A 122,030-nucleotide genomic window follows, 5' to 3' on the forward strand; every position below is an offset into this window, starting at 1 on the left:
TAAGCTTTTGCAGTCTGTTAACTTCTGTGCTTCCAAAAAGTCCTGCAGAGAGAACAAAGGAAATTCAAGGCTACTTAGAAAGAAATGCAACCATCCAAGCTGAAGAGAGATAAAGAGAGGGACCCCCCACCAACCCTGGGGCTGAAGCAGATGGAAAAAAAGGGTGTGGGTTACAAACATGTCACTAAAGAACTGCAAAAGCTCAAAAACTTTGATAAGACCGTCTAATGAATGTGCGTATGTCTTCTATGAATATGCAATGGGTTAGTTGACGAAATAGACTTGGTCTTTCCCAGGGAAATAAAACTCACCAGCCCAGGTTCCTGATGTTAATTTGAAGGAGGCACTAGGCACTGTCAAAGAAGCCCAAATTGGCAGTGGTGGCAGCTTGAGTCTGGGAGGCATCCAGAACCGTGCAGAATTTCAGGAGGCGGCCGCCCACTTACGTCCACAGGCCCCTGAACACAAAGGCTGGCCCTTTTCCCTGGGAAACAAAACTCAGCGGCGCAGGTACGTGAAGTCAGTTTCCAGGAGATGCTTGGGACTGTCAAAGAAGCCAGAGCTCCCAATGGTGCCAGGCTGGGTCTGGGAGGCATCCTGTGCCATTTGGAATTCCAGGAGGCGGCTGCCCAGGGCCACAAACCCCTGAACACCAAGGCCAGTCCTTTTACCTGTGAAAGAGAACTCATCAGGCCAGGTTCCTGATAGAAGTTTGCAGGAGGTGCACGGGACAGTCAAGGCAGCCTGCGTAGGAGGTGGTTGGTAGTGGGAGACATACGGTGCAGTTCAAAATTTCAGGAGGCAGCCACCACTGAGGGGTAAGAATCCTACACCTATCTTGGCACTTGTACAAGTCCTAATCGGCTATAATAGATTGTTGTGGTGCACAGCTGTTGAGAACAGCTCAGAACAAGACCTTAAAAGACATCTGACTGGATACTTCTAAAGAGAGATGCTGCACCATGCCTGCCCAGGCTCCTGAGTCAAGGATTCGAAGGAATCAGCACTGAGCCCAGAAACACAGAGATCGGAGTTGCAAAGACACCTGGGTTGCTGATGAGCCCCTCAAAGGACTAAGGCAAAAGACATGTGACACAAGACACAGAAGGCAGGATGGACAGGTAACACGTTGTGCACTGGAACTGCTCTGCCCCTGAGCACCTCAGCACTGCGAGACTTTTGCTTTATGTAGCCTAAGGGGCCACCTCTTGCACATCACCCCCCTCCAAGGTTGCTGCTCTAGAAGCCCCCCCCCGCCCAGCACCTCGCTTTCATCCCCTCTGGGTGTCATAGCCCACGACTTATCTCTCGGACGTCCGGGAAGGAGAATCTGCATCTGGTGAGAAGGAAGGCTGCCTCTCCTGCTGGGAATTTCCCGCAGTCCCTTGGCTGTGGGAACAAGTCTGCTACTCACCATTCTCCTCAGAATGCCCGGCTCGGAGGCCTGCGCCGTCATCGCAGGGTCTGCCTGGGTTAAGAGGAGACGAGGTGATTTGGCACTGCTGAAACTTGAGGGGACTCTGGCTCCTCCTCGCTAGTTCCCCAACTTACAGCAACTCCTGGGCTGTTCCTGAAGGCTCCCCAGGTGACACCTTCGAATGGAAAAGGTCAAGGCTTCATCAATGAGCCCTGTACTCCTTCCCGAGTTCCCGTGAGAGCGACGAACAAGGTATGTTGGCCCATTTTTTATTCTCGGCAAAACATGCGTGGACCATCTAAAACACGCAAACGATAATGGATGCTTAGAGTTGCATCAGAAACACAGGTAGACAAATACGTAAGTTTTAAACAACAAAACTCCAAAAAAACTCCACCAGAAAACCCAGCTCCAATTACCTATAACCACCTACCTAATATAAAAACAAAGACCCCATGTCCAATCCCCCTAATAAAACCTGTAAAATCTTTACCAAAAAATCCCTAAAACTAAAAAAACCCTTCCTGTTACCAAATAAAAGAAACATGTCTTTTGATCTATACAAAATCATTAACCTAACACATAAAAACCACAAAAATATAAAACCTTACTGAACAGCATTACATGCTAATTTCATTACAACATATAAAATTCCACCTATTTTTAACATAACAAAATCTAACTGCAATAAAACCTTAAAAACCTCACTAAAAATAAAATTTGAAAATTCCATTATAACCTGAAAACTCATACATTACTCATATATACTAAACATGGATTTTCTCCAAAAAAAATATTCCTAAAACCCAAATATCTCAAATAAACATTTAAAATAGCTACTAGTACATAAAACAATTAAAAACCTGGCCTCAACTATCTAAAACCATGTATAATAACTCTTCTTAAAAAACACCCCAACAAATACCAATTACCACCTCAACAATACACCATCAGCAACACCCAACAACTCAAAATACTGTCATTTCTGTCCAAAAAATAAACTAAAGCACCAAAAACAAAAACAAAAAAAACCCCACAAACCAGCAAAGCCCACTCACCCCTTAACAACCCCATTTAACCTACACACATAACCAAAACAAATAAAAATTAACTATAAAGTATCATACCTTATTTAACTCCACCATTAAACACTGCTATACCAAGCTTAATTTTAAAAAAATCACAAAAACCAAATTACAAGTAGTAAATAACACCAAAAAATAAACCGACGCACTATATACCACCAAAAAAATGCATAAAAGTCACATATAAATGCCCCTATTTATTAAACAGCACTGCCATTAAATATACTTACCTGTATGTATACATAAATGTATACATACAATTAAAATAGATTAATATGAGCATTAAACTGACACTATAATAAAATAAGACATCCTAAAGTGATCATATAATAGGATATCCGCTATCATCCTCATCCAAATCCTCTCTAAACTATATTGCCAAACACAAGCAACAGAAAAAAAATCCATTTTTAACTTTTTTTACCTAACGTCTCATGTATTAGCCAAAATGAAAGATTTGGTCAAAACTGTAATTTCTTCTTCTAAAGCTATTCAACTTTCTTCTAAAACTCTTAACCACTCCGATACAAAAAACCAAACCACCAAAACCCTCAAGACAAAAAGATGCTCGTCACACTCCCTCTGCAATTCCTTCTGCCCCTGCCGCTGGATGGACGCAGCAATGAAAAAACGCACACCCGGAGGTCTTACACAGTGCGAAAAGCATGGAACGCCGTTTCCAGAAGACGCCCGTAGTATTACTTAAAGCTGTGGCTCGCTTACAGAGCAACAGCACAAATCCAACAGACAAAAAGCCTGCGTGGTCAGGGCTGGGTTTTTTTTTTCCCCTTTTCTCCTTTCATTTACTTTGGCGAGAACGGTCCGAAGATGACAAGCGACAAGTGTCCCCCCAGCGCCCCTTGCCGGGACTCGCTCCCGGCTGGCGCCGCTCCGGGGGCGGGAGGCGCCGGGAAGACCACGCGAGCCAGGGGAACGGCGGCACTCGGCGCCCCGGGGTGGCCCGGCGATCCCGGCACCGGATGGAGCGCGGCTCCCGGCAAGAAAGCGGCTCCGCCGGCACGCGGGGGCAGCGCCGCGCCGGGAGACTTCCACTCGCCTCCACCTGCCCGGCGGGGCTGGCACCGAGCCCGAGGGCCCCGGCGGCGCCTGGGCCCCGCGCCCGGAGTGGACAGAGCGGAACCGGCCGGAGCAGCGCGGCGCCCGTGCCGCCCCTCCCGCCCGCCGGCCCGGCAAAGCTCCCCTCGCCTCCGCACGGCTCCCACCGGCGCGTCCCGCCCGTGCGCCACCCCGGAGCCGCCCCGGCGGGACTTTCCGGCACGAGGTCGCTTCCGCCGCCTGGACAGGGGCGCGCGCGGGGGTCGGGGGGGTGCAGCCCTGTTCCGACGCTGCTCGCCCACCCCCGCCCGCTGCTCCCGGCCCGCGGAGCGCTGCGACCGCGCCCCTGCCGCCCGCCGAAACCAGCCCGCCGGGCCACCCTCGCCCCTGCCATCCACTTCAGTCATCGTGTCCTTTTGCGCTCCTGAATCTCCTTCACCCCTCCCTTCTATCTACAGACACCGCCCCGCTCGCCGCTCGCTCCCCCCTCTCGCCTTCCCTCGCTCGGCAGCTGCTCTTCGCCCGCGCCCCTTGCATCCAGCGGCGAGGGACAGGGCGGTGGCTCGGGGGGTCTGCAGTACCGCTCTCTGTCCACAAGGTGGCAGACAGACCGTGGTCCTCGATTTTCCCCACCTTTTCCCGCGCCATCTTGAGAAGGTCAAGCTACTCCGCGACATCGGCGACACGCCACTCCAAATATGGCGGGAGCCATGACAGGACCCGGGCAGAGAGAGGCGTTTCGTCGATGCCTGTCAGCAACCCGCCGCAATAAGCCCGCTCGTGGCGCCGCTGACCACACAGCCCGTGTTCGCGGCACTTGAAATGCCACACAAAATCCCTCCAGGGCCGCGTCGGAGTCGGGGTGTCGTGCAGGCAGCCCGTTTAGACAGACCGCGGTCCTCGATTATCCCGCCCTTTTTGCCGCCACCTTGAGAAGGTCAAGAGAGTCCGAGACACCTGTGGCATGCCACTCCCAACATGGCGGCCGCGCGGCTGCCTGCCGCTGCAGGGCTGCAGTACCGCACTCTCCCACAGTGCGGCAGCACTGCCGCGTACCCCAGCCGGGGGCTGCCGCGCGCGTTGGGGCTGCGGGCAGGGAAGGCGGAAAAAGGAACAGGGGCGATCCCCGCCAAAAACTCCTCTAAAATAAGTGCCCTAAAACAACCAGGAAAAAAACTCCCTGCCTCTAACCCAATAAGAACCAGAACTCCCCCCCCCAACCATTTCTTTTAAACAATATTGAAATATATTTTATTTTTACATTTTTCATATTTATATTCACATTTATATTTATAATGTCTATTTATGTATAATGTTTATTTATACATTTATATTTATAGTTTTCTATTCATATATAAATTTATATTCTATAGTACTTCTATTTCTATTACTTCTATTTATTTATATATTTTTATACATATTTTATATGTTGATTATGTATTTCTGTGTTCAGATTTTTACTTCTATAACACTAATATTATTAAAAAAAAAACCCTGCCTCTACCCAAATAAAAGCCATGAAGAAGCCCTTTTTTTTTAACTGTATTTAAATTTTTTTAAATTATATTTTTCATATTTATATTCACATTTACATTTAAAATGTATATTAATGTATAGTGTTATTTGTATTCTATATTACATATCTTATTATTATTTATATTTATTTATATTTTATATATATATTTATATCTTGATTAACAAGATATATTGAATAACAATATATATTGAATAACAATAATATATATTCATATTATTCTAAATAAAAACCCTGTCTCTAACCAAATAAAAACTAAAAAAAACCTTTCTTTTAAACTATATTTACATATTTTTATATGTATATTTTTCATATTTTTATTCACATTTATATTTATAATTTATATTGCCATATAATGTTATTTATATTCTATATTACATATCTTCATATTACTTGTAAATTATATTTATAGTTATAGTTATAGTTTAATTTTTGTTATGTATCTTCATATATTTATTGCATATTTCTATATTTAGATTTACATTTCTACAATACTTATATTATTTAAAATAAAACCCCTGCCTCTAACCAAATAAAAGCCAAAGACACCCCTTTATTTAAACCATATTTAAACTTTTAAAAATAATTTTATTTTTCATAATTATATTGACATGTACATTTATAATTTTTATTTATTAAATCTAGATATATATATCTAGGTATATCTAGATATATAATTTATATACGTTATAGAGAATACCTTTTAATATAGGAATAGGTATATTATTTTTATATTATATATTTCAATTACTTTATTTATATTAAATATTTCTAGGTATTGGTATATATATTATATATTTGTATGGTTGGATTTAAAGTTTTATATTATTTATATTTATATTATATATAAAAAACCTAAGAACCTAATAAAAACAAAAAATCCCCAATTTTATTTTAAACTATATCTAAATATTTTTATATGTACAATCTCTATTTATATATCTTTGTATACGTAATAGACTATCATTTATATATATGTTACAATAATATACAATATATTATAGTTTTACCTATTTATCTATTTGCTTTCTATATTTATGTTTAGATTATAATTTATGTTTAGATTATAATATATAAGCCCTAAAATATCCTTTTAAAGCAATGAGAAAAGCCCTTAAAAAATCCCGAAAAACCTGCTCAGCCCCCAACTCCTGTCATTCTCTAGACCACAAATATCATTGCTACCTTTTTATTAGGGTGGCTGCGTGCAGCTGCTGAGAGGGTTCTGGGGCTGTCCCACCATTAGGGTCGCTGCCTTGTGCTGCTGTTGGGGAAAACTGGTGACCTAGGAGTGCTGTTTATGGTGACCTTAGGTTTGGGGTGAGGGCTGCTGCACCTGTACCCTAACCCTACCTGGTATTCTGTGTCCTTTGCACCCCAAACCCTCAGTGTGAACTCTCCACCTGTCAAGCCTTCCCCTCTTTGCCCCTCAGCCCTCAATGTCTGTGTGTCACCCCCAGCCCCCCAACATTGTGCCTTGGCCCCCTGACCTCCACCGTGCACTCTCCACCTGGTTAGGGGTGGATTTTAGGGTGAGGTTAGGGGTGGTGTGAGTGCTGGCTCACCTGTCCCCCTCAAGCAGCCCCCACTTTTCCCCTCAAGGTGTCTGCTCTCCCTCAGCCTCTCCTTGTCACCCTCAAGTTCCCCACTGCAGCCTCTCAGCATCTCTGCGCCTGGAGCCATCCAGTTGCTCTTAAAGCCCCCTTCTGCCTCTCAGCTGCCCCCATCCTCTGTGTCACCCTCCAGCCCACCCCCCTGCAGCCCACAGCCCTTTGTGACACCCTGCAGCCCACAGACGTTGTCCCTGCCTGTCTTATTTAGATGTTGTCCTGCTGCGAGAGCTGCACTGTCCTCCAAGGGTTCAGGCTCCCACGGGACTCACAGGTGGGCGGTGAGTGAAATAATGGATGGAGCAGGGAGCGTGGTGGGGAGAGGTGAAAGGCAGAGTGAAGGATGGAGCAAGAGAGGGCTGGAAAACAGAGTAGGTGTTAGGGGTGGAGAAGAGGATGCAGCAGTAGGGGGCTGAGATGAGGAGATAAGGGATAGGAGGAAGCACCCCATAACTCCAAGACCAAACTTGCAGCCAACGAGAACTCTGAGTGACCTGGGAGTGCCAGACGCCTTCGGCAAACCGATGTAAGGAAACTGGGGTGGTGAGTTTTGTTTCCCATGGAAAAGGGACAGCATTCGTGTCCATGGGCCTGCACCCTGCCCAGGACCTTTGGTCTTGAGTGGGCTGCCACCTCCTAAAATTCCAAACATTGCAGGTAAGACAGGGGCTTGAAACTTGGGGTAGAAACCAATTTTGGATTTAGCTGGTGAAGTCTGCTGGTGAAACTTGTGTAGTCTGTTAATTGGTGTACTGCAAAAAGGCCTGCAGAGAGAACAAAGGAAGTTCAAGGCTACTTAGAAAGGAATGCAGGCATCCAAGCTGAAGAGAGATAAGGAGAGGGGCCCCCACCATCTGAAAAAGTGAATCTGGATTACAACTGAGTGGACGGCCTTGTCCCTGTGTGAGTAAAAGTTTGAGGTTTTGCCGGCAGCCATCGCCGAGTGCTGAGGGGCCCCCTGGTCGATAGGGCAACTACGGATGGGTATAATTTTAACTCAAGTCTCGGGACAGAGCTGATGGCTCCTTTAGGACAACAATATTTACATGTAGAAGCAATTCCCTCACTTTCATCTCATTTTTATTTAATCCCCAATAATTCGATACATATCACAAGCAATGTGCAGTTCTGGATTTTCCCTGTACGCTATTTGTACAAAGGACTTGAACACAGAACGCAGTCATGATTCAATTGAATAAATCCTGGTTTACATTTCAAAGGGTCGCGCTGTGAAAAACATGTTCACTCTGCTGTGAAGATTTAAAAAGTTTATTAAAGGACAATAGGAGACAAGAACCATAAAGCAAAGGTTATTAAACTATTTTACATTTTCCAGGAACTATTTTACGTGGCTCCTCCTCGGGTCCGCCTTTTAGAGCATGCATGTTTCTTGGCTGTGGTTTTGGCTCCTCTTCATCACTTCCAGTTTGGTCCTTGGTCCATATTTTATTCAGATGGAGAGTGCTGATAGTTGGCATATCTGTAGCACGTGTCCTCATCCTGTGTTCATTGGATGTTATCTCATCCAAGCAGGCATTTAAACACAAGCACAGCTATTTCACTGCTATGTCTAAGCTTAATTAACAGTAGAAATAGAAGCTATATTTTTACAACAAAGTTACCTTAACATCGCACATATAGAATCCATTTTAATATATGTGAAAAGCCAATATGATAGTATGTATCTAAAACATGGCACTAGCACTGCATATTTCCAGATCTGGACTGCTCAGCTACCCTTGTGGCCACATTCAAGTATGTGTGCAGCCCCAATCACAGCCCTGCAGTGCTTACAGCTCCGGCCCTACAAGTCCTCTTTCTGAACATGGGTGCTTTTGGCCCACAACCCACAAACTTTATTTCACTACCAGCTATGTTTTTCCAGCTCCAGTTGAAGATTTCTCCAGCTCTGCTTCAGGGCAGGTTCTGCTGCCCTTCAAAGGGAAGCATATTCATCTTGGCTCCAGCTCTGCAACAATTCAGCTCCGCCCTGAGGGTTGCTAAGCCCACCCCAACATCAATATCCCAGCCCCACCATGACTGCCAATCCTGCTCTACAATCCCCTTTAACTGTGACAGCTCCTGCATGAGTTCACCTTGATGCCCAAAAGCCCATTCTCAGGTCTAGATTCTTTTCCATTTTCATTCAAAGTCCCAGCGCCGCAGACCACTTCCCACCCACAGTGATTTCACCTCCAGCCCTACATTGGAAATCACAGACCTAGGTAAAATCCTGGCATCATTGGGATTTTGAGGCACAATGTTGCAGCTCCCATTTCAGATCCACGTGTCTATTTTCAGTCACAATACGAAGAACCAGCATCGAAGTCCAGGGCCTACAATTATACTGGTGCAAGAACACTGGATAATTGTACAAACACGACAGTTCCTATGCCGTGTTCAGCCCTGATGCCAGCCCTGCAGTGATGAAAGCACTGGCCCTAAAGACACCTTCACACACAAAGCAATTTCAGCTCTTGACCCACAAGCTTTATTTCACTGCCAGCTCTCTTATTCCAGCTCCAGCTCTGTGTTTCTCCAGCTTCAAAGGGCAGCATCTCGGCCTTGGCTCCAGCACTGCAGCATTGCAGCTCCCACCCGAGAGTCTCTAAGCCCACCCCACCATCAAGATCACAGCCGCACCATGATTTCAGGTCCCGCCCAACAATCCCCAGGCACTGTGACATGGCCAGCATAAGTTCACCTCAGTGCGAACAGCCTCATTCACAGATCCAGTATCTTTTCCATTTTCATTCCAAGCCCCAGACATGCAGTCCACTTCCAGCCCCACAGCATGTTTGGCTCTATCCCTAGAGGTGCCGTCACATACCTAGGCAGTATCCTGCCATCGCCGGGGTGTGCAGGCGCAAGTTTGCAGGGCCCTTTTCCACCCCACACAACCTATTCTCCTTTCAGTCACAATATCCAGCCCCTGGATGCTTGCCTAGGGCCTACAGTGGTTTCGGCGCAAGAGCAGTAACAGTCTTTGTGGCAGCCCTGTGCTTCCTATGCCATATTAGGCCCCGATCCCAGAGAGGCAATGATGACAGCTGGAGGCATAGTGACTTCAGCCCTTTCAGCTCTTGACCCACAAGCTTTATTGCACTGCCAGCTCTCTTCTTCCAGCTCCAGCTCTGTCTTTCTGCAGCTTCAAAGGGCTGCATCTTGGTCTTGGCTCCAGCTCCGCAACAACTCAGCTCCCACCCGAGAGTCTCTAAGGCCACACCGCCATCAAGATCACAGCCGCACCGTGATTTCAGGTCCCGCCCAACAATCCCCAGGCACTGTGACATGGCCATCATAAGTTCACCTCAATGCCCACAGCCCCATTCACAGTATCTTTTCCATTTTCATTCCAAATCCCAGTCACGCAGTCCAGTTCCCAGCCCCACAGCGATTTCGCCTCTATCCCTAGAGGTGCCATCACATACCTAGGCAGTATCCTTCCATCTATGGGTTATTCAGGCGCAAGGTTGCAGGGCCCTTTCCCACTCCACACAACATATTCTCCTTTCAGTCACAATACCCAGCCCCTGGATGCATGTCACAGGCCTACAGTGGTTTCGGCGCAAGAACAGTAACTGTCTCTGTTGCAGCCCTGTGCTTCCTATGCGGTGTCTGGCCCCGATGTAATAGACACCATGATTTTAGCTGCCGCCCAACAGTCCCCAGTCACTGTGGAAGCCTGTGTATCATTTTTCCTTAATTGAAACAGCCTAATTCTCACCATACAATTTCTCATCCATTTTTAACCACAACTCCAGCTCCAGAGTGATTTCTCAATTTCCTAGAGGTTCCATCACACACCGAGGCAGTATGCCACCATCGACAGGGTTTTTAAGTGCATGGTTGCAGGGCCCTTTTCCACCCCACACAACCTATTCTACTTTTAGTCACAATAGCGAGCCCCTGGATCCATGTCACAAGCTGTAGTGGTTTCGGCGCAAGAACAGTAAGTCCCTGTTGCAGCCATGAGGTTCCTAAGCCTTGTCCAGCATCGATCCCAGATATGCCATGGTTTCAGGTCCCTCCTGACAGTCCCTAGTCACTCTCACGGCCGCTGCATAAGTTCACCTCCATGCCCACAACCCAATTCACAGATCTAGTATCTTTTCCATTTTCATTCCAAGTCCCAGCGATGCAGTACAGTTCCCAGCCCCACAGCGATTTTGGCTCTATCCCTAGAGGTGCCATCACATACCTAGGCAGTATCCTGCCATCCACGGCATTTTCAGGCGCAAGTTTGCAGCCCTCTTTTCCACTCCACATAATCTATTCTCCTTTCAGTCACAATACCCAGCCCCTGGATGCATGTCACAGGCCTACAGTGGTTTCAGCGCAAGAAAACTACAGTCCCTGTGCCAGCCCTGGGGTTCCTATGCCGTGTTCAGCCCCGATCCCAGAGACGCAATGATGACACCAGCAGGCCCAGTGATTTCAGTCCTTTCAGCTCTTGACCCACAAGCTTTATTTCACTGTCAGCTCTCTTCTTCCAGCTCCAGCTCTGTGTTTCTCCAGCTTCAAAGGGCAGCACCGTGGTCTTGGCTCCAGCTCTGCAATACTGCAACTCCCACCCGAGAGTCTCTAAGCCCACCCCACCTTTAATATACACACCCCACCGTGATTTCAGGTCCCACCCAACAATCCCCAGGCACTGTGAGCAGGCCAGCAGAGGATCACCTCAATGCCCACAGCCCCATGCACAGGTCTAGTACCTTTTGGATTTTAATTCAAACTTTCAAACCCGCAGTCCAATTCCCAGCCCCATAGTGATTTGTGCTCAATCCCCAGAAGTGCCATCACACACCGTGGCAGTATCCTGCCATCGACGGGGTTTTCAGGCACAAAGTTGCAGCCCTCCTTTCCACTCCACACAACCTGTTCTACTTTTAGTCACAATGCCCAGCCCCTGCATCCATGTCACAGGCCTACAGTGCTTTCGGCGCATAACCAGTACAGTCTCTGTGGCAGCCCTGTGGTTCCTATGCCGTGTTCAGCCCCGATCCCAGAGACGCAATGATGACACCAGCAGGCCCAGTGATTTCAGCTCTTTCAGCTCTTGACCCACAAGCTTTATTCCACTGCCAGCTCTCTTCTTCCAGCTCCAGCTCTGTGTTTCTCCAGCTTCAAAGGGCAGCACCCAGGCATGTCCTACAGGCCCCACACTGCAGCTCCATGCCCTTCTCCCATGGCATTTATCTAGCCCGAGCATTTCCACCGCTCCACATTGTTTTGGGCCCGACTCACGCCTATGTCCTTGTTCTACACCCTGGGACTTTATGTCCTCACTGATCTCATAACTGGTGTATCAGCCCCAGACCCACAACCCTTACAAAATTACCATCAGTTACCTAATAAAGAAAACAAATTAAGCCAAAAAAGTGTAATAAAACAAGCAAAATAATAAAATAACACAATAAGAAATCATCATTATTACAAATAAGCACAAAATAAAGTAATAAAAATGCAAAAAGCCAACTTTATTCCCAGTATTCAGAAAATTACTTTAAATCCAAGTATCGCAAAATGTCTACTTCCCGGCCCCCAGTAAGAGCAGCTAGTCCCCCCTACGCCACTCCAGGCCCCGCACCCGCCGCCGGCTACCCGAGCCGCACAGGGCGTGGCGGTAAGAACTGGACAGCACCAGGCCCGAGATGCTGCCGCAGGCGTCGCGTCCGTGCTCACCGGCGCTCCCCCGATCAGCTGCCGCGGCGGTCCCGTCCTGGCGCAGCGCCGCTCCTCATATCGCGTACCGACGCGTCCCGCCTCTTCCAGCTCCGCCGCCGAACTGACGCCTCCGCCGCCCAAACGCACGCTATTTATCCCTCAGGGCCGGGCCAGCTAGCCAATCACAACCCGAGGCGGCGCCGGCCTCACCAATCGCAGCCCACCCATTCCCGCCGCTCTCGGCTGCGTGATCCCCCGCGGTCCCCTCACGTACTGCTCCCGCCGCCGCCGCTGCAGGGGCCGCGTCCGCCTGCTCCCCGCCGTCTGCCCGTTTCCCTGGGAGAAATCCCGGCCGGGACCTGAACTGGAAGTTCCCGCCCACCCTTCCCGGCCCCAACAGCGCCTGCCGAGGCTGCGGCAGCGGGGACATGGCTCCGCCGGCTCCCAAAGCGGCGGTGAGGGGAGCGGGGCCAGGCTGAGGGGCCGGATCGCGACTGAGCGGGCTGAGATTGGCGGGACCGCGCCCGGACTGAAAGGGCGGCTGTGATTGGACAGGGCGGAGAAAGGCGGGCCGTGATTGGCAGGCTTGGGAGCCGTGAGGTTGCGGCCGGTGGGAGCGTGGGGCGGAGCCCGGGCGGCTCGGAGGGCCCGCGGGTGCCGGGGGTCCCATTCGCGAGACCCCCTCCCCCGTCCCCTTCTCCGGCCCTCTCTCGTGCCCAGGTCCCGGCGAAAAGACCCCGCAGAGCCCCTACCGGAGCGCCCCATCGGCACTCGGGGCAGGGGGCAGGGAGGGGCGCAGCCCGGGAGTGGTTCCGGGCCGCAAAGGCGGACACCCCGACAGCAGGGCGGACCAGGGAGCGGCGGCGGCATGGTGAGGAGGGGGCTCCGCAGCGGGGAGTTGGGAGGGCATGCAGAGCCCGCTGCGGGCTCTGGGCGCCTCTTCTCCCGCAGTGCTTCCGCTTCTGGGGGGACTTTGCCTGCTCCGACTGGCCGAGATCAGCACCATGTCCAAAGTTGAGTGCCCGCGTCCCCCTGCCCGCCCTCCGCCTGCTGAGGGCCTGCTCCTCACCCTCCTTCTTCCCCACAGTTGTCGGATGTTACAGATGATAAAATAATATTGGCTTTCGCATTTATAGATTAGCTTTTTGCATCACAAGTATTTTGATATGGTACAACTTTTAACTCTTTTGTATAGTATAATATGCCAGTTTATGTATGCACTGTGTATTTCATATGAATAGTAGTGTGATAAATATATCATAGGCTTTAACAAAAAGTCAAAATAGAAACTAAAATACTCCTATGTAACTAACTCAGCGAATGGTGTAAAGCAATTATTCTGTTTCTTGTGTCTGTGGACTGGCCCTACCAAGTGATAAGATAACAGTGACAAAAACAAAGCATAAGCATCCAGGAAGGATTTACCAACTCTATCAGCGCTATCAGGGAGTGTGAAGCAACAGGATAAAACTACAGGAAGAAATAAAATATGTAGACCTAATTTACAGAATGTTCTGCAGGCAAGTCAGAGGTTAAAGCCAAACAAGAGAGTTCCTGGAACACCAAAAACTCAAAGGAATGTTTGAATAACGTAGAAGCTAATTAATATGCATGTAACCCCAGGAATGTAACTGTACGTAGTGAACGTGATCTTAAGCTACCTCTGAGCTCTTTGGCCGTGCGCTGAAAGCATCCCAGTGCCGGATTATTTTGTCCTTTTATCCTTTAATAAACTTTAAAAAATTTTAAAGAGTGAATTCTGTTTATCACATCAGTGAAGCTTAAGCTAATCTGCACCCAGGTGCTTCAGGACCTGCTGGGGGAGACCATTGAGGTAACTGTGGGGATACCACAGTGGAGGCCAAGTATTTCAACAACACAATAGCATAATCAGCAACATTAATTAATTTTGTGTTCTTCAAGGAAGCCTCAGCATTAAGAATGATACCGGCCTCTACTAGCATTAACAATATGCATAGTGAGTGTTATTAGTATTAATATTTAGTGTTAACACAGTGAGTGTTATTAGTATTAATATTTAGTGTTAACACTGGTAGTGAGTGTGCTAGCTGGTGTTTACTGAGACACTCTGCTCTCCCACAGTATGACAAGATCCTGAAGCTGACCTCAGGTGCACTGAGGTGAGCACTGCTGTCCTTACAATGATGCCTCGATGGAGCCACGCTCCAGAGACAGGCAGCAGTGAGTCTGCGGATGCCTTCCCAAGGTGACAGAGCTCGCCCTCCCTCCCGTCTGCAGTCAGGGGATGTGAAGGCACCCATTGCTGTCCTCGGCTTCATCCTCTCCAGTGCAGCCAAGCACAGTATAGACAGTGAGTCTCTGTCAAGTGAGCTGCAGCAGCTGGGACTGCCCAAAGGCAGGGGGAACCCTCAGGGTGAGCCAGACCTGGTGGGATGTTGCTGACAGTTCCCAGCCCTGCCTTCTTCACACCCGGATGGAGGACAGGCTAAAGTTACCTGCCTCCAAGTTGCAACAATTTCTCACTGGGCATGAGCTCTATACATTTAACTGTATCTTTGAAAGTGAAGTAAGAGGATTTTACACCAATCAGTAGCAAATACATACATGAGTAGAGTCACTCAAGCTTCACCTAAATATAAAGAAATACTATAAAAGTAAGCCAAGAATGGAGAAAAGTTAGTGAAGACTCCATCATAACTGTTGGGATCAGTCAATGGGCTGGACCTGTCTTCTCCCCCATAGAACGCCTGTGGGGTAAGAAATGCACTCTGCCTGCTGAATATTTTTATTAGGGACTACAGTTTGTCTGTATATTGCTTTGAGTAAGTTTTTGCAGTTAAATACTATCACTGACAGATACCATCACCAACAATGCCTGAGCCTTAACCTGTCACAATTTTATATTTATAAAGAGTATAGTTCCATAAACTGTTCCATAAAATTCCAAAGTGTGACTCCTTCATAGATGCTAGCAGTTGCCAGCAGCAGCTAACATTCAAATAGGAAGTCCTACTGAGGGGTCATAAAGTGGGAAGACCTGCTGAGGGGTCTCCCTTATGCTCTTGGCCTGTTTCCCTGAATGTCAGTCAAACTTCCCTCCAATCCAGCAGGACTGCTAAACAAAGGGTCCCTGTAACAGGACGCTGACAGACTGGTCAGGCACAAGGGTCTCAGCTTTCCTGGGGCACTGACAGACAAATTAAGTACTAAGGGTCAAGGAAATCTTCCCTTTTCACGTGACAGTTCTCCAACCACGAGGTTGCGATTCCTTGCAGAAGCTCTAAGACTGCAGACATGCACATGCCACTAGGGCCTGGAGCATGAGCCTGCCTAGAAAACTTGGTAGCTACTCTAAACGTGATCACTCACTCTTTCACACTCCAATGACAATATTTACTAAATGTCCCTTACTAAGTCTTCCCTTCAGTGAAAGCCCAGACACTTTTTTAGAGTACTACTGTGGTGGGTGGACTCTGGCTGGTTGGCAGGTGCCCCCCAGAGCCTCTCTATCAATCACTTCCCTCCTCAGCTGGATAAAATATAAAAAAGCTCATGAGGTGAGATAAGGACAGGGAGACATCAGAGGGAAAAAATAATTGAATTTATTACCAATAAGAATCAGAGTTGGGCAATGAGAAGTAAAACAAGTCTTTAAACACCTTTCCCCCATCCCTTTCTCCTTCCCAGGATTAATTTTATTCCCCATTCTCTCCCTCCTCCCCACCAGTAGTGCAAGAAGATGAGACCAGAAGTTACAGTCAGTTCATGCCACTGCTTCCCTCTCAGGGAGTCCTTGTGCTGCTGCAGCATGAGATCCCTCCTGCAGGAGGCATTTCTCCATTAATGTCTCCAATATGGGTCCTTCTCATGGACTGTGGTTCTTCATGAGCTGCTCCTGTGTGAGGTACCTTCCCTGGGGTCAGTCCTTCAGGAACTGCTTTAGAGTCCCCTGTGAGGTCACAAGCCCTTCCAAGAAACCTGCTCTTCTCTCCACAGGCCCACAGGTCCTTTCCAGGACCTGGTCCAACACGGGGCTCGTCCACAGGCTGCAGGTAGATTTGTGCTTCCCTCCTGCAGACCTCCATGAGCTCCAGGAGGACAATCTGCTTCACTATGCCCTGCATCATGGGCTGCAGGAAAATCTCAGCTCCGGTACCTGGAACACCTCCTCCCTCTACTTCTTAGCTGACTTTGGTGTCTGCAGAGCTGTTTCTCTCACATATTCTCAGTCCTCACTTCTCTGGCTGCAATTGCTTCTGCCCAATAACTTTTCCTTCATAAATATGTTATCCCAGACATGTTACTACCATGGCTGAAGGTCTCAGGCTTGGCCAGTGGCATCCTGGAGCCAGCTGGCATTGTCTTTGCCAGACATGGGGGAAGCTTCCATCAGCTTCTGAAAGAAGAAGCCATTCCTGTAGCCCCCCTGCTACCAAGACCTTGCCGTGCAAACCAATACACATATGAACATCACAGAAGCCTAAATATAAGCAAGAATAAGTCTCATCTAAAGTTTTGTTACAGGTCTGCACATTCTTCCTCCTGCACAGGAAAAACATGCCAACTGTGGCGTAGGCACTCCGTTGAACATTTCCCGCATTCTTCTTTCCCTCTGGTTCTCTTCCCAGATTCAAAGGAGCTTCTGATCATGAACTTATCTAATGAACAACAGTTTGCTGAACTTCTATCCACGTTGCATCATTCTTCCCATCATGTATAAAATCAGAGTCATTTATGGCAGCACTGACCTAGAGTATCAGCTTCACTCCAGCCTTCACATTAACAGCACAATTCACAAGTCACCTTGGTGAGTTGTTTATTTCAATTAGATTGTCTCCTCAAGAACAAGAAGAAAGACCAATAAAGGATGTGTGAGGCAATAATATTAGGATCATCTTCAAATATTTCATTTACAGAGTCACAGAATGATTTGGGTAGGAAGGGACTTCAAAATCATCTTGCTTCAGCCCCATGCCATGGGGCTAGATCAGATTACTCTGAGCCTTGTTCAGTGTGGCCTTGAACATTCCCAGCGACGCAGTTGTACGAGAGGAGAATAAGTAGGACCATGAGTATATAAAAGATTTGATCTCTCAAGTAATTCTTCTACTTTGGGAAACTGAGGAGCATATTTTCTCTGGTTAACAGAAGCTGCTCCAAACTGTTGACTTGTCTGCTAGAGTTCTTTGATCACAGAAAGCTCAAACAGCTGCAGCTGAGGACAGATTTGTCACTGCCAGATTGGCTTTTCTTTTAGTTCTTGTGGTCTTATGACTAAAGCTGCTTCTGTAGAGACTACCAAATCCAAGCACATGTGATATGGACCATGCTGGCAAACCATGCTGGTGTTTATGAACCAATACCATGACAAGAACAGTGCAAGTTACATTATTTTGTTCATTCCGTACACTAATAACAGCTTGAAATTCTTATTTTGTATATAAGACTATGTCCTCCACACTCCACCACCCAATTCTGCTAGTGCTCTTCACAAACTTGCTGTTACTTTTAGTCCATTTCAAACTGATAATCTGGGACACAGAATAAAAAGGAAATTTGTGTCCTGAAATTTGGCCTTTAAACTTTAGAAAGACAAGTCAAATACTGCCACCCAGATTCAGTTTTTCTGAACCTGCCTTGCATTTATGTGGCTAAGCTTCAGTATTTGTAGAGGAACATGCACTCAGATACACAAATATAGCAGTGTCTTTCTGTTCCTACTTCCATATTCATGTTTATGGAAATTTTGTTTTGAAAAATGCTGTCTCTCCATCCTTGTGACCTCATCTGTCTATTGGCACAGCATTTTCTCCCAGCTTGATTTATACACTATGCCGACGGTTGTTTATCATGGCCACAATGTGTGACAGGTCCAAACTTTTCATCATAACCTCCATGAACTCTTCATCTTTCCTTGCTCCCTCCACAAATTCATCCAGAGAAAGTTCACCTGTGTCAGACACAAATAAAGGGCATCAGAATCCACATCTGGCAGGAAAAGGAGTACAGTAATCTAACTTAAGAGACCACTTACTATATAGGCACTGTTCTAAAGACCTCAGAGAGTCTTCTTAAGCTTTTATGAAACATCCCCAGTGTCCAGACAACACCTGGTTCCTTTTTTTTCTCCATACAAGGGAAGAGGTACATAAGAAAGAACAATAGAAGTGGGTAGCTAAGGAGTGGGATCACAGAATTCTTTTTGGCTCAACCTGTCGTAATACTAACCTGCCCTATACTTGCTGGTTTTCAAGGATAAAGGAAATGACAGAAGGAGGCTGTGACAGACAGAAACAAATTTTTATGTCCTAGGCCAAAAAGCCCTTGTACAGGGAATCAGCTCAGCAGAGTTATTCTGGAATAATAAAAGAGCCTGTCAGGAAGTAATGAGCACCTGCAGTAGCAAGGAAAGAGATACCTCTCGGGGACATACAGGGACCACAGTGACACTTGACCAACCTTTGACTGAGCACTTCATGTTCTTGCCACACTGCCTGCAGCAGACCCAGTGAAGAAACTCTGAACTTCAATAATAAATTGCAGTTCTTCCTTTCCATACTGAAGTACTTAGGAGCAGCTGGGGCCATTTGATACTTCCTACTTCTAACTGGCATGAGCTACACAGCAACATACAAAAAGGAAAACAAAATACCACTCCCAAACCCCACTATGAAACTCATGTGGACAGAACAAAGCTGAGACCAGTACAGGGAACAAATCCTGTCACACAGTTTATGTATAATGCCAGGAGAAAAATCAGCATTATGGGCTGAGAATGCAAATAGAAATAAAATATGAAGTGAAGAGGCCTAAAGTTCAACCAAGAAAGGAAAAATTGGAAGTTACTCTGCAGAAAAGACTGTCTGAGCTGAACGACAAAGGCAGGAACCTTACCGTCGCCATTCACATCAATCCTGTCGAAGACTCGGTTGGTGAACTCTTCTGCGCTAGTTTCATGGTCACCACCATTAATAGCTCGAATAGCCTAAAATAAAAGAGCAAGAGTAAGCAGCTGCCTGACGACTCCCAGACTGATTCCACATGTCAGCAGTGATTCAAAACAAGGCAGTCCTGCCTGGTACCTTCCCCATAAAAATGAACCAGTACCACAGGAAAACAAAGCACAAATCATCAGGCCATATGGATGGCACTGAAGGGTGCTAAGGGAACGTGGCTCTGGAGCACAGAATGAGCAGCAAAACCCAGAGGATTGACCGAATTCGGGCTTAGGTACAGTTTAGGAGATGCAGAAATGGCAGAATCAGAATCCACCTAATTGATCCATTTTGTCCTACTTTGTGACCCCGTGGTACACCAAGCCTCAGAAACACTGTCAAACACCTTCCACAATTAAAATTATGAAATTCCTTTGTTATATGCTGTGGTAATTTATTTCTATTCTTACTTTCACAATTTCCATTTATATACTTCTTCCTGTGTGTCTGGCTTCTCCCTAAAGCTCACTGGAAATTTACATTCATATTGAGAAACTGTAAGCCTTATCCACTTGTGTTTGCTACAATTCTTCTTATTCTACATAGTGCAGGGTTCTCTCTTCTTTCAATGTTAATTATTTCCTTTGTTTAAGGATGTCTATGAAATATGTGATTTCGGAGCCCTTATACTGATTCTAAGACTATTCATTTTCTAGTTTTCACCCTTTGATATTTCGTCATTTTATTCACTCTTTTTCACATGCTATTTTACTGAAACTTATATTATCTCAGCAATTTCCTAAGGTTACAAAAAAAGACACTGAACTACACCCAAAAAAGATAAAGGACAATAAATTTCTTGCCACCAGTTGTTGCCCACAGGATTTGTTTCTCAAGAGCTCTGTGTTAACTATTGCTATCTGTTGCTTCACTGTAATGTCTGAGTATTTCTATTTAAAGATACTAGTATGAGGCTGTATATTACTACAGGTATTGGTCAGGTCTCTTTGATATCCAGTTCTAAAATTCTTATACAGATGAAAATGCATTATTAACATCTTATTAGTGCTTTATCAAATCAATTTTATGACATTTCATATTCAGAAATTATATTTATTGAAGGTCATTGAATCTTTCCTGCAATTACTTTGGTAATTTCCCATTATCTGCAAAATAATCTGAATTTGCAGCACAATTGATTCTGAGATATATATAGTGATCTTTATGCCCGTAACCCCAACCCCATCCACAATAGCTATTTGCATACAATCCTTTGAACTCTCAGTCCTTTTTCTTCAGGCTATTCCCCAGAGTCATAAATGTTTTATTATGTTGATACTTAGGAGATGATACTAAAAAGCAAACTGGGAGTAGCTCTCCAGCTTCTCATGGGGAAAAGGACATATGAAAGACACATTGCAGAGATGGCAACTGACAGTCACAGGGTCTGAAACCTTGGAAAGTGCAATTTAGGTCACAGGCTGCTAAAACAATTTTATGGTTAGCTATATTGTAGCGTAAGCTGTGCTGATAAAGAGTCTAAATCTGCTTATTGCATTATACAGTGATGGGGAATTCTGCTTAGAGAAGGAATGCTTTTAAAGGTCTCATCCATGATCATCCATATGGGAAACAGCAAAGGTCTTACTTGTGTGATTTGTCTTTAAGGAAAGAGGCAAGATCACAGACGCCTGGAGACTCACCTTGATGATGTTGAGCAGTTCATGTCGATCAATGCAGCCATTGCCATCTACATCGTAGAGCTTGAAATACCACCGCAATTTCTGCTCCATCTTCCCTCGGAGAACGAGGCTGAGGGCAGCCACGTATTCCATGAAATCAATATATCCATCCTGTCAGAAAAAAAAAAAACCAAATTGTGACAGGAGTTAACAGAGGGAGTTAATGCACTGGACTTGTTTCCGTTTATTGCTCTTTAGATTCACAGCTGAAAGAGAAAGGCCAACAAGTGGCACAGAGACTTTGACTTAGGAAAAATCTTTAGTGCACAGACACATGTTATTTCTCTAGCCACTAAATACCTGGGTTCTTAAAGTTATGATCTAGTACATAGAGACTCCCTTCTGCTCACCACCTGCAGTGAAGGAACCTGATTATCAGCATGAACAAAGCCCCCCCTCTGTACACCAAAGCTGACTGCCTTTGGCCTGCTGGGAGAGGACATTGAGCCCAGCACATGGGCTGCAGGTTTTCTGTACTAGTCTATTCTGCCTTTGTGGGAAACTGTCCTATTCCACTAAGCCATAGATCTCTTCTCCATTCTGTGGAAAATAATGTGACCGGGAATATTTTCTAAAATACATACAGCATGATTTGATCACTGAAAAAAATGTTCAGTATTTAGGTTTTTAATATTTCATTTCTTGACTCTACAAAGAAAGTCAAAAAGTTCTGGCTTCTTCTGCAAGAAAAATGCCAGTTAGTAAAGGTTCATTGGCCCTAGATTTAAAGCTGACTAAAATGTGAAGCTGTTATAAACAAACTACAAATAAAACACATATCTAGGTCAAAGATTCCGAATAACAATAATTCTTCAAGGAATAGCAGAGCAAAAAGATGAAACTTTCAATCATCACGTTATGCAATCAAAGCCAGATGCCTTTCTGAAATGGATGCAAAGAAAGATACGTAAAAGGTGAATGTAGGCAAACTAGCAGAGCACTGCTGTTTTACAGTAAGGATCACCACATTTAAAATATTCATTCGGGGTGGAAAGAAGGGTTGACAGGCTGAGAGAGTTATGGGTGGTCAGGCTGGAGAACAGAAGGTTCTAGGGAGACTTTGGTGCCTCCTCCAGTACTTAAAAGGGGCTTAGAAAAAGGCTGGAAGGGTATTTTGGACAAGAGCATGTGGTGATAGGACACAAGAAAAATGGCCTTAAGCTGAAGGTGGGCAGATTTAGATTAGGTGTTAGGAGGGAATTTCTGACTGTGAGTGCGGGCAGGCCCTGGCACAGAGCAGCTGTGGCTGCCCCTGGATCCCTGGCAGTGCCCAAGGCCAGGCTGGACAGGCCTTGGAGAACCCTGGAATAGTGGAAGGTGTCCCTGCCTGTGGCAGGGGTGTCACTGGCTGGTCATTAAAGTCCATTCCACCCAGACCATTCCATGTCTCTATGACTCTGCGCTGCCCCTCCCTGCCGTGCCCAGCACTCAGAACCAGCCCCTCTGTGACAGTGGCCCTGGCCGGGGCACTGTGAGCACCACGAAGGCTGTGGGTCCTGTGGCAGTGGCCGCACTGGAGGTGACACCTCTGTTCTGGCTCTGCCACCTGCGCTGGCACCGATGGCTCTTCTGTGGCTGCTCATCCTGCTGGCCCTGGCCGGGCCCGTGTGGGGCACCTGGGACTCCTGCAGGTCAGTGGTTCCAGGCTCTGGGAGGGAGCTGGAGGAACACTTGGGGACTTCCCTGGCAGAACTGTGATGAAAGATGCCCCTCGGGGTTGTCTGGCCCTGCTGCCGCTCAGCACCAGGTGGGACTTTCAGCCTGAGCAGCAGCAGAGCAGCAGCAGCCACCGAGCAGGGCAGTGATGGCTTTGTGCTTCCAGAGGGACCTGCGGGCTCCGGCCCATGGCCTCTGACCACAGCTCTGCTGCTCTCGACTACAACTCTGTGGTTTCTGCTGCTGGCACGTCCCATGCGGGTGGCACCAGTGTCCAGCCAGGAGCCTGGCCCGGCATCGTCAGCATCCAGGCCACCTGGGAGAACGGCACGTGGCACATGTGCGCGGGCGTCCTCCTCAGCTCCCAGTGGGTGCTCACGGTCGCACACTGCTTCGCCAGGGCCGGGTAAGAGGCAGCAGGGACAGAGACGTCCCCAGAGCATGGGCAGGCGCCCAGCTCACAGCACCACCACCCACTGTCCACCTGGAGAAGCAGAAGGCCGGGAAATGCTGGGCTGCTGCAGCCCGTGGCTCTGCTCCCTGTCACCCCTCTGTCCATCTGCTCCCCAGGGGCATCTCCATGTGGGACGTGGTGATAGGGGCTACAGATCTGAGGCAGCCGGGCTCTGAGGCTGTGGTGAGACGCATCCAGAGGCTCCTGGTGCACCAGCGTTACGTGGCTGCCACGGCCAGGAACGACATCGCCCTGGTGGAGCTGGACCAGCCCGTGGAGTGCAGCAACCACATCCAGCTGGGTTGTGTGCCCGACGGCTCGCTCAGGGTCTCGGAGCTGAAATCCTGCTACATCACCGGCTGGAACTTTGCCAGAGGTGAGTTCCCCAACAGGATGTGTGCTCCCAGGGCGAGCTGGGCACCCCGGGGACAAGGGCCGGGCACCCCGGGGACACGGGCTGGGCACCCGGGGACAAGGGCTGGGCGCCCGGGGACAAGGGCTGGGCACTCTGGGGACACGGGCTGGGCGCCCCGGAGACGCAGACTGGGCACCCCGAAGACACGAGCTGGCCACCCCGGGGACACAGACTGGGCACCCGGGGACACGGGCTGGGCTCCCCAGGGACACGGGCATGGCACCTTGGGGACACGGGCTGGGCACCCCGGGGACACGGGCTGGGCTCCCCAGGGACACAGGCCGGGCACCCCGGGGACACGGGCTGATCACCCCGGGGACACGGGCTGATCATCCCAGGGACACGGGCCGGACACAGACAGTCCAGCCGCAGGACGCCAGTGGGGCCGGGCTCGGAGCAGCCCGGGCTGGGGGGAGCAGTCCCCGCCAAGACGGGGCGTGGAACGGGATGAGCTGTAATCCCTGCTCACCCAAACAATTCCTGCTGGCCCTGTGAATCTCGGGGGAGGTGGGTCTGGCCCCTTCCCCAGGGAACAGCAGGGACAGAGCTGGACAACATCACTCCGTGGGGAAGGGGCAGGGATGGGTACCGAGCTGCTGGGGCTCATTCCCCTCTGTGCCCACAGCTGAGGGAACAGGCATGGTGCTGCAGGAGTCCAAGGTCCACCTCATGGACACAGAGCTCTGCAACAGCAGCCGGTGGTACGCGGGGGCCATCCATCCCCGCAACCTGTGTGCTGGGTACCCGCAGGGCGGTATTGATACTTGCCAGGTAGGAGTGTATGATGAATCCCTCAGCCCCCGGCAGCGCAGGGACCCCCCTCATCCCCCACACACAGCCAAGCCTGTCCCGTGTCCACCTCTCCCCTCCCCACTCGCGGGTCCCTATCCTATATCCCCTTGTCCCCAAGGCCTGTTCCTGCCCACAAAGCCCATCCAGTGGCCCCAGCAGACCCAAAGTGTGGATGTGACCCTGGAACATCTGTCCTCTGCACATCTGGGACCCATGTGCAGAGATGGGAGAGCCCCCAACCTGTGCTGGGAATGTGCTGGGAATGTGCTGGGAATGCGGACCTGGCAGGGACTGGGAGAAAGGAGCCAGCCCTAGGATTGGGGGAGAGGAGCCAGCCCCAGGACTTGGGGAGAGGAGCCAGCCCCGGGATTGGGGGAGAGGAGCCAGTACCGGGATTGGGGGAGAGGAGCCAGTACTGGGATTGGGGGAGAGGAGCCAGCACCAGGATTGAGGGAGAGGAGCCAGCACCGGGATTGGGGGAGAGGAGCCAGCACCGGGATTGGGGGAGAGGAGCCAGCCCCAGGACTGGGGGAGAGGAGCCAGCACCGGGATTGGGGGAGAGGAGCCAGCACCGGGACTGGGGGAGAGGAGCCAGCCCCAGGACTGGGGGAGAGGAGCCAGCACCGGGACAGGGGGAGAGGAGCCAGCACCGGGATTGGGGGAGAGGAGCCAGCCCCGGGATTGGGGGAGAGGAGCCAGCCCCGGGATTGGGGGAGAGGAGCCAGCCCCGGGATTGGGGGAGAGGAGCCAGCCCCGGGACTGGGGGAGAGGAGCCAGCACCGGGACTGCGGGAGAGGAGCCAGCCCTGGGATTGAGGGAGAGGAGCCAGCCCCAGGGCTGGCAGCAGCCCCCCACTGTTGCTGAACTATCTCCCCTGGCACAGGGGGACAGCGGGGGTCCCCTCATCTGCAAGGACAACGAAGCAGACTACTACTGGCTGGTGGGATTGAACAGCTGGGGAAGAGGCTGTGACAGAGCCAGGCACCCCGGGATCTACACCTCCACTCAGCACTTCTACAACTGGATCCTGCTCCAGACGGGCCTGAGCCCAGCAGAAAGAGCTGGTCCAGCACCGGAGCCAGTTGTCACCTCAGCCCCTGAGCATCCTCTGAAACCAGAAGAACCAGAGGAACCAGAGGAACACATCAACTTGACCCCTGAGTACAGCCGGAAACCAGCAGTGACATCCTCGGGCACGTCACTGCCCATGGCATTCCCACACCAGATCCTGGTGCAATTCTGGAATCTGGTGCAGGAGTTCCTGCAGTTTCGGAAAGACAAAAAAGCCTCAGCAGCAGCAGGATGAGCAGGATCCAGGGCTACAGTGGATCACAGCAGCTCCTGCTGGGCCAAAGGTAGCCTTGGGGCCAGAGGCTTCTCTGTCCTGCCTGTGCTGCTGCGCTGCAGCCACAGCCATGCTGACGTGACTGAGGTGTTAAAGTAAAGTTTCTGTGTTCACCATTACCCGTGTTTTCAGCCCTGCTCAGTGCACTCGCAGGCTCGCCGAGTCCCTGCTCTGTCTGTCCATCTGCTGTGCTGTTCACATTCATTCTTCAGCCTGGAGAGGGCTCCAGGGAAACCTCAGTGCCTGAAGCAGGTTATAATAGTGGGGGAGAGCGGCTTTTTGCATGGGCAGGCCATGAGAGGAAAAGGAGGAATGGATTAAATCTAGAGGAGGGGAGATTGGGATGAGGTGCTGGGAAGGAGTTTTCACTCAGGTGATAAGGCCCTGGCCCATGAAGTGTCCAAGGCCACGCTGGACAGGGCTTGGAGCAACCTGGGATAATGTCAGGTGTCCCTGCCCATGGGAGGTGGTAGAATGAGATGACCCTTAAAGTCCCTTCCAACACAAAATAATGCTACAATTGCAATTTATAAAAGAAGAATATTGAAAATTTTCGTCTTTGTCATCATCAAAGTTTTCAAAATCTGAAGGTCCAGAGGGGAGACAATTCTATCCATCATGTCTGTATGACGACAGGGTGGATTTTCCTCTGCGTGCTCTTGTTCCTTGCCCTTGTGCATAAAAGGATCTTGGATTAAGTGACTAACTGTTAACAGACTAAGATTAACTGATGTAGGTCCATTGCCACTAGTTGCCACACTTTTACTTCATTCCTCCTGAGATCACTATCACTTTATTTAGATTATAGCTTTTCGGACCAAATTTGAATTTGAGAACCTTCTTATAACATTGTTTACTGCATAACACAGGGCTCACAGGAGAACTCTGGAATGCACATCATCATTGAATAAATTTTAAATTCGTTTAACATCCCAAGAAGGGAGAGAGGTGAAGTGAAAGAAAGACTTGAGCAAAAGCTGTAAAGGTTTTGCTTTACCTTATGAAACTGCTTCTCATCACTATTATCATCCTGGGCACAGAGGACTTTGGGATGAGAAAAGATATTCTTTGAGGTCTACAGTTATTTACAGTCATTACATCCACCACAGGACCTCAGCTACCCTAATGGAGCCTGTCTGCTGTTCTCCTTAAGAATTTTATAATATTCCTAAGCATTACTTAATTCCTTATGCTGTCTCACATGTCCAAAATAACACTCTTTGTTGGTCCCTAAGCTTTCCTTCTTCAAGACTGACTCTGTGATTTCCCACCTGGTTGTCATGCTTCTGTGACTGGATTCTCCTTGACTCCATTTCAGAGCCTTGGAGCAGAGAGTAAACCTGAATTTTCCCAGGATGCTATAAATCCAGATTTCTTTGTCATTAAGAATATAGGCCTGCAAGCATAGGCTGAAATACATATGGATAAAAAGCAGGCAAAAGTGAGGGCCATTCCATGCTTAAAGGAATTATGGGGGCTACTGTTTTCTACCAGCAGTTACCCATCACAGTGAGGAACACTGGCCACCCCCTCACTCCAGTTCCATGCTGCACCTACCAGCACCAAGGAGAGCCACAGACATTGTCTGCCCATGCAGTGTTAATTTCAGCTGCCAAATACAAGGAAATTACTCCTTTGAGAATGCTATAATGATTTCTATTGTGTCTGATTCCTGTGGTCTCCACAATCTCATACAGCTTTATTTTTGAATAATAAGAACACGTAAGAAGAATAATGAAATTAGCATTTTGCTAGTTAAACAAGGCCAAGTCAAATAATTGGCAGTAAGGAATTTACAAAATTCAAATATGAACTTGCACAAGGTAGTTAGATAATCAGGTGTACTTATGTTTATGTCATCTATGTTATTACCTGTACACATTCATTTGTTCCTTACATAAGCATCCCTTTCCCCACCAGTGCTTGCAAGAGAAAACGTTTGCAAGAGAATATTTGCGTTCTTATGTTTGCAAGAGAAAAAAAAAGACTGAAATTGCAGGAGTCGGATCACTTCTAAGCAGCAGGAGACAGTTAATTTCTTGCCAGAGAACTCACCTTGTTCATATCAAAGGTGCGGAACATCTGCTCAATGTACTTATTGGCCTCTGGATCCAGCCCTCGAAGCCCAAAGAACTGCTTAAATTCATGCTCCGTCAGCTGTCCAGAAGGACACTCCGTCATGAATTTCTTGTACCAGTGGTGGATCTCGACAGCTTGTAGATCATCCACGGTGGAGCTGCTGTTGTTTCCCATATGTATCTGTGATCAGAAGGATGATGCTACAGGAATGATCCTCTTCCTCCTGCGGCTCTCACAGCACTGCCCGTTTGCTCCTGTCCATGCTCAACAGAAATGTCAGTTACGTGAGGGATCTAACCTTCCACAAGCCAATTATAAATGTTAATCTTCTTAGAGGCTGATCCACAAACCAGAAAGTTTCAATGATACAAACAGTCTTCTTAGAAAGGAAAGGAGATGCAAGATAATCTAGCAAATCGCTGCTATTTTAGGAGCTAAGGCAGAAAGGGTGAGAAGGTTAATCAGACACTGGCATTGGGAGCTATATTGGTTTGGTAGACTACCCTATTTTTAACCTTGATATAATCATACGTGAAGATAAGAGGAAATGCCCACAAGATGTGGGCTGCGAGGTTAAGTAAAGATCTGCTCCTCTAAGTGGATCTGAGAGTCTGTTTTCTCAAATAGACGTGTTGAATAACGGAGTGTGTTGGACCAGAAATTGTTACAGAAGTGGCCCAGTACAAGAGTTGAGGTTATGTGGGAAAAAGCTCACCTCTATGCACACAGAGGAGCACAGAGGAACAATGCAGGGGGACACAAATAATCCCCTGGTTTGGCAAATCCAAGAACCATCACGGAAGTGCAATCAACCCATAAAAGGCTCAGCTGCACAAAAGGGAAGGAGTAGAGAGACAACCACAGGCTGGGGAACACAAGTTACCCAGGGGAGCCACCAGTGCCATGGGCCTAGAGGTGGCACCCATCATGATGAGTCAGTAGAAGAGGTTGCAGAGGACTCTACAAACTGCGTACTCCCTAGAGACATGGAAAACACTGTGTGGTCCAGGGCATTTGGGGACAAGACTCACAACAGGATGTTCAGGAGGGCAAAAGAAGATGGGAATGGGATGAGTCTAGGTGGTATGGGAATGAACAAGCATGAGAAAATGAAGGCAAGGGGAACGGAAGGGTCTGGTTGCACGTAATCACTATGAATGTGTATCCATGCCTTGGGCTGGTCAGCACAGACTTTTTTGTCTTCTAACACTTCTAACTCTTTTTTTTTCCCCTTTGGCTGCACAGCTCTGTGCTCTGGGCATATGTATGCATGGGGATTTAAGTGCCCACAACTGGATTGAGTGAGATCATGTCAGTCTATGATCACTAGTAAATATCAAGCCAGACTAGCCAGCAAATAGGCCAAATAGTTCATGAAACAGGCATATGTGTCTCTGTTAGTGAGACCACTGGAGTAGTTGACTATTAGACTGAGGGTATAGGGTTGAGGGTGACCCACCTGTCTGCGTTTCTCTGCATCCTGAGCACCCCATCACATGTACTCGAGGGGCACCCAGTGTACGTGTCTGTCTGCAGGTTGTTGTGCAATGGAGTCCGTTCTGGTGGCTGTGGCAGGGTTGTGCACCTCGCAGGGCCCAGCAAGTCCAGGCACCAGCAGCTGGAGAGACCAGGCATCGAGAGGCAGCTGCTGGGTCGGCCGGCTGTCTCAGCCCACACACTCTCTGTGCTGTCCACTGATGGACCTTCACAGAATCACAGAATAGTTTTGGTTGAAGACTCCTTAAAAATCATCTAATTACAACCCTCACCTTCCCCTAAAGCAGGTAACTGGAGGCCAGGCTCCCTTGCTGCCTGTGCTACTTTTGATGGAGCTCAGGCTGCAATTGGCTGGGAGTGCACATTGCTGGACCATATCCAGGTTTTCATTCCCCAAGACCCCCAAGTCATCCTCCACAGGACTGCTCCCAATTCACTCATCATTCAGCCCGTACCCATGTTGGGGATTGCACCTGACCTTGTCAAACTTCATGAGGTTGGCATGGGCGCGTCTCTCTAGCCTGTCCAGATCCTTCTGGATGCCCTAACCCATTCCCTATAGAGTATCAGTCACACCACTTAACATACACATTTAAAGCCAAAACTTATTTTTAGTATAATAGAAATTTTAACATTCTGATTTGGGCGTCATAATAAATCTACATCTAATTACAGAAAAGCAAAGAAAAATAATGAAGGTCAAATACTTATATACAAGAAAAAAGCTGCACTAGTAGCAATAATCCAATTAAAATTGCAACACATGCACTTTTTTTCTGTGCTTTCTCCAATGTTACGCTGACCTGCCTGCTGCTCCTCTGGATATTAAGATCTGTGGTTCACTTGGATGTTTGTAGAGGAGGGGAGAGTCATGGGAAGTTGTTAGCATCTGGGTCCTCCATCTGGGAGAAATGTGATGTTCTGGTGAATGGTTTCCTCATCCTCTCTTCTTTTTTCCTTTTTTTCCGCTCTCCTCTTTCCTTCCACTTAGGCTTACAAAGGTACATGTTAGAGTTGCAAATATCTCATTCTACCTAGAATAACTGCTTGCTATTACTTCCAATATAAGCCCATGGCTGAACCGCACAAAGATAGATAAGTAAAATAAATTAGCTATAGATACCTGGAGAAATTGCTCTCACAGCTAAAGTGAACAAAGTGAAGTGAACAAAATGAACAAAAGTGCAGGCAGGGCATGAAAAATTCAGAGCACACCTGGCAAGCTTTGGTCCTGGGGCCTTGTGAAGTAGGGACAGAGCCCATGGCCATACCAGGTTATTGGCACACTACTAGTGCCATCAGAAATAGGAATACAGTGCAGGTGAATGCACAGTAAGGGTGGCCAGGAGGCAAGGACACTGCGCTGCTCAGGCCCCCTGAAATCTTGCCCTACACCTGGCTGGAGCAACCTCTGGTACCAGTACAGACCAGGAAGAGAATGGATCGAGGGCTCTGAGAAGGAAAACAAGACTGGACAGGGGCTGGCAGTGCGCACAACCCCAACAGCACGGGCAGCAGGTGAGGGGGAGAATTCTGTCCCTCTGCCCCACTCAGGTGAGACCCCACTTGCAGAGCTCGCTCCTGTCCTGGAACACTCAGAACAAGACACATTTGGAGATGCCAAAGCAGGTGCAGAGGAGGCCACGGAGTTGCTCCAAGGGCTGGAGCCCCGCTGCTCTGGAGACGGGCTGGGAGAGCTGGGGAGTTCAGCCTGGAGAACAGAAGGCTCCGGAGAGACCTTACTGCAGCCTATCAGCATGTAAAAATATTTTTATGTCCAGAGCAAGGGACAACAGCGCCCATTTGCACGAGCGCAGCATTGGATCACACACCTCCGGAAGCTCTGAGGGCCGGGTTGAAGGGGGCTTGGAGCAACCCGGCCTGGCGGGAGGTGCCTATGCCAGGGGGGTGGGACTGCATCCTCCGTAAAGGAACGTTCCGACCAAATAACCGGACACCGCCTCCGGCGCGGCCCGCCGCGAACGAGCAGCAGCGCCAACCCCCGCGGCCCCGCCTCCCCGCGGCCCCGCCTCCCCGCGGCCCCGCCTCCCCGCGGCCCCGCCTCCCCGCGGCCCCGCCTCCCCGCGGCCCCGCCTCCCCGCGGCCCCGCCTCCCCGCGGCCCCGCCTCCCCGCGGCCATCGCCCACCGGCCAGGGCGAGCCTCCGTCTCACCAACACCGTCTGTCCGGCCCGAAACGCCGCAACTGATTGGTCGCTGCCTTGTTATTGGGCGGGAACCCACAGCGTCCTCGGGATTGGTCACTTTGTGCCATGTTGCAGGACAACCATGGCGCCGAGGCAGCTGCTCCGTCGCGATTGCCTGGCCGTCACGTCTATCTCTCAACCGCGGCAGCTGATTGGTTGATCTGCCCCGGGGGCGGGGCCCCGCCGAAGGCGGAAGTGGCGGCGGCGCGTTCCGGTGCTGAGGTGGCGCGGTAGAGCGGTTCGGCGGCAGCGGGGTTGGCGGGAGTTCCTTGGTGCGTTAGAGCCGCCCCTCGGTGTTGGCCCTCCTGCCGTGTTGCAGGTCAGTGCCTCCTCCCGCCCTGGGTGCTCTCCGCCTGCCCTGTGCGGACCGCGGACTCTGCCGTCCAGCTCTCGGCGGCAGTCGCCGGTCGGGCTCCTTTCGTAGCCGTGCGGGGCCGTAACGGGTTCGCAGCTCCCCGGGGCGCGAGCCGTAAGGGGCGGTGGGCCGTGGCGAGCCTCTCCTCTCGCACTGGGCTTTTCGTCCCGGCCCCGTCTCCCCACGCCGGTGGGACGCTGGCGGCGGTGCCCCCAGGTACCGGGAGCGCAGCCCGACCGGGAGAGGTTCGCATTCCGCGGGGCCCGCCGTACGGTTCGGTAAATCTGCGGGGCTGGTGGGGCCCGTGGCGCTGCCCGCCATCCCCGTGGCGGCAGGAGCCGCCGCTCCCGGAGCCAGCGCGGCGCTCCGGTGCTTCCCGTCCCTCCTGGCTTTTCTTGGAACCCCTCCGCACCGCGTGAGAAGTTTAGCCCAGGGCTTGTGTACAGCAGCAGTGCTTTTAATGCGTGTTTGATTTTAAACGAAGGGAAGTGCAAGGAATTAACTTCATTTATGTATAATAAACTTATAGTATAATAAATTAGGGAAGAACATTGTAAAGTCTTTCTTTGCTGGGGCTGATACCTAGGGATAGAAATGTGTTGCTTAATGCAGGCTGTGCAGACTAGCAGGGCTTCGGCTGTTTGGGTCAGTGATGTGTATTTGAGGGAAAAGGAGCCTCCTCCAGATCACTGCTGATCTGTAGTTCCAGTGTTCAAAGTGAAGTTTCCCCAGCAAAAGTTCATTAGTCACAGGAATGCTGAGCAAAGGTAGAGCATGTAAAGGATCCTGGCTCACATCCTGAGAGTCCTTGTGTTCCGCTGTTCATTACAGAGGTGGGAATGCATATGCCGGTGTGAGCCTGGGATAGCAGCAGTCTTGTCTCTGACAGCACTGTTTGCTTTACTGGGGTGAGGCAGTGGAACACGGAATAACCTCTGTCCTTTCATGTTTGGCATTGTATAACACCAGGATATTCTTGTCACAAGTCCTTGAGGCTAATGCACAGGCCAGCCACCGCCTTCCGTGCAGGCTGTTGGCTTCGGGACAATGTAAAGCCATGCTATGCCTGTTCCTGATTTTGTTCTCAGGGAGGGCTCAGAGAAGGCAGAGCCAGGCTCTTTACAGTGGCATCCGGTGAAAGGATGAGAGGTTGTAAGCATGAACTGAGACACAGGTGATTACTTTGATCATCAGAAAATACTTCTTCACTCTGTGGCTTACTGAGCACTGGCACAGACTGTCCAGGGAAGTTGCGAAGCCTCTATCCTTGGAGATATTCAGAAGCTGCTTGCACAGCTTCTGTTAGAGCAGGGAGCTTAGACCAGATGACCTCCTAACTTCAGCCAATCTGTGGTTCTTTGATAAGATTCTCCTTGAGCCTTTTATTTATTCATTTATGTTGTCCTCAACTGAATTTTCTCTAACAAGTTCCCACCTCTTGTTCTGGAGTGCCCAGAACAGGACACATTACTCCAGACATGGCCTCACCAGTGCCTGGTAGAGAGGACAGATTACCTTCCTCCTGCTGCAGCCCAGGGTGCTGCTGCTGACCTCTGTCACGAGGGTGCATTGATGGCCTAGGTCAGTTGTCCACCGCAATCCCAGCCTCTCTCTACAGTGCTGCTTTCAGAGATGTGATCCAAGGGATGCTCTCTAGAGCAGTGGCCCACCTAGGCCCATGTTTTCCCTGTTTCCTCTACACAGACAGTAAAGCTGTTGCTGTTTGCAGAATTGTAGAATCACTGTTTGTTTCCCATTCACATCCCTTGCCATATTTAGCTGACCTGAGAATGTAAATTAAAAATTAATTCAAAAGATGTGAATCTCTAAGACTGGAGTTCAGGTTGTTAATGCCCACATCCATGCAAAAAGGTGCAGCTGGTTCCTCTTTGCATTTTTAAGGCGCTCAACTGTGAGCCAAACCCAGCAAGGCTTCCTAGCTTGAGGGCGGTGTCAGGTTAATGTGGCCAAACTGGATAAATGCCAAGAAATATTTTCTCAATCCAGGTATGTATGCCTGAAATTGTAGTGCCTGTAGCAAGCAGATATGTGCTGAGGCCCATGCAGATGCCTAGATTCTGCTTCTTTTTCGTATTTCTAATACCACTTCTAATAATTCATCTATCGGTTCTCTTGGTCCCAGCCACATATTTTGCATTTCTGACTTTAAGAGGCTGTGGCCTAATACTCAGTTGGAAGATCAGACCCATCCTCTTTTAGTGCTGGAGACAGTTAGAAAGAGGCGTTCTTGCATTTGGATAGCTCTTTTCTAAAATGCACGATTGCCAAGACAGCAGGTTCAGTTCCTCACTGGGGCATCATGGGAGTGATGGCTTACAAAACTATAAATACTTCATTATTCTTACGATGGATTCCAGACATTCCAGGTCTCCACATGAGTATCTCATTGCTGCATCAGTGAGCAGTTGATCTTGTCAGAAGAAATCTCCCTAGCAGGAACTGTAAAGCTGTACTGTTCTGGAATTCCATACCTCATGTCTTGCCTGGAGCCAGCTGAGAAGTGAGCAAAGCACCAGGACTTGTTTCAGTGACTGCTGTGTTGTTGCGGAACATGAGCAATCCTGGCATTTTGACTGTGGTTCTGGAGTAGTTGCATCCCCTTGAGCTCTTTGCTGCATGTCTTTTTGCTACACTAACTGCTGCTGGAGTGTTTTATTCTCCGGGTTGAAGAGACTAAGCTCATGCTATGTATGCAGTGTGATAAACCAGGGCATGTCTACAAATCCATGTTCCCAGACAGAGTAGACTTGTCACTTTTCATGTGTATTGCAAGTGACTAACAGTCCTAGAGTGTGCTGTGTAGGATCAAGGATGGGCTTATTTCTTTATGATTGGATAATTTATTTTTTTTTTTTTTGCTTCTCTCTCCATCAAAAATCTTGGTTCATGCAACCTGTCAGTACTCAAGAGATAATAAGGAATGGCAAGAAAGACCTGTGTGTGACTACTCTACCTTGGAAACATTCCATTGAATCAGGAGACCCATGAACTCCTTGGAGTGCAAAGCAGGTTGGTATTCATATGCTCTTTTCTGCTATTGATGCATGACAATGTGCATTGTCATGTTTTCTACTTCTGCAAAATCAGGTGACTGCTACAGATGAGTAGTGTGCTGCTCCTTTCCAGTGTCAATATTTTCACACATTTAAGTGGCAATCTAAGACCAAAGATTTACTTAGTAAGACAAGGGAGGTCAGGAACCAGTGGATCTGTGTAGCCAGCTTCAGGAGCCTGCTTCTAGTGAGGCAGAGACATCATATTAAAAGATTCCATTTGATGGAGATAATTTTAATAATGTAAACTCGATCTTATAGCTAATATGAGTTTGCCTAGTTTCAGCTTGCAATTCTGGAGCTTCTGTAATTGTACAAATTATTTTGCCACTTACAAGAATGTACAGTTCTGTGGCCTTTGTGTTCAGAGATGTCAAAAGTCACATGTGACCTTTTTTTATAGAACACTAGAATTATGATTCTGTGATTCTTCAGGGACTTCTGGAGTTCAGTTGGTCACATTCTTTGCTCTCAGCATGTCTAACATAAAAAATGAGATCAGATAGCTATGAGCCTAATAGAGTATTTTAACTTCTTCCCTGTGCATTTTTTCTGATTGAAATTGCTTATGCTGCGACTTGTGTCCTCTGTCTCATGTCCATCCTATGTGGACCTTGTAAGAGGTGTGTGACTGTCTTTAGCTACCTTATGGGGGCTGTAGGGAGGACAGCAATTGTATCCTACTACCTGCAGTTCTCAGGGCTGAGCAGGGCCAGCACTCTTATACTCTCTACATGCCTTTTAAAGCAGACCCCAGTCATCCTAGGGGCTCTCTGCTGTACTTGATTCACTGTTTTGAAAGTGGGCACTCTACTTCAAATGTAGTCTTACAGGTGTGAATAGAGAGGAATAATTGCTTTTGTTAACCTGCTGCCTGCAGTCCTCCCAGTACAGCTCAGTGTACACCTGACCTTGGCTGTGAGCGCACTGGTGGCTTGTGCCAGGCTTGGCCATCACCACTTGGAGCTTGTCTTCTGCAATGCAGTTGTACAGCCAGTTGCCCCTTAGCCTGCGCCACTCACGCTTTCCCCGTTCCAGGCATAGGAAAGGCATTCTACCTTTCCTGAACTTCACAATGTTTCTATCCATCTGTTTCTCCAGCCTGTTGTTATCCTCCTGATTGGCAGCTCTATACAAAGGCTTATTTGAATTTGGTGAATTTAGTGAGGTCTCAGTTAATAATGGAGAATTTAATTTACCGCTCTGCCCAAAATGACAGGTTGTATGTTGCTGGCTGGTACTGCCACATGTTTTTTGGTTCTTCACTTCCAGTTGCTGGATTAGTTTGGCTCCTGAATTTTAAGGAAATGAAAGAAGGTATGTTAAGCAGCAGCCAGTGAATCTATGTCCTCTCAAGACTATTCCCTTGTGTTGAGGTCCTGTTCTGTATGTGACATGCAGAGGTCTCATCATCTCTCTAATGTGACTCATTTATATCTCTTTAGCAAACATCAAGGCTCAGTCCATTATTTCCACTACTTATTAGCAGAAAGCTGATTTTATGTTACAGGCCATGTTTGGCTTGTAGAAAAATGATGTCATTTAACAATCACCTTTCTTTTCAGTAAACTGAACAGATTGTGGTTCTGTAATGTCATTGTTAAGAAAGATCAAGAATGAACTATGAGGGTGACTTGGCCTCTGGTCTAAAAGTGTATTTTTCAATCATACGTGTGGAGCAGTGAAGGAATGTTCATGTGTCTTAACACCAGCACATCCTCTGCTTTAATATTCAGAGGGTCTGGCTGTCCTGTTAACGTGACCATTTCTTTTTTCCTGAGGTTTTAACTTCAGCTTTTCTCTCTTAGCATAGGAGATAAATTCCTACAAGCCTGGTCACCAACTGCTTGACATTAGAGATTGGCATAAAGGAGCTTATTCTTCATAGCAGCTTTGACTCTGTATTCTGACTCTTGGTTTTGTTTTAGGCTCAAGATGCTGAGCCGTTTGTCAGGTTTAGCAAGTACTGTTTTACAAGAGCTGTCTGGGGATGATGGAGATGCAGTTACTGAACCATCTGTTGCTGTAAGTACAGTGTTATCTAAAGACTTTCAGATCTTATTGACAATTAGTTTGGGGAGCATGGTTCATTAGACTGCAGTGAGAACTGTCTCTTGCTTCTTCCTTGCTGAGCACTAGACTGAGCTGTCATTTCACTCTGCTTTTCTTCTACTCCTCACTTCTTCAGTCAGCATTTCTGTTGGGCAGACCATAATCTCCTCAGTTTCCACATCTCAACGTGATCCCAGGAAACAAACTACAATTAGGGTGAAGAAAGACTTTTAAGAGTACTGGTAACTGTGTGTAGCAGAAGGGGAAGCTTGGCATGGTTGGGTCATAGTGGGAGGCTTCATCTTTGTGCTGCCCTTTGGTATTGAGACCATGGATAGTGTGTGAGGGTGCCTCTTGTTTCAGATTTGTTCGTGTGGTGTTCAGCAAGGTACTCTTTGTTTTTGTGTGTTGGCCTAAAAGTTCTCTGAATTTCCTCCTGGTTTCATCTAACTGTATATTTCTACAGGCTTCATGAAATGCCTGCAGGGAGCAGAGTGCAGCACTGAGGACAGGAGCTGAAGCTATCATGTGGATGCTCTGCTGCGGGCTGTTATTATTTTTTTTTCCTTCCGAGCACTCATTTTGTTGTTTCAGGTAGAAGCTTTGCAGTCAGAAGCAGAAAGCATGGAGGAGGCACCTGAGGAGGTGTTGGAGCGCCTAGCCCAAACAGAAAAGCTAGTTGTTCAGCTGAAGGATTTGATTCGAGAAAAGGATGCCCTGCTGCAGGAAAAAGAAACTGTGTTCAAGGTACCATTTCTTTCTCCAAGGACCAAGAATAAAATGCTGCTTCAGTCCTCTGTGCAAGCCTGTCTCTGGTTTCTTTTGAACATGAGATACCTGCATGACGAATGGCATCAGTTCCAGAGAAATATTGGAATTTGAATAGTGGACCCTAAGAGATGTAAAATATCTTCTGTTAGTTTGCTTGAGTTAATTTAGATTACGGTAGATAAGTTACATCCAAGTTACACAGCATTTTGTCTCAGAGCCCTTTGAGGCCCATGCAAATTCCTAGTGGCTCTAGTAAGTACTAATATCTTGTGTGAGGTTGTTCTTTCCTGGCCTCAGAGTGTTCCACACAAAGAGAACCCTGTGCTGCGCTCATCCACTAGTTGGGTGGTTTCATGACACATTCCCAAAGATACATGTTGTCTACCCTGAGGTATGGTGGGAGTGTGGTTACTTGAGATAGTTCTGAGGGACTGCATGTAGCAGAGAAAGTCAAACTGAGCAGTTGTATTCAGTTGTTTGTATTCACTCCTGAGTGAAGTCCCTGAGTGCTCTGTCGTTTGAAAGGAGGTGCTGGGGTAGAAGCTACAGTGTTGGTATGTGTGGTGTTTCAGAACAAATTTGGTTTGCAGGTGTGTTTTAGATAGTGCTGTTACTGGGGAGGCAGGGTTAAACAGAATATGTCAGGCTGAAAAACTGTGTAGCTTTTTCAAAGTGGTGCCTCTGGGGTAGCAGCACTGGAGTCAGGGCAGTCAATTTGTGTCCTTCTCTTACAGAAAGAGCGAGAGGCCGCAGATGCCAAGCTGATGAAACTTAAACTTCAAGCCAAAGCCAAACTGGCCTCTCTGAACAAACGGATCGAGGAGCTGACAGAGAAAGGATCGCCACTGCCTACACAGGCCGTAGCAGAAGAGCTGGAGTATCCCAAGGTTAGGAGAAGGGGGCTATTTAAAAGATGTAGCTTCTACTGATAACCTGGTACTGCCTGATGTTTCAGGTCACAGTGACCCAGCAGGGTCTATTTGTCTTACTAGCAGGATATTCATAATTCCAGCAAGGATGTCTGTGCCTGTGCTGTAGGAAGCCTGTCTGTCCAGCTTCCTTGTACTGCAGATGCCCTTGGACTGCTCAGCTTGATCTCCTCAAGCTCATAGGCTGGTTTCCCTCTGCATAACTTTGGTAATCCATTGTAGCTGAACTCTTTCCTGCAGAAACTGTATGTCTATCTGAGCTATGAGTTTCAAAATGTTGCCTGTCATGTCAGTACAGCAAAGGTTGGCTGGTGTACAAGAACAAAGAGGTAAGGAGGTCGCTGAAACTCAAGGCAGTAACTTTAATATAAAAAAATAAATATATATTTTTTCCAGTTGTGTAGCTTCCTGAGCCAGCATAGTTTCAGGGTTGACAAACCATAATTGTGTAACACTAGGTAAAACTGGGGGGAAAGTGTCTTCTGTGAAGACATTAAAGAGGCTGTTAGCTACTAACTAGAAGCTTCCACTGGAGCTGGTAATTTTTGAAAACTTGACTATGGGATCAGCAGAACAATGTTTTCTTTAAAAAGTTTGTAATATTATGGAAGAGAAATGGGATAGAAGTCCAGAATGGTTTCCAGACATCAGATGATCTTCATTAAACTAGAGAACATAAAAGTTATTTCAGACATTCAAAAAAATATTAAAATATTCTAGGAAACAATAAAAGGTGCCTGTGAGAGATGTCAGATGAGAGGTGACTACTAATGAAGTGAAGATCAGTTCTATGACTTGTGCTGACTATTTTTGATTGAGAGCATCGTAAAATCATAGAAATGTGCTTCTGTAATTCCCAATACCAACTTGAGAGTCTTTCTCAATGCAAAGCACCGTCTGGTTTCATACATGAAGAACTGGATAATCTCAAGGATTGACATAATAGAAGAACAAATTAAAATTTAACCACTGCACAATCAAACATGAACAGCATTCTCTGACTGTACAGACCAGTCAAGGCCACAGGAGCTGTTCAGCTGTGTCACTTGACATTGCTGTCCTGATGCTGAGGCTCTTTTTCAGCTTATCTATCTGCAGCATGTGTGTGTAACATCCATGTGCTGTTACGTGACTTTGTGTAGACATGCTGTTGAGGAGTGGTGAGTGTTCTTACTTCAAAATTCAAATTTATCAGTTGAAGAAGGCAAAATGAGAGAAAGCTGATCATCAGTTAGTTGGTGCAGTATAGATTTTAAAAAGAGACCTTTTACGTACAGTTCTAGCTGTTCTACTGAAAGTCACAACACCTTGTGTGCAGTGTTGTCATGTTCTGCTCACTTGGAATCAGGAAAGATAAATACTGACAGCAACAAGAGACTTTTTGTTCTCCCATCATGTTAGTAGCTGCACCTGGGAGACGTTCAAACAGCTTGGTTATTTAGTCAACCAAAGTCAGGAAATGTCATTTTTCTCTACAGTTGTATGAGGAAGGTGAACTTCAAGAAAATGGGCAAACTGTTGATAACGCAGATGAATGGATAAATGTAAATTAGCCATTAAGAAAAATGGTTTACTAATTAGAGGAATGAGGGCTTGAGACAGTCTCCAGTGGACATGGAATGGGCCACAGCCTTTTTTGGTTTGGGTTAGAATATAGTTTGAGTGAAATTATGTTAGGGCAGTTACCTGCAATATTTTGTATTTGACCCAGAAAGCACTAGCTTCTTTCTTGCAAGGTTAGACCTACTGAGAAGATACAGAGTCCTTTATTAGAACTTATTTCTCCAAGTAGATGCTGTCTTGAGTAATGGGAGTATTTCCTAGACAGTTACCCTCCCATTTGAAGGTGAAAATTGTAGGTTAGAATTGCATGTTATGCTGAAGTATTGAATATTAGCAAAGGACTGGGTTTTTTCTCTCCATGATGTGGGCCCTGTGGGAAGGCTCTATTTTAAATATCTAACTAGTACTATTACTTCCTGAGCTTTTAGCAGTGTGCCTTATTTTAAGAAGAATGGAAATATCAGCTTATCTCCTCCTCTCAGATAATATTTGTGTACGGAACAATTGAGGCCCCTCTCAAACTTTTGAAGTGGGTAAAGATAAATTATATTCAGATATAGGAGCTTATACATCTTGGAAAAACATAGTATTTAAAAGCTTGAGCTCTTCGTGGCTGTGCTACTGTCCTTACTTGTGGCACTCCATGTAATGGTCAGTGTAAGAGGCTTTTTAAAATCCAACTGTGAGTATCAATCCTGAAAGCCAATTACAAGTAACAAACTAATCCAGCTGTCTTCCCCCCAGCAGTTCCTCTGCCCCAGTCTTACAAGTTATGTATATCCTGGCTTCTTAGAGCTTCCTGTATCTCTATTCTTTATTTTTCTTTCTTGTTCTATTTCTAAATTTAAGTGCGACAGAAGCTTCTTTGTCTGTCTGTTCTGCCTCCTGCCAATGACTTTCTCTGTAGGTGAAACGGCTTTTGAGGAACAGTAGCCTCTTACTCTTATTACACTAATGTATAAGTACTTTTAAAAGCCTTCGTAGTATTTTCAGATTGGGTTTAAAGACATAAATACTTTGTAGAATTCCTGTGTTATTGATAGTGTTTGACCCAATACCTGCCACAAATAAAAATGAAAGAGATGTATTTTATATATATTCAGTACAAAATATCCAGCACTGTGTGCTGACAGTAGCTGGAAGTGCTGAGATAAGAATGTAGAGCAGGTTTTGTCTGCTGAGGGACAGGTGGTGAGGGACCTGCCCTCACCCAGGTAGGGGGACAGAGAGAAGAGTGCAGGTGTAGTGTGCTGGGTTGTCTGAGTAGACACAGCCTAAGCACGTTTTATGTGAACTGTTGTTTACATTTCTTGGTCATAAACGGAGGATTTAAGTGGAGTAGAACTGATAATTGTTTGCCTGTTCCCTTTGCTTGTAACTAATAAGTTCATTGCTAATAATCCTGTAGTCTAAAGAGACTTCCATAGGCATTTTCTGTAGTCTAGAATGTCTGCCCCCTGGTCACATGGAGAATATTCTTCTATAGTTAATTTTAAAATGTTTTTATTTCTGTTATTAGAGAAATTTGTGATGTTAAAAAGCCTCAAAAATCAGGGAAGTAGTATAATAAATAATGTATTTAATAATCTAATTTGCCTTAGATTATATAGTGAGCAGTCATGGACTGTTACCCCTGCCAAGTGCTTTGACATTTCCCAATTAAAAGCATTTTGTGCATCTCTACACAGAAATGGGGGAAATAGTTATTTAGCATAGGACAACTTCATTTAAAGAAACAAATGTAAAGTTAAGAAATGAAGCAATGTAGTAAAAATAATCATCTGATTAGGAGTTAGGAGTAAAGTAGCGGTATAATGTATTTTTTAATTAATTTATTTAATTTATTAACTAATAATACTGGTAAGTTTACTTTCTTCTGTTTCTCTTCTTCCCACTTTTTTCCTCTTGCAATGTCAGAAAAATGAAAATACAAGTGAAGGGCACAGAGAGGAAGTGGAAGTACTGAAAAGGCTGCTCAGAGAGCGAGAGGAAACTGTTCAGGACCTGAACAAACAGCTGGCTGTAGCTAAAGTGAATCTGAAAGATGCTGAAATCAAGTATGCAACACAGGTACAGAATTTTTTTTCTATTCATCAGTCTGTGTTTCCATCTCACTGCTTAGACTAGTGCAAAAGAATAGAACAATGCTTACACAGCTGGTCTTCAATTCCCTTAGCTCAATTTTGTCAGTCTCGTGCCTCCTCAAATCACCTAGGTCCATCCATTTTACTGCCGTTGGCTCCTCCTCTAAACATTACCTAAATCTTTCACAATCCCCAAATTATCTTCTCCTGCTCTTCATCCTCTACCCCAGGCCAGAACCACCCACAGTGAGACTGATGGCCCTCTGAGGAGGGGGAAACCAGTCCCTGGAAGGGCCTGGATAGGGTATCCCTTCTTCTGAGTCAGAATTTGGGTTCTTCCCTACCTGCCATTGCCTCTCTGTGCTCTGCTGTGGGTGTGCAGGGAAAGATTTTTTAATACTCAAAATTGCAGGTTTAGCTTTCAAACTGCGAATTGGGCTGCATCCTATACAGTTAAAAGCCCAGAAGTTTTATGAACTGTTAATTATATAATAATTATTTATTTTATTATTCTACATATTTGTAGATTAAATTCTATGCTTTTTGCTTTCTGGGATCTGAAATCTTAGTTGTTATAATAGTAGAATAAAGACACCAAGTAAAAATACTTTTTGACCAAGATGATGTGTAGGATTGTCCAGCTGAAAACTCCATCTCACACACAATATACTGGTGCATGTTGAAAGCAAGCCTATGTGTCTGTCAGCTTCATAACCTTGTTGGCTTGTTTTTATTTTGTGGCTTATGTTTTCAGCTGAGTTCCCTGCAGGAAGTGATTCAGGAGAAGGAAGCTCTCCTGGAAGAGCATGTGCACCAGCATCAAGCTGAATTACTCAAGATGGTGGTCCAGTCAGATACAGAAGTAGAGATGCGACAGGTATATTTGATATAATCATCATATCATGGGAGGAGGAAGGAAAACAGAAGATGCTCTAAAAGAACAGTTCTCGTTAAAGTAACTCAGAAGGGATAAGAAGAAAGATGCTTTGATTGTTTGGAGTTTTTAGGATTGCTAGTTGGAGCTTTGAGTCCTTAGTTTCAATCTGCTGGTTTACTATCAGTCAAAGAGAAAGAACAGTTGAAAAAAGCGTTCCGTTATTGTGCTCCAGTTCCCTGTTCATGAAGCAAAGTAAGCTCCTCCTACTCCACCAGGGCTCCAGAATAGGTATCAACAAAAATTAGTTAATTCAGGCTATCGCAGTATCTGTGTTACAAAAACGAGGTATATGGATGAAACATGGGAATCTAAATTTACACTGGTCTCCCCAGTGCTGGAATGGTCTTGTCTCTCTCACAGAACCTGCGCACACTTCAGAGAAAGCTCGAGGAACAGGAAGCAGCTCTGTTAGGACGAACTCAGGTGGTAGAACTGCTGCAGCAGGAGTTACACACTGCTGAAAAACAAAACCAGGTATCTGGTCATGCTTTTTACTGCTTTACTCTGTGTGTGTGTGGTGGATGGGGCCTTTGTCAGTGGCTCAGAAGTTACGAGATTAGTTTTTTGTTGAACCGTCTTTCCATCATGAAATCAGCTGGGACTGCCCTCCCTGGGTCAAGCATTAGAGCTGAAGGTCTGTGTGCACAGCTCACAGCAGGAGCAGCCAGACAGTGGGTGCTGCAGTTGCCAGCTCTAATGATCCGGGACAGGTGGACAGGGTCTACATCTATCCATACCCATGCTGCTGACTGTACTTTCAAAGCCAAATACACAAACCTTCCCCAAAAGCAGGAACGCCTAACACAGTGCTGCTGAAGCCTCAGTGTTTCTGGACTGCAGTGTCCAGGTCAGATCAGAGCAGAAACAGCTATTCCTTGGTATGTCTTTCTGAGAACTTGCTTATGTGGTGACACAACTTGTGGAGTGGGATCAGCTCTCACTTCATCAGTTTGGAGTGTGAAGAGAGTGAGATGAAGTCTGTGCATATACGACTATATAGACACAGGCTCCTTCGGGATTAAGAACACAACCTCTTAAAAGGTTGGTTTGCAGATAGAGGATCAGTATATTTTTCACTTTTCCAATATTTGAATTTCTGAACTTCTCCATCCCTTTAGAAGAGATACTGAATCAGTCTCCTATTCACTGGCTGCATGATCTCCAGCCAGTCTAATGCTGAACCTCATTTTGATAATTTTTACACACTTGTGGCCCACATACTTTCTTTTGCTCTGTGTCCCAGCCAGGCCCATGATGGTGGGTCCTCTTCCTACTGAGAAGAGGTAAAGAACCTCAGTGAGCTGACTTGTACTCACTACTGGCTGCATTACTCAGCAGGGTGTATCGTGGAGTGCTGACATGGATATCTTCATGACATGGTTGCTGGCTTGGCTGGTTGGGGAAGCTCCCTTGGCTTGTCCTCGGTGTCTGTGACTTCCCTCATACATTCTGTGGTCTGAAGGAGACCTGGTATAGGTACAAACTTGAGGCCATGAGGCTGAAGCCTACTCACAAAGTAAAAGGAGCTCCTCGTCAGATTCCTCCTGACATTAGCTGTGCTGACCATCCACAGCTCCAGTAGGAGGAAGTTTGACAACAGGAGTTTGGGCAAGTGTAAGGTTTATTTCTGTCTCTTGGTCACCTTAAGTCTCTGGTCAATGTTGACCAGAGGCTTCTGAGAGCTTTCTTATAGCAAGCCCTCTGTTATCTCCAGATTCATATTTCAGCATTCCCCTTTCACATACACACTTTTGCTCTGTTTTCTTTTTTTTTTTTTTTTAATTGTACTCTGTAATTGTTGAGTTCTCCCTCATTTGTTTTAGCTCTTTCTCCCCTTTTTAGGAAGTTTGCTTTCTTCTAAAAGAGAGCTCCTGGCCACTGTTCTATTGCTTCCTTTCTCTAAATTTCCCACCTATAAATCAAGACTTACCTTTTCTTTACCACAGTGATGAGGAGTTGTTTCTCCCAGCATTGCTTTCTCGCAGTTTCCAAACTGTAGGGCAGTTTCTTTCTAACAAATTGAAATTCCTGACATGTTTGTTTCCTCCCTTCTGCTACTCAGGTATCTTAAAAGGATTTAATGAAAACCTTAAAATCTAATTGAGGTACTTTGCTTTGTCAAGGTATTTAACTAGTTGAGAGAGAAATTAATTTCTGTATCATTTTACAGACACTCCTAGATCAGTGCCGGAAGATGGAAGCGGAACTAAGTTCCATGAGGGATGTGTTAGATGCAGAGAGACGAGGGTCTCAGGATCTCCGGGAGAAGATGGAGCTGGAGCTAGCTGAGAGGAAGCTGTCTTCCCATCGCTTGCAGGAGGAGGTGCAGTGTCTCTCAGAACAGCTGGAGGAGGCAAGAAGAGCACAAGCTGAGCTAAAGGTGAAGTATAAAGACCTGGAAGAGGAACGCAGGCTGGAGGTGGAAGAGAAGAACCAGCTGCTCAGTCGTCTCAGAGTGGCTGAAGAAGAGCTGCGGTGTGGCCGTGCTGTCCGTGGGGCTGAGCAGGAGCAGCTGGAGCAGGACGTTGGCCAGCTCTCAGAGCCATCTGTGGGACATGGAGCTGCAGCACACGGACCACGGGGTGAGCAGGCACAACAGTTGGGTGGAACAGGTCCTCAGGAGCCCGAGTATCACTGGGTTGCCTTCTCTTTGGCTTTGCTTTTATAACAGTTCATAAGAATGGCTTGAGGTAACAATTCCTAATTTCACAGGGACGCAGGAATGGTGGTGCTGTCTCAAACTACGGGGGGCTAGTTTGACTGTTCTGTCTTTGGCAGCTGCAAGAGGAGCAGAAGTGTGGGGCAGCATATATGGTTCTTTGCTTGTGTACTGTCCCAGCCTCTTGTCTTTTTGGGGCTTATGGAGATTTCTTGAGCTGGATGCATTGTTTTAGTTGATTGTATTGATTTGTTTGATTTTTTCCATCAACTTACGCAAGTCCTTTTTTATATGTGCCTTGTTTTCACAGTCTGAATTTCTACTGAAATTATAACTAAAACAACCAAGAAAAGCAAACTGTACCGTTTTCCCCATAGACCCATGATAAAATATAACGACACTGATCTTGCCTCAAGCTCTTATTTCAAATTGATTTTCTTCCAGCTTCTTTATGGCCCAAAGCTGAAGCAGTGACTAAGAGAGAAGAGATTTCATAAACTATTGTGCATGTGTAAAATGGACATAGTGTGACAAAAAGACAAGAACAACTTAACTCCCCTCTTTCCCCTCTGTCAGATGAACTTCTACAGAAATTTGAAGAATTTGTCTGCTGTCAGGATGAGCTGAAATCCCAGCCACTAGTGCAGCTCTCTGAACTGCAGCAGCAGGTTTGATATTTTCAAATTATTCTCATTAATTTTTCTGGCATATTTAGAAACTGAAGCCAAATTAAATGTCTAGAATTCCTTTTTTTTATCATGCATTGCTTGAGAAAGGCTTTTGTTAGTTCTCTCAGTTGATGGGCAGTCATGTTATGACTACAGAAGCCTGGAATGAAGTAGAAGTCAATTCAAGTAATTTAAAAGTTGCCAATTGATTTTTTTTTAAAAAGTTAACCAAATGATCAAAGACTAATATGTTTTTATAAATTGTATTAAAATTTGTCTTTCTCTCCTCCGTCTTGTTTAAACAGGATGAATCAGCTTCACAGAAAAAAAGAGTAGATCAGGAAGACCAGAATGAGACTTCATTCCTACCCACAGAAAACTTGGAAAGACAGAAGACAGAAGGTTGTATGATTACCTTACCTATTTTAATATTCTTAATATACTTAAGAATCATTCTAGAATTAGTTTCTACAAAAGATAGACTTAAAGTGGTAGCTTTCCCCAGTACAAAACTCTGACAATCTGCAGGTGGTACTTCTGGGAAGGATATTTTTGATAGCTTTTGCTGAAACAGTAAGGGACCCATATATATGCCACATATGAAAAACCCCAGACAGTTACATTGATTTTGAGTGTCTGGTCATGTAGACTGCTAGCAGCAATATCACAGCTCTGTTGCAATTTTACTATAAAACAGTGGATTCCTTCACATGTTTACTTCAGGGTCTGGTGCACTATGACAGTAGGCTATCTTGATTTTTAAAAAATAGATTCATTTTTCTTCCTGTCGTTCAAAGATTGGGAATAATCACCAATGAACCAGATTCCTTCAGTCCTAGAACATAGTGTTTCTCTTTTTTTTGTTCCAAGATCTCAGAGATGCAGGTCTTTAATGAACTTCAAGACATTGTTTAGAATCATGGCATGGTTTGGGTTGGAAGGAACTCATAAAGATCATCTGGTCCATCCCCCCCGCCCTGAGCGGGGACATCCTTCGCCAGGTCAGGTTGCTCAGAGCCCCATCCAGCTTGACCTTGAATATGTCCAGTGATGGGGCAGCTGACAGCTTCTCTGAGCAATTCAGGGTGAAGCAGCCCTCTTGAAAAGCTGCAATAAGGCCTCTCTGAAGCCTTTCTTCTCCAGGCTGAACAGCCACGAGTGTCTCAGCCTTTCTTCATGGGAGATATGTTCCAGTCCTGTGATCATTTTTGTGGTTTCTTCTGGACTCACTCCTGCAGATTCACATCTGTCTTGTACAGGGGAACCCCAGAACTGGACACAGTGCTCTGAGTGGGGTCTAACAAAAGCAGGGAAGAGGGTGAGAATTATCTCATTCAGCTTGCTGCCCACACCTCTTTTGGTGCTGCCCAGGGTATGATTGGCTTTCTGGGCTGCAGGCACACATTGCCAGGTCCTGTCCAATTTTTAGTTTACAAGAATCCCGGAGTCTTTCTCTGTAGCCTGTTTTCAATCCATTCACCCCATACATAGTCTGTGCTAGTAGTGGGGCTTGTCCCAGCCCAGGTGTAGGGCCTTGCATTTGGCCTTAGTAAACCTCACTGTGCACAAGGGCTGCATAGCTGCATTCCTCATCCAGGTCCCTCTGGATGGCATCACATGCCCCCAGCAAAATCAGCTGCTCAGCCTGGGTCACCCACAGGTGTGCCATAACTCCTGTTTGTCAGCAGTCAGGACACTAAACAGTGCCAGTCCCAGTATGGACTTCTGTGGGTCCTGGTTCCCACATGGATGTTGAGCCATTGACTGCAGCTCTTTGCACACAGCCAGTTCCTTACCCCAGATAACAGCCCACCTGTCAAACCCATATCAGCAATTAAGTAGCAGGGGTGTTGGGAAGACTGTGTCAGAGGCCTCACAGAAATCCAGCTTTCAGTCCGGAATCGTGCCCCAAGCTACAATTGAGTACATCCAAAAATGCACCTGGAAAACTTCAATCAGCTTTCTTAAAAAGCAGCTCCTCCCTCCCTCTACTGAAAGGAATTCCACCCAAAAAATGCAATTACTCAGAGCTTCACTGTCATGTTACTTAAAGCATCTTTCCCAATGCATGTTTAGCTGTATGTTTACTTCAAGCTTGTGTTGTTGTTTTAATTCTGTTTCCAGTGGGTGTGTTGAATGCTTGATTACTTTTTTTTTTGATATTAAAATGCTCGGAGATGTAATTTCTTTTTTAAAACTACCAAAATATTAAATGAAGCATAAAAAATCTTTTAAGTCTGCTATATAGGTTCTAAGTACTTCGTTAGTCCTTTTTGGGTCGTGAATTTGTCAGTCTTAATTAAAGTGGGATGCCAAAAACTGCCACCATAATCCATTCCTAACTTTGGTAGAATGAAATAAGGATTTATAGTTACCTTATATTTTGTAATTTCTGATGCTTTTCAAGCAGACCTCAACAAATCCCTTCAAATTTCAAGCTGTTGTTGTTTGAAATATAAAGATTCTTGAAATCCTTGTACAGCCTTAATTTCCATGGGCTTAGCAGGGCATTAGACCTTAGTATCTGTAACTCTCTTTATGTCTGTATGGATTCCTTGAACTTCTCTTGAGGCAGCCCTTGGAGTGATCGAAGGTCTCTCCTCCTGCTGCATAAGGGAACATTGTATGAGGCTGTCCAGAGTTCACTTGGTGGAAAGACTACAGTAGAGTATGGATCAATAAAGGAAAGCCATTATCACAGAAAACGCAGACTACCTTCCAATTGTTAGAATTCACAAAACCTTCATTTGAGCTTCCTCAGCTTCCATAGTACTTAGCAAATACAGTTTTGTATAATCAATTGTATGTAGAAAAGTGTTTAAAGGAGAACAGAAGAAAACCTTGTACTGTGTATTGATGGTATGTGTGTCCTCACTGCATGCTCAGAAGTGAAAAGTACAGAAATTTGTACCCCTTAGAGAACTGTTTAACTTGGTCCTGAGTTTTATTTTGCATATATATTAACCTGTTTTTCATACCATCATTGCTAGTTAACGTGTTCACAAAAATGGGGCCTGTTTTTTAATGCTTCTGAGTTGGTATTTCTGCGGAAGACAGTATTCGTTGCTTTACAAATAGCTCCCATGCTAAAAAGCTGAGCCACACCTAATACATTAATTAGAACTGAGATGAATTAGAATGTATTTTTCTTGCACATTTATAACAATTTCTCATTTTATTTTTTCCAAATGAAATTTGAAACGTTTTTCGACAATAGTTCTTCCTTTCCTCTCCTTTATAAAAATGTTTCTTAAAACTTGAATCTCTATTACCTGTCTTTCAGTATGTCTGTATGACAACAATTGTTCTTTTCTAAAAGCTGCTTAAAAGACCATGTTGGTTGTGTGGTTGTCTCTAAAAAAAACCAAACATTATCCACATATGTATGACAGTACATATCTCCACTACGTGTTATTAACAGCCACGTGTCCTTTCTCAAAAGCTCCTGGAAGAATATTCGGTTGCTGTCTAAAGCAAAGTCTTAAGTTTCAAAGAAATTTTTTGTGTTTGAATGTTTCAGAAATACCACATTTGCAACTTGTTCTCCAGGAGTCTCAGCAGGAAGCTGTGGTGGTCACAGAAGATGCAGAACAGGTAATGATAAAGCAGCTGAAATAAAATAGGTCAAGGACTGGCCTTAAAACAGCTAAGCTATCATGGTCTTTTGTACCAATCCTCTTTGAAGGTTATTATTAACTGGATTAATGGTGAAAGGCAGAAATAGCTTCCAAATACAGCTTGTACTGTGTTAGTAACAGACTCTGTTTTCCTTTGCCAGCTGTGTACATATCTTGTGTCCTTCATCCATCCAGTCCGCATTTGTGCTATTTTCTACCTGTTGTGAGTTAGTTTTTCAGCAGAACTAGGGGTCTCTGGAAATAAAATTCCAAAGGCTCAGCTGTCTTTATATAAGATGCCTTTCAAACCATTCCCACTGCCCTAATGGGCACCTGGCTGACTGACTGGGGAGCTGTGTGCTCCGTGAGTGGGGACAGGTGGGCACTGTCCTTGTGCTGCTGCATCGTGTCCCGCTGCAGGTGCAAGTGCAGTCAGGCTGTTGTTGGGCAGAATGCAGGGTTAGGAACCTGCTGCTTGGCCTTATGTTCAACATGGGGAGGGAGATGGCAGCCTCTGTGTATCTGTACTGAGGATTTGCTGTGAAACAGGTTGTTAGCTTAGAGCAAGGTCTGGCTCTCTGCATCCTGCTCTGCTGGTCCATCCTGTCCCCAAGGGGAAGATTAATGCTGTGTTTTATTTAATACATTCCTCTCTATCAGAGGGTTTGTATATTACTGTGAAGTATTAAGATAAAAGTTAGTATTTGGAACCGGAGAAGCATTTTGAGTCATTCATCCACCTTCCAACTGCCTGCAAGCTGTGAGCTGGTAGATCAGTGGGAATGCACACACACACACCCACACACCTAGGCTTTTCAAGGGCACATATAAGCATTTCAGCTGTTTTCTACTGCCCCTTTATAGACAGTGGAAAAAAACAGGTTCTTTAGGATATGACTCACTTGCAACAAGGTGAATGTTGAAAATGGGTCAATGAAAACAACCCTGGAATTGTCCATTTCAATGTCTTCATTATAAAAAGAGTCCAGCTAAGTAGCTTACATCTAAGTTTTTACACTTGGACAGCTGTTCCTACTATTTGTGCACCTGACTCATGGCTTTAGGCCAAGTAATATAGTTACCCAAACCCAGGTTAAGGCATCTAACAATTAAAAGGTTCTTGTGGGGGTTTTGGTTTGTTTGTGTGGTAGAGCCTAGCATAACTTTATTGGGAAACCTCCAGGTTCTTTATCTGCTGGAGGAGTGAGGCATAGACATGTGACTTCTCACCTTCTCTGCTTGGGTGGTCAGTGAAAGGTTATGATACTGTGGTTAGTCCCTTTGAGGTAGTGAAGCTGGAAGAGAAACCATCTCAAGGTTGGAAGGAAGTTGTTTAGATCGTTGCATCCATTGATCTGTTAATCTGCTGAGATATGTCTTAGTCTATTGCTTAACATCAAAATCAATCTCTTTTTCATTATTTTATTTATTTTTATTAGGATTCAGAGTTGTGTCCACACTTTGATAGGTTTTACTTAGAGCTGGCAGAGCAGTAGACAGCTAAGAGAGCTGTCTCCTCATACCAGGATCCTGGCTCAAAGCTCAGTGTTTTTTCTTCATCCCACAGAATAAGAATATTGGTGCTGAGGCAAAATTGCAAGACCTGTCGACTGTGGAAGCTCCAGCCTCTTATGTAGACTGCTCTTCTGCTACAGGTGAGGACAGAGAATAAGGCATGTGACAAGAAAATTGTGAAAGTTTGAGGAGTTTCAGGAACAAATATGAAGATTATTTAGAAAGAGGTGCTAATTTAGGTGCTGAGGTCAGAATTTAAAGATGATAATCTACAGAAAGCAGAAAAGGTTTACATAAGGTAGAAGAGAACATTCTAATGTGGCATGGGTAGGATATACCAGAAGAGAAGTAAAAAGTGGTTGCTAAGGTTAGAAAGAGAGAAGGGTTTGAAGGAGTGTGTTTGTAGATGCAAAGACTGATGTGTAAGGCACAGAAGAGAATTTAGATAAAATAAGAACTGTGTGTTTCTCTGCAAGTCAGTAAATGTCTTTTTGTGTCTGGAATTCCATGCCACATCCCACATGGAAAAAAAAAAAGCAGTCAAACCAATCTGGTTCTCTTGTCTCTTTGCTCTTCATCCTTCTTCAGGGGTCAGAACTGCTTGCTGTGTGCAGGTGATGCAGTAAACACAGTGGATTGCACAGAGCCATGCTGCAGCTGCACTGTCTGATTTACCGCTTGGAGTTAAACCAAAACGAGATGTCTGTGCACTGCATAGACTCAAACTCTGGGTTGTTTTCTTCTGTGCTTTGTTTGCCGCCTTTTTTTTTTTTTCTTTTTTTTCTCTTTTTTTTTTATTGTCCCTTCACTCTACTGACTGACTTTACCTGCAAATTGTTGCGCTGATGGTGACAAGTGTTCCATTTCTCACTAGGTGTGTCAGGAGAGCTGCTGAATTCTGAAATGCAAAAGCCTTTTGGTGACACTTCTGTGCTCTCTGAGGTACAAATGTAGTCCAAAACCCTTTTGGTCTCAGTATTGTATGCATTTGCAGATACAAAAACTTTAATTTAGTTTAGAAGCCTCGAAGAGTTGTCTCTTTTTAACCTCCTGTGACTTAGAGTGGTTTTTTCATTATGACAGCAGACTTTTTAAGAGCAGGTCTCCTTTAATGGTTCCCCATAAACTGTTTCTGCCCTCCAAGTCTTTACAGTGCAGCATGTTGACTTATTGGTGGGCTGTTGATCCAAGCTGTCTGGGGAGGATTTGTGAGTGCTTTTCTTTTGTAATCCGTTTTGGGGGATGGGAAGAAACTTAAAAATAGTAATTTGGAAAAGCCAAGCACTTTGTTCCAGGTGCTTTGTCTAGTGCTTTCACTTTGGGCATGGACACAGATTGGAATATGGGTTTCTATCCTGCTTCTTTGCCATGTTAAATGGACAGATTGAATAGGGGACAAAAACCTCCTTATTCAGAGCTATGAATAGGATGCCATGAAAATGTGACTGGTTAAGTACACTAGAGGGCTTGTTAGAATCACAGGAGAACTTAAACAGTTCAGAGTTATACTATCTTGCAATCAAGAGAGAAGGGGGGGAAAAAGGGAATAGGAAGTTGTTATGGTCTGATCCTGCTGCCAGAATCTTTCACGCTGCAGCTTCAGAAACTGAAATTAGCAGAAGTGACCTAGGATGTCACAGAATCACAGAACAGTTTGGGTTGGAAGGGACCTCTGGAGGTCACCTAGTCCACCCCCCACTGCCAAGACAGAGTCCCTCTGTTATTAGCAAGGCTTCTATTTATTGCAGAAGCCAGCTTGAGACCGTTACAAAGTGTGGGAAGCAGATACTTCCAGAAGTGGCCTTTTCACAAGATTCAAAGGAAAAATGATGCCTACTATTTTCTTTTAGGCAAGAACAGATGGCTTTACCAATCAAAGCAAGCAGTTTACTGAGGAAAGTTGTCCACCTGGAATTCTAGACTATATTGCTGCAGAGAAACAGAAGGAGCTGTCAGTTTTGCTGCTGGAACTGAAAGAAGCCCAAGAAGAAATAACTTTTCTGAAAAGCCAGCTCAAGGGCCCCAGTGGCCAAACTTCTACAGGCAGCCAAACAGAAGCTAACCAGCTGGAAGAGAATTCACAGATTCAGTGTCTGGAGAGGGAGGAGCAGAAGGCTTCAGATACACAGAGTGTCTTATTACTGAAAGAAACAGAAATGCAGAAAATTGGCTTTCTTCAGGAAAATGGGATCAACTTCCAAGAAAAGCCTCAGGGAAGCCCTGGCACCTCTCAATCTCAAGAGCTGATCAAGTTACAAAACCAAATTACAGAACTGCAAATAATTCTGCAGAAATCAGAAGAATCCTTTAGGAAAGAACTAGGAGAAAAATGTGCAGAAATAAATAGGCTAAACCAGTTGGCTGAGGAATACAGGAAAAAAGGAGAGGATCCTGACAGTACATTTTGTGTTTTGACTGATGAACAAGATCAGCTCTTGTGTCAGGCCAAAGAACTTTCTACCATAACAGAACTGAAGGAGCAAGTGAAGCAACTGGAGGAAGAGCTAGCTCTTTCAGAAAAGCAGAGACTGTCAGACAGTCAAAGCAGTCTTCTAAGAGAGCAAATCCAGAGCCTTAAAAATGAATTTAAATCCAAGGATATAAAAATTGAAGCTTTGCAAAAGGACTTGGATGAAGCACAGCTTCAGCTTTCTGACCAGGACATGCAACTAAAGGATCTGAGAAGCCAGGTTGAGACAAAGGAATGTGAAGTAATTGATCTAGGACAGCTTTTGAGGAAGAATACAGCAGAGATGGAAGAGCTTTCCCACAAGTTAACCTTAAAGGGGCACGAGGCAGCAAGCCTGGAGCAGCTTGTTGCTGAGCACACCAGGTCTATAGAGAGCCTACAACAAGCCTTGCAGGAAAAGGACCGACAGATGGCAGAGATCAGTGTCAGCATGTCTGAGAAAATGGTCCTACTGAATGAAGAGAAATATTCTCTAGCAAATGAGCTTAAGAGTCTTAAGGAGCAGACAAGTCTGTTGTTAAAATCCCAGGAAGAAAAAGAACAGAACATAGCAGCAAAAGATAAATGTCTGAAGTGTGGGGTATCAAAGCAGCAGAATGAGACAGAAGCAGTGAGTAAAGAAAATGAGGAATTAGTAAATCAAGTTGAACTTCTGAGAAAAGAAAATGAGCAAGTAAAGCGGAAGCTGCAAGCAGTATTTGTGAACAGGAAGGAGCTTCTGAAGAAGGTAACCAGATTGGAGAATGAATTAGAACAACTGAGTAGAGAACAAAAATCAGAAACCTCAGTGGCTCAGGCAGCTGCAGGGGAGGAAGACATGAGAAGCATGGTCAGCAAAGAAATGGGTCTTGAAAACCAGCCCCGTGAGGACTATCTAATTCAGCTGCTTTCTGAAAAGGAATCTGAGTTGCAGAGCATCCGGGAGGAAAAAGAAACTACTGAAGCACAACTGCAGGCAGTGATTGAGGAAATGAGGCAAAGCTTGCAAGATAAGGCAAACACTGCTTCAGTTAAGGATGAAATCATGGAGCATCAGACGATTCCTGACAAAGTAATTGAAACCAATGAAAGCCCAGAAGATGATGAAGAAAAGGAGAAACATAGTTCAGCAGGTACAAATCTGGAGGAAAAACAGAAGTCTGCTCTTAAAGAAAGGATTTCAGTTCTTGAACAAGAAAAAGAACAACTTCAAAAAAAACTTCAAGAAGCTCTCATATCTCGCAAAGACACTATAAAAAAGGCTCAAGAAAAAGACAGGCATCACAGAGAACAACTGAAACAGCAAAAAGATGATTACAACATCCTGCAAGAACAATTTGATCAGCAAAGAAAAGAGAAAGACAGCATCCAGGCTCAGCTCAGACAGCTCCAAGAGCAGAAAGGATCAGCAGAGAGTGATTTTAGGAGTCAAGGTAGGTTGGATTCTTCATGCATGGGCGCAGAGGATACAACAAATAACAAACTTGTACAAGTTGCAGATATTTCTGAGGAGTGGAAAAAACACCTTGACAAACTGCAGATGGAGAAAGAGAAACTGGAATGTAGTGTCAGCCATATGCAAAGGGAGCTTGCTCACAAATCAGAATTAATCTTTGATTTGCAGCAGCACATAGCACAGTTGTTTGTAGAGATAGAAGGGCTGAAGAGAACCTCTGACCAAGCTGAAGCTAAGGGAGCAAGTCTTCAGACAGAATTGGAGGAGAATCAAGGAAAAATTTCTGGAGTGGCCAGTCTGGAAGACTTGAAAATTCTTGTGCATCAAAAGGATGAAGAAATAGAATTTCTTAGCCAGCAGTTAAAGGAGAAAAGTGACACTCTCAATAATGTGCAGGCACAATTGCTGGAAAAAGAGGAATCAGTCCAAAGACTGTGTAGTCAGTTGGAGGCTCAGGCTCAGGTGCATGAGGAGCAAAACAAGCGACTACAAACAGAGACGCTTGAAAATCAGGAGAAGCAAGAGGACAATGCAGAAGCAGCTAAGCAGAAGAATCAAATGCAGAGAAAGTTGCAAGCAGCACTTATCTCTAGAAAAGAGGCACTAAAGGAGAGCAAATCTCTAAAAGAAGAGCTGGCTAATGCTAAAATTACTATTGACAGTCTTTCTGTCAAGCTGACAAATATGGAAAGCCAAGTATGTGGCCATGTTAAAGAAACAGATACCTTAACAGAAAAGTTAGCGTGCCTCACTGGACAGCGAGAAAAACTTACTGCAGAAATTGATAAACTGCTTAGAGAAAACCAGAATCTTGATGGATGCTGTAAAAACCTTACACTTGCTCTGGATAGAGTTGTTCTAGAGAAGCAGACGCTGGAGAAGGAGGTGGAATCATTGAAGAGCTTTCAAGCCACTGAGAGTTCTGAGTGGCAGGAGAAATACAAGGAGCTTCAGGGAGAATATGAAACTCTGCTGCAGTCATATGAGAATGTGAGTAATGAGGCTGAGCGAATTCAGCATGTGTTGGAAACTGTTAGGCAGGAAAAGCAAGAAATTTTCATTCAGCTAAAAGGGGCTGAAGCAAAAAAACAGGAAACAGATAAGCAGCTACAAGAAGCTGAACAGGAAATTGATGAAATGAAGGAGAAAATGAGGAAATTTGCAAAATCAAAGCAACAAAAGATCCTGGAACTAGAGGAGGAGAATGAGAAGCTTAGAGCAGAGATGCATTTTACAGATGGAGAGCTGCACAGGACTGGAGAGAGCTTTACAAATGCTAGCCTGAAAGAAGACCTGGAGTGCTCTAGGAGGGACTACCAGTCTCTTTCGACTCAGCTTGAGACAGTAATGGCTGAAAAGGAGTCTCTTAATCAAGAGATTGTGGACTTGAAGTGCCTTTTGCAGGTAACAGAATCTAAGCTGAAGGAAAGCAGAGAACTTGTAGACAGGCACGTTGCCCAACAGACAGCGGGGGAAGAAACTAATAAGGCAGTTGCCGCACCATCACCAACAGAAGAGTCTGAAAATCAAGTGGACGTATCTTTTCGACCAGAGCCTCGTGCTGCAGAGCTGGAACAAGACGCATTTGCAAGTGATAGAGCTTGTGAGGATCCTGGTCTCTACAGACAGCAAATAGCTGAGCTCACCAAGCGAATCACAGAGATGGAAGATAATAGAAGGGCTTCAGAGCAACAGCTGGGTGACATCCGCAGGTGTGTTGAGACTTTAGCAAGTGAGAAAAGGGCTTTAGAACACCAAATGGGAGAGAAAGTCCATGAAGTGAATGATTTGCAGGCTACAGTAGCAAAGATGGAGCAAATGGTCCAAGAAGCTAGAGACGACCTCATCAGAATGACAGCACTGAAGGATGCTCTAGAGGCTGAAAAGGATGACTTGGAAGAAAGGCTCATGAATCAGCTCGCAGAACTTAATGGAAGTATTGGAAACTATCAGCAAGATGCAACAGACTTCCAAATCAAAAATGATCAACTGAAACATGAGCTTGAGACCTTGCAGAGAATGATGCACGAACTGGAGGAGGAGAAAAGTCAGATGGCAAAGGAGGAAAGCAAAGCAAGTTCAGAAAAGCAAAAGGAATTTTTCGAAAAGCTAAAACACAATTGGAGAGGAGAAAGCAGCACACATATAAAGGAGCTTCAAGAACTGCTGAAACAGAAACAGCAGGAGATTAAGCAGCTGCAGAAGGACTGTATCAAAAGCCAGGAAAAGAACAGTAGTTTAGAAAAAACTGTTAAAGCTCTGGAATTTCTGCAGAGTGAGACTCAGAAAGAGGTAGAAGCAGCCAAAGAAATTTCAGCTAAAGCAGTTGAAGACACCAAGAAAGCCCAGGCAGAGCTTGCTCAGTGCAGAGTAGTGTTGGATGACACTCAGAGCGAGGCAGCAAGGGTTTTAGCTGAGAGTATCAAAGTGAAAGAAGAGTTGCAAGCAAACAAAGAGCAAAATAAAATTCAAATGAGGAAAAAGGATGAGGACTTTGAGAGAAGACTGGAACAGGAAAAGGACAAGCACTCAAAGGAGATTAAAAACATGGAAGCAAAGCTGGCAACATTGCAGAGGGAGAAGGACCATATGGAAAAAATAGTTGGTGATCTGCAGGACTCCTTGAAGACAAAGGATCAAGAAGCCAAGCAACTGGAAGGCAATCTAAACAGAACACTAGCCCAGCTTGCAGCCTTCACCAGGAGCATGTCTTCCCTTCAGGATGATAGGGATAGAGTGATAGACGAATCAAAAACATGGGAGAAGAAATTCACTGAAACTATTCAAAAGAAGGAAGAAGAAATACGTTGGAAAGAGGAAGCTTGTATTGTGCTACAGGACCAGGTGAAACATATGACCGTGCATGTGGAAGAACTCCAGACTCATATATCCAGGTAAATAAGCTGTGTCAGGGGAGGTTTATCAGGAAAAGGTTACTTTGCACTTGTTATCTGCACAAGGACATGAGGTGAATAGTCACTCTAGAATAGTCCTTCTTCACGTCCTTAGGATACCTGTGTTAAATCTGTTCTCTGTGACAAACACTCACCATCTGATTACTCTCCAGATTATTTCAAATTTCAGATTAATTAAAGAGTTTCTTTTGCATGGAGTTTTTGCACTGAGAAGTCAAGAAAGCATTGGGATGCACAGTTTAGTCCCAAAATAAATTTTGAGGGGAAGATGGAGCTATGGAAACCTATCAAAATGTGTATACAGCTGTGTATTTCCAAAATTCAAAAACGAGCCATTCTTACATGAGTAAAATTGTTTTTTGTGTGTGTGTGTGTATATATATATATATACACACACATATACATACATACGTACACACACACACACACACATATAAATATAAATATATATAAATATAAAAATAAAAATAAAAATATATATGCTGTACCTTTGCATGATGAAGCATTAAATGGATATCAAAGGTATCATAACAGCAACTTCATTGTGGGGTGGCATGGAGTTGTTTTTATTATTAGCTACAATGGACGAGAGAAGTAATGTAATGACAGAGAGGTGATAACATTCAGTGTTTTAGTGAACACTTTTTTCAGTATTGACATGAACACCTTTAAAAGAATATATTCCCCGGCCACCACCCCTTTAAGGCAGTAGTACAGTCAGAACTTTAAAAGATATCTTGAATTTTAAATAGAGAGATATTTCCAGCTTGCTTTCTTTAAGTAAAACAAATTCTGTGGCTTTTCTAAATTAGTATAAGAACAGAGTTAGTGTACGTTTAGATACTGAGATACTTTGTGGATTTTTGACCAACTTAATCTTTTCAGGCTGGAATGCAACAAAAAAGACTGGGAGGTTGATTGCAGGAAGGAGATTCAGCATCATCAAAAGACATGTGAAATGTTGCAGGAGGAGAAAAAGGAGCTTTTGACTCAGCTTGAAGGGTCTCAGAAACTGTACAGCAAGTCTCAGAATGAACAGCAGGAACTGGAATCAGAAATCAGTAGCCTAAGAGACCAGCTGGCTGACTTACAGAATTCCTTCACCAAATGTGAGCTGGCCAGGGAAGAGCTGGAGACTGTGGTCAAGCAACAAGAGATGAGTATCCAGAATTTTAAACTCAACTGTGAGCAGCTTGAAGCTGACCTGCAAGCTTCCAAGGACCTAACAAATAAGCTGCATGAAGAAACTAGTGCCAAAGATCAAAAGATCATGAGTTTGCTGTCTGCCAAAGAAGAAGCAGTGATGGCTGCTCTAGCTGAATTACAGCAGCAACATTCTGAAGAGATGAAAGAGTTGGAGTGTAGGCTAAGTAAGGAGGAAGATAATAAAAAAGCCTTGGAAAATGAAAAGAACAAATTTCTTGACAAACTCAATCATCTCACTGAAAAGATGAAGATAAGCAGAGAAGAAAGTAAGCAGCAGAAGGCACAGCTGGACTCGTTCACCAAATCCATGTCATCTCTGCAGGACGACCGAGACCGCATTCTGAGGGACTACAAGCAGCTTGAGGAGCGCCATCTTGTTATAATCCTGGAAAAAGACCAGCTAATTCAAGAGGCTGCTGCTGAAAACAACAAGCTCAGGGAAGAAATGAGAAGTTTCCATAGCCAGATGGATGACCTCAACTCTGAGAATGCCAAGCTGAATGCGGAGTTGGTGCGGTACAGAGAAGACCTCAACCAAGTGATTTCAATAAAGGACTCCCAACAGAAGCAACTTCTCAAAATACAGCTTCAGCGGATCCAAACTCTGGAAAATGAGAAGGCAACCATAGAAACACAGCTGAAAGAGTCTGAGCATACTCAGGATGATCTCAGGAAGTGCATGGAAGCCTTAAGAGAGGAAAAAGTCAGTATGTCTCAAGAGATTGAAACGCTTATGTCCTCTCTGTCGCAGGTGCAGAGAGAGATGGCAGCGTTACATGAGGGGAGTCCCATCGTGGAGTGTCAGGCAGAGCTGAAGGCTCGAGAGAAAGAGGTACAACAACTGAGTCACGAGCTTTCCCTCTCCCAGAAGAGAATAAGAGAACTTGAGGGGGAGCTAGAATGTGTTCAGAGAGATGCAGCCAAGAGAGTGGGAGAGGCTGAGGACAGGCTTCGGAAGGAATTGAAGCACCTGCATCATGATGCAGGGATAATGAGGAACGAAACTGAGACAGCTGAAGAGAGAGTAGCAGAGTTGGCACGGGACTTGATGGAAATGGAACAGAAATTGCTTGAAGTCACAGATGAAAACAAAGATCTCAGAGCTCAAATTCAGTCTTTTGGGAGGTCCATGAGCTCTCTTCAGGATAGCCGAGACCAGGCCAATGAAGAGCTTCATATTTTGAAACAGAAATATTCTGCAGACTTAGAGGAACAAAAGAGTCTAGTGCAGAATCTTCAGAAACAGATGGCTCAGCTACAAGAGGAGCAACGTTCCACTGTCAAGGACCGAGATACGGTCAGGTCTGAGCTGGCAGAACTGCAGAAGGCTATTGATGAAAGAGGTCTCTTGGCCCACATTGAGGAACTTAATCAGCAGCTCAGAGCTAAAGATGATGAGCTTCTCCGCTTGTCTTTGGAATTGGAAGGCTCTTCCAACCAAGTCAAATCTTTCTCCAAGGCTATGGCAAGCTTGCAGAATGACCGAGACCGTCTGCTGAATGAATTGGACAAAACACGTAAGATTGAAGAAGTGAAACAGCAAGCAGAAGGGAGCACTTCCACCACTGCTTTGGAAGTGCAGACTCTGAAGAAGGCACTGGCCTCCTTGCAGAGTGACAGAGACAGAGTAGTAAGTCCATGTTCTCTCTTCCCGCTCTTACTTTAAGCACCAGAGGAGGTTTGGATCTTCAAGTCTTAAAATTCATAACACTTAGGTCTGATAATTGCAATGTGATGCATAGATCAGGCTGCATCTTCATGGAATCACAGAATAGTTGAGATTCAAAGGGTCTTCTGGAGTTCTTCTACAGACCTTCTAGTCTAACCCCCCTGCACAAAGAAGGCTTGCTGGAATAGGTTGCTTGTACAATGTCCTGTTGGATTTTGAATATCTCCATCAGTAAATATTCCACAGCTTCTCTGGCCAACGTGTTTTTTCTTGTATCTGGAAACGGTTTCCAGAATTAGTTTCTCCCTCACTTTCCCAGAGATGGAGATGAGGCTGACCAGACTGCAGGTTCACAATTCTCCTTTCTTGCCCTTCTTGTAGGTAGGGATGACATTTGCTTTCTTCCAGTCTTCAGGAACCTCTTGGGTCACCATGACTTTTCAAAGATAATGGAGTTGCCTCCCAATGACCTTAGCATTTGTGGGCATGCTCCATCAGACCCCATGAATCTGGTATGGGCCATCTGTATTATCTTCTCTGGCATGGAGGCTGTGCTTCCATTGTTAACTTCCAAGGGTGGTTTGTCTGTTAGCTTGGTTTAAAATATGAAATCATGGAAATAAGGTCCATGTTAACCTGCATAGTTCACAACTGTGTCAGCTCATTTGATTTGCCTTAGATTTCTGAGACTAGAACAAAGGCTTGAGTTTCCTCCTCCTCTTGGCAGCTGACTTTCAAAGCCGGTACAAGACATTGCAGATTCCTTTTGACATTCTTGCCTTCACACTGTATGTGTCTGTGTTTGTATAGTCTCTGGCACAGTGCAGTGGAGCAAGTTCCAGAGTTCTCCTTGCTGGTCAGAAGACAGACTTTGACAGTCATGTCCCACTGCCACTCATTGAGCACTGTCCTGTCTCCAGAGTTAGCCATGTCTTCTTGTCTTCAAAAACAATTGCAATGATGCATGTAACAACAACTTATTTCTAGTTATAGCCTGACTGGAATTGGAGAGCCAAAAGGATTTTACTTATCCGTTTTCTGGTTTATAGTAAATACCAACTTCAGGAGTTATGCTTAACCAGCTCCTTCTGTGTCACTTAGTTTTCCTCTGAATAAGATAATTATTATTGTCATCTGGAGTCTTTTTATTAATGTATTTCACATCTTCATGGGAGGGCTCAAAACTTACTGCCCCGATTACCAATAGAATTGTCCGAGGGCTTTTTTCTGAGCAGTTCTTAGTACACTGCTGTATTTGATGATTCCGTTTTTAGTTCCTCTGTCATCTGAATGTGACCCTTTTCTCCCTCCACACACCACAGAAAGAAATGCTCTTAAACAGTTCTAAGTAATAAACCTGATGCTTGCTCAGCTGTCTCATAATGATGTTTCTATTTAATTCCAGGTAAGAGAGCTGGAGAACCTGCAGCAGCAATACATCCTTGTTGGGGTGGAAGCTGCTGAGAATTCTCGCTTAAAGGCACAGCTGCAGCAGTGGGAGCAAGAGGCAGACAAACAGCTTCGTCTACAAGAACAGCTGCGGCAGGAAGGAGTTGTGTACCAGCAGGAGCTCCAGCAGCTCAGGTGAGCTGTCTGTCTGCTTCCTGCCTTGGCTACGTTGCAAATGTGTTTGTTTCTCTCAAAGAGCGGTTGTGGGCAGAGGTGGAGGGAATGCTGAGAACCTCACCTGTGCCAGGTGACACTGAGCACTCCGCCCTGGCCAGGAGAGGGCACGTGATTCCCTTGCCCAGCTTCTGCCTCAGAATTACAGCCCAGCAGCTTGGAGGTCAATGCCTGTGTGAAATAGGGATGTTTTTGTTTTTATTTCCTTTATCCAGTGGTGGTCAGTATCATCTGTTGAAGAGGAAACTGAGGCTGTTTCTTATATTGGAACTTACATATATGATCACAGTACTCTCCATTCCAGGCTGCTGCTGAACACCCTTTATTAACCCACTGATATCATAGTTTAGAGCATACTAATTTTGTATGGCTGTCTAATCCTTTATTTCACTTGCTCTATGTCTTCTAGTTTGTTCTTTTTAACTCTGTAATTCAAGTCTAGTAAAATTGTCTTCTCCAACTGGACTGGAGCTAGTCAGACAAATATGCTCTGTTCTGAAAACAGGGGGAAATGCTTTCAGATATTTCAGAGATCCATTTAAGAATGCCTGAGGCTGGAATGAAAAGGGTGGGATTTTCTTTGTGGAAAGGTCTATGGTTTATCTTTGTCCAGAGTGATATAAAAACTTGTAGTTCTCTCCCTCCCCACTACCCCCACTCTGACACTCAAATTAACACTGCAGATCTCGTCAAGTTTGAAGCATCTTACAAATTTTATTTATCCTGACAAAAGAACAGGAGGTTTATTTCCTGTGCAGCTTTTACACTGTACGTGAAGTGATGGCCTCAGGTTGGTGTGGTGGGATCAGTACTGTGGGTCTGGTGCACATATGACCGTGCAGAGAAATTATTATGGGGCCAAGTGGCATTGCCAGTGACTTCCTTGACAAAACTCTGTGCAGTGAGATCAAAACAATGTTCAGAAACACAGAAAGTGTGAAAAGGTCACCCTAGGACAGCAATGGAGCAATCCAAAGGGTTCAACCAAATACAGAAAACTTCCTTAAACCTGCTTTTAAGGTTCCTGTACTTGAGTTGTTTTGTCTTGGCTTGGTTATAAAACTTTGTGTCTAGCATGAGGTGATGATTGAATCACCCTGGGCTTATTTTTAGCTGGGTACCTGGTCATCCTAAGTCATACTGGCAACTTCCTTGTAACTTCCCTTGTTTATGCTGGGCAGACAGGAGAAGACCACCTGGGAAAAGCAGAGCAGCAGCATGAAGGAGCAGTACCTGATGGCCATTGCAGAGAAGGACAAAGAGCTGAGCCATTTACAGAGGATCACACAGGAAATGAGGCTGTCCTTCAGCAAGTCTCAAGCTGTTGAGGAACAGCACCAAAGCAAGGTGGGTGGAAAGATACAGATTTTTTACTGGAAATGTGAAGCTTGAAACTCAACCACAAGAGCATGTGTTGCCTGTGTCCGGCTCCTGCAGACTGCAACATTGGATGTGGTTGTGAAGCCTCCAAAGATAATACCAACAGTCTTGCACCACTGAAAGTTGTAGAAATTATGCATACCCTTAAGTGCTCTTCATTAAGTTCCTGGTTTCCAGTGTTTCAAGAAAGAGGGTAAAAGAGACAGGGCTTCCTAGGCACCTTGGGTCCTTTGAAGTAGCATGAAGCTTCCCAGGTGAGTATTCTGGCTGGTTTAGAATTGCCCTCTTGCACTGTCTTTGAATCTAAGATTTTCTGTCTTAGTTCTCATTTTAATGTCAGATCTTCATTTTTAAGTTTTCTATTGAATTTTTCTTGCTGTTTTTACTGTAACAGGGATCTACAATCCTGGTTCAAGCCCAGAGAGGCTGAGGCTTGAACACTGAACCTTCTCTCTTATTCCCCCTGTATACAGTCCTAAAAGTGGAGTGGAATGTGTTTAGTATTTTGTTTGTCTAGGGAAGGCTGCATGCACAGTGCAGCACATCAGAGCCAAGACAGAACTCTCCCACCCATGTCTGCAATGTCCCAGTGGATTACGTCAGTGGAGTGGGCAGCAAATCTCCTTTAGCCCTTTGATACACCCATGCATATATGCAAGGGAAAAGCTTGAACAATGTTCATGTGATGCTTTCCAGGAGGATTCTTCAGTGCTAGCCTTCTGGCCTTTGTTGATTAGATCAGTGTAGACATTCGTTTAGGTTTTTGTTTGTTTTTTCTTATCTCATTCATGTGCCTTTTTTTTTTCTGCCTGTGTTGCAAACAGCTTTAAGACAACATTTGAGCAGGACCCATCATATGTGCAAGTTTGGTGGTCTTTCCTGACTGTTTTTATTTTTAGATGGCTTTTAGTATATTTCTGTGTATTCCCCATTTGCTCCTTTGCCTGTGCAGATCAAGTTCCAGGTCTAGGAACAATGTTAGGTTGACCTTGGAATACTGAAAAGAGAGGAGAAACACAAGAGCGAGTTGTTACATCAGCAGTATATTTTTCATTGTACTTTCCTTGACAGATTTCTCCAGAAGTCCTGAAAGGGGACTTTTCAAGCCTAGAAGCAGAGATGAAACACCTCCAGGCCCAGCTAAGTGACAGTCTGAAAGAGCTGCACCAGAAAGAGCTCAGAATTCAGCATTTAAACAGCAAGGTACTGATATGTCTTCTACTTGCTTGCAGTCAGGGACAAGGAATGTGGGGAGGGTTTGGCTGCAATAGGGCTCAGGAAGCAGGAATTAATCTGTCCTTGCAGACATTCAATGAAGTAACACAAAATCAGAAATACATCTCTCAGAAAAGCAGTGTTAGAATCACAGTGATGGATTCACTGCTGCTGCACAGGGCTGGCACAGCAGCAGAGCCCTTGCCCCATGCCCCGCACTGCTCTCCCTCAGTGAGCAGCTGTGAGAGCCAGAGCACTGCAGAGAGAAGCCATGAGTGGGACAGCTGTTCTGTATGGACCAGAAGGATATCCAGGCCCCAGGCAGATCCCATCCAGCAGGCTCAGCGACAGGGTCTGAACCAGCAGCTTTTCTGCCACTGCCATTTAGTGTCCTTTCTCGCAGGTGACCAAAGGGAGAAAGGAGGAGGGAAGAAGGCAGGGGAGGAAAAAAAGAGGTGACAGAAGGGGAGAGAGGAGGAGAGAGGACAGATTGAGGGGACAGTGGGGGAAAGAAGTTGAATGGGGAAATGAAGGCCAAAGGGACCAGAGAGCGAGATCGTATGAAGAAAGTTGTTTGCAGGTTCCATGTCTATTGTCAGGAGCACTTTATAGCCTCCTGCTTTCTGGGCTGCTGAAGGAAGTCCCTCCTTGGGAAGGCATCTTCACTTCTGCCTGCCAGCTTGAAACACTTCCTGCATTTCAGTGCAGAATCACAATCAGTCAATTCCCACACTGAAATGGAAGACCCAGAATTTATTCATCTTCAGAAAGAGAGGTGTGTTGAAGGAGAAAGTGAGAATATAAAATAATAATTTACTAATGATATTTCTGAAAGGTTTAGGTCAATATCAGCACTTTAGAAATCTTTTTCTGGACATGTAATATTCTGTACATCTCTGGTGTTTTGAGACTCCCGTTGCAGAAACCTTTGCCACAAGCTACTCTTTGAGATTGTCACTGGTCTTTTGACATTAGTGATGGGCAGTGTAGCAGTTATATGTTCTCTTACCCTCAACTAGACAGAGAACAATTTTGCTTTCACAAAATCAATTTCTTTGCTTGCTGATTGTGTTCTCTTCTCAGCTATCTCAGGTTTTTGAGGAGAAAAATGCCCTCTCCCTCCAGCTCCGAGGGAGCAGTCGGAGCACCTGCGAGAGCCATCAGCACTACAGCGAGGTCCTGAACCGCTGCCTAGTGCTGGAGAGGCAGCTCCAGGAGCTGCAGGCTGCAGACAAGAGCATGGTAAGGGGGCTGGGCTTGCTGCACAGGGGGAAAAGCTCATTTCAAGTGGCTCTGTGAACGGTCCAGCATTGTAGTGGCTGTGTGTCCTCTTCATTCAGTGCAGTTTGCAGTACGTTCCTGTGTTCTTTCAGGAGCTGTTTGCAACGGACGCCGCTCCAGGAGCACCCCAAGAAAAGAATGAGTCACAGAGAGGCATTTACACACCTGAACTGCAGGAGCTGCAGCTGAGGTAACGAAAGTCTGAGAAAACAGGGGTGGGGATGTTGGTCCTGATGGAGGCCTTGAGGCTAGTGATGAGCCTGATGCTTTTACTCTGCACCAGTGTTGGGAAAACTCAGTCCCACACTAGGATCTTGTGGACTTGGAGAAACTGTTGTATGCACTTACTAGCTGTCATTAGTTATCTCTTTGGATTAGAGCTTCAAAAAAACACAAGGATAACATACAGCGGCAATGCCAGCCAAACCAGCATCTTGGATCTGGTAGGCTGCATCCTCAGTAGCTGCTGAAGTATATCAGTGGCCCCGGTCTCAGGGTTGTAGCCTGAGAGTGTGTCTGGAATTAAGATGTAGCACAGGATTCCTTGTAACCTTCTGAAACGAAGATCTAGCACACAATTCCTCAAACCCTTTCAAAATAATTTTCAGAAGGTGGAGCCATGGTGACAGAGGCAAGGAACTCCTTCCTGATGTGAAACAAGCTTCAAGAGATTTATCTTGTCTCATGTTTTCCAAATAGTTTATATATAGTAAAGATGACTAAGTCTCCTCTGTGAGCTGGGAGGTAATTTAAGTCTGTTCACACACGGCATCAGTGAATACAACAGAAACGCAATGGTCCATGATTTGGGCCTTTTTGGCATATGCTTTGTTACTTTCTGACAGGTTGTCTGAAACAGAACACTTACATAGCAGCACAAAGCAGGATATGAAGTATTTGGAGGAGCAGCTGGAGGAAGAACGGGACCGTCGTCTTGCTGCAGAGGAGGCGCTTTTTGCAGCACAGGATCAGATCAGGAGGTGAGGCAGCTGGAGGAAACGAACACAATCACCACAGAAGTGCGCTGGTTCTAGCTCTGTTTTACAGATGCACTTCATCATATCCTTCTGTCAAACGGCACTGGTGGCACAGAGACAACTACCGTGTCTGTCACAGAGTCACAGAAAGGTTGAGGGTGGGGTCCAAAGGGGTTGAGGTTGAGGGGCCTCCAAAGACCACGTGGCCCAGCCCCCTGCTCAGCCTAGACCCAGTTGCCCAGGACCATGTCCCGATGGCTGTTGAGTATCTCCAAAGAGGAAGACATCACAACCTCCCTGGCCTACTGTTCCTCCACTTGTAGGCAGATAGGATGAGACAAATGATTAGACGTTAAGACAAGTTCTGTCTAGAAATTAGATGCCAACTTTCTTGATTAGTTAAATTAACTACTGGAAAATACAATTTGGGGACTGAGAATTGAGTGCAGGCTGAAGAGGAGTTCTCATGCTTCCAGGGGATTTGTCTGCTCAGTAAGGACCTGTCTGTCATGGCTGAAACAGTTTTGACTTGAAGACTGTCACTCATTTTTAATGTATTGCCAATTAACATCAACTTTTCATTAATTTGGTTATTGAGGGACAATTAAACACTTAGGACTTTCGTCCACCTTTCCCAGGCTTAGTTTCAGCCTAGCTCCCTGTCCTGCCCCATGCCCACTATCCAGCACTGTGGTCTGCACTGCACAGGGCTCTGCCTATCTCAGGGCACTGCATGGATGCCCTGAGAGTCAACAGAGCAAAGGCAGCTGATCTGGACTAGATGTTGGGATTAGGAGTAGCAGGTTCAAAATGCTTGATTCTCCTCATTGACTATGGAGGGGGTTTTAGCACATGACCTGATTGTAGGCACATGTGCTGTGCATTTCCTGGTAGTTCAATAACTGGAGTTAGGGACTAGTGGAGTCTTTTACAGGAAAACAATGCCTTTCTTCTGACACACTTGCTGATTTAGCCAAAATATAATGGTTTGTATGGAAGAATTCTGGAAGAAGTTCCCTGGTAATTGCTACAAGTTTTGGACAACTGTAGCTCCTTCTGGCATTAAAGTCTATAAAAGCCTCCTGAAGCTGATCTCACTAATAAACCACAGCCCCAGGATATGACTACTGCCCCTGTCACTAGAAAATAGGAAGAACCAGCACTATTGCAGCCAGAGCTGGCTTCCAAAATAACTTCATAGAATTTAAAGCATATAGGTGTATTATCTGCCCTGGCTTCTTTCAAGTCGCACTATAAAATTTCACTTAAAAGGAAGAAAGACTCCTGCTCGCTGGGCCATCCTGTTCTTTTGCTTAATGTGAGCTCAGGAGGCATGATACCTCTTCAAGTGGAACTGGCTCTTGGCGAGTGAAGCCAGGGCTTGCTTGCAGAGGTTGATTCCTTTTTTGAGAAATACCTTCTTTCCTAAGCTTGATTAAAGTGTTGATTTGGGACATCATAATAAAAAACTGAACTTAATTTCATATTTGTTGTGGCAGGTTGCAGCCAAGTGAGTGGTCATCTTCCTTAAGTGCCAGCATTGATATGACTCCAGGTCACGAGCAGTCCTTGCTGATCGACTCCATGGATAATAATTCCAGCAGAGTAAGAATTTAACATTCACAGCTGTCAATTATGTGGGGCCCAGCTGATTCAAGAAACTGTGAACCTACAGCACTTCAGTTCCTCTGTAGACACACATAAATTGGTCAGGGACTGTGTAGTTTTTCTGCTCTCACCATGCTGGAAACAAAACTGGATGGGGCTGGTTCATGGACAGCCTGCAGAGAGCAGGGGAAAGGGGAACATTTCATGAGGATTGCCCTAGCGTCAGGATCTGACAGGGGAGTAATTTGGGGAAGTTTATGCTCATTAGCTTAAACAAATTTATCTCCATGGTCTGGAGAGTTCTGAATGAAGGCAGCTGGGGCCACAGCCATTCCTTGTAGTGACTGCTCTCTCTTTCCTCTTCCAGACCCGGAGTACTCCTGGACTACGACGCCTGTTACGCTCTCTCCTCCACTCCCGGGCCCACTTGCCCCTGCTAGTGGCCACGTATCTGCTTGCTCTCCATGTCCTGCTCTTCCTGTGCTTCACAGGCCACCTGTGAATAGGAGTGACAGCTTTTCCTTGAGCCTTAGCCCTGTGCATGCTGAGGGCCTGCACGCCCTCACAGAAGGGAAGCGCTTGTCCCAGCTGCAGTCTTTCCAAACCAGCCCTGAAGCAGCAGCTGCACCCAGCACCTGCTGTCAGTGCTGGTGCTGGAGATCTGCTCCCGGGAGATCTGGCCTTCCCTTGGTGTTTCTATGTGAGTGGTTCATTTTCTGAGCCAGGGTTTTGCTGCAAGCCGCAAGGACAGCATCTGTTCCTGTACCTGGAAGCAGTACCACTCATTTTAGATAGTATTGTGCTGCAGTAGGAATAACAAAAATACTCTTGAGTTGCTGCAGTACTTCAGCACTTCTAAAACTGCACAATCCTCCCCCTCTTAGGCTGAAACCGTAAGTGGGGTTGGGGGAACATTGTAGCTGGATATAAAAGAATTGTCTTCCCTTTCTTCCGCCTCTTAGATTTGCTCCATGGCTCAGAGCTGTCTAAAATGCATATCCTAAGGAAGTTATGGGCACTTTAAGGAATGTGAATTTTAAAATCATGATTCCTGCTCAGTTGCATCTCCTGTTGAAGAAGGGCCAAAATTAGTATATCTGGCCCTGGTGGGCATTCCATTTAAAATCAGTCATATGTCTACCCTGACAAGCCTGTAAAATAATGCCAGTAATTTAGTTGTTTAAAAATAATAGGAAACATGAAACCTTTTAGCTCTTAAGTTAAAAATCCTCCTATTTATAGCATTTGTGCACCTCTTATGATGGAAGGTGCTGCCTTACCTCTAGTAGAGCAGCCCTGCTCCTGCCTTCTCATCCACTAAACACTCGTCACGAGACTGAACCTCCACAGGCTGTGTTGAAGGGGTCCATAATGTGCTGTGTGGGCCTGAAGCAAACGCAGAAACTCCAGAAATAAACTCTCTCCCTTGTGCTGAGGAAGGAGCCAGAGTTCTAAAACCTTCTGGTTTTAGAACCCTCTGGTGTAGAAAGCTGGTGCTGGTGTTTGGGCATGTTTGGACCCAAATCAAATTATGCAAATGGACTAAATCTTTTATGATATATGGAAATATGAATATATTTCCATATATCGTAAAAGATGAATATATTTCCATATGTTTTCTAAAAACCTTCTGAATTTGAGACTGCCCTCGTCCAAAAGGAGAACGTTGAATGCGAAGAAAGTTCAGTGGCGTTCACTGTCAGATCCTGAGTGGTCGTTTCATTCAGAGTACTGGCCAGGGGAATCCTGTCTGCCTCTTAGTAGAGCATTAACAGTCACATTTTTCCCATGGGAAAGAGGTAGCTTTTGATATTGGTGGTAAACTAAGCTGCTCTAGCCAGTGCAGAAAGCCTATTTGAGGGTGGATTGATTTCACTGGTAGCTAAACCAGCTGGATCTCTGGCAGGTCCAGAGCACTGGCACTAGATATCCTCTTGTGGACTGTCTGTGATTATCAGCGTGAACTTCCTCTAACTATGTCAAATTCAGTGACCAAATAGTTTGTCTATAGCTTCCTGGGGTATGAACTCCTGTATGTATAATAAAGTTTATTTTTCAGATGGCGTTTGTGTAACATTGCCATGTGACTGCAAGTGGAGGGTGTAGTGCTGCTGTATCAGCACACCTTGTGTGGGACACAGTGGGACTGCAGGTCTCCTTTGTGTGCACTGCCTTGTGTGATCATTGCAGAAGCTGTTTCTTTATACAATGTGAATGCCTAGGTGATGACTTTTTTTCCCTATCTCGCCTGTTGTTCAGCCTTTTTCAGCTGACAGAATAAGGAAATAGCACCTGAATGGGCAATGTCTTCTGGCAGGGATGTGTGGAACTAATGATTTTAAGATCCCTTCCAACCCAGACCATTGCATGCATCGTGAAAGTGATTCCAGTAAAGCAATACCTACTTGGGTTTGTTTTTCCACATTTGCCTGAACACTGCACCTTATTAGAGTTGTGTAACCCCAGGACAGATAAAGAAGTTGGCAACAGTGAGCTAGAACGTGCTGGTCATTCAGATGGGACAGTTCAACTGTCCCAACTTTCTGTAGCCAAAAACGGTACCCTTGTTCATACCCCTTGTTCACTGCTACAGCCTCCTACCACCGTTGGAACAAAAGCCAGCCTTGGGGTGTTGTAAGGCTGTAGATAATGTTTCCACCGTGTTTAACAGGAGCAAGGATTATAAGCAAAGTATGTTTCCTTAAAGCCCATGCATTTTTTTCCTGAACTGAAGAAAGGCATGATTCTGATGCCTCAGATACATTAAAATGTTTTATACCTACAGACAGAACAGTTATAGCTTAGATTAAATATAGGAATAAAACCTCAAAAGGATCTGCTGGTTTGCTAAGCATAGTCTGACTGAACAGCTTTGTGGTTTGACCTGATGAAAGATGGGGCCTTTTAGCTGATGGTTCCTGTCTCAAACATTTCAACATTTTGTTTGTTGTCCAGTGGACCTGTCCTGCCTTAATTTTTCATCTATCTTCAATAAAGGCTGAGAAGGAAGGTCAGCCAATGAAGCTGTGCCCTGTCATCCTCGGACACTCGTGCCAGCTCAGCAGCACCACTGAGGCTGGGACAGGTCTGGTTATGTGCCAGGAGGAAGGCAGCATCAGGGGTGTAAGGAGGAGTGGATACAAGTTACTGCAAGGAGCACTAAGGGGTGCCCTGCTGATCCTCTCAGCTCCCTTTACAGGACAGGTGTGAGGATCTGGGAATGGCAGACAAAGCTCATAATGAGGTGCAAGGAACCTGTGCAGGTGCCCTCACCAAGGGTAGATCAACCCACCCTGATAATGAGAGCTGCATTAAGGCCAGTGCTGAGGAGAAACAACTGAGGGTGCAATCACAGGTAAGTTGCCCCTGAGCGCAATGAAAGCACCATGTGCTAGACCCTTCAGGACTGCTTGCTGCCTCCCAGTAGCCTGAGACACAGATGTCACTGCACAACTGACTTCCGTGCAGCCTTTGGACTGTGCCCACTCTGGTTCTCCCATGTGGGTACTGGTGATGTTGCGACAAGAAGCTCAAGTTTGATCAAAGCAGTCTTCAGGCCCCAGGGCAGAATGGGAAAAGGTTCGGGAGCACAGTGTTCTCCTCAAGCCTCCAAGTAATGGGGAGAGATATTGAAAGTAAAAGGCATGCTCAAGATGTGGCTCCAGGATTTGTGCCTCCACCCGAACTCTGGTTTTTATACCCATGTGAGAGCCTTCTTTAAAACAAGAGTGTGCTGGGACCTGATGGGAGAACTCTGTGTCTGCACTGCATCAGTGTCTCAGGGCAGAGGCAGCCTGCAGGGGAACTGCACCGCTGGGGCCAGCTCTGGGACTCACGACTTGAGCAGAGCTGGGGGCTGGGGTGCAGGAAGTGAAAAGTGCTGAAGTTAAAACAGGAACTCAGAGCAGACACAGGCCCAAAGCTGTCACTGGCATCAGGTGCCTGAGCAAAAAGCAGCAAGTTTACCAGCAGGAACTGGTGAGCCTTTAAAGGTAAGAAAACTTGAGGGGGTTTTGGGGGTGGAAAGTGAGAAATTACTACCAAAAAGTGTAGTTATTGGTGGGCAAAGAGAACTTTTTGAACAAGCATGTTTAAGTGGACAATGCTTGACATTTGCTTCTCAGGCTATTGTCCTGCCGTCATTGTGGTTCTTGTGTTTGAGGCTCTAAAGAACCTCATTTCCAAATATACCAGCATGACTGTGCTGTGTCGTAGCCCTGTATCGTGCTGTAGTGGATGTTTTCCTAGGGGAAAATGGGGTAAAAAAGGGGTTGAGATGCTACCCTGGCTGATATTTCTCATAATGACAGATATTTCTCATATGACAGAGCCTTGTGATGCAATTACAGCCTGTGGTTTGTCATGGTTCCCACAATGCATGGCAGGTGGCTTTGGAGAACGGGTGGTCAACAACCGTTTACAGCAGTATTTAAAACCTTGAACTATCTTATTTGAGCTCAAATCAGCTGCCCTGATGACAAGCAGTCCTGTGCTAGCTGGTTATTATGGCTGGTTTATGCTTTACAAAAATGAGCAACAAACTTTAAAAATCTTTGGCATGAGAGATGCCAATAAATGAGAGAAAGGAAAAGGAGAAGAAAGGTGTTAGAAGGGGCTGTGTTGTCCACATGAGCATTTCCACATCCCCTGCTTCTAATTGCAATTAACCGTGTCCAGTTTGGCACTGGATTGCTGTAAGTGGGCAATGTCACAGACTGGCTGTGATCCTGAGGCATCTGCAGAAGGCCTAAAACCAGGTCTTCACTGTGTATCTGCCTTAGCCCTTCATCTTATCTCTTAGCTGACTACCTGGCCTTTGTTTAACAAAAGAAAGAATCATCACTGGTGGGCTTATTTGGTTTCTGTTCTCTTCGCTCCCTGATCTTACAGTGCTGGTTCTCTGGAAAGGACAGCTCGAAACTGAGCTGTGCACCGCACTAAACCAGAAGGTTATTCACTTAAGCAGCTTTTTATGTGGGACAGTTAATTACTTAGCATAAACAGAGAATTATTAATTATTCAGCATAAACAATTTACTTTCGCAGAGGGCAACTGCCACAAGAGCTTAGGGCTGTCTGAGGCTTCCACACAGCTGTGGGAGTGAGGGGTTACCACAGCTGAGCACATGGTAAAAGCTGCTGTTAACTGAAGATCCAGCACAAGGGAGTTCTCTTCCTTCCTGCTGATTTGGTCAGTTTGGTGTGATGGAGAACAGGGCTCAGCTCAGTCTTTCCTGCCCATTCTCTTCCATCTTTCTCTCTGCCCCACGAAAAAGCTGCTTTGGGCGACACAGAAAACTTGCCGTTTCTCAATTCTGCAGGCAGAAAAAGGGTGGGATAAGAAGGGATGGAGCTCTGATGAGAGTGATTGCTCTGGGGTGTAGGGGCAGCAAACTAATCTATTCTTTCTGTCTCTCATTTTGGAAAACTCAGTTGCTTTTTCATCATGTTTTTTTCACGGTCACCATGAAAATGAAATGTAGCAGTTTTAGATTTCACATTACGTTTAACTTCCTCTTCCTGGGCCCATCAGTTCCTCCAGGCCTGCAGGAGCAGTTCCACCACAGCCTCAGCCAATTTAGCCCTACATCTTCACTGCTCTTAGCCCCATTTCCCATTTTCTCCACGTGACAGACATAAACACCACACAGCACCAGCTCTATCACACCACTGTCCAGCCTTGCTCTGACCCTTCTGTAGGCTATGGGCAGGGATTAAAAGGTTGAAAAGCAGACAGAGGCTGGAGGAGTCCACCTCAGTTCCAACTGCACAGTGTCATGGTGTTGGAGCACACCATGGTGTGTGCAACTGAACTAATAGCAGGGGTAACTCAGGCAACAGCCTCCCACAGCACAGAACATTAATGTGTGTTGGAAAAGCAGAATCTGGTAACTGGATGGCAGCATTCATTTACATTATAATGTGTGTGTTCCTACTGCAGAGTCAGGGTGCAGGAAGGCCATGGTTTACCCCTCCACCCGCCGTGTGCCTTGCTGTAAGACGTGCTGGGGCTCAGAGGCAGCTATCTTGGGGTGCCCTGTGCTATATGAGGGACAGATGTGTGAGGATGGGTGGCCTGTAAGGGCCCCTTCCAGCCCAGGCTCTGCTGTGACTGAGTGTGAGCCAGCTGTGGCTGTGTGTGGCCACCCTGGTGACAGCATGTCCTTGTTGTGCAGATGTGGAAAGCAGTTGTGGGACACAACGTGTCCGTGAAAATGGAGGCTGAGGGAGACGACTGGGACACGGACCCTGATTTCGTGGTGAGTGTCTGGTGTGGAAACTGTTATACTGAGGGTGTGAAGAGCGCCTGGTCCTGGGCTCTTGCTGCTGGGGCAGGGTTTGAGGCTTGGCAGGGCTGGATCAGCCGAGTGCCTCAGCCCCTCACAGGCACTGTCAGGTCACCTGCCTGAGCCACTTCTGACACATCTCCAGGTTTAGTCTCCAGAACTTCCTACACCATTGCATACCCCATGTCTGGCCACAAGTAATGGCACTTAAGGAGTACAGAATATGAAGGGTTTCTCTAACCTGCTCGTTTAAGAAACTCCCTTGTTACAAGAGTAACTCCCTTGTCCTCTCCACAACATATGTTACAAGACACAGCAAACAAATTTTCTCTGTCCCACACTGTTTGTAACTGTACAGGATGCAGGATTTCCCTCATTTATCTTTTTCCCAGATGAAAGATCCTACTCTGCTTACAGTCAGCTTGTGCAGGTACAGCTCTGTGCCTCTTACACTCTTGTTTTCCATCTAGTTCAACTCTGAGTTGAGCTGGTGAGAAAGCAGAAGGGTTCAGGCTGGGGAACCCTCTGCGTTCATACAGGATCATGATTTTCATTTTCCATTTGCTTCTCTATTACTTTCCTAATAAGCCTCTCCTATTGAACAAAAGTCCTGTGTTTGTGAGGTTCAGTCTTGCTTAACGATTTCCAGTAAGAAATTCTAATTTGGGGCAGAAAATCAAATTCCTTTCTCATAGTCTCAAGTTATTAATGTTTTAGGAAAAATCTACACTGTCAAATTTTTTTGCTTAATTTATTTTTTCTATTTGTGGAAGCATTCAAACTAAGCGGGAACACAGTAAGACTTTGTATTAACTTTTTATTCTATTTCATATATACCTATTTTCAGCTTTATTGTATATTAGGAAATACTTTAGCGATGTGATGCTTCAGTTTATTGAATATATGTTCAGAGCTTCCACAAAGCTACAACACAAGGCCGTGATGGCCAGGCCCAAGGGCTGGGGTCACTGTGGTTTCTTGAGTGATTTCCCAAACAGTGAATTCCGCTGGTGTCACCCCAGCTCTGCAGAGTGGGCTGGGGCTGATGGCCGCGGTTTGTCCGCAGAACGACATCTCCGAGCGGGAGCAGCGCTGGGGAGCCAAAACCATCGAGGGCTCTGGCCGCACCGGGCACATCGAGTGAGTGCAGCAGGACTGGGACCGGGACCAGGGCGAGGGGGAGCAGCCCCGCCGGGACAGAACGGGTCCTGACGGGGGCAAACAGAACGGGCCCTGCCCGGGCACAGAACGGGTCCTGCCGGGGCAAACAGAACGGGTCCTGCCGGGCACAGAACGGGTCCTGCCGGGCACAGAACGGGCCCTGCCCGGGCACAGAACGGGCCCCGCCGGGCACAGAACGGGCCCTGCCCGGACACAGAACGGGTCCTGCCTGGGACAGAACGGGTCCTGCCGGGGCAAACAGAACGGGTCCTGCCGGGCACAGAACGGGTCCTGCCGGGGCAAACAGAACGGGTCCTGCCGGGGCAAACAGAACGGGTCCTGCCGGGGCAAACAGAACGGGTCCTGCCGGGCACAGAACGGGTCCTGCCGGGGGCAAACAGAACGGGCCCCGCCCGGACACAGAACGGGTCCTGCCCGGGTATAGAACGGGCCCTGCCCGGACACAGAACGGGTCCTGCCGGACACAGAATGGGCCCTGCCCGGGTATAGAACGGGTCCTGCCGGGCACATAACGGGCCCTGCCCGGGTATAGAACGGGCCCTGCCCGGACACAGAACGGGTCCTGCCGGGCACATAACGGACCCTGCCTGGGTATAGAACGGGTCCTGCCGGGCACATAACGGGTCCTGCCGGGCACAGAACGGGCCCTGCCCGGACCCAGAACGGGCCCTGCCGGGCACAGAACGGGCCCTGCCCGGACACAGAACGGGTCCTGCCCGGGTATAGAACGGGCCCCGCCGGACACAGAACGGGCCCTGCCCGGACACAGAACAGGTCCCGCCGGGCACAGAACAGGTCCTGCCGGGCACAGAACGGGCCCTGCCCGGACCCAGAACGGGCCCTGCCGGGCACAGAACGGGCCCTGCCCGGACACAGAACGGGTCCTGCCGGGCACAGAACGGGCCCTGCCCGGACACGGAACGGGCCCTGCCCGGGTATAGAACGGGCCCTGCCCGGACACAGAATGGGCCCCGCCGGGCACAGAACGGGCCCTGCCCGGACACGGAACGGGCCCTGCCCGGGTATAGAACGGGTCCTGCCCGGGCACAGAACGGGCCCCGCCGGACACAGAACGGGCCCTGCCCGGACACGGAACGGGCCCTGCCCGGGTATAGAACGGGTCCTGCCCGGGCACAGAACGGGCCCCGCCGGACACAGAACGGGCCCTGCCGGGCACAGAACGGGCCCTGCCTGGCGGGGGGAGGCGGCCCGGCCCTGCAGAGGAGAACAGGGCGGCGCCGCGGGCACAGCCGGGCGGGTTTGCGGCAGGCCGGGAGCCTCCGCGGGCCCCGTTCTGCGGCTCTTGGCCGAGTCCCACCTCGCAGCCGTGGGGGATCGGGGTCCGATCACCTGCACACGGGACTGCCCCGGGGCAAAGACTGCCAGCTGCTTCGATGGCCGCCGGGGCTGAGCCGCAGCACAGCTCTCAGGACAGCCCAGCGCAGCCCTGCAGGAAAAAGGAAGGTGTGGGGAACCGAGAAGTTCGGGGTGTAGCCCTGAACAGGGCTGCAGGAGAGGGGCTGGATGTCCCCCTGAGCCCACTAGTCCCTTGCCAGACCCCAGGGGACCCCAGCGCAGGCAGCTGGTCCGGCCTGTATGTCCTGCTGGGCTTTGGCTTTGCAAAATCCCATACCCACCTGCCCTATCTCTGTCTCCAGCATCCATCAGCTGAGGAACAAGGTATCAGAGGAACACGAGGTCATCAAGAAGAAGGAGCTGGAGACTGGCCCCAAGGCATCCTATGGCTATGGGGGCAAATTTGGAACAGAGCGAGACCGAATGGATAAGGTAACAGCTGTGGGAGGCTTCAGTGAGCCTCAGTGGAAAAGTGCTTTTCTCATAAAGGAAGGGGTCTCTCTGTTTTCTGGCCTGACCCTGAAGGGAGAGTATGGAGAGTTTGCATGGCTGCACAGATTCACACATACCCAGCTAGCCCATAGTCTGTCTCGAGGATCTATTTGAATTCACTTGTGTAACTCGTCTCTACAACTTCTTTGCAATGCTCCCTTTAGCTGTGAAAGGGTTTCTGGGGCTGCTCAAGCCTGCTGCATAACAATTAAATCTGGTGCCTCACTACTTGTGCTTGCAGAACTAATGTGTAGTAATTCCCTCCTCATATTCTGCATTACAGAGCTCATATCTCCCTGAGATAAAGCCCTAGACATCAGATCTGGCCTACGTTTTGTGGTAATCATTATCACGCTCCTTCCTGCACCTTTTGGCATGTAATACTGCTTTCTCAGAAGTGAGACATTTAGATAGAGTTCCATAGGTATGGTCACTGTGGGATTGAACAATACCAGGAGGGCAGGGTGAGAAAGTCTGTCCTCAGAAATTCCCTGCTCTCCCTGCCAGAGCTGTTGTAGTCAGGAACTGCACACGCTCCTCAGGAGAAGGGGCAGAAGCTGAACACTTGCAGCATCCTGGTGAAACTGGACAAAGGCCAAGAAGTTCCTCAACAAAAGTACCCTCGCTGTGGCCCAGCAGAGTCTGAGCACAGCTGTTCCATTTTGGCATAGAGTGTCTGTGGTTCCTGGCCACAGCATCTCCAGCAGGGAGAGCACGTTCCTGGCTTGGCCTGTGGCCAGGTTTGCTAGCCCTCACTGTCAGATTACAGAAACAGGAAATGGGTGCCAGAGCTCTGCCTGGAGTTCTCAGCTGTATTTGCCTGTCTGCACTTTTCTCTTGTCTACCCTGTGATTATCCACCATGCAACTCCACCGGCACTTGAGAGCAGGTGGCATTCAGCATCCCACACTTCGCTCAATGAGCTGGCAGTGGGGAGGTTTGTGAGATGACAGCCCTCGAGGCTCCTCCCAAGCCTCTGAGCAGAGCTGCTGCTGGCAAAGGCCATGTGGAGAGCCTGGGCACCATTGCCAGCTTGGACCTGTTACCTGTGGCTGCGAGCGTGTCAGCAGCGTGCGGGAGCAGCTGTGGTGCCTCTGCCTGTCCACCATGGGTGCTCATGTCACACTGTCTCTCCTCTCAGTGCGCAGTAGGACACGAGTACGTTGCTGATGTTGGGAAGCACTCCTCGCAGACGGATGCAGCCCAGGGCTTTGGTGGCAAGTTCGGAGTCCAGCGGGACCGAGCCGATAAGGTGTGTTGGACAGTACAACTGAAATCCATACCTGTGGCCTGTGCTGGCATTGCCACATGCAAGCCTGGGGCTGTTCTCAGGGCATGCAGGGTGTGCCCTGTGCCCTGGTCACGCTGAAGCACAGCTCAGCTCTGTGCAGGACAGTGGCTCCACAGTGTGGAGCACCTGTGGAGGTGGCTGGTGTGCATTGCTGTGGTGGGCCTGTCCCACCCAGGCAGAACACTGTTTCTCCAGGGGCTGTGGTGTTTACCCCTGTGTGCTGCAGCACCAGACAGGGAGCCAGTGACAGCCTGGCCCCAGGGGAGGGAGGCTGAGACCCATCTTGGCTGTCAGGATGATTGACAGTCCTCTCCTTCTTGTTCCAGTCAGCACTGGGCTTTGAATACAAGAGCGAGGTGGAGAAACACTCGTCCCAGAAAGGCAAGTCCATGGGCATATGTGACCCGTTGAATCTTTGCCCAGCTTCTCTTCTGCTCCCAGTATCCTGCGCTGTTGGCTGTGGTACAGTCTCCTGTCTCTTGTTTCATATTCCTGTTCCCAGTCCATCTCCCTTGTGGCCAGATGTGCCACTGTCCTTGGCATGTCTGTTTTCTTCTTTCCTCCTGGCCTGCTATGTCTCCTGGTGCCCTGACCCCCTTTGCCTTGTGCTCCCATTGCTGTGGGCTCTCATCTGTGGTACTCACTACCATCCACTCTGTCCCCTCCAACCCTTCACTTTCTGTGGTGTTTTTCATAATCTCTGCTGCTGTCCCTTCTCCCTGGGGGCCCTCCCCAGTGCTGCTCCCCATCCTCTCCTCACCAGCCCCATGCTGGGGGCAGCATTTGACTCCATGCTCCACCTCAGATTACTCCAAGGGCTTTGGTGGCCGTTACGGAGTGGAAAGGGATAAGGTGGACAAAGCAGCTGTGGGATTTGACTACAAGAGCCAGGCAGAGAAGCATGACTCTCAGAAAGGTGAGCCCCGGCAGCCAGGTGAGCTCGGGAAAACTGAGAGAGCTGGAGGGGCTGGGGCTGCTGGGGGGGATAGGGGAGGTGGGGGAGCCAGCTGAGGAAGGGGAGCAGGCAGTGTCTGGGCTGGAGCTGGGGACTGTGCCCACTGGGGCTATGGACACTTGCAGGGCAGTGCAGGGCATTTGCAATCTGCTGCAAGAATGGTGGAAGAGCTACAGGGAGCTGTTGGGAAGGGCCAGGTGAGGAAAGCCATTGCACAGTGCATGGCTGCTAAAAAGAGTTCAGGCTAAAGGAAGAGGAGCAGAAGAGTTCTGTGGGCGTAAGGATCTCCTGGACAGCATATCACCAAAGGAAGGGTGAAGGGAAAGCTCAGGCAGGTGCTAATAGCAGGTGGCATCTCCCAGGGAGGAGGGAGGGCTGTTGCTGCAACACCAGTGGGGAAATCTGGCCTTGTTCCATGTCTTTTAAGTTCTGGGCATGGAAAACCTGTGAGAACTTCCTGAGCTCACACTGCTGCCACTTGTCTGTCTCCCTCCCTTGTGTGTTCTCTTCCATGCCCTGATCTGGATCCCTGTGGCTGAAGACTATTCTGTGGGCTTTGGTGGGAAGTTTGGGGTCCAGAGGGATCGTCAGGACAAGAATGCCCTTGGCTGGGACCATCAGGAAGAAGTGCAGCCCCATGCATCCCAAAGAGGTTGGGCAATATTGGTGGTAGCAGTTTCCTTGTAGCGCACACAGACCTGTGTCTGGATCTTGTGGTTCACAGTGAGAGATCCAGATGCTGCAAACAGAATGTGTCCAGCACGTTGCAGATGCAGTGAACCCCAAAGCACAAGGGCAGAGCAGGTGGAAGCTTGGATCAGTGGGGGACATGCAATGTGGGTCCCTCAGTCAGGCCTCCCAGACTCTGCCTTTGCCTCTGAGGCACGTTCCTAACCATGAGCTTATTGTAACTCCCTGCCCCAATTCCGCCCAGATTTGCTCTTTGCACACATGAGACGCACTCTGAAGTCACGAGCTCTCACAGAGGAATGAGGCAGAGCATACCCCAGGAGTGCCTTGTGTACAGCATGTTTGACCTCCTCAAACAGGGCCACGCTCCGCTCAGGTGGGGTGACTGGCCTCACCCTGGTGCCTTGGGCTCAGGTTGGCAGCTACAGCCCTGCACAGCTGTGCCCTCAGCTGAAAGGAGGGAGGGATTAGTCCTAAAAGCTACTGTCCAGACCACTTAGCTTTATCTGTGTCTCATCACATATGGAATTAACTAGAGATAACATATGCAGGCTCATTTCACTGGTCACAGCATACTGAAGTCAGAGGTGCACACAAAACACAAAATACTCTAAAATAACTCTTTTTTTTTCAATACAGACTATGCCAAGGGGTTTGGAGGCCGTTATGGGGTCCAGAAGGATAGAGTGGATAAGGTAAGACTGCCGCAGCCTGCAATTGCTCCCTTGTAACCACTGCCTTTTGCCTAGCTGAAAGAGAAGAGATTCATTCCCCCAGTGGAGCTGAGATCCCAGTACCCAGTGCACAGCTATGGAAGGAACTGGCCGAGCATAAAATACCAGAGGGTGCAGAGGAATGCAGCCTGGGGAGACTGTAGTGCAGGAATTCCTAATGGCACTCTCTGTTACCTCTCACTTCTCTGCTGTTTGTTACCCTCTGCAGGTTTTTCACTCCTATCAACCTGTGCCTCATGGTCTGCTCAGGTGCTAAATCTTCCTGCACACCTTGACAAACTCCCACAGGGATGGGATTGGCATAGATCAATCTGCTGTGCATGAGAAGAGGTCAAGTTGCTGGCTCAGGTTTTCTGTTTGGGCTGACACCAGGCAAAGCGTGATCTACAGTCACATCTCAGACTGAGGCACTGAGATCAGTTCTGTGCTTGGCAGGCTGCCCTGAAGGCTTGGTCCCCAGAGGGGGTCCTGCGAGTGACTGTGATCTGCATGGATGTGATAACCTAAAAGATGCAGATCCTGGGGCATTTGGAAGAGGAGTGAAGGTGCCTTCCCTGAAACCTCCTTCCTTTGCTGGGGGCACAGGGCTGTGTTTGGTACAGCACCAGCGTCACTGTCCTCGGGAGCTCGAGGAAGCAGGGGAGGATGCAAACGCACTGACACCACGCACGTGGTCCTGTCCGTGCTGCGTGCTGGCTGGGCCTGCCACAGAGAGGGAGTGTTGTCCTGCCCTCAGAAGAGATTAGTGCTAGCTCTGAATTTAACCACAGCAAATGGAGGTGCACTGACAAAAGGCACACCTTGTATGTGGTCAAAAACAACATGCAAAAGCACATGAGGACTGGGTAAAAGGCTTGTGGCTCTTTTGGGAAGCAGGATGCAGAGAGGAGATAAGCAGTTCTTGTTTGGCTGAAAGTGAACATGAATTTGTTTTAAGACTACTGAAGCATAAACAAACATGGTAAAAATAAGGATTATTTGGGCAAGTAACTAAATTTCAGATTCCCTAGTCCTCAGGAGCTGAGAAATGCTGAATTCACTGCGCCAGAGCTGAGCATACAGACTCTCAGGCAGCCTGAACTCCCTTTTGGTAAAGTTCTGAACACTCGCTATCAGACTAAAGCTCACACAAAATAGAAAGGCTGTCATATACACAGCATGTCCAGGCTTCTGCTGTGACCTGTGGACACCTGGTTCTGAGCCTGCAGGCTGGTTTACCTGCTCAGGTGTGTTTTCTGCAGGGAGAGCAGAGCTGCTGTTGGGCTCCATGGCTGCAGTCAGCTGTCGTAGCATGGGTCCCCGCCGGGTAATAATTAGCATTAACTCCATGATTCCAGAAGGCTGATCAATAGCTTTATTTTACTATATTATGCTTATTAAGAAACTCATTGTCGTTTGCAGACAGTCCGATACAGACAGACCAGATTGGTCAATTGAATCTAAACACTATCACTAGTGGCCAGTCAAGAAATCACCCTTTAGTAAACAAATCTCCATAACAAATTCTACATGTTCACAAGTGCAATAAATGAAGATAAGAATTGTTTAACATTCTTCTCTCTCATCTTCTCACTGCTTTCCCCAGGAAAATGCCTGGGAAATGTGTGCCTTGCTCTCCGTTGCCAGAGAGCTGCTGCCACAGTCGGCCACCAGCCTTTTGTGACACCTGCAGGCAGCACCTGCTGTAAAGTGTCAGGCTAAGAAGTGGGTCCTACCTGCTTGTTCCTTTTTGCATTAAATAGTTTTCTCATGAAAGCAGATAAACCCTTAAGCCCTCTATATCTCACTTTGGCTTTCCTGCACCCTCCCCACCAATCCTGTTCCCAGTCCAGCCTCTCTCCATCCCTCCTGAAGCCGGTGGTGCCTCAGGTGTTTGCACACAGGCGCTGCTTTCCAGCCTGTGCCACTGCACACCTGTGGCAGGTGAGGCAGCTGTGCGTCCAGCAAGGAAATGCTTTCAGGCCTCATGCCACGGGGAGTGCCGGGGTGGATGCACAGTGTCCCTGGGCATGGAGAAGAGGCAGATGGCCAGGCATCCCCCCAGGCATGTCCCCAGCTCCTTGCCATGGTACAGGGAGTGTCCCCAGCCCTGCTGTCCTGTGCCACTGATCAGCCTTCTCCGCTGGGCTCCACAGCACCTTTCCAGCTCTCTTGGGCAGGGACACCTGTGTCCTTGGCTGGAGGGCAACAGGCACATCCCCAGGACAGGGAGCTGTCAGAAGGGGGGACTGCAGCCAACAGCCTCCCCTGGGCCAGGGCAGGTGAGGACAAGCATACCTGGGAACTAAAAGCCTGCCATCTCCAGTACACAAAGCCAGCACTGGCATTGCCCAATGGGCCTAACAGTTCTTTCACTTCCTCTTGCAGAGTGCTGCTGGCTTTGATGAGATGGCAGCTCCCACCTCCTCCTATGAGAAAACAAGACCCCTGGAGGCAGGTGAGACCTGAGTACCAGCCCTGGGCTTAGAAAGCTGTGGGCCTCACAGTCCTTCTGTGGCAGCCTGCTGGCAGGTGTGTGCTGTGGTGGGATAGGGGTTTAACCTGTGCTGGAGGGCAGGAGAAGGAGGCTGACTGCAAGTTTCTCTGAAGGGGCAGAGGTCTGGGTTTCTCTTGGATGCTTGGGGGTGGTGGAAGGAAGATGCAGGGCTGGGTCAATCAGCTGTCTCCTCACAGGAGCCTCCAGTGGCACCAGCAGCCTGCGGCTGCGGTTTGAGCGCATGGCCCAGTCGGCAGAGGAGGAGCGGCCGAGGCGGCAGGCCCGGGAGCACCATCTGGCTCAGCAGCAGGTGAGCCAGGGCTGTTGTGCTGTGTCCTCCAAGACTCGTGACTCAGAATTTTCTTCGGAGCCTTGCAGCTCCATGTCCTTCTGTCTGGTCTCTTGAGCATAACCTCCTGCCTAAACTGCTTCCCTGCATCTGCCAAGAATGGCCACTGAGTTTCACAGTTGTCACTGGACTTTCCTTTTCAGCACACCAAACACTCATACAAGGACATACCTGCACTCAACCTGTGCTCTGGCCTCAGCTTCTTTTGCCTCAGGTGCCTGGCAAACAGTGTGGTTACTGCTCCCCAGCACTGCTATCCCAGCAGTCTATGTGAGATGCATCCCAGCCAACTGGATATGGCCCCCAGACCCTGTGTTTACCTGCCTTCCCCCTGGTGCTGTTCCTGCACTCAGAGGACAGAGGGGTGTTAATGGTGGAGCTGTCCCCGCCCCACATTGCTTCTCTTTGGGGCTGCCCAGCTGTTGTCACCAACCTGTGAGTGCCCAGGCCCAGAGCAGGTTTGTAGGTGGAGTTGCTTTGTTGGGAACATGAACAGCCATTGTTCAAATGCACTGAGCAGTCTGATGGCTTTTCTCCAGCAGGAAATCCCTCCAAGAGAGAAGGAGCCCACTGGGACTGGGGCAGCCCCTCCAGCTGTGCCAGCAGGGGTACCCAGGGGCGCTGCTGGGGACAAGCCCATGTCATCAGGAGAACAGGTACCAAGGCAGCCTGGGAGAGCTGGGGAGGGGAGCAGGCAGAGAGGACTGCGCCTGAGAGGAGCTGTGCTTTATGTGAAGCCCTGCAGAAAGATGTGGAGCACAGCCACAGGGTGGGAGAGGCTTTGGAAGGATAAGGGGGAGCATTGGACTGGGGATGGGCCATGGCTGCACAGCACCTGACCCCATGGGACACTGCTGACCCCATGGGACAGGCTCTAGGAGCGGGTCAGTGCAGTGGCACTACCACTGGCTGTGGTGAAGTATGAACAGAGTTCTGACATGTGAGTCATAAGGGTCTCCAGGACAATCCCAGCTGCTGGTTCAGCACAGCCCGAGCAGCTCAGCTGTTTCCCTGGTGTGAAGGGGATGGTGTTCCATTTGTGCCCTGGCAGCAGTAAAAGGGCTGCCTTGTGTCAGGTGCTGGGAGTCACGAAAGAGCTGCCTGTGGTGGGTGCCTTGCAGATGACTTTGCTGTCACTTTCCCACCTCATGTCAGGAGGCCAAAAGGGAGGATGAAGAAGTACCACCCACTTTGCCACCAAGGCCAGCAGATCTGGATGCAGAGCTGTGCAAGGTCCCCAGGCAGGGTAGTTTGGATGTTGGTGGAGACTATGAGGAGCTGCCAGAGCCCTCTGACTACTGTGACAGCACCAGTGGAGGTGCTGACTATGAGGAGCTGCCAGCCCCGCTGGGAAAGCTGGATGACACCTATGACTTGGGAGGAGATGGAGGTGAAGACTATGAGGTGATCCTTCCTCAGGAGCCCGGAAAGAGCCATACCCACGTGGGTGAGTACTGATGGAATAGCCCATGTCTTGGGAAGCTTGTACCTGTCCACTAACCCGACTGGATGCATGGGACAAACTGCAGAGGGAATTTTTATCCTGAAATCAACTGTGGTCAGGATAGCAGCTTCTGGTGATAGAGACTTGGTTGTGTCCCACTCCCCTGCCCAGCTCTAAGGTGCAGACGATCTGCATGGGATGCTGGACTGGACAGCAGGAATCTGCTGGATCAGGGTCTGGCAGGAGGCTGCCACAGGCCCGGGAGAAGCTGGATGTGGACCAATGGTCTTGCTGCAGTTTCCTGGCAAGTCCTGCCCCGGGGCCTGGGGGCACTTCTGGTTCAGCCCATTCGTCATATGGCTGTGTGCCTGGGACCTGCTCTGGTGGAGGCTCTGGTGTGAGGAGTGCAGGTAGCCTTTGTCCACGCACAGGAGCAAACTGCGTGGGCTGCTGTTGGTGCTTCTGTCACAGCTGGCATTGCTGGCAAGTGAAGAGGTTGGAGTTATTCCCAGCCTTTTTCTTGGGAGAGCATGAAAATCAGGACCCAACTGTCTCCGTGAGGGAGGGGAGGGAAGTCAGTCCTTGCTTTGGGCTGTGGTGCACCTCCCCTTGCTGACAGGTTCTTCCCCAGGGCTGGGCTGGAGGGTGGCACTGACCAGGACTGTGTGGATGCTTCAGCCTCTGTCTCATCTGTGTGTCCTGCAGGGAACACGGACCGTGCTGCGGAGGGGCAGAGCCCCGGGATCTGCGCGGTGGCTCTCTATGATTACCAAGGAGGTGGGTCTGCCCTCAGCGCTGGGCAAGGCGCTGTGCCCGCGGGGCTGTGCCCTGCAGCGGGGAAGGGACTAGCACTTTGTGGTTTACATTTCTTCCTCCTGGGAAGCAGAATGAGATCTGGCTTGGGAACATCATGGCGTAGCAATGGTATTCCCCAGTTTAGTACTCCCAGTAAAAGAAAACATGCATCACTTCTCTTCAATTGGAGGCACAAAAAAGCAAAGATCACAGGTTGAGATAACAACAATTTTGGAAACAGCAATAAGAAGGCGAAAAGTAACAGCAACAATGTTAGTAACAAAAGATATAAGAAAAGAAATTATTCACATGGAAAAACACCCACCAATAGACAATATGGGACGGCTTCCTCCACCACATTTTCTCAACCCAGTGTTCCTTGGAATCAAGAGTCCCTTTCCCCCACCCTGGCAATGACATGAGGTGGTACAGAATAACCTCTCTGTCATGGCTGTGGCCCCTCCTAACAACTGCAAAAAATTTGCCTTGTCCTGGCCCAGAGCAGGACAGGAACAGAGAAACTTCATCTTTCATCTGTGAGGTCTTGCTCTTTCTCTGCTTTATCTGTGCTGTGGGATGGGGTTGGGTGAGGTAAACTCTTGGGGTTATCAGAGCACTTGTTCTGTCTTCTCCTGCCTGAGGGAAGGTTGGAAGAAGAACGTGAACCAGTTCTCTCTGAGGTTCTCTTTGCATTGTGACTGTCTTTTCTTGACAATTTTTGCAGATGGAGATGATGAGATTTCTTTTGATCCTGATGACACAATCACGCAAATTGAGATGGTGGATGAAGGCTGGTGGCGGGGACAGTGCCATGGCAGAGTCGGCCTCTTCCCAGCAAATTATGTGAAGCTTCTGCAATGAAATTAGCACAGTGCAAGCTGCTTCCTTCCCAACTTTTGCCTCTGTCATGGTTTGACACTGGCCAAATGCCAGACACCCACAAAAGTCACGAATTCACCTTCATCTCCCACAGCTTTGCAGAGGAGAGAAAAATTTAATGAAGGCTTTGTGAGCTGAGATAAGGACTGGGAGAAAACTATCCAAGGGCAAAATAGGCTTGACTTAGAGGTACAAAGTGAATTTATTACTAACAGAGTCCGAGGAGGATAATGAGAAATAAAACAAGCCCTTAAAACACCTTTTTTCCCCCCCAACTCCTCCTTCCTTCCCACCAGCAGTGCAGGGAGACAGGCTATGGGAGTTTTGGTCATTTCATCACTGAGATTTTCTTCCCCTGCTCTGGGAGAGGAGCCCTTCCCCTCTGAGACCGTGAGGTCCCTCCCATGGGAGACAGCTCTCTGTGAACTTCTCTGACACAGGTCTGCTCTCATGAGCAGCAGTCCTCCAAAAACTGCTGCAGCGTGGGTCACTGTTCCACAGGGTGGAGTCCTCCAAGGACAGGCTGCTCCAGCCTGGGAGCAGGGCCCCCTCTCTCCACTGGCTCTCCCACAAGATCACAGCCTCCTCCAGGCATCCGCTGCATGGGCTCTGGGTGGATCTCTGCATCCCTGTGGATCCCCATGGGCTGGGGGTGGACCTCTGTGCCCCCCACTACCAAAAACCAGGCCATGCAAAACCAACACATTCCACCTCTTGCCTCTGTGAATCACATATTGAAGAAGAAGATCAAGACAAAGTGGAGATAGTTTGTTTGGTTTTTTTCTAGCCAGAGAAGAGGGGGAGGTGAGAACATGTGAGGGAAACAACCTGGAGACAGCAAAGTCAGTGGGGAAGGAAGGGCAGGAGGTGCACCAGGTGCCAGAGCTGAGATTCCTCTGCAGGCCATAGTGAGACCATGGTGAGAAGTGTTTTCTCACAGTCCTTATCTCACTCATGAACTCTTCATTTAATTTTTTTTTCCTTCTTCTGTGGCAGGGGAGGGTGAGTGAGTTAATTTTGTGGGTGCCTGGCATTTGGCCAGTGTCAAACCACAGCAGCCTCTCTCTGCTTTAGCCTTTCCCGTTTTATCAGCTTCATTTGGCTCAGCTTGGTATATCCACATTCAGAGAAAAATCAAGGAGCAAATTGACAGTGCCAGAGGGAATGTTTTGTCTTATGCCCAAGAGGATTTTGATTCCCATCCACTTCCAGGTGGGAAAGGTGGGATGGTTTAAGAGCATATGAGTGCAATACAAGGTCTCTTCTATCTAGGCTGCCCCACCTGTCAGCCAGCAAGCCTGCAGGAGTGTGTTCTGTTCCCAGTGGGGCAATTCCCAAAAGCAGAAGTACCAAATCTAGTCCAGGGAAGGCAGAAGGGATGTGAGCTGTGGGACCTTTGTCAGTTGCTGTGGCCCTGGATCTCATCCTTATCAGGGGTCAGGGAAAAGAGCCCTGGGAAAGCCAAATTTGTGTATATTCCAAGGAAGGGTTTCCATTTTTAGGACGAGCCGTTCTTGCAGCATGGACCAGAGAAACATTAACGTGGTCTGTGTGACCCTTTTGGGCACAGGTGTGTCTGTCCCTGGAGCTGTGCCCTCCCTCCCAGCTTCTGCTCTGGCCTGGCTCAGACTGTGTCCCAGTGATTCTGTGACAGCTCATGTCCTCTGTGCCTACTGGAGGCTCCTGAAACATCTGGCTCTTCATCACAGATGTGAGGAAAAGGCTGGGCAGGTGGGAAGCAGGACAGGAGGAAACATTTTGTTGCTAATGTTTAAAAAACAGTTTTCAGAAATGCAAAAGTAAAGCCCTCCCTTAAGCCAGTACCACTTAGGTGGATGTTCAGCTGTGGGAATTGTTCCTCTGTGGGATGCAGGTACCATCACAGCAGGAATAAACCAGGGACAGCTGAGTAGAACAGCACCTGAAGGGCTGTGGGACTGAGGGGCTGTGGGAGCACACCTGAGGGGCTGAGGGACTGAGAGGCTGTGGGAGCACACCTGAGGGGCTGAGGGAGCACAGCTGAGAGGCTGCAGGAACACTTGAGGTGCTGTGGGAGCACACGCCATCACTGCCACTGCCAGCAGTGTGTGCAGAGGGTGCCTCTGTCACACTGAAGCTTTAGAGTGCGGTCTGGTTCGCAGGTGAGTTCTGGACCACCCTGCAGTTGACCAAGTCTGTACTACCTGTGCAGGAGTGTGACATTCCTGCTCAGTGTTTGATCCTGGGAGCACCCGATGCTGTCTGTCTGTCACAGGAAAGGTGCATTGGGATTCGGGTTAAAAATTACCAATTTTAATGTAACTTTTCCAGAGTTTTCTTGTTTGGGTTTCTGGTTGGTTGGCTTTGGGGTTTTTGTTTGGAGTGCTTTGGGTTTTTTGTTTCTCTGAGGCAACTTCCCCTGTCTTTTTCCTTGTGTGGTTTCTGCTGTTTCCTGCTGTCCCCTTCCAGGGGCTCCTTAGAAAGGTTTCCACTGGTCAGACTGATGTGTCCAGTGACACTGGACTGAGGGTGCTTCAAGGACATTTTATAATCCAGAAGGGTGTATAGCAAGGAGGGCTGAGGGGCTCACAGCCTGTCTGAATAGGAGCAACAGTCCAACCCAACAGGTGGGCTACAGAAACATTTCTTTCCCTGAAGCGTAAAATCAGCATGTGTTGTGCACTAAGAAATGGCAAACTGCTCTCCAGTGGGTTTCTTTGGGAACAGATTAGATACTGTTGGGTATCTCTTGGTAACTGAGCTACAGATGAGCATGTTTGGGTCCAGCCAATGTAGGTTGTGTGACTGCAGGTGTCCCCTGCCTGTGTCATCTCCCTTGCCGCAGTGAGCCTGTGCTCCTGGCTCTGCCGCAGTGCTCGTGTGCCTCATGTGCGCACCTGCAGATTTGGCTGCTGCCCCCACAGCCACAGAATCATTTGAGCTTGGGCCCAGCTGCAGCCCCCCAGCCAGTCCTCAGCCACCATCACCCAGAGCCACAGCACACACAGCAGCTGCACAGGGAAATTTTTCTGGCCATAAAGCATTTCTGGTGAGGAGTTCAGTGCCACCAGCTCTGTGGGTGGCCTGTGCAAGGTGCTGTGCTGATGTACAGAGTGCTGCAGAGCCTCCCTGGCAGCCTGGGGAAACCCAGCAGACATCAGATTTGACACCAAGATACATGGGGACAGTGGATGGTGGGACAGCCCCTCTTGCCCAGGCCAGGTTTTGCAGTCCAAGGCACTGCCCTTGTTCTGGACAGAGCCTGACTCAAGACCTGGGGCAGCCCTGAGGCAGAGCTCGTGGCTATGCTCAGGGCCAGCACGTCTGGCTCCACATGAATTTGCCTTTTGCAGATCTGCCTGGCAGTAGCACATCCTATGCCAAGCTCAGCACATCATCTGGAAAATAAAGACAGAATCCTGGACCTGTAGCCTTGTTCCTGACTTTATTTCGCCATTCTGCTCTCAGTGATGCGCTGATGGTGAGACGAGTGATGGCAGTGTGCCACGTGCTTGGGCTGGGAGCCCCAGGCTCGCTGTGCTGTCACAGACGTCCCATGGATGGACGTTGCGGTGGCAGCGCCGTGCTGGCAGCCTGTGGCAGCCCTGGCACTGCTCAGGCGTTGTTACCTGGGGAGCCTGGCGTGGCACTCACCCGCACAGCCTTCCGCAGGGCCCCCCACACCTCCTGGTTGCGGAGGCTGTAGACGACGGGGTTCAGCATGGGGATGATGATGCAGTACAGCACAGAGACCAGCGTGTCAGCTGCTGGGGAGTAGCCCGAGCTGGGCCGGTTGTAGTTCAGGTTGGCTGCCACGAAGTACAGGGTGACTACGCTCAGGTGTGCAGAGCAGGTGGAGAAAGCCTTGTGCCGGCTGGTGGCCAGTGGCATCCCCAGGACAGTGGCCAGGATGCAAAGGTAGGAGATGACAACGAGCAGAAAGGGACTGAGTCCCACAAAGATGCTGGAGATGTGGAGGGCCAGCTCGTTGGGGCGGGTGTCACTGCAGGCGGCCCCCAGCAGCGGCGGCACGTCGCAGAAGATGTGCTGGAGCTGGGCAGCCCCGCAGAAGGAGAGCTGGGCCGCCAGGAACGTGTGCAGGGCCGAGTCCAGCAGCCCCCAGAGCCAGCAGCCGGCAGCGGCGGCGGCGCAGGTGCTGCGGCGCAGGACCTGGCAGTAGCGCAGGGGCTGGCACACGGCGGCGAAGCGGTCGTAGGCCATGAGGGCCAGCAGCGCGCACTCGGCCCCCGCGCACCACATCAGCAGGAACACCTGCAGCAGGCACCCCCCGTAGGAGATGGTGGCCTGCGGGCGCAAGGCGTTCGCCAGGAGCTTGGGCACCGTCACTGATGAGTAGCAAAGGTCGAGACAGGACAGGTGACTAAGGAAGAAGTACATGGGGCTGTGGAGGTGGGGATCCAGGGACACGAGGGAGAGTATTGCAGAGTTGCCCAGCAGCGTGGCCAGGTAAATGGCCAGGAAAAGAGCAAAGAGGAAGGGCCGGCCGTGGGAAAAGCCCAGGAGCACAAACTCCGTCACCTGTGTCTGGTTCGTACCTGCCATGGGGCGAGCTGGGTCAGGCTTTGGGCAGAAGTGAGCCCTGAGGAGGCAGGGGGACTGTGAGCCAGGGGACTAGAGCACAGCCCCCCGTAAGACAAGGGGGTCCCTAATGGTAGAGCTCTGATCCCATCTCCCTGGTGGTTGAAAATTTCCTGAGTTCAGATTTCACAGATGCTGGGATTTTGGAGTCCAAAGAGCTGCCATCCCGTGTTGGGTACCTGACTGCAGAAGAAGCACACAGAAAAACAGGGGGCATCCACACACACCTCTTGGAGTTCTTTGCCTACCCAGCCCCTCATCCTGATGACTATTCCAAGCACATGTCTCTCCCCCTCCTGGATGTATTTATTATGAGTAAATGTTTCCCTGCCCCTGGTCAGGTCACAGCATTCCCTAGATGCTGTCACTGAGCTTGCTGTTTCCCAGCCCTGGGCTGGGGATGTGGCATCGCCCTGCACCAGTTAATTTTTCTTTCTTTATCCTGTTTCCTGCTCTGTAATAACCAGCTCTCAGAAAGCAGGGGTTCCACTTTAAAAAGTACAGGTTCCAACAAAGAGCAAGTCATCACATGGAGTTTGTTGAGCCACAGGAAAATTTAAGCCAGCAGGGATCTCCCGGCCTGGAACTCCCCACCTTTTTTCCATCATCCTATTTCAATTTTCACCCTGATGCAAGGGGTTTGCTCAGTGTCACATGGAGCTGTGATCACCATGTCCAGGAGATGGAGGAGGCCTGAGGAAGCATTTCTGGTTCAGAACCTCAGCCAGGGGCTGATGGGGGTGGCGTGCACTGGGCACATCCAGCCAGGGCTGCTGCTGCCCACCTTGCCCCTGCCATGGACTCCATGGATGGGGCCAAGGTGCTTCAGTGGGTAAAAGCGGTGAGCAAAGACCAAAAAAAGACAAGGCCAGAAAGGCTGGATGGGGAGCAGAGAGGGAACACGGATGCCACCAGTGCCAGGCAGGTTCCTGTCCTTCCCTCAGGAATTGGGAGGGACCTTTGTGACAGTGCCATGTGAGCCAGCCAGAGACCAGTTCTGCTGGTGCAGGAGCACATTTGTGCTCCGTACCCACGCAGGGAAACTGCTCTGCAGGAGGATGTGGTTCTCCTCACCAAGTCACTGCACCTGTACTCAGTCAGGTGAGCAGTGCAGGCAGCCTGGAGCACTCAGCCCTGGGAGGTGGGGTCCTGAGCCTTGGGCATAGCCATGGCTGTGCAAGGGCACAGCTGAACTGAGGGAGCAGACAACAACACAGGATTCATTTCTCTTGGAAAGGACTGGATGCCTCTATTGGAGGCAGCAGCAGCCACAGCCTGCCCAGACCACCCAGAGCCCTGGGGGCCAGCACCAGGTTTCCCCCCAGCAGTGCATGACAGCATCCTGGTGAAGCCCTGCCCTCTCACCCCTCCTCACCTCCACAGGCAAGAGCAGAGACTGGATGACACTTCGTCCTTAGTAAGCTGTCCCCAGGTGCCGTCCTGTGTTCCATGTGGCAGCCATGCCCCAGGTGCTGGCTGGTTTGTCTTACCTGCATGACGAGACGCCCAAGCGCAGCAGAAGCTTTTAACCCTGTGGGGGCCCTGGGGAGAGGCTTCCAGAGGTGGCTCCTGCTCAGGGACAGGAGTGAGGAGCAGGATCTGAGCCCACGGGACCAAGCCCTTGTGACACAACACCCATGCTGACCTCCTGCCTTGCCTCGGGCTGTGCCAGGCGCTGACCAGCGCTGCATTCTTGCTCCAGCCTTGCATCTCTTCAGCACCTGGGCACAGGAGGAGGCTGCTGGATGAGCTGGGAGCTGCAGTTCCTGAGTGCCAAGTCCTTCCTACAGCCCCATCTTACCTGTAGCAGGGCTGTGAGGTGCCTGCACCTGCTGCTGTCAGCAGGGAGGAGCAGTGATGGGGGCTGGCCTTTGGCCAAGCTGGCAGCACCACAGCTGTAGGGGCAGAGCAGGAGGTGACTGCACGGCACCTACGCTCCCTGTGCTCTCACTGCCTGTGCTAACCCTGCCCACTCAGCCCAAGGAACAGCTCTCTGGGGGAGCTGATGTGGTCCAGAGACCTGGGAGAGGACTTGGACAGGAGGGACAGAGCCCCAGCAGCGGCACTGGCTGGACAGAGAAAGCACCAAGCAGTGCCCAGCGTGTTTGAAGGGCTCAGCAGTGAGATGGCTCCAGCTCAGTGAGACGGCTGGGGGAGCACTGCCTGCTCAGAGCCTGGAGCTACTCCTGATAAAGGAGTGAGCTCAGCTGGGGTTCACCATGTAGTACCAGGGAAATGTAAAGTGGGACCCCCAGGAAACGCAGGGAGTGAATCTGGAGGTCGAGAGAGCGCCCTGATGTTTCTGCAGCAGGGAAGCACTATTGCTTCAGTGTCCTTGCAGCTTCTGCTCCTGATGGTGGGGCAGTAGGAGATGGTCCAAGCATAAACTCTGGGTCTGGAATGTCAAGAGATGAGAGGCTGAACAGTAGCATCTTCTGTGAAGTAGGGAAAGTGGAGTCTACAGCCCGAGATGGGGATGAACACCCTGTGTGGAAATCCAGCATAGATACCAAGGGAGTGGCAGCCTCAGTGAGGGAAATGCAGGTCAGAGGGTGTCTGGGGCTGAAAAAGATAAGCAGCAAGTGTAAGAAAAGAGCAGCTGTGGCTGTGGCCCTGTGTGGGTGTGTGTAGCTGTGGATCTGTGTGCTGTGCCTACATGGAACAGTGACTCTGGGCTCTGCCTTTCTTGAGCAGCTCTCAGGCAGGGCAGCTGAGCTGGCAGGGCAGAGGAGACATGGTAATGGGACTTTTTCACTCATTTGCTTTGAGTTTACAAAATTACACCTTTTGCTTGTGGCAGTGACGAGCATTTCCTTGTTTCACACAGAAACTTGGTGCCATGGCATTCCAATACAGCCTGGTCACTCTCCTAAGGTTTTAGGGAAGGCACATGCTGGCAGCACTTGCAGAAACTCCCTCCCACTTTAATATTTGAAAAGGGACTTTTCTGAGACCACCAATACTTGGCACAATTATTAAAATATACTGAAGTCTCCCTGGATGCCAAAAACTTCAGTTCTGGTAGTCCACGTCTTCAGAACAGCCTTTAGGATAATAAATATCATGTTTGTGTCCACCTCTGGTCTCCTGATGGATATCAAACCTGTCCAGTGGTGTCCAGCAGTAAATCAAATCTCCATGAACTTGTGAAATGTTAAGGGAGATGGTTTTTTAAACCAAATACCTCAAATTGGGGGTGCAGCCTTCAGGATTAGGCCCAGACCCTATAAATACGTGTCACTTCTGAAAATCAGACTCTTAACTTACCTTCTCCAAGCACGTGTCTTATCTCCCAAAGCCAAGGGCACTCTTGTAGCACTGGTGGCTTCTCCCAGTCCTTTTCTTGGCTGTTTTGAGGGATGCACCTTCCTGCTAAAGAATTCTTTCTACAGCAGAAATCACCATCGCTTGTATCTCAGCTCCCTGCCAGCTGGTTCTGGTCTCCACATGTGGACAAATGCTTCCTTTGAGGATGGGGACAAGAAAGTTGTGGGTTTTGTATGGATTTTGCCTGCTGCCCCCCCTCCTCCCTCCATGTCCCCCCGTAAAGAGTGTGGCACCGGTTTTGGGATAACCTCCCGACAGGGACTGGCAGACAAAGGGCTCCTTGGTGTCCCCAAAGCCCTTCCTCCTGTGGGCAGAGTCCACTCAGCCCTTCCAGCCCCTGCTCTCAGCATGGGCCTTCATCCCTAGCCTGTTTGGGGGTCCTCACTGACCTCTCCTGAGATTGTGGTGTGGGTTTTTTCCAGGGAGCGCTGGATGCAGGACCTGGCATTTGTCTTTGTTGAATTTTACCAGCTCTGTCTGGCTCCATTTCCCAGCCTGTCCAAGTCCTTCTGGCCCTGCCCTGGAGCACTGGTCCCCCTGACTTGTGTCACCCACAACCCTGACAGGAGAGCACTCTGTCACCTCTGTCCTACGACTGAACAGATGTTCCACAGGACATGTGCCAAGACAGATCCTGGTGACACTCCACTTGTCCCTGCCCTCTAGACAGAGCCTGACCTCTCCACACCCTCTGACCCCACTGGCCCGGGCAGGTTCTTTCCCTGACACGTGCCCACTGAGAGCCCACCTGGCCTCCATCCCTGCTCACCTGGCTGCTGCCTCTGGGGCCAGGTCCCTGCAGCCACGCCTGGCTCGGGAGCTCCGTGGGTTCTTGATAGCCACAATTCTCCCTGAGGCTGCAAGAGTTTCATGCTCAGGGCTTTTCCCTCCGTGGTTTTGGTTGGGTCAGGTGCAGCTCTGAGGGCACTAAAACTGTCCTGTCCTGCAGGTGTCACCCAGTCAGCAGTTCCAGCAGATTTCATACAACCTAGAGCTTGTGCTTTTGTGTTCCCCTTTTCTTCTCCAGTTGGGCTTCCACATCCCTGGAAGTGTCCAAGACCAGGCTGAATGGGGCTTGAAGTGACCTGGTCTAGTGGAAGACATCCCTGCCCCAGGCAGGGGGTGGAACTGGGTGAGCTTTAAGGTCCCTCTCAACCCAAATCAGTCCGAGAATCTGTGATTCTAGCAACACTTCTTAAAATTCTCCATGGGCACTCCTCTGTAGGATTTACTCATGTCCCACTGTTTTTGGGTTGAGGAAAAGGGGGCCCTGACCACAGTCTGCAGTTGCCTCATGTTATTGGGAGAGGTGAGGGGTACAGACTCTGCATGGTGACCAGAGAGGCAACTTGGACAAGCTGGAACAGGAGACATCCTCACTGGATCTCAGGGAAAAAACCTTGGAACACTGGATAAAGGCCCTGAGAGGCCCTGGACTCTGACCTTGGAGATTCTCAGCACTCACCTGGCCACAGATGAGCCACCTCTGCTGCAAGGGCCTGCTCAAAGCATGGCTTGGACCAGCAGTCCCTGCCCAGCACAAGTCTGATGCTGGAATCAAACTCTCACCAGGTTTTCCAATAATAATATTTCAAGGGTTTCTCCCAATGATTTCCTCAGGAAAAGCACTTCCTTCAGGATTTTTTAAATTATTTTTACCTAAATTGTCAGGGCCACCTGTTACTGGAACCAGGCAAGGCATAAGAATAAGCTAAATTTGGCATTCCCACTTTGGCCTATCCAAGACAGGACAACAGCCTCACCCCACATCTTGTGGGAGAGGTCATAGATTCCTGACAGACTCCTCTCCCAACACTTGACAAGAAGATTTTTGTCTCAAGAAAATTGTACTGTTTAAAGCTTTTGTCCAGTGTAATTTACACTTGTGTTTAAGAAGACTGGGCAAGAAGGGTTGCAGTTTTATGGTCTAACCCTAAACTGGCCAAAGCTGACCAGATTTACCGGTGTTTGTAGTGTGCCCAAACACTGCACTCCCAAACACGAAGTGAGTGCCTCTTACCTGGGGCATCGCCCTGCTCAGAGGAGGTCCAACACCTGGACATGGAAAGGGTGGTGGCGGCACCAGCCCTGGGGCCACTGGCTCTCCTGGCCAACTTGTGCTCAGAAAGCACCAAGGAAAGTCTCTTCTGTCACCACTGATCAGCACTTTTGCCTCGTGGTTGCTCATGGTCCTTCTGGGCCGTGGTGGCACCTGCTGAGTGTCCCCTTCCTCCCCCTGCTCCGTCCCCAGGGGCACAGGGCCACCCGAGGCTCCTCACCCAGGTGTGGGCACCAGCTCTGCCCCGAGGCCAATTAGCCACACGTTTCTAACAAACTGCATTTTACCAGGAGGCTGAAGTTGGAGAGAGAAGTTCCTGTGCTCCCAGTCCGCCTGCTCGGTCCCATTCCCCACAGCCCCCTGTCTGTGGGAGCAGGAGCTCCTGTGCCAATTACAGAAGCCCAGAGCGCTCCACCTGCTCACCTGCATGTTTGTGAGTGTGCAAACGAGGCCCACAGCGGGCTGTTAAAAGTTCTGGGCTGGTAAAGGTTCGAGGCAGACAACTCACAGCTGCTGGAATCAGTCACATCCCAGAGGCACCTGGAGCCAGAAGGCCCCGGATGGCACAGACCTACCACTCTTGAAATGTCTGTGCACAGGACACACCTGGAACTGCTGAAGTAAAACAAAAAGAGAAAACAGCAAGTAATTGTTCAGTGCTTTGACAGGCGCTGGGAAATATTTGGGTGACAGGAAGCATTTTGAAAACATCTGGTTTTGCTACAAAAAATAAAATGTTAAGGTTGAGGGCTATTTGCATTCCTGATTGTACTTCCTGCCCAAATTCTTGCTCTACTCCAGCCACAGCAGGTATATCCCTCAGTAGGTAGGAGCAGTTATTACAGCATTGCATACCTCATACATGACTCGTTCGAGTCATTCTGGTGCCTCTTGGTCCTGTGCTGAGTCACCTCCGATTTTTCAATTCCAAAGGGTTTAATTTAACACAATTTATCTAATTTTTCTCTCCTTGCTGCCCCTCTCCCATCTCTGATCTGTGGGTACAGAGCAAGCTGAAACCAGAGACCTGGGCCTTGCCTCAGGCTCATTATTCTCTGTCATAAAGATTTTGGTTGCTTTATCTGACCTCCAAACTTTGTGTCACAAAATAACAAAAACAACAATCTGAATTCTGGTTCAGCTTAGTTTAGTGATGGATGGTGCCACCACAGTCTCACATCTGTAGTTTTTCTGGTGTTTTCCTTCTGCCCAATGTTTGAACTTCTCCTGCCTGTTGTCCCTGTGCAGGGACCCAGGGAATGCTGAACCATGGCTGCTGCTGCATGCAGGAGCTCCAGGACTGCACAGACACTCCAACAGTGCTGTCACCATAACTCATCCCTCCCATTGCTTCCAGGACTCTCCTTGCACTCAGGGGAGGGATGGATTTCTAAAGTGTTTCCATAAAACATCTGTTCTCTGGAAAGGATCAACACAGCCCCATGGTAAATTTAAATATTCAGCTCCAGCAGCAGCAGCAGCTGCTTTGCACAGCTAATGGCTTTTAACTTTCTCTGGGTGCTGTGGGAGATACAAAACTGTGTTCTGTTTATCTGGAATGTTTTGGAAGGCAGGGGAGCATTGATGAGAAAATCTGGGTAATACAAGTACTCAGTAGTCATGTGTGAATGGAGGGGCCAATCAAGTCCTGGACATGTTGATAATTGGGATCAGGATCTGATGGAGATGAAATCTGGTTCTTCCTGGAGCCTGCCAGGGCTCTGGGCAGTGTATCACAGAGATGTGGCTGTCTGGACACACGTGAGGAGGAGCCCATGTGGATGGCTTGTCTGTGTAGACAGGAGTCTGGTCTGTCACGGGGTTTTCCTGGTCTGTGGCATCACATCAAGCTCAAAGTTACATTTGGTCAGTGTCCAGATCCAGCCCATGCTTGGCCTGTCCGGGGCACGAGGTGGGAGAGTGTTGAGGAAGGTGGAACAGGAAAGCCTTATAAATATGACTGCCTGGCAAAAGATTTTGAGAATATGGAAACTATAAGCGAGATTGAAATGAAAGCAAGCTCTGAGATAGCTTAGTTACTGAACAGCTGGAAAACAATGGTGAGGCTGGCTGAAGGCAATCCCCTTTTGTTCAAACAACACCCTCTGCTCGCAGGCAGGTCCAAGGGTCAGAGCAGACCCCACTGGCTTGGCAGAAGGGGCCCAGAGAGGAGTTTTTAGGGTTTAAAATGGAACACAGCATGGCAATGTAATGATTCTTATAGGATGTATGTAAATGCTATAGGATTTGTGTCTTGGGCTAAACTGGTTAGTGAAAATCAGAATATTCAGCACAGAAGATGATTTACTGCATTGTAATGGGAACCTTGCTCTCTTTTCCTCTTCCTCTCTCTCTGTCTCTCTTTGGGGCTCCTGTTTAGGGCTCCCAGCAGGGCCCTGCACTTGGCCCTTTGCAATAAACCACGAGTTCCATGACCTGGCTTCAGAGATCTCTGCTCTCCATCCGTCCAACCGTCCTACCCCTGTCTCCTACAGGAGAGTGTTTATTTTCTGTGCTAGGAAAAAAACAGTCCCAATCTATGAGGATTTTTTTTCTGCAGTTTGTCATTTCTCTCACTCCTTGTTCCTCCTGCTTTGTACAGCAGCTCTGTGGGAAAAGTGTGGACAGCAGGGCTGTGACCCCCAAATCTGAGATGACTGTTTGCTATTCCCTTGGAACTTTCAGCGTGGGGATGGATTGGATTTCTCTGGCACAGCCTTCCCTGAATACCATTACTTCTGTTTGCCTGGGATTTGATTCTGTGTCTGCTTTCCCAGGCTTCTTTTCTTTTCCCTGTGAGAACCCACAGCCTGATACAAGATCAAATCCACGAAACCTTTGGCCCTTGGTCTCTAGCTCTGCACAGTGAGATGCAGCTTTAGCAGAAAGTGCAGCCAGCACTGAAGCAGTAAATTTGTCTTTATTTCCATTGTATCCATTTTTCTTTGTCCCCAGACCTGGGAAAAGCAGGACAGGGGCTGTTGTGAGAAGAGCAGATCTGCTGGCTTCCTTTCTGCCTCTGTCAAGGTGGGGATTGAAGCACTCAAGACCGTGTTTTCATGTCCAGACTCAGGAGTTTATTATTTCTTATCTCCATTACAAGTGGTCTACTACAGCATTCTACTAACAAGCTATAAAATGGCTAACAGTCTTTCTGTGCATGGTCTTTTAAGGCTAAACTATCCAATTAAGAAATGACACCTAAATTATTTTCACTTTTAACCCAATACTAATCACTCAAAGTCCGCAATGCAGACTTTTCTGTCCAATTACCCAAAATCACCCAAACCCATGAAGAAGGAAGGTGAAGAAGGACCAGCTACCATGCTAAAACCTCCATCTTGCTCTACATTTATTACTATATTCTAAAACCTTCAACTCCTAAGTTTTCCCCCCCGTGATACCACACGTTTCTAGCAAACTACACACCCATAATACAAGTGCTATCAATCAATTCTGGAAGCCTTCTCCACAGCCTCAGGTCAAATGCAGTGTTCTCTTGGGGATCAGTGCATGCCAGCACAGAAAGTCTGAAATTCTCAGCATCCAGGGTTCCAACAGAGATCAGCTGCAGAGAGGGAAATACTGAACAGCAACAGAGTCCCCAGGTGGGGCTGGTAGGAATTATGGCCATGCAGGAGGAAGGAGAGGCCTGACCTGCTGCCCAGGTGCATCCCCTGCCACTGGAGCAACACCCCGGGTCCACAGCTGCCCAGGAGCTCAGAAAGGAACTCCAGAGGGTGTTGAGGCCAAAGACCTGCCTTGGCACAGGGGCTCCTGACCTTATTTTATCACCCTTGGATAAAAATAATAAAAGAGGGTTTTTTATGTCTCAGTGAAATTGCCAGTTTTCAGGTCGTTTCCATTGGCTTGTGTCCGTAGCTGGGACACCTGAGGTTCCCTTCACTGCTCACACCTGGGACTTCTACCCATTGATAAACCCCACTGAGCCCCTAAGTCTGAGCAGCCCAGCCATCAGCCTCTCCTCACCTGTCAGATTCTCAGATGTCCTAATCAGTCCATGCTGGGCTCCAGTTGTGGCCAGCCTGTCTTGCACTGGGGAGTCCAAAACTGCTGCCAGTGCTCCAGATGTGGCCTTACCTGTGCCCCAGGAGGGGATGGGGGTAACCTGTGGGCAACTGCTCTGGCTCCCACACCTGAGGATGCTGTCAGACCACGGAGGTGCACTGCTGACTCAGGGGTGGCTCATGGCCATCAGCACAGCCAGATGCTTCTCTGGTCCCTCACGTGAGTGCTGGCAAATGGAAACATCCCTGCCCAGGTGCAGGACATGGTGTTTTCCTCTAGAAACTTCATGAAATTCCCACTGGCCCATTTCTCCCTGAAGAGACCAGCCCCGGGGGATGACACCAGAGCAGGTACACACCTGAGGGACTGACGCCTGTGGGTGTGCCATGAGTGACTAAACAAGAAGGAAAGAGGAAGAAACAAGTAAAAAAGCAAAGCAAAGCCCTCTGTGCTGTATCACCTCCCCCAGGGACTAGGAGAGACTAGGCAGAACCTGCAGAAAAAGAAGGGAGAGAAGACGCTGGACTGAAGCTGAACCTGGGAAAGTAGAGGAAAAGTGTTTCCCCAGGTGTTTCTTTAGTCATTATCTTAGGTTTTCCTTGGTACCTGAATCAATTACTAAAAGTTTGTGTTACAGCAATAAATCAAATTAAATTCCTCAAGCTGAGAGGGGTTTTGCCCGTGGTGGTCCGGACTGAGGCCAGGCCTGGGCTGGGATCAGCACGGATTTCCCTCTGAAGCCTTTCCTCCCCTTCTCCCCAGGCCAAACGTGTTGTCCCCTCCAGTGCTGACACAAACCTGCTCAATTCTTCCCAGAGCAGATCAAGTTGAGGCCCAAACTCACAGATCCCTGTGAGAGGCCCTGTCCCAGCTCCACACTCGAGGTGTCCCTGCAGCTGCCTGGGCTGGAGCGTGTGCCCCAGGCAGAGCTGCTGCAGACACGCAGCTGTCACCAGCCCTGTGCACAGACCCCACAGGTGGGCCAGGCACCTGCAGCCTCCAGGAACAAACAGGGATCTCAAACGGCCCTTCAAACCTGTGCTGAGGTGTCACATTGTCTCGGTTTGAGACCGACTGGGAGACTGATTTACTGCTGTAGCACACAGCCATAAGCATGGAATGGCTCGGGCTGGGAAGGACCATAGAGCTTATCCAGCTCCATGCCCCTGCCAGGAACAGAGATGTCACCCACCACACCAGGCTGCTCCAGCCCCATCCAGCTCAGCCCAGGAAACTGCCAGGGATAGGGCAAGCACCATTTGGAAAAGCAAAAAATCACTTACTGGGTATTTACAAGGAAAAGAAAAAGAAAATGGGGAAAAAACCCCAAAACAAACAAACAAACCCACTTTGATAAAAGCCCTCCAAGCAGAGCTACCTGTGACATTTTGTAAGACTTCCTTGGAGAGCAAAAATCAGTTCTGACACTGTCCCCTGCATCACACACCAAGTGCTTCAGCCTCAGGTCTCTGATAAAGACCGCTGGACAGCTTTAGATTACCATAGTAAATCCTCTGCCTGGGGCAATGGGCTGCCCAGTCTGAGCACCTGTGCTCAGGTACAGCCTCAGCGCCAGGGCAATGTCAAGGTGCCACCCAGCAGGTACCTGAATCACGGTGGCTGTGAGGTGGTGTCACTGTGACAATCCTGCTGGCAGAGTTCTCTGCACTGGCAATGTTCAAAAGGGCCCTCTTCCCAACTGTAACCATTGCAAGTGAGTAAGAAAAAAGACCAAAACTTCAAAAGCGGCAAGGGTGAGCCAGGAATTATCAGTTAATGATATTACCAAGGAAAATCCCAAAAGGAAAGCACAACATAAAAGAAGAAAGGTGAAAAATAGTAAAGTTTAATAGTTAAAAGAAAAACACACAGATCTGAGCAAAACCTCCAGGAATCAATTAAAAAACCTGACAAAATATCAATAAAGTATCAACAGCACTGGGGACAACAGCTCTCAGACCTGTGTGAAGACACACAGGATCCTGAGCAGATCCCCTCTGGACACTGCTGAGGACATGGACAGCAGTGATGTCCTGCAGATCCCTGGATCTGTACCTGAAACAGAACATCGACCATTTGATCCCAGACAGGTGGAGGAGGGAACACAAACACGTGAGTTGGGTGAGTCTGGGCCGTGCTTTCCATCACACAGTCAGTCAGCCACTACCCAACACCTCACGGGGTTCTGGAAGCACCTGGAGTGTCCCTGCCCTGGCTCTGTGATGTACCAGGGCTCTGCTGAATCTCAGCTCAGCTTTCCTGCCCCAAGCACGGCACAGCACAGCACACCTTCCCCAGCCCGAGCATTTGGGACTGCCCAAAGGAAATTCCAACTGGCCACTGTAACTAAAATGGCAGCACTGCAAGGAGCCCATAGGGAGACAGCATAAATGGACTGAAACCCCACTGAGCAACACATCTCACACAGCATCACAGAGAGAAACACAGGACCTGGCTCTGTCCCTCCCAACTAAGCCCTCCTGCACCACCCTGCCATTGTTCCACCAGCTATCTGGGTAATTCAATGGCCTTGTTCATCCCATTTCCCAAGGACACAGAACTGCCCCGGCACCCAGTTGGGCCGTGGACGCTGAGGGCTCCAAATGCTCTCACATGCAGAGCTATTGGCAAAGCTCCTCATTTCCCAGCCCAGTCACAGGTGAGCAAGGACAGGACATCTTGCCCTGCTGATGTCTTTCTTCACGTTCTTCTTCCTTCTTTTCTCCCTAAGGCACTGTGGGAACAGCCAGCTGGGAGAATCTGAGGCTTCCCATCAGCAAACCCAGGCCAATCCCATCTGGAATTAGCAACCCATCCTTCACCTGGCCCTTGACCAACTCACCAGTCCTCTTCACTCCCAAAAAAACTCAGGGAGCCAGTGAGCTGCATGGCCAGACTGTCAGCATGAGCACTGCTGGGGGAACTCTTCCTACAGCCCCCAGCATCTGCCTGTTACACCAGTAATGTGATCCCAGGCAGCACAACGCTGCTTTCCCCCTCCCACACAGCACAGCTCTGTGCTGCGCCAGGAGAGTGCCCGCAGGCCAGCAAAGCACACCTGCCCAGGTAACTCTGCTCACCTGTGCCGGCTGAGCCCCGAGCACGCGGTGGGACAGCTGCCCGTGCCGCAGCCGCGGCTCGTCCTGCTCGTACCAGCGCTGCTCGTCGAACTCGGGGAAGAAAAAGGCAATTTCTCTGCTGGCTGAGGCAGGTGAGTCTGTTAAAAGAGAGGGAAAGGCAATGAGATGCCAGTCTGCCTCTACAAACACATGCTGCACTCCAACGGTGCCTGGCTAGGCTGCACCTGGCCAGGTGTGCGTGTGATCTGCAAAAGGGTCACTTGGAGCTCCAGAACTAAAGCAAAGGCAGACAAAGCACCGTTCTTCCTGCCTCCCCAAGAACCATCCAAAAATGCTTTGCCTACCTGAGCCATGGGTGGTGTTCCTGGTGTCTGTAAGGCCATAGGCACCTCGGATGGAGTCTGGGTCGCTGTGTCGGGCTCGGAACACTTTAGTGGGTCCCATCAGGGATCTCCAGAGAGGGACAGCATTCTCATGGGCCAGGATGTAAGCCCACATGGGGCCACTGCAGCAAGGGTCCAGGAACAGCAAGCGAAAAAGATTATGAAGAGCTCATTACAAACAGGTTATTCGTCCTTACAAACCTGCACAGTACAGCTGCCACGGGCTGCCGCGCCACGGGGCCGGGCACGGTCCCACCGCGGCACCGAGCCCACGGCGCTGGCACTGCTGGCCTACTCCACATGACGACCTCCACCACCTTCGGGGGTGCCACCCGCCAGGTATCACTGCTGTCACAGCAGGCTACGCTGCCGAGAGCCTCCCGCCTCCGCACATGCCGGCGAGCCCCTCCGCACACGGGTCCCGGCAGAGCACAGCCGCGGCACGTACCTGGCCATGAACTCCACCAGCCGCCGGTAGAAGAAACGCTCTGCGGACAGACATGGCCCGAGTCGGCACCGGCCCGGGGCAGCATCCCGCTCCGGCAGCCCTGAGCCCCGCTCGTACCTGCGTGCTCCCGGTAGAAGCGGCGGCTCTGCTCCGCGCCGCACCGCACCTCCTTGGCGCGGACGATGAGGAACCGGTGACGAAGGATGGCGGCGTGCACGGCCTGCGGGAAGAGGCGGCGCTAGGGGGGATCCTGGCGAGGCCTGCTGTGCTGTACTGTGCCCGGCCCGGCCCGGCCCTCACCTCGCACACGAGCGGATGGGCCACCGCGTCCGGCTTGAGCAGCGCCAGCGTCAGCTGCAGCCGCCGGGCCGGGGCCGCCATGGCCGGGCCGGACCGGGCCGGGGGGCGGGACTGGGGCCGGGATTGAGGGCGGGGCCGGGATTGAGGGCGGGGCCGGGATTGAGGGCGGGGCCGGGATTGAGGGCGGGGCCGGGATTGAGGGCGGGGGCGGGCCGCGTCGCGCGGCCGCGGGGACGCGCAGGCGCTGCCATGGCGACGGCGGCGGAGGAGCAGGGCCGGGCCGCGGCGCGGGAGGAGGCCCCGGATGGGGCCCGGGATGAGGCCGCGGCCGGCGCTGAGGAGACGGTGAAGATCATCTGCCTGGGCGACAGCGCCGTGGGCAAGTCCAAGTGCGTGGGGCGCGGGCGTCCCGCGGGTTGGGGCGGGGGCTTCCGCGGGTTGGGGCGGGCAGCGGCGGTGCCGCGGCTCACGGCCACACGTGCTCTCTCGCAGGCTGCTGGAGCGGTTCCTGCTCGATGGCTTGTATCCTTGGCAGCGGGGCAGCGGGGCAGGCACGGTGGCGGGCGGGGTCCCGGCGGGGCGGCTCTGCCCCCCTCGGTGAGCTCCTTAACGCGCCGCAGCCAGCCGCAGCAGCTCTCCACGTTCGCCCTGACGCTGTACCAGCACCGCGCCCGGGTGGGCGGGCAGGAGGTCCGCGTGGGTGAGTGGGGCCAGCCCGGGGACATGGGGTGCCGTGGCTGAGGGAACAGCTGGGAAGGGCGGATCCCCTCGGTCTGGGTCTCGCTTACGTGTTTTGATAGACAACTGCATCGTGACAAATCCGGTGGCCTTCTGGGACGGGTCTGCAGCATTGGTGTATGGGGCAAAGTGACTGCCATCATCCCCCTGGGCTTGGCAAAGTGTAGGGCACTGTCCCCACGATGTCGTGGACTCTGAGCTGGAGAGACAGGGGTTGGATGGATGGCTGGACAGTTGGAAGATAAAAAATGGTCTGGATGGACTCTGCATGGAGTCACTGGTCACAGCTCGTTGGGGCTGGCGCTGACACTGCTCAACATCTTCGTTGTGACACAGACAGTGAATGCAAATGTGGTCTGGTGGGGACCTGTCTGTATTTGGGCAGTTTAGGAAAGTCACTGTCCAGTAGGTCTGACACAGAGTCCAGTCACAGTATCAGTGCAAGGGAATCCCTAAGGAAACTGGCTCATTTGGGACAGCACCATGCTTGGGTCCAGCTGACAAGAGGTGTGACTACACTGAGATTCTTAACTGAAGCTGTGCCAGTTTATACAGCAAACCAGAGTCAGATGTGAACCTTCAAACCCAGTGAGAGGTGGGGGATCTCCACCTGAGCTGCACAAACAGCAAAAGGCATGGTCGTGTCCAGGTTTGCTCCATGATATCTGGTGTACACAGAATTTCATGGACTGGGACCTGTTTGCCTCTGGCTGACTTATCTTCAGCACTTCAGAATGATTCCTGCCCCTGGGAGAGCAGAGTCAGATGTCTGCGAGAGGAGCTGGAGCATTTCCCACGGCAGAGCCCCAGTTGACCATCGCTGGGTCAGAAATCAGCAGTGCCCAGCAGTTCCTGGAGTTTTAGGTAGTTTCCCATTGTCATCCCTAGTGACAGAATGCCAGACATGGCTACTGCTCTGTGCACTTCTGCCTGTCTTGGTCCTGCTGTTCCACACAACTCGTGTCACTGGTGGCTTCTCCTTTGTTGATGGCCAGTGCCAGCACAGCCCACAGCTGAGCCCAGTAAGGAAAGGTCCCAGTTTGGCACAGTTTCTTAACCCTGAGGAGTTTCAGATCGGTGAGGTGGAGCTCAGTTTGTGTCTCTGAGCAGGTGGGCTATGCTTTGCCTCCTGGGTGTAAGTTGTGAGAAAAACAGAGCTCGATGAGTTGTGTCATTCTGAGCTGTTTTTGTGTTACAGACTTCTGGGACACGGCGGGCCAGGAACGGTTCCGGAGCATGCACGCCTCCTACTACCACCAGGCCCATGCCTGCATCATGGTGAGGGGGTCTCAGCTGGACCCGTTGGAGCTGGGTGCAGAATGGCCTCAGTGACACTTGTGTTACTTTTATAGTTACACTGCCATGGTTTCCTTGTCTCTTCCAGTGGTTTAAAAAACTTTCCTAGATTGTTCTTTCTTCTCTCACCAGATAAACCCCCTGTAGATGGACCTGGTTAGCTCTGGTCTGTCTCTCCTGGCAACCCTTTTCCTCTTTCCCCTGGCTCTGCTGTCTTCTCAATGTCCTCATGTTTGCCCCTGTTGCCAGTTTTGTTGGCTCCTCTCCTGCTCAGATCTCCTGGTTTGTCCTGTCACTCTCACTTTCCACTGTTCCACCAGTGATTTTCATTGGTGGTTTAGTTGTCAGAACAGAGGAGGCCACATCTGATCCTACTTGGCACAAACTGTTCCCAGTGCCAGCTCCCTGTGTGGGTAGCAGGGACTTGCACAGGACACAGGACAGTGTAAAGGACATCAAGGGGGCTGTTTCCTGCTGGCTGGGCTTGGCGATACTGTCCCTTTCTCTTTCACCCTTTCTAATAACACCCATTCCCTTCGTCTTGTCTTCCTGGGAACATTCTGGATTCTGTCCTTGTGTTGGTCAGAGCTGTCCTGGGTCAGTCAGTGCTGGGCTGGCCCCGGGATAGGCGTTTCTCTCTTGGAAGGTGTTTGATGTGCAACGGAAGGTCACCTACAAGAACCTGAACAGCTGGTACAAGGAGCTGAGGGAATTCCGCCCAGAGATCCCGTGCATTGTAGTGGCCAACAAGATTGATGGTGAGTGTGCCTTCTGCTCCCAGCTTGCCAGGGTCGTGGCGGGATTCACGCCTGTCCTTACTGAGAACCAATGTCCCTTGTCTGTTGGGTCCAGAGGATTTTCTCAGTCCCCCAGGGCTAGGTCCTGTGCTGACCTCGGCTGCTGTCTTACAGGTGCTTGTCCTGTGTCGCCAGCAATTAAAAGTGTAAATTTCATCCATTTCAGTTTTATTCAAGTGTTTTTCTTCTAGTTCTGTCCTTACCACACTGCCTATTCTATCCATCAAGATCCCAAAAGTGATTGGAGTAGCACCTGGTCAAAAATGGCAGCAAAAGGAAGCAAAAGCTGTTCTGTGGCTTCCCTGGATCAGTCAGGGATGGCCTTGGTGCTCCTTCAGCCTGCACAGACTCCTCTGTGCTGAAGTGTCTCAATGCACCTGCTGACAGAACTGTTCACCTGGCTCTGCAGGAGGCTGGAAGGTTCCCTTGCATGGGGAATGCCAGCCAGCCCTTCGTGATTGCTGTCACAGGGCTGTGGCTCATCTGGCTCAGCAGGGGCTGATTTGTCACATGGAAGACACCACCTTCTGGGCCTGTCTGACTGACCATGTCTTCTTTGTCTGCCTCAGCGGATATGAAGGTGACCCAGAAAAGCTTCAATTTTGCCCGGAAGTTCAGTTTGCCCTTTTACTTTGTGTCTGCTGCCGATGGCACCAACGTGGTGAAGGTGAGATGGGCCTTTGACTGCTGGGCTTGGTGTCCACGAGGCACCTTGGCAGCACAGGGACATGGGGGCTGCTGCGGGCACCGAGAGCAGGAAATGGTCCATCATTTCAGCTCCATGGGTGGCTATGGAGAGCTGCAGAGGGCTTTTTTTCCCCTGGGATGTGGGAACAGTCTCCATCTGCTACAGAAACCCAGTGCCCATGTGCCCCATCCTGTGAGTGACGAGCCTTGTCCTTCCCACCAGCTCTTCAATGATGCCATCAGACTGGCCGTGGCTTACAAACAGCACTCAGGAGACTTCATGGACGAGGTCCTGCGGGAGCTGGAGGTAGGGAAGGCTCTGACCCTGCTCCATCCTGAGTCCTGTTGGATGAGCAGTTTTGCTCTTTTTCCCCTGTGGCAAAGGGGGGAAACTGTGCAGCACAGGAAGCTTTCCCCTCTGCTGGGCTTTGTGTGCTGCTCAGTCTGGGCTGGGAGGGGAGAAGTGAGACCCATCACAAGAGCTCTCACTGCCCTAGGTGGAGTCTAAAAGAGCCGCAGCAGATACAGTTGTTGCAGTCTGTGTCATTTCTCAGCAGTTCCTTGTCCTGCTCCTTTCCAGAGCTTTGACCTGCAGAACACAAGCAAGGATTTGCCAGACAAAGAGAAGAGCTGCACTGAAGAGGAGCCTTCATCTGCCTAGGCCTGGACCCGGAGCCTGTTTTCCCCTTGGCTCTGGACTTCTGGGGCTTGCATGGAGGACAGTGATGCTTCTCATGCCATAGAGCTGTGATGATGGGCAGCTGGGCCTCTTCCCTTCTTGTGGGAGCGTACCTGGGCAGGATCTTCATTGGCTCGGCCCTCACTGCTGCACATTTTGCTCAGGAGAGGGATGGGAGAATCCACATGATTCCACATGGATGGTGGCTCATTCCTACTGCTCCTTCAGGACAGAGCTGCCTAGGAGAAGTGAGCCATCCTGGACCTGCAGGAGGGATCCTGCCCAGGTGCTGTAGTGGTACCTGCTGCAGAAATCAAACACTAAAGGATATTTTTTACAAAGCTATGATGGCATCCTCCCTGCACTGCTGCTGTAAGGAGGCAGGTCCCAGTTTGTTTAAGGCCACAGGCCAGCACAGCGTGCTTCCAGCTGAGCCAGTGCTGCCTCAGTCCACCCATGACCTCTGCTGCCATCCCTGGGCTGCTGCCCCAGAACAGCCAGATCCCAGGGGCTGCATGAGCACAGGAGGTTTCTCCTTCCCAGTCTTTACAGCTCACACAGGTGGGCTCACACCCAGGGCTGTTCTCTCCCAGATTGTTGGATGTGGCCATGGCTCTTGTCTGTGTGTGCAAGATGCTGCATTCCAGAGAGCTGGATACACACACACACTCTTAAAACAGTCATGGAATCATGGAATGGTTTGGTTAAAAAGGGACCTTAAAGATCACCTCATTCCACTCTCTGCCATGGACAGCGATACCTTCCACTACCTCAGGTTGCTCCAAGTCCTGTCCAACCTGGCCTTAGACACTTCCAGGGATCCAGGGGCAGCCACAGCCTCTCTAGGCACCCTGTGCCAGGGCCTCTTCACCCCCTGAGTAAAAACTCCTTCCCAGCACCTCATCCCAATCTCCCCTCCTCTAGATTTAATCCATTCCTCCTTTTCCTATCATGGCCTGCCCATGCAAAAAGCCGCTCTCCCCCACTATTATAACCTGCTTCAGGCACTGAGGTTTCCCTGGAGCCCTCTCCAGGCTGAAGAATAAATGTGAACAGCACAGCAGATGGACAGACAGAGCAGGGACTCGGCGAGCCTGCGAGTGCACTGAGCAGGGCTGAAAACACGGGTAATGGTGAACACAGAAACTTTACTTTAACACCTCAGTCACGTCAGCATGGCTGTGGCTGCAGCGCAGCAGCACAGGCAGGACAGAGAAGCCTCTGGCCCCAAGGCTACCTTTGGCCCAGCAGGAGCTGCTGTGATCCACTGTAGCCCTGGATCCTGCTCATCCTGCTGCTGCTCAGGCTTTTTTGTCCTTCCGAAACTGCAGGAACTCCTGCACCAGATTCCGGAATTGCACCAGGATCTGGTGTGGGAATGCCATGGGCAGTGACGTGCCCGAGGATGTCACTGCTGGTTTCCGGCTGTACTCAGGGGTCAAGTTGATGTGTTCCTCTGGTTCCTCCGGTTCCTCTGGTTCCTCCGGTTCCTCTGGTTCCTCGGGCTCCTCCTCAGGGGCTGAGGTGACAACTGGCTCCGGTGCTGGACCAGCTCTTTCTGCAGGGCTCAGGCCCGTCTGGAGCAGGATCCAGTTGTAGAAGTGCTGAGTGGAGGTGTAGATCCCGGGGTGCCTGGCTCTGTCACAGCCTCTTCCCCAGCTGTTCAATCCCACCAGCCAGTAGTAGTCTGCTTCGTTGTCCTTGCAGACGAGGGGACCCCCGCTGTCCCCCTGTGGAAGAAGAGATGGTTCAGAGACTGTGGGGGGCTGCTGTGGGGAAGGGAGGGGTGGACAGGGGACAGGCTGGGGTGCATGTGGAGGATGAGGGGGTCCCTGCACTGCTAGGGGCTCTGGGATTCATCACATGCTCCTACCTGGCAGGTGTCGATGCCGCCCTGCGGGTACCCAGCACACAGGTTGTCAGCATGAACGGCTCCCGCATACCATGGGCTGCTGTTGCAGAGCTCTGTGTCCATGAGGTGGACCTTGGACTCCTGCAGCACCATGCCTGTTCCCTCAGCTGTGGGCACAGAGGGGAATGAGCCCCAGCAGCTCGGTACCCATCCCTGCCCCTTCCCCACGGAGTGATGTTGTCCAGCTGTGTCCCTGCTGTTGGCCTGGGGAAGGGGCCAGACCCACCTCCCCTGAGATTCACAGGGCCAGCAGGAATTGTTTGGGTGAGCAGGGATTACAGCTCATCCCGTTCCACGCCCCGTCTTGGCGGGGACTGCTCCCCCCAGCCCGGGCTGCTCCGAGCCCGGCCCCGCTGGCGTCCTGCGGCCGGACTGTCTGTGTCCGGCCCGTGTCCCCAAGGTGCCATGCCCGTGTCCCCAAAGTGCCATGCCCGTGTCTCTGGGGTGATCAGCCCGTGTCCCCGGGGTGCCCAGCCCATGTCTCCAGGGTGCCCAGCCCGTGTCTCCGGGGTGCCCAGTCTGTGTCCCCGGGGTGCCCAGTCTGTGTCCCCGGGGTGCCCGGCCCGTGTCCCTGGGGTGATCAGCCCATGTCCCCGGGGTGCCCGGCCCGTGTCCCCGGGTGCCCAGCCCGTGTCCCCAAGGTGCCATGCCCGTGTCCCCAAGGTGCCATGCCCGTGTCTCTGGGGTGATCAGCCCGTGTCCCCGGGGTGGCCAGCTCGTGTCCCCGGGGTGCCCAGCCCGTGTCTCCGGGGTGCCCGGCCCGTGTCCCCAGAGTGCCCAGCCCTTGTCCCCGGGTGCCCTGCCCTTGTCCCCGGGTGCCCGGCCCTTGTCCCCGGGGTGCCCAGCTCGCCCTGGGAGCACACATCCTGTTGGGGAACTCACCTCTGGCAAAGTTCCAGCCGGCGATGTAGCAGGATTTCAGCTCCGAGACCCTGAGCGAGCCGTCGGGCACACAGCCCAGCTGGATGTAGTCGCTGCACTCCACGGGCTGGTCCAGCTCCACCAGGGCGATGTCGTTCCTGGCCGTGGCAGCCACGTAGTGCTGGTGCACCAGGAGCCTCTGGATGCGTCTCACCACAGCCTCAGGGCCCATCTGAGTCAGATCTGTAGCCCCTATCACCACGTCCCACATGGAGATGCCCCTGGGGAGCAGATGGACAGAGGGGTGACAGCAGCCCAGCATTTCCCGGCCTTCTGCTTCTCCAGGTGGACAGTGGGTGGTGGTGCTGTGAGCTGGGCGCCTGCCCATGCTCTGGGGACGTCTCTGTCCCTGCTGCCTCTTACCCGGCCCTGGCGAAGCAGTGTGCGACCGTGAGCACCCACTGGGAGCTGAGGAGGACGCCCGCGCACATGTGCCACGTGCCGTTCTCCCAGGTGGCCTGGATGCTGACGATGCCGGGCCAGGCTCCTGGCTGGACACTGGTGCCACCCGCATGGGACGTGCCAGCAGCAGAAACCACAGAGTTGTAGTCGAGAGCAGCAGAGCTGTGGTCAGAGGCCATGGGCCGGAGCCCGCAGGTCCCTCTGGAAGCACAAAGCCATCACTGCCCTGCTCGGTGGCTGCTGCTGCTCTGCTGCTGCTCAGGCTGAAAGTCCCACCTGGTGCTGAGCGGCAGCAGGGCCAGACAACCCCGAGGGGCATCTTTCATCACAGTTCTGCCAGGGAAGTCCCCAAGTGTTCCTCCAGCTCCCTCCCAGAGCCTGGAACCACTGACCTGCAGGAGTCCCAGGTGCCCCACACGGGCCCGGCCAGGGCCAGCAGGATGAGCAGCCACAGAAGAGCCATCGGTGCCAGCGCAGGTGGCAGAGCCAGAACAGAGGTGTCACCTCCAGTGCGGCCACTGCCACAGGACCCACAGCCTTCGTGGTGCTCACAGTGCCCCGGCCAGGGCCACTGTCACAGAGGGGCTGGTTCTGAGTGCTGGGCACGGCAGGGAGGGGCAGCGCAGAGTCATAGAGACATGGAATGGTCTGGGTGGAATGGACTTTAATGACCAGCCAGTGACACCCCTGCCACAGGCAGGGACACCTTCTACTATTCCAGGGTTCTCCAAGGCCTGTCCAGCCTGGCCTTGGGCACTGCCAGGGATCCAGGGGCAGCCACAGCTGCTCTGTGCCAGGGCCTGCCCGCACTCACAGTCAGAAATTCCCTCCTAACACCTAATCTAAATCTGCCCACCTTCAGCTTAAGGCCATTTTTCTTGTGTCCTATCACCACATGCTCTTGTCCAAAATACCCTTCCAGCCTTTTTCTAAGCCCCTTTTAAGTACTGGAAGAGGCACCAAAGTCTCCCTAGAACTTCTGTTCTCCAGCCTGACCACCCATAACTCTCTCAGCCTGTCAACCCTTCTTCCCACCCCAAATGTGGGTGATCCTTACTGTAAAACAGCAGTGCTCTGCTAGTTTGCCTACATTCACCTTTTATGTATCTTTCTTTGCATCCATTTCAGAAAGGCACCTGACTTTGATTAAATACCTCGAGAAATGAAAGTTTACATTTTTTCCTCCATACTTTCTTGAAGTACTTTGTGGGAGGATGGCTGAGGGCAAAAAGATAACAGTATGAAATTACAGAGGAAAATACAGTTGCTGCTCTCTGGATGGAAGGCGGTCAGCATGCCTGACCTCCCTCACACATCACAATCCAAGAGAATCCCCTGCTGCCCATCCTACGGGAAGAGCCCAGGACAGGAGGTTCTGGACTGGGTCATATTCCCCCCATCCACCAGCACCCCCAAGTCCTTCTCCCAGGGCTCCTCCATCTGCTCATTCCAAGCCTGGATGGATTCCAAAGGTTGCCCCAGCTGCAGCATCTGCACTCGGTCTTGTCAAACCTCCTGAGGTTCCCACAGGCCACCACTTGGGCCTGTCCAAGTCCCTCACGGGGCAACCTGCCCCACTCAGCTTGGTGTCACCTGCAAACCTGCTGAGGGTGCACTCCCTCCCTTCATCCTTGTCATTAACAAAGACAGTAAATTCTTCCTGCACATCTGTGATCCCGGGTTCTCTCTTCCCCTTTGGGTGGGACATCACAGGGGTGTTGGGGCAGAGTGTGACCAGCAGGGCAGGGGGGTGGCCCTGCCCCTCTGCCCTGCCCATGTGAGGCTGTTCTGCGCTCCGCAACTCAGGAAAGACAAGGAGCTGCTGGAGAGGGTCAAGGAGGCCACAAAGATGATTCAGGGTCTGGAGCATGTCTGTTGATGAGTAGAGACTGCAGAAGCTTGGCCTGGTTAGTCTGGAGAAGGCTGAGAGTGGATTCCATCAACACATACAAATATCTCAAATCACAGAATCACACAGAACCACAGAATCAATTACACTGGAGAAGCTCTCCTAGACCATTGAGTCCAACCCATGCCTGGTCTCCACCTTGTCAACCAGACCACTGAGTGATACATTCAGTTGTTCCTTGGACACCTCCAGGGACTGGGACTCCATGGGGCAGCCCCTTCCAATGCCCGACCACCTTTCCATGAAGAAACTTTTCTTGAAGTCCACCCTGAACTTCTGGCATAACTTGAGGCTGCTCCCTCTTGTCCTGTCCTTTGTTCCCTGGGAGGCTGAGCCTCCCCTGGCTCCACGCTCCTGTCAGGGAGTTCTGGAGAGTGAGAAGGTTTCCCCTGAGCCTCCTCTTCTCCAGGCTCCTCTCCAGCTCCCTCAGCTTTTCCTCATAGGCTTCATCCTCCAGGCCCTCCCCAGCTATGTTGCCTTCTCTGGACACACTCCAGCCCCTCAATGTCCTTCTTGAAGTGAGGGGCTGAGAACTGGACACAGGACTGGAGGTGCGGCCTCACCAATGCCAAGTTCAGGGGGACAATCACTTCTTCCCCACCAGCTCATTTTTAGGCACATAGGAACAGGCTGCTCCTGCACCTTAAAGGTTTTCTTCTTGATCTATGCCCAGTCTTCCTGGGACCCTTTGTTTTTAAGAGCTGCTTCCCAAGGGACTGTCCAAATCAGTGTCCCAAACTGGCTGAAATTCACCCTCTGACAGTGTAGAGGGTTGGTTGACACACCTTGTTACTTCACCAAGGACTGAAAACTCCTTCATGTTAGGGTCACTGTGCCCAAGATGGCTCCGACCACCACATCTTCCAGCAGCCCCTCTCAGTCTGCAGTCAGCAGGTCCACCCTTGGTGGGCTGCTCAGCTACTGAGTCAGAAGTTCTCTTCCACACATTCCAGGAGCCTCTCAGACTGTCTCCACTGTGTGGCTTCCAGCAGACATCCAGCAGGTTAAAGACCTCCGCAAAAACAAAGGCTGGCAACCACGAAACATCAGCCAGCACTTTATAGAATAATTCATGTACCTCTTCATCTTGGTTGGGAGGTCTAGAACAGACCCCACCAGGATATCTGCCTTGCCAGCCTTCCCCTTGATTTTCACCCATGACCAGTCAACCTTTTCATGACTAAGCTCCAGACAGCCAAAACCCTCCCTAACGTACAGAGTCATCGCACCACCTCTCCTGCCTCGCCTGTCCCTTCTGAAGAGCTTGGAGCCATCCATTGCAGCATTCCAGTCATGGAGTCATCTCATCAGTTCCATGACAGCAACTACATCAGAGCTTTGCTGCTGCACCATGGCCTCCAGCTCCTCCTGTGTTGCCCACACTGCTGCATTGGTGTAGATGCACTTTAGCTGTGCTATCAATTTCTCCCCAGCACTGGCCTGCTGCCCCCAGCTTCATTTCTAGTCTGTGCTCACATCCCCCTCTCCCTTCAAATCTAGTTTAAAGCCCCTTCAATCAACCCTGCCAATTCACAGGTTGGAACTCTTTTGCCTCTTCTAGAGGTGAACCCATCTATCTCCATCTGTTCATTTTGGCATTCATCTCTACTACCAAAGGAATCAAGACCACCACCTCTTGTGCTCTTGTGCTCTTGTGCTCTTGTCCCTTCAACCAGGCAGCACAGTGCCCTGAAGTCTTTTTTTGCTACACTGGTACTTCTCTCAGCAGGACAATGAGCAGTGGGCAGCAACTGGTGGGCTGAATTAGTGCAGGGAGTCTCTCAGCAATGTCCCTTGCCTGGGCCTCAGGGAGGCAGCAGACTTCCCTGTGGGATGGGAAGTCAGGGTCCTCAGCGCCCCTCAGAAGTGAATCACACACTATAACTACCCTTTCTTTTTTCCTTAATAATTGTAGCTGTGATCTGTCTGACTGCACTGATCTGAGAGACCCACCAAGTACACTTTCTTCTCAATTCTCAACTGTCTGACCGTCAAAATCCAGGACCTGTTTCAGTTCTGTAAGGGCACCTGGGAAGGCAAGGGAAGCCAGGAGGGAATTCTGCTACCTCCCTAAGCAGGGACCTGTTTCCATTCCTCAGCTTTTAGGTCTCCTCCTGCCTGATGGCAAGAGGGTCAGGGCTACTGACTCTTGCTTAGCTTTCATGCACTGCATTTCTCTCCTGGATGGAAAAGTGCAAGTCCACCAGACTGTTTCTCCTGACACTCCTTGATAATCCTCAGCCTCCCCACCTCCTCTGTAAGATCCCCCACCTGTTCACACCACATGCAATGCTGTTTCCACTGTCCTCCAGCAGTAACAGTAGGCTCAGACACTCCCTGCAGCCCAGTGTTTCTTGGGGAGCTCTGTCTGCTTCTTCCCACTCCCGCCAGCAATGGCTTTTGTCAGTGTGTGAACTACTGCTGGGTCTAATCAAGTTGGACAAGTGAAAAAAATAATCTCCACCTGAGAGGAGCGCACCTCAAGAGTCAGGAGAGTGGCTGTGCTCTCCTACAAATCCTGCTGCTTGAGCTGCCACGCCATGTCCTGCTGCTCCACATCCCATTTGCCTGCCCCAGTCACCACGCTCTGTCACCTTTATGGCCTGGAGCCATTTTGCTCTCCCCCTGCTCCTGGCAATGTCCCCCTCTGTGCCTAACGGGCTGCCAGGGCTGCCAAGTCCACGTGGAGCTTTGGACTGCTGCTCACACATCCACACTAATCCCTCACCTGAGGGGATTGCACCAATCCATACAAACATCTGAGGGGAGATCCCACCAACCCCAGACCTCCCCAGGGTATGAGGATGGTGCCAGACCCAGCCCCGTCCTGCCCAGCAAAGGATGAGGAATCAGGCCCTGGGCTCCAACAGTCCCAGCTCAGCATGAGGCACAACTTCCCTTCATCATGGAAAGGCCAAGCCCTGGGACAGCTGCCCAGGAGGGTGAGGGATGTCCCCCCATGGAGACATCCTAACCCACCTGGACAAGTGTCACCTGCTCCAGGCGACCCTGCCTGGGCAGGAGTTGAGCTGGATCATCATTCCCCCTCATGCTGTTCTGGGATTCTGTGTGTCATAAATGTGTATTTGTGGTATGTGTGTGGGACATCTGTGACAACTGTGCCCAGCCTTGCCCACTCCCCACTGCATGTCCCCAGCATGGCCACTGCCCAGGGCCCCAGAGATGTGTGTTCCCCCTCAGCACCCCTCCAGGTGTCACCCCTGTCTGCAGGGGCACAGCAGGGGCTGCTGAGGAGGCGGGGGGCCATGGAGGGTGGGAACCGAAACACTGGGGCAGGCCTGGGTGGACGGGGCTCCCAGGCCCTCGGACCAGTGACCTCAGGCCATGTGGGGTGCGGGGGGCTCACCCCTGCTGTCCCCCCAAGGGTGGGGTTTATGCAGGGGTGACCTCAGGCCATGTGGGGTGCGGGGGGCTCACCCCTGCTGTCCCCCCAAGGGTGGGTTTATGCAGGGGTCCCAGGATGCTCCTCTGCCCTGAGCCCTTCACATCTCTGTCCCCATGCCCCACTCCATGTCCCTGTGCCGCATCCCCAAGTCCCCCCATTTCTGTCTTCCCCCCGTCGCCATCCCTCACAGCACCCCACAGAGCAGAGCAGACAGTGAGTGGTGTCAGCACATGTTGGGGACACTGTCAGGGCGACACACAGGGAACACAATGACATTTGGGCACTGGGGGAGGACAATAAATAACCTTCCCCCCAGGTTCTGCTGGGGCTGAGGAGGAGGTGGGGGAATGGTGACAAGGTCACAGTGACAACTCCCAGTGTCCTTGGGGTGTTCCTTTCCTTCCCCACGGCGTCCCTCCCTGCCTACAGGCAGGACCTGGCAGGATTCAGCAGGATTCAGTGGTGGCACTTCCCCATCACGGGGCATGGCTGAGACATAGTCACGAGTCACTCTCAGGCCCCTGTGGCAGCCCCAGGCACCCTCAGAGACACGCTAGGTTCCCCATATCACCCTCAGACCCACAGGGCAACCACAGCCCCCCAGCATCTGAAGGACATCCTGGGAACCCGGGGACCCCCCAGAAGCACCCTGGGATGGGCAGGGGACTTCTTGGGGTGGGGACCCCCAGGCAGGGGGCACTACTACTCCAGGTGGGCTGGGGGCCTCTGGGCTGGGCTTCCCTAGCATGGAGACCCCCAGGCCTGGCTTGTGACCCCATAGGGTGCCACGGGCTGTTTTGGGGTACCAGGAGGGCTACCACAGGTCATCGAGTGTGAAGAAGCTGGGGGAGTGGTGGCAGACCTTTTGAGGGTGCTGGGAAGGTACCAGGGACTGTCTGGGGGTGCCAGTCACCCGTGGCTGAGTGCAAAGAGGCCACGGGCACAGGGGACAGCTTGGGCGTGCCATGGGGGCTTGCACACACAGGGTGTATTGGGGGAACTGTTTGGGGGAGCTTAGAGAGGCATTTGGGGGGATCTGGGGGAGTGTGGGGAGGGGCTGGGGGATCCTGGGGGGCTCTATCGCAGCTCATCGGGTGCGAAGAGCCCCCGGGCACGGCGCAGCACCGAGTCCCGGGCCGGGTCGTAGGGGTGGTCCTTGGAGGGGATCTCGAGCACCGCGGGCAGCGCCCGGGCATGGGCTGCGACCGCCGGCCGGATCTGCTCCGCCAGCGCCTGCGAGATCAGGATCATGCCCACGTCCTCCCGGGCCAGGAAACCCCTGCCAACGGGAAAAAGGGAGAGTGAGGGGCACAGAGCGCCCACCGTGGGCGCCTCAGCCAGGCAGGACACGCTCCTCGGGCCCCTTGGGCCCCCGATCCCCTGAGCACTCCTGGCACCCTGACCCCAGACTCCTGCCCCTCCCGGAACTCTGCGACCCCCCAGAGCCCAGAACCTGTCTGGATCCCCCTCAGAGACCCCACTGTGGACTCACACGGCCACCACAGGGAGCCCTCAGGCACCCCGAACCTTACTGACCCCCGCCCTCCTCAGGCCGCCCGAGCCCTCCCACACACCGGAACGTCTCCTCGATCTCCGCCAGGCTTGTCTCCTTCTCCACCACCAGGAAGTTGGGCCGCCGGTGCTTGTCCAGCTCCCCGATGCCGCCCAGCAGAAACCCGGTCACCGTGTCCTCGTCGCCCATCACCGCGATCAGCTTCCCGCGGCCCGCCATGCCCGGGGCCCGCTGGGAATGGAATCCGCCGGGACAGGGACCGTGGGAAAGCGGCTGCCGGGAGCCGGCGGGGTGGGGATGCGCCGCCGGGAGCGGCTGTGGTGATCGGGATCGGGACCGGTCGGGACCGACCGGAACCCGCCGCCGCTTCCGGGTTCCGCCGCCGCCGCTCCCGAAGCGCCCCGCCCGCCGCTGCCCGGCAACGCGATCAGGCCCCGCCCACCTCCGGGGAGGACCCGCGCTCGTGCTGGCCACGCCCCTCCGCGTCCTCGCCCCACCCCTACCGCCGGTCTCACCACCCTCACCGCGCGCATGCGCAGCGCGCCGTGTCCTTGAGGGGACGCGGTCGCTCTCCTGCACAGCGCCCCCTACCGGACTGCACGGGCCCCGCAAGCACGCCGGACCGCGCTGGCCGGGACCCCCGAACGCCCCCGGGCCCCCAGGCTGCCGCTGTTCCTCCATGGAATCCCCATGGACCCCCGAACCCCCCCGGGCCCCCCAGGCTGCCCCCCGCTGTTCCTCCATGGAATCCCCTGGGACCCCCGAACCCCCCCGGCCCCCAGGCTGCCCCCCGCTGCTCCTCCATGGAATCCCCTTGGACCCCCCGAACCCCCTCGGGCCCCCCAGGCTGCCGCTGTTCCTCCATGGAATCCCCTTGGACCCCCGAACCCCCCCGGCCCCCAGGCTGCCGCTGTTCCTCCATGGAATCCCCTTGGACCCCTGAGCCCCCTCGGGCCCCCAGGCTGCCGCTGTTCCTCCATGGAATCCCCTTGGACCCCCGAACCCCCCGGGCCCCCAGGCTGCCGCTGTTCCTCCATGGAATCCCCTTGGCCCCCCTCAGGACTCGGGCATTCTGCTCCAGACTCTCCCAGGCCAGCTCCAGTGTTCTGTTCCAGACCTGACCATCTCACAGCAGGGCCTCATGATCCCATCCAGCAGCCCAC

The 122,030-nt window shown here is 49.6% G+C and overlaps 8 protein-coding genes across 8 annotated transcripts; 3 read left to right on the plus strand and 5 right to left on the minus strand.

Annotated features, from left to right (window-relative positions):
• Positions 1-18,173: 18,173 nt before the first annotated feature.
• On the minus strand, positions 18,174-27,943 carry LOC311153786 (guanylyl cyclase-activating protein 1-like; the record flags this gene model as incomplete). The annotated part of the gene is made up of 4 exons (XM_084205821.1): positions 18,174-18,301; positions 19,246-19,336; positions 20,990-21,139; positions 27,746-27,943. The coding sequence occupies 4 exons, from the start codon at positions 27,941-27,943 to the stop codon at positions 18,174-18,176; spliced, it is 567 nt and encodes a 188-aa protein (XP_084061947.1).
• LOC311153688 (acrosin-like) lies at positions 22,035-25,651 on the plus strand (the record flags this gene model as incomplete). Its single annotated transcript, XM_084205675.1, has 4 exons — positions 22,035-23,090; positions 23,255-23,514; positions 24,179-24,324; positions 25,229-25,651. Exons 1-4 carry the CDS (start codon positions 22,873-22,875, stop codon positions 25,649-25,651), a joined length of 1,047 nt encoding a protein of 348 aa, XP_084061801.1. The 5' UTR covers positions 22,035-22,872.
• Positions 27,944-34,445: 6,502 nt separating the features above from the next.
• On the plus strand, positions 34,446-88,776 carry GOLGB1 (golgin B1). Its single transcript, XM_084206471.1, has 40 exons — positions 34,446-34,856; positions 36,829-36,925; positions 37,547-37,699; positions 38,458-38,610; positions 42,133-42,285; positions 43,054-43,176; positions 43,597-43,710; positions 45,407-45,818; positions 46,472-46,563; positions 46,869-46,965; positions 50,084-50,157; positions 51,748-51,835; positions 52,570-52,637; positions 53,546-58,494; positions 59,401-61,351; positions 62,796-62,974; positions 64,195-64,360; positions 65,465-65,596; positions 66,692-66,850; positions 66,982-67,079; positions 67,735-67,869; positions 69,366-69,471; positions 69,842-69,973; positions 70,359-70,367; positions 72,674-72,829; positions 73,383-73,466; positions 75,650-75,733; positions 76,827-76,900; positions 78,601-78,730; positions 79,932-80,042; positions 80,408-80,462; positions 80,887-80,997; positions 81,578-81,688; positions 82,366-82,421; positions 84,828-84,897; positions 85,134-85,246; positions 85,825-85,941; positions 86,441-86,732; positions 87,435-87,506; positions 88,249-88,776. The coding sequence occupies exons 2-40, from the start codon at positions 36,836-36,838 to the stop codon at positions 88,383-88,385; spliced, it is 11,406 nt and encodes a 3,801-aa protein (XP_084062597.1). The 5' UTR covers positions 34,446-34,856; positions 36,829-36,835; the 3' UTR covers positions 88,386-88,776.
• Positions 88,777-91,997: 3,221 nt separating this feature from the next.
• LOC311154380 (olfactory receptor 5V1-like) lies at positions 91,998-93,017 on the minus strand (the record flags this gene model as incomplete). Its single annotated transcript, XM_084206831.1, has 1 exon — positions 91,998-93,017. The coding sequence occupies exon 1, from the start codon at positions 92,943-92,945 to the stop codon at positions 91,998-92,000; it is 948 nt and encodes a 315-aa protein (XP_084062957.1). The 5' UTR covers positions 92,946-93,017.
• An 11,204-nt stretch (positions 93,018-104,221) lies between these two features.
• On the minus strand, positions 104,222-106,741 carry LOC311153673 (nucleoside diphosphate kinase 6-like). Its single transcript, XM_084205658.1, has 6 exons — positions 106,608-106,741; positions 106,425-106,527; positions 106,308-106,347; positions 105,821-105,981; positions 105,477-105,613; positions 104,222-104,451 (listed from the first exon to the last, which is right to left on the minus strand). The coding sequence occupies exons 1-6, from the start codon at positions 106,686-106,688 to the stop codon at positions 104,326-104,328; spliced, it is 648 nt and encodes a 215-aa protein (XP_084061784.1). The 5' UTR covers positions 106,689-106,741; the 3' UTR covers positions 104,222-104,325.
• A 107-nt stretch (positions 106,742-106,848) lies between these two features.
• On the plus strand, positions 106,849-111,406 carry LOC311153762 (rab-like protein 2A). Its single transcript, XM_084205789.1, has 8 exons — positions 106,849-106,996; positions 107,100-107,129; positions 107,228-107,307; positions 108,544-108,623; positions 109,288-109,399; positions 110,008-110,105; positions 110,349-110,432; positions 110,706-111,406. Exons 1-8 carry the CDS (start codon positions 106,857-106,859, stop codon positions 110,784-110,786), a joined length of 705 nt encoding a protein of 234 aa, XP_084061915.1. The 5' UTR covers positions 106,849-106,856; the 3' UTR covers positions 110,787-111,406.
• A 585-nt stretch (positions 111,407-111,991) lies between these two features.
• LOC311154422 (acrosin-like) lies at positions 111,992-116,103 on the minus strand. The gene is made up of 4 exons (XM_084206916.1): positions 114,001-116,103; positions 113,599-113,858; positions 112,678-112,823; positions 111,992-112,534 (listed from the first exon to the last, which is right to left on the minus strand). Exons 1-4 carry the CDS (start codon positions 114,216-114,218, stop codon positions 112,106-112,108), a joined length of 1,053 nt encoding a protein of 350 aa, XP_084063042.1. The 5' UTR covers positions 114,219-116,103; the 3' UTR covers positions 111,992-112,105.
• A 3,847-nt stretch (positions 116,104-119,950) lies between these two features.
• ATP6V1F (ATPase H+ transporting V1 subunit F) lies at positions 119,951-121,289 on the minus strand. Its single transcript, XM_084206917.1, has 2 exons — positions 120,929-121,289; positions 119,951-120,633 (listed from the first exon to the last, which is right to left on the minus strand). Exons 1-2 carry the CDS (start codon positions 121,084-121,086, stop codon positions 120,432-120,434), a joined length of 360 nt encoding a protein of 119 aa, XP_084063043.1. The 5' UTR covers positions 121,087-121,289; the 3' UTR covers positions 119,951-120,431.
• Positions 121,290-122,030: the final 741 nt, after the last annotated feature.

Source organism: Fringilla coelebs (genome assembly GCF_963513975.1).
Source record: "Fringilla coelebs genome assembly, chromosome: 5".
In the NCBI taxonomy this organism is placed as follows: Eukaryota; Metazoa; Chordata; class Aves; order Passeriformes; family Fringillidae; genus Fringilla; species Fringilla coelebs.

Bases quoted from the DNA above. Each gene is read 5' to 3' on its own strand.
- LOC311153762 (XM_084205789.1), top strand. From the start codon at position 106,857: ATGGCGACGGCGGCGGAGGAGCAGGGCCGGGCCGCGGCGCGGGAGGAG. The intron at 108,624-109,287 runs GTGAGGGGGTCT...CTCTCTTGGAAG, and splicing joins AGGCCCATGCCTGCATCATG to GTGTTTGATGTGCAACGGAA. The intron at 110,433-110,705 runs GTAGGGAAGGCT...GCTCCTTTCCAG, and splicing joins AGGTCCTGCGGGAGCTGGAG to AGCTTTGACCTGCAGAACAC.
- LOC311154422 (XM_084206916.1), bottom strand. From the start codon at position 114,218: ATGGCCTCTGACCACAGCTCTGCTGCTCTCGACTACAACTCTGTGGTT. The intron at 112,824-113,598 runs GTGAGTTCCCCA...CTGTGCCCACAG, and splicing joins CGGCTGGAACTTTGCCAGAG to CTGAGGGAACAGGCATGGTG. The intron at 112,535-112,677 runs GTAGGAGCATGT...CTTCTTCCACAG, and splicing joins GCGGCATCGACACCTGCCAG to GGGGACAGCGGGGGTCCCCT.
- GOLGB1 (XM_084206471.1), top strand. From the start codon at position 36,836: ATGCTGAGCCGTTTGTCAGGTTTAGCAAGTACTGTTTTACAAGAGCTG. The intron at 37,700-38,457 runs GTACCATTTCTT...CTTCTCTTACAG, and splicing joins AAAAAGAAACTGTGTTCAAG to AAAGAGCGAGAGGCCGCAGA. The intron at 50,158-51,747 runs GTAATGATAAAG...TTCATCCCACAG, and splicing joins TCACAGAAGATGCAGAACAG to AATAAGAATATTGGTGCTGA.
- ATP6V1F (XM_084206917.1), bottom strand. From the start codon at position 121,086: ATGGCGGGCCGCGGGAAGCTGATCGCGGTGATGGGCGACGAGGACACG. The intron at 120,634-120,928 runs GTGTGTGGGAGG...TCCCGTTGGCAG, and splicing joins GAGATCGAGGAGACGTTCCG to GGGTTTCCTGGCCCGGGAGG.
- LOC311153673 (XM_084205658.1), bottom strand. From the start codon at position 106,688: ATGGCGGCCCCGGCCCGGCGGCTGCAGCTGACGCTGGCGCTGCTCAAG. The intron at 106,348-106,424 runs GTACGAGCGGGG...GTCTGTCCGCAG, and splicing joins CTTCTACCGGGAGCACGCAG to AGCGTTTCTTCTACCGGCGG. The intron at 105,614-105,820 runs GTAGGCAAAGCA...CTCTTTTAACAG, and splicing joins GAACACCACCCATGGCTCAG to ACTCACCTGCCTCAGCCAGC.